Below are 129,278 nucleotides of genomic sequence, written 5' to 3'. Positions count from 1 at the left end.
ATTGAATTCTGTAGTTTTTTTTTATGTCAGTATGTTTTTAACTCTTCTTATAAAATGAAATTACACCACACTAAATTTTACAGCTATTTTAATCTCAGTTTTCTAATTTCACCATTGATAATCACAGTGTGTGGGTGTGCTCTAGTGGCGGAGCTACATTCATTCAGAATTAAACAGTTGCCTACTCCTGTATTTTGAAAACCGGGTATAAGTCTATGTATAATTGGGATGTTATTTAACTCTGGAGAAAATTTTACCTCCACCAAAAAAGCTCACAGTCTAAATTAATTAATTTACAGGAGTGTGTTAATCATAGTCGTACCAGTAATATTTTTTGCGTACTCTTAATAAAAATTATGGCTATCTCCTCAATTAGCTAGTTTGGCTGCAAAGGCAAGGAGGTTTGAAGTTTCATTTTTACAGCGTATATTTTTTTCACTGTTCTTTTAAAAACTAAATTTTCAGGAAACATGACACTTGTATTCATCAGATATGGCAATATTAGAGTAGCCGTAGAAAATAAACCATCATGATATTGTTTTGCTTTTGAATTTAATGGACCGGTAGTTTCCAAGAATGTCATTAAATTAATTTTCTTTAAATAGAATTGGATAAAATAGTTTTGATTCGTATCAAAAGTATCAGATGGATGTTGACATATATGAACTTATGTTAGACATCTCTTTCTGCTCGTTTGAAGCATTTTGGCTAAGTATATTCTTAATTAGATGTTTTCAGAATTTCAAATTCTGTCTCTGTTTTCTCATGATTCCATGGCTCATTGGTCTTTTGTCTCTGGTAAATTGGTGCCAAAATTTATGTTGCAAAATCACAAACTATCACAATCTTTATTTTGTATCTATTAAAAAGTACATTTTAAACGTTAAATTCAAATCGCTGAACTTTGACTTGGAGATCTAGGGTTTTATAACAGCCGCCACACCTCAACCCCTCCTTCCTCTCTCCATTCAATTCCACCATTTATTGTAGTCTTCATTCTTGACACAATATCTTTCTTCTATCTCGGTTGTACCTTCTCGAGTGGAAAGGAGAACGAGAGAGAGGGAAGAAACCGGAGCCGAGCGGAGCTGATCGGAACCAGGAGTGCGGTATCGTCGTCGGAGCTCGGAGTGTAAAGTTTATATCTCCATAGAAACACGACGGTGAGTAGATTCGGTCGTCATCGGAGCGCGGCGGTGGTCGAAGAAATGGATCCGGTTGTAGAGAGATATAGCATTAGGGTGATTAGCATCTCGATTGGAACACGACGGTAAGTAGATCCAGTCATTGTCGGAGCGCGGCGGCGGTTGAAGAAGCGGATCCGGTCGTGGTGCGAGATGGCGATTAAAGAACTACACTGATCAACATCTCGATTGGAGAGCAACGGTAAGTACATCCGGTTGCCGTTGAAGCGTGGCGGTGATCAAAGAAGCAGGTCCGGTCGTAAAGCGAGATGCGAATTATAATACTATACTAGATTTTATAAGAATAAAAATGCAAATTTAGAAATTATGGTCATTTGACCGATTGTAAATACGTTTTTCTATTAATGAAATTGTTATTTGGTATTAAAGCCACTAACCATAAAAAAAAATGGCTAAACTTTTTACAAGAGATGAATTCACAGAAGAAAATTATTATTTTTAGAGTATATTTTATACCAGAGGTAAAAAAACGAATTTGATTTACTTTGATAAATTATTATGAGGTGTTCTTTTTAAATGGCTAAACTTTTTACAAGAGATGAATTCACAGAAGAAAATTATTATTTTTAGAGTATATTTTATACCAGAGGTAAAAAAACGAACTTGATTTACTTTGATAAATTATTATGAGGTGTTCTTTTTTTTACTTCTTGTTCTAGCATATAATGAACTTTACCAATTATAAATATAAGTGAATGTGTCTCTCCGAAAAATAAAACCATAAGTTTTAATTTGAAGTTTTGATTGTGATTTTTAAAGTACACATAACACCAAATTATGATATTTTATGTGATTTTTAATGACTGAATGGTCGATTCAACTCATTTCATAAAATCAACATGTAAAAAAAATTTTGTAGAATACTAAATTTTACTATTTTTAGAAGAATTATGTTTGTTCTTAGATTTATGAAATATGATATCTTGACGTGCAAATTTTGGTGTTTTACTATTTTACTGTCATATTTCAAATTTCCGAAAAACTATCAACGATATTAAAAATTAATAAATTTCATACTTTACAAGATTTTGATATGTTAAATTTTTTAGCGGCTTGATGGATTGTCCGAACGTAAAAATTATAAATTGGACTGTTAGTATTTTTTTTTGCAGTAAAATCGATAGAGGATTTTATTAATTTAAAGAGTTATAAACCAATTATTACATAAGATTAGACAAAAAATGTTTTAGAAAGCACTCAATTGTAAACAAACTAAAAATACATAGTAATATGTGCATTATGTGGACACAATTTTAGTTATCATTTCTTGATGGAGATGATAGGAGTCTAGTGATGGTTTCGTTAATGAATATAGTTGTTCTGCTGGCAGATTTCATCATAAAAGGCACATAATCAAACCAGATCATAAACTAAATCAACGGACAGTCACCACTCATAAGTTTCAAGGTAGGTACTTAATCTAACCGGAGTAGGAATTGAATCAACTAGACCGGAATAGTCATCACTCAGAGGTTCCAATAAAAAGCTGCCAGTGCAGAAAGCAGAAAAGGGAGAGAGAAGAGGAGAAAAAGAAAGAGAGCACATAAAACAAGCCCAGTACAAACAACATATAAAGTAAGTAACTATATGTACAACTTGTTCTATCCACTCTTTCATTGCCAAAGAGGAGAAGAAGAGTTCAAAAGAAGATAAGAAAAAATGAATCACTGGTATTGGAGAAAACCCCCCAGAAGGACGATGCGAAGAGCGATGACCAGATCCACGAAGCAGAAGCACCAAAAAACAGTTGCCAAATCCACTAAATGGAAGCATCATCTCGAACGACGACGAAGCAATGAGCAATAACTAAATCCACTAGGCAAGAACACCGAAAGCGATAACCAGATCCATCAAATAAAAACACTGACTCAAATAGAAAAAATAAATAGGAAAAAAGTGTATATGAGATGTAAGAGGGAGGGGATTGGCTCTGAGCGCCATGGCGATATTCAGAATCGCCACCGCTTTCTTTTCTTTAAGCGCGGCACCGCTTGGGTGTGATGCATTGTGCCAATTTTCATTGGAATGTTAGTATTGATGTAAATGTCCTATGAACCAAGTTATCTAATCTGAACAAATGTAATATAAATAGGTGTGATCCGGAAGGATGCTTCTGAATAGGTTCAAATATATCATATCCTGTTTAGTTTCGATTATATAGAGAAAATAGAGAAATAAAATTTCGGATTTGGATTAAATTGAAAATCTGATTAATCTAAGTTCGCACCATTTCAAAAACCAAAAGTAAGAAAGAGAAAGAAAATATGGTAGACACTGAGATAGAGATGTGATAGTTGTTGTTGCTTCGTAGGTCTGACACGAGATATACAAAGTGAAAAAGATTACTGCTAGAGTTTAGAGTTTTTTGTTGTGCGTGTAGTAGTAAATTCTATATATCTTGAAATTAAATTTATATATGAATTCTGAGTGTTAGATAGTGAATAATTAATGAATTAAATTGAATTGTTGCACTTATGACCTACCTGAATTCTCTACAAACATATTGTATATCATACTAACATTAATACATTAATAGAAATTTAATTTTATAAGAACTACCTTTTAATCTAATAGCAAAGGACAACATTCTTTGTTCAAAATCGTGGATTCCAAATCCACATAATGAATCTTATGAACATATAATGTCAGAAAAATATATCTCTATATTTGTATCTTAAAAAAAATTATAACATTAGAATTTTTTTTTTTAAATATTAAGCGTTAAAACTCTCATTTACCATTCACATATAAACTTGGTTTCTAGCCTATACAAATAATTCACGACCACATAAATATTTCTCCATTTTTTTTTAACACTTGCATCTAGTCGACTACGCCTCCGTGCATATCCAAAACAACGACCTTGTCAATCAATCGGAATTTTGGATATCCATGCGGTTCTCAGTTGAAGTTTGAATAGACAATTACATTGACTCTAAGCCACTTATATCCAACAGATGGATGATATTAATTCTGACTATTGACTCGGATTCCATTGTCTAATTTTTTGTTGGTTCAAAGAATCTTACAATGTCCAATGCTGAAATTTTGCAAGACTGACAACAACCATTGTCCGGTATATAAAGAATTTTACACTGTTTAAGGCCGAAATTTTGCGAGGCTGACAACAAATTTTGTCCAATACCGGGTCTGACGTTTCATGGCCATCCTGCGGGACCGCATAATTTTTTTATTAAAATTTTGTTTTTATTCCCAAAAAAAAATCCAAATTTTTGTCTCCATTTTTTTTTAATATATAGGCTTTTGTTTCTGTATTTTTTCAGAAAAATATAATAAAGTATTTCAGATTTAAAAATTATAAAATTATAAAATTTTGTTTCATTCTAAATTTCTCTCCAAAATATACTCTTATTTTTATAATTTTCTCAAAAAATTATAATAATATACTTAATATTAAAAATATTTTTAAAATAATGTCCCGTTCTAAAATTTTGCTCCACTCTATTAAAAATCTTGAATTCACTCCTGCAATTAGATATACCATTGTTTAATATATATGGCGAGACAATCTAATATCACGGGACGTAGAAATCAAGCATTGAGACTAGAGATAATATTGGAGCGGGTAGAGTCCAGATACTTACTATTATATGAGTAAAGCTAGCGTGTGACATGCTCACCAAGAAAGTTTGGTGAGCATAACTCTAAAAGCATATCGGATCGACGTTAAATGCCAAATCCAAACCGTGTGACATGCTGGGGTTTGGATTTGTACTTTAAAAGTTTTTAGATTTGAATTTCGATTCATATACTTATTATTTTAAAATCATGTTGGGGTTTGGATTCGGATACTGTATCTAATAGTAAACATTTCGAGTTTAGTACTTTGATTCCGACTTCCAAATAGATAGATATTCATAACTTATTTGTGAATTATCTGATCCGGTCTGAATCTGAAACAGATACATGTCACAAGTATTTGAGAAACCTCTTAATCTTAAGTATAATTATAATTTGAATCTTAAGTATAATTATAATTTGTTAAAACATTTTTTGAAACATCTCACATAATATATTATATAATATACAATAAAGATACTATAGAGATATAATTTTTGAATAGTAAAATATTAAAAGTGTGTATTGATTTATTTCCTAACATATGCTATGATATTAATATTATATATATATATATATATATATATATATATATATATATATAGGAACCTGCTAGCATGCTACGCGTAGCATAGAGGGCCTCCGTGCAGCGGCTCAATATTTGACTTTTCAAAATCCTAACGGTTGATCCGAACCGTTCATCTTGTTCTCCATATTAATATGTGTTTGGAGACCAAATTTTACATTTTTTGAAATTTTTTTACTATTTTTTTAGATTTATTGAAAATTACTGTTTTTGGATGGTCCAGAATTTTCAAATCAGGTGATTTTCTAAATATCTAAAACAATAGTAAAAAAATTTCAAAAAATGTAAAATTTGGTATCCAAACACATATTAATATGGAGAACAAGATGAACAGTTCAGATCGACCGTTAGGATTTTGAAAGGTCGAATATTGAGCCGTTGCACGGAGGCCCTTTATGCTACGCATAGCATATTAGCATATTCCTATATATATATATATTTCTTGAAAAATGTTATAGGTAGTTGTCTTTTCATTATTATTAATATATATTTTTATATTAATCAATTATAAAGAATTGTATTAGCATTGTATCGGATATTTATACGAAGATTGGATCGCGTTTAGCTGTGGGTCAAATAATTACATCAAACTCATATTTTATTCATTTTAATATTAGTTCCAGTTAGAATCCAAATTAGATATTTAAATATTAATTTTATAATTGTACTTATAATTTAACCGTTATATTTTTTAAACCATATTCTATTCAAATTAACTGAATCCGAATTGTTCCGGCTCAGATCCGATTCAGAATAGAATAATCAGATAAAAATAACATCACTAACTTAAGGCATGAAAGATAAAAAAAAAAAGAAAAAAAAGAGAGGAAAATATGACATCCTCACTTGAGAACTTAGCTCATCAAACTACTAGTAGTTTCCCAATGGAAAAAAAATTGTACGAAAAAAAAATCCATAAAATCATGGGAGTTTGAAATGTTGCTCGGTTCGATACGATTTTCTGCTCCCAGACTGCTATCTGAGATCTCTTAAAAAATATGAATAATTGTACCAGGTATATAATCTCCAAAAAGTTTATCAGCATGTTATAAAGTAGGGGGTTCGAATAAATATTTATGTCTTTTATGTCTCATTATATTTCGTATTGTATATTTCATTTTTTTTTCAAAGTTTAAAAAATTAATATGAACCGTTTGACATGATAATTCATATTAAAATATTTTTGGAGGCCAAATTTTATACATTTTTAAAATATATTTTAATATTTTTTAGATAGGTACAAAATTACTGCATTTGATAGTTCAGAAACAATGATTTTGTATCTATTTAAAAAATAGTAAACAAAAGTTTTATAAAATAAAGTTTGGTATTCAAATACATTTTAATATAAATATAAATATCAGTTCGAATCAGCTTTTTGAATTTTGAAACAAGAATATAAAATGTGATATATGATAAAGCATGCAAGACATGAGGCATTTTGAACTCTAAAAAATATTATGAAACTATTTGTGCTTGTAATTTCATACTTTTGAAATGGTGGTGGAAATTTCATAACTCTCAATATTCTGTCTTATGGAAAACTGTTATTCAATTTAAATACTATTCTCCATCACCTTTACAGTTTTCTCATTTTTGGTCAAACATTATCAAGTTAGATGTGTTAGGTCAACTCAGTGTTACCTATACTCCTAGTTCCCAATCTGATCTTGAATTTTGGAATACCCTATGGTATGGTAATTGTACCCTTGCAACTCAATACCCTCAATTGTACACTATATGCTCCAATAAATCTATCTCTATAGCTGAAGTGTTTAACTCACAAGGGTATGCCATTCATTTTAGAAGAACACTTGCCGGGGTTCTACTATCAGATTGGCATGATATTTTACAATTAATTAGTTCCTCTAGTTTTACTCATAATATAGATAGAATTGCTTGGAGATGGACCACCACAAGTTTGTTTACGGTTGGATCGATCTACAAGATTTTAAACTTTCGGGGAGTTAATGACAATCAATTTGCTATCATATGGGAATTGCCGATTCCTCCCAAAATCAAAATTTTTCTTTGGCTTCTATTAAATAATAGAATCTTAACTAAGCAAAATTTATCTCGTAGGGGATGGAATGGGGATCGTCAATGCCACTTCGTTTTGATGTTGAGGATAATAACCACCTATTTCTCAATTGCCAACAAGCGCAAAAAAATCTGGTTTTGGCTAGGGAAAACTCAAGATTTCTTTCATACATGGACAACCCTTGTTGATATTTTTCACTTTTCCTCTACTTTTAGTGTTGTAGAACAAAAAGGTTTTTTAGTCATTCTAAGTGCAGTTAGTTGGACACTATGGAAATATCGCAATGAGATATGCTTCCAATCTGGTTCACCTAAAACGGTTAGATCTCTCATTCTATTGATTATGTCTGTTTTTGAATATTGGACAGGGCACATGGATAAGAAGATTAAAGCAGCTGCTCTCGTTTGGCTCCCGAATGGCATCAATGCAATTCCTCTACAGGTATGGGACCCCGCTGACAACCTGGTTGTGCCATATTCTGACAATGGATTCAATGAGACTAGTGATAATGGTGAACAAGCTCTTAGGATGGTGCCTTTAGACAGGGGTATTGGGTCTCCAGTTGAATGAAGATGACTACAATCATTTTGTGTTTTTGCATCTTTAGGTGGTGTTTATACTTACTTCAGCCCAAATGTCAGTGGCTTAATCTTAGAAAATTCCTCCCTATTTCTGTGTTGTGGTGGGCTCTTAAATGGAGAGCGTTTATATTTGTTTGGTTTTTGTTGCCTAACCTCTTAGGAGATCAGTGAGGGTTTCATATGTTTGACTTGGCTGTAATTTAACCTTTTGATTTCATGAAAATGAAATGGGCTTTATTGCCTTTTTTCAAAAAAAAAAAAAATTTGTGCTTGTAATTACATCGTTTTAAACTATTTGTGCTCGTAATTACAACGTACGGAGCGACACTGCTCATACCAAATACAACAACTAATTGCAGTAAATGTAAACATCAATGTCGTTTATGTATAATATATATTAGGGTACGTTTGGATGGGAGCTAGAATAACTAGAATAATGAAATTTGAGAATAGTAAATGAGAATAGAGAAAAAAATTTGATTTTTAGAATAGTGTTGTTTGGATTGTACATTTGAAATGGTGAATAGCTATAATCGATAAATAATAGTGTTAAATGTTAATAAGGTACTAATTAAGATGAAATATAGGCAAATGGAGTCTTAAACGAATTGTCACAACGTAGAGATAACATAAGGTAGTGTTAATTTTGTCATTTCGAAACTATATTGACGAAAGTCTGAGAAAGAATCATTTTTTTTCTCTCTTCACACTTTCCAAATAGTAGATATTCCAACATTTACAATGAATAAAGAATAGCGACTATTCTAACTATTCCGAATAACAAAAATATTATTTGAATGCATATTGTTATTCCGAATAACCCCTATTCTAAAATAACTTCTATTTTTGACACATCCAAACGTACCCGTGTAATTTTAAAAAATGCAGCGCTCCTGCCACTGCTTATATCAAAATATCAAATACAACAACTATTTATAGTAAGCATCAATTAATGTCGTTTATGTGTAATATAGTATAGTTTTAAAAAAAGTTATAGCGGGCCCGTCAATAATATATTGTTTGCTCCAACCCATAGCACTATTTAGATGCATATCTATTTACTAGTATCATTTCCGTGTGTTACAACGGAATATATTATAAAAGAAAAAAAATTTCATACAAAATAACATATTTTCATGAAAAATAGACTAATAAAAAAGAATTATTTAACAATAAAAGAATATGCCAATGTATTCTCATACAAATAAAAGATACAAGAGATGCATGTAGATATCTGAAGAGGAGAAACAAGAAAACAAAGAAACAAATCGCTAAAAGTTAGATAACTTGTTATCAAATATTCTGATATGTATAGAAATAAAATTGATAATATTTCTAGATTTTTCATGGCAATAACTATAGAAACATAGAAGAGAAATAAGGAATGAAAGAAATAAGGAAACATAATTATATCGCTAAATTGGAGAGGAAGAAATAAGGAATGAATGAAATAAGGAAATATATTATATTGCTAAATTTCAGAGTTTATTTTATTTTAATTGTAATGCATCATGTGGTGGTACGTGTGGCGAGTATATTTTTAGTTAAATTTAGACTTCTACACATTATTCAGAAGTATTTAATAAAAAAAATAGATTATGTAATTGAATGGCTGAGATTAAATCTGAAATTTCAACTTTCAATCGTAGCCATTGGTGGATCGGACACCCAACGTGCTTAATAATAGAACGGAGAAATGGAGATGTACTGTTTTATTGTTTTGAAAAAAAAAATTTGCATCCCGCCTTTCGACCAGGCATTTGTTTCACGGCATATATAACTATTAATAAGTCTTCGTGTATGTCCAATTTATAGTCAAATTGATGCTTATTTATGTTCATTGTCATGTATACCCAGAATAAAAATTATCCATTCATTTAGGCCACGAGAGATATATTTAATATTTCGTGACTATATGTAATAAATACTAAATTTTTTTTTTGTGACACCGAATTACATCTTTTATTTTTAAAGTCTAAACAATCTATCTTAATCATTCAACATGATGGATATATTAAAATGTACTTACATGTCAAATTTTATATTTTTTTTTTACTATTTATTAAGACGGGTACAAAAATTCGATGGTCTGAAAACAACGATTTTGTAAAATACTTAGTAAATAGTCAAAAAGAAAATAAAAAACGTAAAATTTGATTTACAAGTACACTTTAATATATATATCTATGTTGTTAAACGATTTGGATCAATTGTTTAAACTTTAACAACTTTAAAAATATAAAATGTATAAGTAGATGTCACTAAAAAATAATGTAATTAAGTAAATCCCTCCTCATGTAATAATTTCTATATAACTATCGAAATCTAAGTGAAATAATAAAGTATCTAAACTAAAGAGGAACTAAACAATAAATAAAATATCTAAACACTGAAACATATATAGACTAGAGAAAACTTTTCCATTCATTAACCACTAAACACTAATACATCGGAGCATATATAATACAGGCTATTTATAAAAAAAATATTCATTTACTAAGTGAACATTGAAACATATAAACCAAATAATAAAGTATATACATGGGTCGAACAATAAAACAATTAAATGGAGCAATAAAGCTGAACAATAAATTACATAGATTGAGTCGTTATAGTTCTGACAAAAATGTCTCTCCGTAGAGAAATAAGATTTGTGAAACCATCATTGTTCGCGCTAAGTTATGGTTCTACAAAATAAAATTAATTAAACTAAATAATAAAGTATTTATAATAAACTATAAGTCACATATTGAACCTTACAAAAATTATTAATTATGCTAGTCTTAAGGACTAATGTCAAGGTCAAGAATGATCTGGTGGCTAAGAACAATGCAATATGTACAGAGGTCGCAAGTTAAAATTCGAATGAAAATTAATTGTAGATATTCAATAATTAAATGACTTGATTGTTAATATTATAATATAACCGGTCATTAATTTAGTAATAAAAACAATGCTTTTATGAATATTAAATAATTTAATAAATTGACATGTAACCTTTATTAATACAAGAAAAGTTCGTCGGTCCATCATCAAATATACAGTAGAAAAAAATAATTATATACAATATTAACCAATCAAGGAAACAGCAATAGGAATATCAAGAGAAGAAAAAAAGAAACGGAGGCGAAGAAAGCAAAAGATTAATTCGGATCTCCTAAAGTAATTCAAATTTTGAGTTTTGATCGGGACCGTCCGATCTGATCCAAGACGAATATTAAAGGACCCATGCGGCCGAATTGGCCCGAGTTTCTGATCGTACGGTTCGGATCAAAAATTAAAATTGGGTTACTTCCGGGGAGACGGACATGTTAGTTAGCAAGTAACAACTAGCAATTTCACTTCAGGGGTAAAATCGTAAAGAGTAATTTTGATGCACTTGTGCATTAATTTTATCTGATGGTGGTAGCGGCGTCGGCGTGCTTTGTGGGCCCCGAAAACAGAATTTGTCTGAATCTCCGGTTCGTGTACATTTATTGTCATGGGGACTTGGGGAGTTCACGGCTAGGGCTACTATCTTATTATGCACCCACAGAGACGTGCACGTGGCAAGCGGTTTCTCTGCGCCAATCACGGTATCGTGACGTATCTTGCCTAGGGTTTCTAAGAGCATCTACATCCCTGAAACTCTTGGAGTTCCTAAATAACTGTTAACTAATTTTTAGAAACTTTATCTCTGAAAGTTTATAAACCCTCACATCCCTGAAACTCAAAATTAGAGTTTCTTAATTGCCACATCAGCAAATAAATTACAAGAGAAAAAAATTTCAGCAAATTATTTGACCACGTCAGAGTTTATAAACAGTTTCTTATTAAGAAACTTTGGAGCAAAGTTGCTAAATAAGAAACCCATCTGCATCCCTGAAACTGGTTTAGAAACTGCCACATCAGATTAGAAACTCAAAGAGTTTCAGGGATGTAGATGCTCTAAGAGTCCGTGCCTCCGCGGCTCTGCCACAAATATCTCAAAACACCTTGCGTCCACATAAAATGCCTCTCAAAAAAATTTAGCCTTTATTTAAATTAAGGTGAATTTATTTAAGGGCAATTTAATTTTAATTGAAGTATCAAAGGCGAGTATAAGAAGAAAGAGAAAGTGAAGATAATATTATCTAGCTAGGATATCTTGTTTTCCGAATTTTTCTTCAAAAAATTATTTTTGAAGAATTTTTAAAATTTTAAAATGAGATAATTTATATCGAAATTTTGTATTTAGCAAAAAAAAAATTCGATTGTACATAAATACCTTTTCAAATATTAAAAAAATCATGTACAATAAAAATTACAACATTAAATATCTTTCCATTACACCTTAGATACATCAAACACATTTTTTTAAATGAGGAGAGAAGCAAAATAAATAAATAAATAGAAATATAATAATTAATTATATATATTGAATTATGTATACCATAACGAACATTTATTAGAAAGGAGTGAAAATACTTTCAACTATACAATTAAATTTGACTTTAATTTATGATTTATCTAACAATTAAAAATATTTGATGATTTTACTTGTCTCACAGGTCTTGAAGCTCAATTCAATCACAATTATAAAGCATAAATTGAAATCAACTAATTCTTAAGCCGGAAAAGGGGGGGGGGGGGGGGGGGGGGGGGGGGGGAACAAGAATTAGTTAATTGTCAAATTAATATATTGAAAGAAATAAAGCCATACATCAAATTTCCCAACCAAATATTAATAAATTTTGATAATAATTGCAAAAAGAAAACATTATAAATTTCTCTTTTATAATTTTTTAACTTATGAGAATGATAGTAGAGGCATAGAGATGCAAATTGCAAGTATATTCATATAATTTATATGTATGGACTTTCTATTATTTTTCAAGGAATTTTTAGTTTACTGATGAAGTAGAACTAGGTTCTTAAGTTCATCAAACATCTTTGTGAACCCAACTCTAAAATTTATCGGATTGACTTCAAATGACAAATTCGAACCGTTCAAAACCAACTACCTTATGAGTGATGCATCTACATACAAAATTTTTAAAATTTGAAATTAATTTTGCATAGAGTCAAGTGGTAAAAAAAAAACATTTAAAAAATGAATGCATTAAAATTAATTTATGAACCTTCTAATTTTGACCAATTGACTTTATACTAAATTAATTTGAAAGTCTAAAATTTATATACGTAGACACATTAATCATAAGGGAGATGTGTTTCAGCAATTCAGATTCGTCATGTGAAATTAATCCAATGAGTTTTAGAGTTGACTTCACAAAGAAACTTGATGAACTTAGCAACACCCTACTAATAAAATAGTTGATATGTTACTGGACATTTAAACAAAGAAAATGCTTTTTATTGCCCGAACAAAATCGTCATAGGTTTGCCCACCAAAAAAAACTTTATATAAAATATTAAAAAATAATAACTATATTAAATAACTTTCAAGCACTGTCTAATTAAACAAAATAAAATACTTAAAACAATTAAATCTTTCAACCAAAATAAAACTCTTGAAATTTTATTGAACGACATGAATTGGCTATTAGAAAGCTCAAAAATCAAAATTGGAGCCTCAAAACTCATATTTAGAGTCAATAATTTAACTAACATACAACATTAATAAAAAAAAAATTTAACTAACATGCGAGAAGAATAAAGTTTTTTGCAAACATTCAGTCGAGGCAATGTGCATTTATCAGGGAGATGAATGGTATCTCATGGGAGATGCGTTTCTTGCGGCCATTTTTATTAATATCCCTGAAAAAAAAGAAAATTTTAAAAATAACCCTGTTCCTTATTTTTTTTTAAATATGCCCTGACCGCCTGGACCAGGGGCGGCCCAAAACACCAAGTGAGGCGCCCCAGGGCCCGGCGGCCCATACCCCAAGTGAGGCGCCACCCCCTGGGGCGCCCCATTAGTAATTTGGTTTTTTTTTTTTTTTTTTTTTGAGAAATCTTAGTATTTTGATTTGAATAATTTTGTTGAAAAAAGTGTTGGGTTTATGTATATGTGTATGTCAAAAAATAAAATATTATGTATATGTGTATGTGTATGTGTATGCCAAAAAATATAATATTTGATATATTTACGAAGTGATGTCGTAAATTTTTATAACTTTAATTTTTATTTTTATTTCTTTGGTGAACTATATGTATAATATACACACATACACATACACACATGCACATACACATACACATACACATATACACATACATATATACACATACACATACAAAAAAACTCACACATACACATACACATACACATACACATACACATACACATACATATACATATACATACACACATACACATACACATACACATACACATACACATACACATACACATATACCAAATAAATCAATTCGCATAAGCAAAATAGCAAGTTTATCTGCCACCACGTCTGAATAAACCTAACAAACGACTAGTTCTTCTGGTACCAGTGGCAGGTGCGGCATTACTTGTAGAGGCTTGGCTACTAGATGATTGGCTTACAGGAGGAGGGGGTTGTGTTCTACCGGTTGCTTCAGCGACAACTCTGGCATTTTCTCTTTCGTTGTGTTCGTTTATTGCATCTAAATGTAACAATGCAATTCAGTTAGTAATATAATTAAAGCATAAATAAATTTTGTACAATTCTACGTACCTGCCCTGCGCCTGTCGGAAACAGAACGGCGAGCCCGATTTCCCGACGGTCGCCTACCACCCATCTCGTCCATGGTCATTACAATACGCTTGTGTCTCCTCCTTCCCTTTCTTATCCATCCTTCTGAAGGTAATATTCTATCTCCGACATATGTAGGCCACTCATGCTGATCAGGATAAGAATGGAAAGATCCACCCCAAGTGGAAGCAAGGTAATCGGTACGGTACATGTCAGCAACATAGTGATCCTCACAGTAGTTCCTCACTCGGCATACCGCCATCACGTGACTGCAGGGTATGTGACTTAGCTGGGGTCCTTGGCATGTACAGGTTACCGCCCTGGCATCTCCGAATTTAACCACGTACTTGCAAGCCCTCTTGACAAACGCCATAGTGCCGTCTGGTTTACGGGTGGTAGGAACGTACTCATTTGGATTTTGCACTTCGAATTCTGTTCCATCGTTACCCATCGGGATCACGGTCATGGTTGCACCTTTGTCTCTGTGTCGTCTTAGTTTCTCCTCCACCCTTGTTGAAAATGACTGGTTCATCCTTATTAATTCTGCGGCCTTAGCACGCCGTTCCTGAAACCAGGCATTTAACTTGTAGAATGTGTCCTCTACAACTGCAGCCACAGGCAACATCCGGCTCTGCTTGAATACTGCATTCAGCGACTCGGATCCGTTGGTGGTCATAATTCCCCAACGCCAACCTCCATCCCGGGATTGATATATTTTCTCGTATGCTGGATCTTCGTTGACATCTCGGGGATTATTTTTCCCCACCTTCATTAAGTAGAGATTTGCCTTTGGCATGTACTACATAGAAAATAAGGAAATAGAATAATGTAAGTAAACAATTGTAGTAAAAAAAAATTGTTTTCTTAAAGTACAATAATATATGTAAACAATTGAAATGCATGTACCCTTGCAAAACTGCTAGTCATCTCTACCACCCTTCTCGGCTTTTTCTTTCTGCAATTCCATCTAAATGTATCAGTAACCCACGTGTCGCCTCCGGTTGCCTTGGAAAGGTTCTCCGCAACGTGTTGCATACACAACCTGTGCACACACTGGCCAGTACGTGTTGACCAACCGTAATCTTCACGATCAAAAACATATTTTATTCCTTTGTGCTGGTCTGATATCACACAGAAAAACTTCCCTTCCCCAATCACCCGTCTTCTTAAAAACTGCATAAAGAATCCCCAGTTCTCGCCGTCCTCTTTACGAACAATTGCAAACGCCAAAGGCAACAGCTGGTTCTCAGCATCATATGCGCATGCTATGAGTAGTCTCCCCTCGTAACGGCCAGACATGAAGCATGCATCAATGCTGATAACAGGTCTGATGTATGGCACAGCCTGGATACAAGGACCAAAAGCCCATGCTATGCCCTTGAATTGTTTAGCTCCCTCTATTAGTACACCGTCTTTATCAAAAAAAGGGCCATGCCATCGCTCATATACGGTGCCGACATTTGTACTTGCCATGGCCTGGAGCAATGGTGCCAGATAGCCATATGAGTCCTTCCAACTACCAAATATCCTGCAAATCGCAAGTTCACGACCTCTCCACAGCCTGTTGTATTTTGGGATTACATATTTGTATTTGTGTCTGACGGTCATAGCCACCGCCTTGATGCTCATCGATGGATCCAACTTAATGTCCTCCTCAATTGCATCGGCAATTAGTGATGCTGTCAGATTTGAATGGTCTGTCCTTGTGAACGCAGACTTGCATGTATGAGGTGGTTCGCACTTCTTAATCATCCATGCTTCCCCTGAACCCGCAGGGGTTGCAAAAAGGCGGAACTCGTAGTGCGGGTGAGTTGAACAAAGCACAACTAACCTTGTTCGGTCCCTTTTGTGTATTATACATTCCCAGTTGCCGTGAACATGAGTCTCATATATTTTCTTTACAAGCTCGTCTACGCTGGTATAAACTTGCCCTGCGGCAAGTTCTTTGTTGTATACAACACGAGGACCAAAGAAACTAATGTCTGCCTCTTCGAAAGCTGTGGTGTCGTTGAATGTGGCAACCGGATGCTTATTCCCCCGACCTCTAATCGGGAATTTTTCTGCCCTGGACAACCCTGCTACATTTGCATCACCATCTGATAAGTCATCATCTTCCCAAACCCCTTGGTATTCATCCCCCGTTTCCATTTCTCTTTCTGGTACGGCATCAATAGCATCAACATCAACATCAACATCAACATCATTTCGATTAACGGGTACCGGTCCTGACTCTGGCATAGTTGGAAATCTAGGGATTATGGGTGTCTGTCTGGGTGGTAGTGGTAACTCTTCAGTATTTTCTGGGGAGTTGTGGTACCCCTGGTTGTCATTACCGGGGCTGTGATACTCCTGGTGGTACCCCTGGTTGTCATAAGGGGATTGCTGGTGGTACTCCTGGTGGTCATAAGGGGAGTGCTGATGGTACCCCTGGTTGTCATAACCTGAAGGTCCAGCCCCAGCCGAACTTGAAGGTCCAGCCCTCGTGCGGGGAACCCTCTTCGAATATATGTCCATTACCGGGACCCCACAAGCTACAAATTGAGTATACACAACTCTCCACAAATTGGCATCTGTTATTGGAAACTTAACAAAGTAAGGTCTACCCCCCCCCCCACGTGAGTTGTCAATCCGTGTAGCCAACTCTATTTCATACCTGTTGGGGTTTACAGATGTCTTTTCGTATATTAGCTGCTTCAGTTCCTCAAATGTGGTATTTTCATTAATCTCGAAGCCAAATGCGACTTCTTTCGTGTAATGCACGCCATCTTCATCCCTTTCTAGCTTGCCGCCGACATACAGTGCAACTAACATCTCTTCTTTAACAAACTACATTTTAAAAAAAAAATTTACAAGTATTACATGACATAATAATGGGTACATTAATAAATGACTAATTGAAAAATAAATAAACAAAATTAAAAAAAATTACAATTTTTCTACAGTAGGTGTACAGCAATTGCTACAGTAATTGTACAGTACGCTGCAGTAAATACCAACAATAATGTACAGTACGATACAGTACAGGTCAACAGTAAATGTACAGTACGCTACAGTAAATGTCAACAGTAATGTACAGTACGCTACAGTAAGTGCAACAGTAAATTTGGAACAGTAATTACTAATTATTATAATTATAATTACTAATTATTATAATTAAAAAAACATACCTATTTTCCCCAGTTATCGCCTCCAGAGAAGGTCTGAGATCGGGAAGTGACAGAGGCAGAAAATGCGTTTAAATCACAGGACTAGTGGGGCGCCCCAGGGGGTGGCGCCTCACTTAAGGTATGGGCCGCCGGGCCCTGGGGCGCCTCACTAGCTGTTTTGGGCCGCCCCAGGCCCAGGCGGTCAGGGCATGTATGAAAAAAAATTAGAGAGAGGGGCATTTTTAAAATTTTCTATTTTTTTAAGAATATTAATAAAAATGGCCGCGTTTCTTGCAGCAACATTAAAAAGTACAATATTGAGGAAAAGAAGAATCCGCAACCTAAGAAAGCCGGAAAAAAGATGTCAATGACTCAATAGAACTGGGAACCAGGAGGAATCAGGATTTCGTATCCTCTGCATTGACTCAAAAAGGAATCTTTTGAGTTAGTACATCTGGACTGTCTGATCAGCTTTAAGATCCGTTCGAATTAAATCCACACTAATATTAAAGACCCATTTGTTTTAGGCTGGGATCGGATGGGCTCCGTTTACAATTGGACGGTCAATATCTATTAACTCAAAAGATGCTCTTTTGAGTTAATGCAGATGATGCGGACTCAGGAATCAGAACCGAGAGCAGCTAATAGAATATTTTCCACTGGGCTCGGTGCATTTCTGCAGTAAATCATCAAGTGACTTACTAGTGGATCACATTACCGTCTCCGCCCGATCAAATAGTAGACCAAGTCTACTTAAAACTTGTTTTTTTAATGGACAGAGAACTTCACGGGCAAATTGGTCAAAACACTTCGATCGAATCTTATCTCTCTCCTCTCTCTTTCTAATTCTCCCCCCTTTGTAGGACTCCAGGATTCTTCTTTGCCTACGCCAGATTCAACCATCTCTAATTTCAATCTAAATTTGGGGCTTTTCTGGTTATCTCTTCTCCACCTGAGCTTAAGCTTGAATAGGATCTTAGTTACTTAGTTTTTCTGCTTAAACCTTTCTCTCTAGAAATCTTAGATTCGGAAGCTCGTAAAGTGATCTTTCGTCTCCTCCGAATTATTAATCTAAGATTTTTGGTTGACTATGGCAAAGGTTTGGGAGATATTTTCTTAACCTGGGAATTAGCTAATCGTTGCTACTTCTGATAGGGATCACTTTGATTATACTTGAAGCAGATAGTTTCCATCTTTAGCTTTGGTTCACTCCAAATAGGTGAAATTGTGAAAAAAAAAAAAAAATACGACATGGATAGTTTATCACCTTCCAATCAAGGCATTGGGAGCCCCTTCTCTGATGATCCCTTCTTTTTGTCAGCCCTTTTGAATTTTGACAGTTTCTCCGACCAATTTCTCCCAAATGAACTTGGCGCGCACCAGGTATACGGCAGTTTATCTCAGCTAGCCTCACCAGCGTCAAACAGGTATGATAACCTCTCACAGTTCGGGCCCACAACAAACCCAGACCCAAGAGATGAAAACCGGGTAGAATGTACCAGTATGCCACCAAAACCTATAACAGGTATATCTCTACCCGAAAGGATGCTGAAGGCTCTCTCTCTCTTCAAGGAGTCTTCATATAGTGGCATTTTAGCTCAAGTTTGGCTTCCTGTTAAACAAGGAGATAATTATTTTTTAACCACCTCAGACCAGCCCTTTTTGCTCGACCAAGTTTTATCCGAGTACCGTGAAATTTCAAGGGCATATGTTTTCCCAGCTAAGGAGGGATTACCTGGTCGGGTCTTTACATCAGGTATGCCCGAATGGACCACTAATATCCTTTACTATCGAGACCAAGAGTTCGTAAGGAGGGAGCATGCGATTAATAATGAGGTCCATGGTTCTATGGGTGTGCCGGTTTTTGATCCGGCAGTCGGGTCTTGTGTGGCTGTGCTTGAGCTCGTGACCAAGAGAGAGAAAGCTGATTTTGATGTTGAGATGGATAGTGTTTGCAATGCTTTGCAGGTTAGTTTCTTAAGCAAATGCTTCTGGTAATTTCTTGGGTTGAGAGACAAACTGGTAGATTTTGGTCCCAAATTGCATAATCTCTTGACCAATACCTTGTACAAACCAATAATTTCTGTAGTGTCTTTTTGTGCAAAATCAACCAGACACTATACCAGCTGGTGCTGATTTGGTCTACATGTTGACTTCTAAAACAATCTCAGGGTAATGTGCTACCACAAGATTTTTGGTGCCATAAGTTGCCACAACTTCTCTTATATCAAAATCTGTTACCCAAACAACGAATCCGTACAGATGATCTTGTTCAACATCCAAAGTATCGTTGATTGGTAAAAAGCTGTCGATTGTTGGGATTGTTTTCTACAAAGGTCAAGTTGTCACAAAAAGAAAAATCAAGCTGGTGCATTAGCTTTTTGGCCTCTTGATCTTCTTTCAAAGCAGTTTCAAAGTTACAAATTTGGGCATACATGCATCAAGCTCAGAGCAAGATCTACTGTTACAGATTCCTTTCGTTTGTGATGCATACTGAAATAAGAGAAACTGTGGCTACTTGTTGCACAAAAAACCTGTGATAGAAGAACCCTCTACATTTTTCTTGTCATTTCCTACAATAAAATTATAATGCAATTCTTTTGTCATTCTTCATTTTTCAGGCTGTCAATCTGAGTACGACAAAACCGCAGTTGTTCCTGCACCAGGTATATTAATAATCATAATAATTTCTTTTTTCTTCCCTTTCTTTTGGTCCCAATTTCTGGAAGCTAACTTTCATCTTATTTTATACTTAACAAACAGAGCCTTACAAAAAGTCAAAAACTGGCATTTGCTGAAATACTAGACGTGCTTCGGGCAATCTGCCATGCACACATGCTCCCTCTTGCACTGACATGGATCCCTACCCGTGAACCTACAAATTTTACCGGTCTACAGTCCAAAACCATGCTCCAGATACATGAACCAGCGTGCTATGCTAACGACCCACACATGCAACAGTTTCTCCATGCATGTACTGAACACATGCTTGAGCCTGGTCAGGGAATTGCTGGTAAAGCCCTAGAATCCAATGTACCCTTTTTCTCTTCTGACGTGAGAGAATACTCGATCAGAGACTACCCACTTGCACACCATGCAAGAAAGTCAGGGCTGCGTGCTGCAGTTGCAGTGCGGTTGAGAAGCAATCTTACGGGAAGTGATGATTATGTTCTAGAGTTCTTTCTGCCGGTTACTTGCACAGGATGTGAGGAGCAGCAGCTGTTGCTAAACAACTTGTCAGGTACCATGCAGAGGATTTGCAAGAGCCTGAGGACGGTGTCACAGGCTGAGTTTAGTGCGGTTTACAAGGCGGACCATTGTGATGTAGATGAGGTCCTTTGGGGGCATTCTGATGGTGCTGATATTGATTCGGGCGGGGATGAAATTACAAAATTGAGTTATGATGAGGTTGGAGAAATGCATAACGAAAAGGTTCTTCTTTTCTGTAATCTCTATTCTATCTCACTATTTTTATAAGTTGGTAATGTTCTTGATTGACTGCATCTGCAGAGCAAAATCCACGCAAAACTGTAACAATTAAAAGGTATACTGAACAAAAGCATATGTTAAAAGGTATGCTAGCCAAAATGGGCATGCCAATGAAGAGGGGCAGTTTTTCCAATGCCTTTGATTTGTAGGATTTGATTTGGTAAAAGGATGTGACAAATGAATTTGAAATGTTGTGGTTTCAGGCTCAATCTAGTTCAACAAGAAACATGGAGAGAAAAAGAAGCACAGCAGAGAAAAATATAAGCTTGAGTGTTCTTCAAAAATATTTCTCAGGAAGCCTAAAAGATGCAGCCAAGAGCCTTGGGGGTAAGTAATTCCATCCTTTTTGTGATGGTGTCAGCCATGACTGGAACAGTATTATCATTTTGTACTTAGTCCGCAACAAATTATTTTCTCATTACTGTCTGGCGAAGTGTACACGAGCTTGCTGGTACTAACCCTTTCCTTACAAGATCCTGACATGTACAACCATTTTCCATTGATTCATTTGCTTTTTGTGGTAAATTAATTATTTTGACCAACTAATAATATGTAAGTTTTTAATTTTGACAAGCGTTCACAATTTTCTGTGGCAGTGTGCCCTACAACCTTAAAACGCATCTGTAGGCAGCATGGTATAGCAAGATGGCCATCTCGCAAGATAAACAAAGTCAACAGATCACTGAAGAAGATCCAACATGTAATAAACTCAGTTCAAGGTGTCGAGGGAGGTGCTTTTAAGTATGACCCTGCCATGGGTTGTCTTGTTACCGGGTCTGAGCCCGATAAGCAAACAGTACCCCTGTCTGTCCCAAAGATAGAGCTACCTGACTACGCATCTCCAATTGAGCACCCAAAGGAGCCTCTAGATCAACTTCAAACTGAAAATTTGGATTTTGATCGTAATGGTGGCGCTCAGGATCAGAGCCACCCTTCTTCTTCTAGCATGACTGATTCTTCTAGTGGTAGTGCATCAAGCCATCCCACTTTCAAGAAAAAACCTAATTGTGAAAAACCCACGAGCGGTGATACCAGCAGTGCTGTTCCCTTTGTAACGGTTAAGGCTTCGTACAAAGATGACACGGTGCGATTCAAATTTGTTCCATCTATGGGGTATGAAAAGCTATCTGAAGAGCTCGAAAAGAGGTTTAAATTGTTAAGTGGGTCTTTTCAAATCAAATACAAGGATGATGAGGAAGAGTGGGTCAATTTGAGTAATGATTTAGATCTGCTAGAGTGTGTCGATGTGATTGATTCTATCGGGTCGAGAAATGTGAAACTTATGGTAAGAGAAGCAGCTCCTTGTTCAATAATAGGTGGTAGTTCAGCTAGTAGTAGCTGCTTACTGATGGAATCTTGACTAGTTTTCTTGAGTTTATGAATGTATGGATGACATGTTGTAATATAGAGGACGAGGCTTAGATTTTTTATTTCTTTGGTTGGTTTGTTTTTTTAGTTTGACAAAGGAAATATGGTTAAGGTGATCTATGTGATGTAGGAAATGTGCTATATGTAAGCTTCAAGAGATCACAAGCATAAGATGGCAGAATTATATATATTTTCTTTCAATCGTTTGTTTATAAATAGGCTTTTATGAGTTCTTTAACTGTACAAATTGAGGCGCATTAAAAGAAAACAGAGCTACACGAACACATATGATACAACGCTTTATTTCTTGTTATTATACATTAATGTACATAGTGATCTTACGTTGGTATTATATCAGAACATTTCATGGCTAAACTGTGCCTTGTGCCGAATCCTTCTCCGGGTCGTCTTTCTTTAAAAGATAAGCTCTAGCCTCCTCCAAAATTTGATTCACTTCTTTCTTATACTGCAAAAGGAAAGTCGAAAAAAGAGAAAGTTGAGTGCCTTTTAGTCTATCTAGAAAAATAAAATTTAAACTAAAGAGAGAGAATACGAGGGCAGTACCTCTTCGGTTGCCCCAGATTTTATTCTGGACTGAAGAATGCACCATTTCTTCATATGCACACCTAGCAAAATGCATAATCAAATTTTATATTCAGAAGTAAAAATGAAGACAAGAGGACGCGAAACTGCATTCTAAATGAGCAAGCAACTAACCAATCTTTATGACCATCTGACATGAAGACTCAGATTTTGTTCTGAGACACCATCTACAGTGTATCTGATTTACATAAGAAAACTGGATTATAGCCTCAAATAAAAAAATAATAAAAGGAGGAAAATAGGTAGTTAAAAAAGAGTACCTCAAAGTAAGAACCGAAAGGAACATCATGGGCCTGCTGTACCGTCTCATACAACTGAGGCACAGCAATAAAACATGAAAATAAAAATTACTTGAGAAAATATATTTTTATAAAAACAAAAGGAAAAAAAAAGTGTGTTCAAAATCAAGATACCAAAGTCCCTTTATCAGTTGACATAGTAGCATGCTGTTGTTCAGTGACTGCAGTGTATGGAGGGCACAAAGGGCTATTACATAGTGATTTGAAGGTAAATTTACGGATTTGACCTCCATGCTCCTCAGATGGACTCCAATTGTTTATCTATAGAAAGTGTAAAGCAAAGGATCTCATCACAGTCAGTGTGATTGGTATGCGATGTAATTTATCTCCCCTAGGCCTCAGTAAACCCTTGGTTGGCCATAAAACCTCCATTAAACAAATGGATAAACAAATTATAATTGATCACTAACAGGATAGATTACCTTAAGCTCAGTGTCATTTTTGCTGTACCGGTGCTCCATCAGAAAATTTGAATTATCACTCAGAAACATAGAAAAGAACTGCTCTGCTGTACATGGGAATATATCCTGAAAGCAAGGAGAAACTCAGTAAAATAATAGGAAAAAAGAACAACTGTTTTTTTTTAAGATGCAGATTTGACGTTTGTAAGGTTCTTACATCAACAGCATCGACAAGAATTTCTTGGTTGATGAAAGGCTTAAAAACCTTTGTCCTTGTTTCTTTTTCTTCATTTCTCTTTGCCGCATTTGTCAATTGGTTGATTTTTATTGGCGGCTGCACTTTTACCTACATTAAGAAAATAATGAATAATATTTACTTATGAAAAGGGGTCTTTCTTTGAATCTTGCTATAGTTTTTTGGATTCTGACTGAAGTCAAATGGAACCTCAATATTAACTCGAGGATCTAATTTGAATTCATCAAAATACATTTAAAACAAGAACAACTGTTTTTTTTTATTAAGATGCAGATTTGATGTTTGTAAGGTTCTCACCTCAACAGCATCGACAATAATTTCTTGGTTGATGAAAGGTTTACAAACCTTTGTCCTTGCTTCCTTTTCTTCATTTCTCTTTGCCGCACTTGTCAATTGGTTGATATTTATTAGCGTCTGCACATTCACCTACATTAAGAAAATAATGAATAATATTTGCTTATGAAAAGGGTTCTTTCTTTGAATCTTGCTTTAGTTCTTTTGGATTCTGACTTACGTCAAATGGAACCTCAATATTAACTTGGATCTAATTTGAATACATCAAAATGGATTCAAAACAAGAGTGTAAGTTTAACCAACACAAAATGACCTGGTAGAGTACGAACCTTCTTTTCTGCTTGTAGCATTGCCTGATACCTCTTAAGTGCATCCCGTAAAACCCTGAACGATCGATTTCTATTCCAAAATGATGTAAATTTGTATCTAACTCTCCCTATAAACATAAGAATCAATTTATTATATTTCTTTCCTTTTTGTAGTAAGTTCCTCTGTTTTGCATACAAACTATCAAATCAGAAGACTTTTGATTCGCACCGTCTTCATGATTACAAAGTGGAGCTACTCCGAGTCCATTAGCTCCTGTATGAAGAATTATGGTAATGGCAGGATTCACAAAAGCATGTTGGCTTCTTTTTATCTGAGTTGTCAATTATTTTGATAACGTTAGAATAAAATCTGAACAAAATATTTAAGACCAAAAGTTGTTTATGTCAAACCAAAAGAGCAAGCTTGCTAAGACATTTACCTCATCTATGTCTTCGAAGGGAATGATTACCTAAAAATAAATAAGAAGTTAAATAAAGACCATTACTTTTTGTGTCATTGACTTGTATTTGAGATCCTAAACTATACAAGAAATAATAAACAATGAAACGGGCATATTAGTAGTTAAATGTTCTACTTGGACAATTTTCAAAAAGGAAATAAAGTAAGAACAAAAAAATTTTGCCAATAAAGAAAAATTATTTAACTAACCTTCAATTGCTTGGAGAAGATGATACAATGGAAACAAAGGTGCCAAGCAGAGATGTACATACGGCCATGGTAAAGAAATGATCTCTCTAAAGCACAAGAATAGCTGTGATAAACAACCTGAAAAGACATTGTTTTTGTTCTGATTTCTTTCTATTTCTATATAGTGTAGCCAGCAAAGTTTTTAAAAAAAAAACTCTGGTTCTCTTTCAGAATTTTCTATTTTCTAACATATGTTTACTCTTTACCGATCTTTATGTGTGTCAATATTTGGTACCTACGAATAATAATGTGCCAAAAGTACATCAAAATGAAGAGCAAAACTAGAGCTTATGCAGAAATATCAGAATCAATAATTTCTCATTAATAGAGAAGTCTTTCTATGAAATGATGGCTCGTATCACGCCAACTTCCTATTTTTCTTTTAAAAGTGTGATGGCACGCACCGAAATGGTACTAAGTTTAAGGATCAAAACAGGGTGGTGAATGGTGATACTTTCAGCACAATTGGTGATTTTATTTGAACAAATAAAAATGCAAGGTACTTGCCTCATCAAAGGGAAGCTTGAAAATAACTTGTAGTGGGCCAGGCTCATTGTGGGCCACACTGGGGTTTTGTTTTTCGAACAACACCTTTTTCCTTAATTCAACTCCCACGAAATCTGTTAGTAGACTGTGAAGAGATAAACTATTTAGTTTGAAATGGTGGAAAAGTCAAGTTTTCAACAGCTGCAGAACAAAAATGGAAACACTTACCTGTTAGAATTCGAGGGGAGTTTGAATAAATTCACCTGCAGGCAAACCTGTGTGCAGCTACCTAGTTAGTAAAGAAAAAAGGGAAAAAATACATTTTGAAGTGTTTTTGTATATGATATCCTAGTTCTTGTGCCAGTATCCTCCAATGTGAGTAACATTTACAGTCAACCTTAAAACCAACAACCCTTATTTAGAGCATTTTCTGAAGATGGGTATTGTTACCTGTTGTTTAATTTATTGATTGATGTGAAGAAAATAACTCAGTTTCAATATTTCAGAGAAATTGAACAACATACCTGTCCTGATTGGCTGTCGAAATCATGCCACGTTGCCCCACTCTGACCTTCCTTTGCAACTGGTAAAACCACTGATCCGAGTAATTTGCATTTACACACTGTATCCCAGTCATATATTGTTATATTTATCTGGTCATGGGAAAAACAAATAGCCACATTTAGGCCATATAAGTATCTCAAATATGGTACATGATAAATTTAACAAAAGTAAGGAGTTAATAGCTCCTTTTTGCTTTTTATTTTTAAAGGCTATAGCAGATCATAGTGCTGCACGGACATTAACTGATACCAAATTTATTAAAAAGTTTTTGGTGTTGCCACTACTGGCTCTATATCCAATGGTTTTTACCGCGCCAAAATGACAAAATCCATGTAAAATTGTGGCTTTGTACTACAACAACTTTTATCCTCCTTAATAATGGTCGATGGATCAATATACCATGACATTTCAAATTGTGATTTATTGAACATTTTTTTAATCAAAAGAACAATGAAAAAAAAAAACAGAGAGGTGACCTGGACTGGAAGAGAGTTAACAAAGAAAAGAAATTCTTCTCCCCACAAAGGATTTCTCGAACTAGGCACCAGAGAGCTGTAAAATCACCAAATGAATTACACATTTCAGAAAATGCATAAATTATTTGGGATTAAAACTGGCCAGCACCGAGCTCTCTTATTTTGAAAGGATCAGAGATATATTATTTTCAAATAAGAAGCGCTTCTTTACCTGAACCTCTTTTGTTCACCGCATTTTATTATAGCATAGGGTTCAGATGTGCCGTTTAAATTTGCCCCGATCAAGTACTTGACAGCTAACAGCTCCAACTAAGTACAATAAAAAAGTTTAATTAACATGCAATTAATGATCTAATTTACACATTTGAAGAGATATAATTCTCTTAATTTAAAATGAGAGCAAGAACCTTGATGACATAAGATGTTTCCTGAGATTCCTCTGCAGGCAAATTCGTCTAAAAATAAGAATAATATCGCATTGCTTGTTACAGTTAAAGAATTATTCAAAATGAATTACGATATGGACAAGAAAGCACTTTAAAAGAAGAGATCCGAGATCATACCTTAATTTTTTCATCTAAAGGAGCAATCGCTCTTGTCGGATTAAGAGGCGATGAGTTCTTACCCAAGAGGAAGAGAATAGCTAACAAAACCAGTGCCACTGAAATGGAGATCTCCACTTCCAACAGAGATGGGACTAGAAAACGAAATAAGATCTCCGCCATTTCAAATATCAATCGATCAAAACAATTTATCAATCTGTAGTTTAGACTGATTTTTATATACCACTATTCGCACTGACTCTGTGTCCGTACGGATGCTTTTGAGAGGGAGAAAAAGAGGATGTCAGATTGGCGGGGAAGAACGGTCATTTTTATATTGAGAGAAATTATCGATAAGTGCCCTGTGTTTATGTGGTTATATCAAGATTACCACTTATTCTGTATGGTGTCCTGGCGGGCCTGGCCAATATTTTTGTTTGACATTTAAAAAAATTAAATTCGTGACGTAAAATTCGGAAAATTTTCAGATCTAAATACTATTAACAACAATATTTTAGTTAACAACATCTCAACATTCTGATCTCTTTTCGAAGATCAATAAAATAAATACGGTTCCAAATACTTTCTTAGTGTCAGAGAGAACTTAATGTTGTTAGTACTAACATTTTGATCAGAAGCTTAATTAAATGAAGTTAATGATAAAGTGTGTTAGATTTGAAAATTTTCTAAATTTGTTGCCATTGGTTTTTTTTTTTTTTTTAAATGTATTATTTTTATGTTTTTGATTAGAAGGCTATGATATACGCCAACATGTTTTAAATATTATTATCGAGAATTGAACATGTGTCTCTTTGAAGAGAGACAAAGACTTGTACCACTACACACTATGTTCACAATTCGTATTTTTTTTTTTTTTGACACGATTAGTAAGTAAGAAAATTAAAGACAAAATTAGAAAATTTAAATAAGGAGATTGAAATTTAAAATACACAATATGTTGTGGATGAGATTTGAACTACAACTACAAAATAGAGATTTAACCACTATACTACAAGTAAATAATTGATATTTTATGAGCAAAGCTAGAGTATATAAAAAATAAAATAAAATTTTAATATACATGATTAAAATTTTAAAATGATATAGGTGACTTAGTATCCTTGTCAATACAGGTAAATCTATCCCTGAAAAAAATACATTCATACTTATAATAATATGTCTTGGACAGTTGGACATCTCCATTTTATTATTAAACACGTTGGGTGTCCGATCCGCCAAGGCTATGATTGAAAGATGAAACTTCGGATTTGTTTCTATATTTCTCCTCTTAAATTGAGAAAACTCCATCTTCCATTTTCTTATTTCTTTGTTTCTATACGAATCACAATGAAAATCAATTTTTATTTTATTTCCTTATTTCTTTTTCTTTGTTTCTATACATATTGTTGTGAGTAATTTAAAATATATTTCCAATATATAATATATCAATGTGTGTGTGTATATATTATAAATTGGAAACAAAGAAGAAAAATAATATAAATTGGAAACAAAGAAGAATATAAATTGGAACGTGTGGGGATATATATTTCTCTTACAATATGTGTGTGTGTATATATATCCTATACATACACACGATAACACTTTTTATTTATGTTATTTGATATCTTATTATATGTCGATATTGCAATTGTTGTACGATATTTGATATTAGATTCGAATCAAGCTATTATTTGATATCATTGGTACTTAAAAATAAAGAATCATCACATCATCAAATTATTATCAGAGATCACGATTAAAGTTAATTAAAAATACAGAATCATATAAATTTTCTATTAACATGTGTCTTAATTTTTAGATAATTATTATTTTCATTGATATATTTTTTCTTCTTCTAATATGTCTCTGTTGCAACCCACGGGTATGATACTAGTAATTAATAATATTTTAATAGAGTATTCGTACATTTTATATTAAATTAAAATGTCATTTTCAGAGTCGAATTGTGTTCAATTTTTTTTTTTAATTACTCATGTATACCGGATCCATTTATAGGGTAATGTATATATAATAAAACTCATTGGCTAGTTGGCCAACTTCAGCCTATCAGTTAATACTGCGAGAAAAGAAATACGATCTATTCTGCTCCTCGGAGAATCTTACCGGGAGCGTTAGGAGGCAGCGTGCCAAAAGGAGGATGGGTAGGAGGTCCCTTCGTTCCTTGCCTAAAAAAACAAATCTGTTACGACTTACAAGTGAATCGACTAACAAAAAAAAAAAAAAAAAAAACGAAGGCGTGCATGAAAAGGTTTAGGCCTTTGATGGCGACGAATCTACCTGATTATGACTCCAAAAATCATAATAGAAGACACATGTACCAAATTACGATAGGAATTGAGTCTTAAAGTTTGCTAATATCCGAAGGGTGCTAAATGCCTAAATTAAATGAAAATCTCTGTTGATATATGCATGCTTCAATAAGCTTCATCAAGCAGTAGTAAAGAAAAAAATTAAACTGAGTTTCAGATTTTGTTTTGCAATGATTTAGTAAGTTGCGATGAAATTTTTCCTTCAGCAAAACTTGTTGCTTTGTTCAAAATTATGTTTCAATGTTACAAGACCTAGCTAAATGGGATATTATTATGGGTGCTTAGTCAAAATGCGAAATCTAGAGGCGGATGAAGATAATAAAATACAAATTAGCGCCGTGCAACAAATGATTAGCAAAGATCACACTTTAATTAAAGGGTATACCATATGCATATTAATGATAATTGGGAAGCTTTTCAACTAATCCACCACAGTGTTCCACTATCCCCGTCATAGTCGACTCTGGATTTTCTGTGGCAGTATGGACGAAGTAAATCATTGTATGTATGGACCCAAATGTCAGTGACTCATAAAGTCCAAACCGTAGTAATATAGCATCGAGGAATTTAAGGCGTTGAAAGGTTACACATGACTAAAGCATATTGTATTATCTGAACCGTCCGATCACCGAGTATACATATTTTAAAAAACATGATCAGTTTTAAAGTTCATCATCAAAACATTTTAAATAGTACCGGAGTTAACGAAAATACTTGAAAAGGAAAAAAAAAATCAGATTACCCGAGAAAACATAAAGTCATGTATTCTTGCTTAATTTTGCTGAATGTAATGTTGGGCTATAAACACTTTTTGGAAAAGACCATGGGCCAAGCCTTGGGCCTCGGAAATTTGTTTAATACAGTTAAGAGAAGTTATATATCGTTATGATAAGATTAAGAAATTTTAGTTTTAATGTTCTTAGATTAAACATGTTTGTATTTAGACCAGCAAATTTGCCAGTATCGATTCATGCGAAATAGCAAACAACCTGCAACAAATGACTATCTTTTTTCAGTTCTGAATAAACGATTCATGTCAAGTATTGTTCAAATTCAAACTTTCATAATTAGCTTCCATAATTACAACTTTTATCTACTATAGAGCATCTTGCTATGTACACTTTCCAAATGATTACATGGCTTTTATTTGTCTTCCTTTTATGACACAATTTATCAGAAACCCCTATGAACTTCCAAATTTATATTTGGTAAAATTTAGCATTCTTCTCTGTTTGCACCGAGAGTCCGAATCTTTCTTTGCATTTGAAAAATGAACAAATGCCTTCTTATCTACTCAAAAGTGTTATAAATACTCAATCGCATTTAATTTTTTCATTAATTTCAAAAATGCCACGTAACGATGTTATATGGTCATATCACCTTCAAAAAGTAATACCATTGTGTATTCGTATTATGATATATGTTGTACGGAGCAAGAATGTATTTGTAATGTGCCCTCCAAATATGATAAAATAGCAATCGATTTTAGTGAAATATGATGGTATAATAAGTAGGATTCGAGTGATGAGATACATTCATACATTGCCTTCCCTTAAAATAGGACCGTTTCACCCATCATTACTGACAGCGAGAGCCCCCACCCAGCAATAGATGAACACGTATCCTCTGCATTAACTTAAAAGGGAATATTTTGAGTTAATGTATTTCGGCCGTTTGATTTTATACGGAACTATTTTGGTTGTCTGATTTAACACACGGGCCCTTTAATATTAGTACGGATCTAGTATACACAGATTTTAAAGCAAATCAGACGGTACATATACATTAACTCAAAATATTTCCTCTTGAGTTAATGCAGAGGATACGTTTTAGCAATAGACCCCACTCATGATAGATAGTTGTAGGTCTGGAGCCAGATTTTCAGATTATGGGAGTCAATCATATAAAATTTTCTACATAAAATGGAGGTCAATTTTGTAGTATCATACTATCATGTCATTTTACTCTTAATTACATAGAAAATTATATATAAATATAAAAAATTTGAAAAAATAGAGGTCAATTAACCTCCATTCGTCCTTCCTTCGCCTCTGAGTAGTTGGAGCAGTGTTGTAACAACAATATGCGTTCGTCGGACGGACAAATTGCTGTCAAGCGATTAATCGTTAAGCGGTTGATTAATCAGAATTTTACAACTAATTAATCAATACTACATATCAGTTGACTTGATGTTCGAGATTTTTTTTTTCCCTTTGGAGTTTCTAAAATGACCGACTAAACTGATCATGCATCAAGAAATATCCGACTAAATGGAAACGAACCAATAAATGACATACTAATGACCGTTTAAATGGAAAACAGACAACTAATCGGACAAATCGGCCGATTTGTTGCTCTCATATGCAAACATCTTTTCAGACCCTCCGCCATCAATTAAACAATCAATTAGTCGATCGATTTAGATGTTTCTTACAATGCCAGGTCGGAGAACCTTAATGTGTAACAGATGATACAAGTCAACTACCTTTTTCCATAACAGATCGATTTGGAGTGCTAAGAAACAAGCCACCGTCTCACGTTCTACCACGGAAGCCGAATACCGTAGCCTAGCCATTACTTGTGCCGAGTTACTTTGGTTGAGATACCTTCTTCATGAGTTACACATCCCTCTTTCCACTCCCTCAATCTTGTGGTGTGACAATATTGAAGCGACTTATCTTGCCTCTAATTCAATGTTTCACGTCCGAACGAAACATGTTGAAATTGACTATCATTTCGTTCGTGAACGAATTGCTTCTAAGGAACTTCAAGTTTAGTTTCTTTGCTCCAATGATCAGTGAATCCCCTCACTTCGCTTGAGGGGGGGCTAACAGATGATACAAGTCAACTACCTTTGTCCATAACAGAACAAACGGCTATAACCGAATCAATTGAAGAAGAGTTGTTAGACAGTTGATTAGGCTTTTAGTTAGAACCATAGTTAGAGATTAACTATGCTGTTAGAACTTTGGTTAGATGATGATTGAAGCCTATGTGTGATGGCTATATAAAGAACAATGAAAAAAAACCATTGTAAAATTACACCAGAATAAAATAAAAAAGATTCATTTCTCCTCTTCTATCTTGTTTCTGTTGCTTTATAATGTGGAAAACAATAAGCGTACAAAAGAAATTTATTATGGAGTCATAGGATAAAATGATGATTATGTAAGAACACAGATCAAGAAAAATCATAATATATTTTTTTTTATATGCAGGAGTAAACGTGCTTAACAATATTAGTATCTTAGCAGATTTTTTTGTTGACAATAATAATATTTCCGTAAACAATAATTTATGTCAGACTACTTTCAGCAATACTATTTTTCTTTTCTAACGAATAAAAGAAATTATTGTAGCATAGTATTTATTAATTTCAAAATGCATAGCAATACATTGGAGGAATGGATATCCTCTGCATTAACTCAAAGAGAATCTTTTAAGTTAATGTATCTCGATCGTCTAATATTAAACGGAGCTAATTCAATTTTTGCCTATACATAAAAAGCTCTTTAATATTAGTGCAGATCTAATTTATATGAATCTTAAAACAAATCAAATAGTCAAGATACATTCATTCAAAATATTTCCTTTTGAGTTTATGCAGAGCATACGAATTCACATTGGAGAGGGTTCATATTTGTATCTTTATCTTTATAGTCACACTTTGAAGCCAACTGCTTCATTTATGTTGTGCCACTTGAAAATATCTATTTGGTCCATGTGTTAAAGTTCAGTCGCAAGGACGTAAGAGCAAATATAAAAGTTGTTAGCATATATACGACAAAAGTCACACTTAATTTACTGGGGCTTACATGTAATAGTTTCAGGTCCAGCTTTAGGTCCCGGTGAGGGAGCAAATTGTGATATATTCATTGGCCGTGTTGGAGAAAAAAAAGAAAGATAAAAACAATCAATGTGGATGTAACATCTTTTGACCAACTGTCATGTAAAATTAGACTGTAGACTCTACTAGTGAATTGAATTCGGGTAGGGTACGGGTACCTCGGGTACGGATAGGGCGGGTAGTCGGGTAGGGCGGGTACGGGTAGGGCGGGTAGTCGGGTAGGCGGGTACGGGTAGGTCGGGTAGGGTTTTAAAAAAAGTGTACCCTACCCGTTTCAAACCCGTGCCCGTCCCGGGTAACGGGTACGGGTAGTCGGGTAGGGTACGGGTTTTTTTTTTTTTTTTTTTTTTTTTTTAATACTTTTTTTTAGTTTTTTTTTCTGTTTTTAATATTATTTTTTTCGGCGGCAAAATAATTTTGAATTTAAAAAAAACGGGTAAAAGTACACGGGTAAAAGGGTAAAGTAGGTCGGGTAAACGGGTGCGGGTACGGGTAAAACGGGTGCGGGTAGACGGGTTTCGGGTACGGGTAAAACGGGTACGGGTTGGGCGGGTTTTTTCCCGAATCATTGAGTCCGGTCCGTCTCAAACCTGTACCCGTGTACCCGCCTATACCCGGGCACGGGTACGGGTACCTCGGGTAACGGGTACGGGTCGGGTAAAACGGGTCATACCCGTTCGGGTAAAAGCAAACCACTAGACTCTACCGTTCATGACACTTCATGTTGGATTGTTGGCTCCTTTATCTTTTTCCATTTTTGTTTTGTTTTTTTTTTGTTACATGGTCCTTAATTATTTTCTCCGTTCTCTGCAGGTAGGGTTGCAAGCGAATCAAACAAAATCAAACTTATTTCATTTTGAGTTTGAATTTGATTTTGAATAAAATTCAAACCAAACTGATTTAATTTGTTTCAGAACAAACTTCAATCGAACGAATTAATTGCAATTTTTTTTCTAATTGAATTGAAGTCAATCAAATCACGAACTACGGATTTTTTTTGACAGCCATAGGTAGTTTATGCAATAGTTTTCTTCACGCAGAATAAATTTCACGCAATTTCCTTTTACCTTTTACTTTTCACGAATTCACATTGATGAATTATGGATGAGCTCAAAATTCGCTTACCTTTTACGCTGTTGGATTAATTAAAATCACGACATGACCATAGTCAAATAAAACTTATTTTCATTGTTAATTTGTTACGCTACTGAAATATTTTCCTATTATAAGTTACCATTATATTAATAATTTTGAGCTCTGATATAAGTTTGGTTCATGCATTATTAAATATTAATGGTTGAAGTCATTAGTTGTATTATTTGAGATTTGAATCTAACTAGTTCACGAACTAATTTTGAATGAATTATATCCAGTTTGAATAAGATTCGAACCGAACTAGTTTAATTTGTTTCAAAATAAACTAATTTCAAATTAAATTAATTACAAACTTTTTTCGAATTAAACTCAAATCAAATCACGAACTATGAAATTTTTGTGCATCCCAACTCTGCGCCATAGTCTTTGGACGATTATTTTTAAAACATGTTTGTTTGTTATTTCCGGAAAGTGCTATTTTTTATAACATATATTGTGGTCTAATGGTATAATCCTTTGTATTATTACTGTACAAAGTATACTTGTTTTTGTCGCGCCTTTCTGAAAGAGGAGCTGAATTTTAGTATTCATATATATCATTAAAAAAAATAAAAAAAGTTTGTAACATTATTTTTTTTAATATTCAAAACTAACAAAATTGTAGTTATTTGTTGGGAGTCGATAAATAAATAAATAAACAAATTAAATACTATTAAGAATGAGATATACTAACAATCCTCTTAACTGCATTTTCGTCATGAACTCAGTCCACTAATGAGGTGTCTCCGTGTCATTCTCTGGATTCGGATTCCGTAAAATAATTCAAAATTTTGAATTTGGGTCCGAATCAGAATTTAAGAACCGTTGAATTTTCAAACGATCCGAATCTAACTTCAAAATTTGAATTAAATTCTCACCCCTCTAGCACTAACCTCTTTGGATGTGTCAAGAATAGAGGGTACTCTAGAATAGCGGCTATTTGGAATAGCAATGTGCATCCAAACAACATTTTTGTTATTCGGAATAGTTAGAATAGCTGTTATTCTCTATTCCTTGTAAATGTTGGAATAACTACTATTCGAAAATGTGAAGAGAAGGAAAAATGATTATTTATCGAATTTTCGTCAACACACTCTTGAAATGACAAAATTGATACTACTTTATGTTATCTCCATGTTATGACAATTTGTTTAAGACCCCACTTGTATATATTTTCTCTTAATTAGCACCTTATTAACACTATTATTTACCAGTTACAACTATTCACTATTCCAAATGTACAATTCAAAAAATATTTTTACTAATCTGAATAGCACCATTTTCACACTAATTTAAAAATCACTATTTTTTCTCTATTCTTATTTACTATTCTCAAATTTCGTTATTCCAGCTTTCATTCATACTTCACCTTTGCTAGCAGTTAGCTATCTCATTCTCTTTTTCTATTGTTTGTCCTTGTAGGAATAACCGACGGCTAGTGAATCATAAGTGAAAATTTTCTGACAATTAATATTGATTTTCTTTTAAAAAAATTAATAATAGTTTATTATTTTCTGAAAATTTTCTAAAAATTATTTCGGTAAATTTTACGAACAGTACACGATTTATTGTTGTATTATTTACAGAATTTTATTTTCTTTTTTAAGAGCATTAATATTTTAGTATTTTTATATCTATTGTAAAAGATGAACTACTTTTTATTGTATCGGTAATATTATATAGAGTGAGTCTATGGTACTATGCATATTACAATTTGGTCCGTAATACTGCTCAATATTTAATTTTTCAAAATCCTAACGGTCGATCCGAACCATTCATCTTGTTCTCCATATTAATATGTGTTTGGAGACCAAATTTTACATTTTTTGAAATTTTTTTACTATTTTTTTAGATTTATTGAAAATCACTGTTTTTGGATGGTCCAGAATTTTCAGATCAAGTGATTTTCTCAATATCTAAAAAAATAGTAAAAAAATTTCAAAAAATGTAAAATTTGGTCTCCAAATACATATTAATATGAAGAACAAGATGAACGGTTCGGATCAACCGTTAGGATTTTGAAAAGTCGAATATTAAGCCGTATTACGGACCAACCCGTGATATGCATAGTACCATAGACTCACTCATATTATATATCCGTATCACGAATTATAAAATTTATAAATTTCTGCTATGCACTCAACTTTTAAAACTTTATAAAGCCACTGGCTAAAAGCCTGTAGGCAACGATAAAAATATCTTAAACATGAATCAAGGTGTTATTTTTTTTTTATCAATCCCGAAAAATATATTATTAAAGGGACCAAGATATTAAAAAATAGCGGCTCCACCTGGCATGTCAAGAATCATAGCCTCTTTTGCAAAAGGGCAACAACAAAGAACATTGTGACATATTCATACTAAAATACTTCTATACACTATACTCCATTTAAAGCTAACTAGCAATTTTCTTGTATGGCCCTCCATAATTTTCCTAATTTGACGCTAGTCATAATACACTTCCAAAAAGTTTCACACATTATGTCCCTTTCTAGCTGTTGAAAGAATTATTTTTTTCTTTGAAGAAATTGCAGATTAAAATGTAGAGTAAAACTAGGGTGTTCTTAAGTTTACCAAGTTCCATAGTGAACTCAAGTCTAAAACTCATCGAATCGGCTTCAAATGACGAATCCGAACCGTTGAAATCCGCCTATCTTACGAGTGATGCGTCTACATATATGTGAAAATTTTAAACATTCAAATTAATTTAGTATAAAGTCAAGCGGTCAAAATTAGAAGATTAATAAATTAATTTTAATGTATCCATTTTTTGAATCTTTTTTTACCATTTGACTCTAAGCAAAATTAATTTGAAAATTAAAATTTTTTACATGTAAACACGTCACTTGTAAAGTAGGTGGGTTTCAACGGTTCGAATTCATCATTTGAAGCCGATTCGATGGGTTTTAGACTTGAGTTCATTAAGAACACCCTAGTTTTACTCTAAAATATATAATTTTTTTTTTCTTGTTGAAAGAATGACCTTACCCAATCTGGCACATGCCTATGACACACGGGGCTCTTTAATGTTGCTAGTGCGGATTTCAATCGGATGGTCAAGATCTATTAACGCACGTTCTGCATTAACAGAGGATACAAATTCTAGCTGTTGCAACTTGAGAATTATTTCTTCTTCTTTTTTTTTCTTTGAAAAAATTGCAGATTAAAATATTTATTTTTCAAGGTTACAGTTGATAAAAGGAAAATCATTTTGAATTATTTGAGACAGACGCAACCCTTGTAATCTTCTTAGGAAATAATGGCGAACAATCTCATTGCAACAGTGGCTACAAGAAATGAGTTGCAATAATAAAAGGCAAAGAAATACACATGGAGTGTGCGTTGTGTGTACACAAAGGGATCCATAATTGCCAGTGGATAGTGCCATGATTCTCTTCTAGGTGGTCTGGTGTCTAAAGGCAGAATAATAAGTGGGGAGAAAGAGGCAAAAGAATCATGATTATTAGGGCTTTACATAATTTAATAACACCATATCAGTTATATATTAATTTATGTCCCAAATAAAACATGTCATAGGAGGAATTTATGAGTTTATATCCCTTGTTGTATCGTACCGAATCAGGTTAGTTAAAGTCGAGTTAAAAATATTTTTCGTATCTATTTAGAATATTGAGATCCCTTTTAAAATTAATGCAAAATTTTTAATTAAACAGTCCATATCTAACTGATCAGGTTTTCTTGAAAAAAAATATCGTAAATAATACAAAACTTTTAATGAGTGTTGTAAATAACGATATGCGGTCGTCGGACGGATAGGGTGCCGTCAAGCGATTAATCGGAAATAATCGGGAATAATCGGGTTATAATCGGAAATAATCGGTTGACTAATAAAAAAAAATCCATAACGATTTGATCACCACCAACAATTAATCGACCGATTAATTAGCCTAAAAAGACGTTTTTTACAACACTACTTTTAATGCAATACTTTTCACAGTTATTAGTATTTCACTATTTCCTAGAATTACATACTTTCTTTTACCTTCTCTTTTTGTTGAAGATTTTTAGTTTTCTCTTATTAATTGTAAATTTGCTATAATACCACTATATTAGGGGTGATTAATGAACGAGCATGAGCAAGTTGGGTATACTCATGCTCGGCTCATGAAGTTAATGAGCGAGTTTAAGTGAGTTGATAAATAAGCAAGTTGTTAATGAACTTTTAATGAGCGAGTCACGAGTTATGAGTTACAGAATTTAACAAATTATCATAATCTATTTAACCTTTTTATTTTTTACAGTAAAAACTCATAGTAGCATAGAGGCAGAAGTTTACAAAGTTTCTCACAAAAAGAAGGTTTTGGTACATATTGAGCGCTTTAGGTTTTTAGGTTTTAGTGATTTGGTTTGTCGGCTTTTAGGTTTTGGTGATTTTGACTATCATTTACCCAAAATTTTTAAGCGAAATGAGGTAGAGAAACTTAATTTAATGCGATAGAAACTTGATTCATTGATTTATTTGGGATTGGATGTGGTAAATTCTTAATGAGCGAGTTACGAGCAAGTTGAAGTATGCTCATGTTCGACTCATTAAGTTAACGAACGAGTTGATAATGAGTAAGTTTAAGCGAGTTGTTAATGAACGAGTTACGAGTCATCAACAATTTACTCACCCCTAACTATATACTTCTTCATCACGGTAAAATTTATACACAATAAAGTTACACTTTTTACCGAAAGGTGCTATGTAAATATCAGACTTGGCATATTAGCCAGTCAAACATAGCAAACTTAAACATCACTCAACAATTGTATACAGTTTGATCTGATTTTGTTTTGTCCTTGGGTCTGTGCTGTTACATTGGCAGATTTAGGCCAATTTGGGACCACTTGAATTTGCTTTCATTGAACCTCATGCAACATTAGCCTTAGATTTCGCTTCTTCCACACAATCAGGGACCTGTTTTATGGCATCCGGCTAAAGAACAGAATAGACTAGCTTTTTCATTTCATTTAAATTTTATAAGCACTCTGGTTAGCACCTTGATTTCATGTGGCAAGTATGAGATAGACCTCTGTGCACCTGCAGCTATGACATAGAATTTATTTTATTATTTATTTGTTTGTTTGTTTATTTATTTTATTTTAGTATAATAATATAAGAATATTTTTAAAATTATATTTGTATCTTATGTGCACCTTCATGCATGTTGCATTTAAACTTTCATGCAAAACAAACCTCTTCTTCTCTTTCTCTTAACAGAGAAACATCATTTGAAAAATAATATAAGCATGTTATATAATCTATAAACACGTCCTTCATCACAATTTCTTTATCTCTTGTATATTAGTTCCATTCAGTTTCTTTGATTGTTAACGAACGTTTGAATTATGGTTCATGCAAACTTTTGGATTAAAAACACAGACGTATATGATGAGACATCAGAGATATCAAAAGATCAATACAACTATTGATTATATTTCTTAAAATATGTGGTAAGATGTTGGCCTTAATAATAATATTTTATCAATACTTTGCAAAAGTTTGCACTGAATTTTTTTAACAATATGATATTTAAGCAACAATTACGAAAATGACTCAAAATTTTAAGTAAATATAAAAATATTATATATCGATAATTCTTTATAGATTTTAGTTACTTTTTTGTTCTATTTATTTAATGAATAAAGTATATATTTATTTGGAAAAAAATAATTAGAAATTATTGTAGTAGTTACCATCTTTGCAATTTTCTTTATATTTCTTGTATTATTTCAGGTAATTTGTTTAATTTACCTTCAAGTATTATAAAAGGAGAAATAATTTTGTTGTTATATATCCTGTTAGAAGAGTTATCAAGAATGGGGTGAAGATCGAGAATGGGGGTTTATTACCATGATTTATGCCCTGTTGCTGCCTCCTCCTCAGCATGCGGCGTCAGATGTCGCATGCATCCTAGACCTTTGCTGGCGAAGAAAAACTTCAATCTGCAAAGAAATAAAACAATAAATACAAAAGCAGAAAGCATACTTGGATTTTGGGATGAGGAAGAAGATGGTGGAGACACTATTTATTATTTATAAGGAAGGATAAGCGATGAAAATAGTGAGAGTAGTGTAATTATTATATTATTATCATATTGATTTTTCAATAATTATTAAATTGTTGATTTTTCACAAAAATAAAAAGGAAGTGAAAATAATTGAAGATAAGTAAAAAAAAAACGTAGTTCAAAAAATTATTTAAACAATTTGAACACATGTTTTTGTTTAAAAAGGTATGGGCGTCAATGTATTTGATTATTTCTTTAATTTTGTAAGTTCAGTTTTACATATATAATTAGTTCTTTATTTTTCTAGTTTTATATTTCCATTTTAAGGAGAGATGTTTATATTTCCATTTTATGTTGAAAAAATAAAAAAAATTACTGACGTTTTGTCATCATTTTTGTCTAGTTTCTCTTATTTTTTAAAATTAACAAAAATAATTTAACCAAATTATTAAATTTCATCAAGTTCGTAAAAAAAAATTATGTTTAGCATTACATGTTAATAAAAATAAAGTTGAGGTGTTTCCTTGTGATCAATATTTGGAGCCAATATTGTTACAACAAAAGTCACCATGGATCCTCGGCGAGATATCGCTTAGGATTTACATTGCCAAGCTCCTTTTCTCTCTCTTATTTGATAATTTCAAGAACTAAAATAAGCTATATATACAACATTGGACGGACATTGAGAACGACAATAATGTTGTACGGTATTTTAAGCTCTCGTTTTTTTTTTTTTTGGAAATTAAATAAGTAGATATAGGGGTGTTCATTGGTCCGGTTTAATCGGTTTTGAACCAAACCAAATTAGTTTAGACCAAACGGTTCGGTTTTTTCAATTTAATGGTTCGGCTTGGTTCGGTTTGTTTTTTAAAACTGAATTATAACTTCGGTTCAATTTAGAAATTTTCAAAACCAAAATAACCAAACCGATCAAACTTTCCCGGTTTATTTCTTAATACCCCGATTTATTTTTTAACCAATTGCTTTAAATACTTCGTTTATTTCTTAATATTCTAATTTATTTCTAATACCCCGGTTTATTTCTTAATATACTTCAGTTTATTATAGATTAATTGCTTTAAATAAAAAAATTATTATATTTCGGCTTGAACCGAACAAATCGAAATAAAACTTTGGTTCGGTTCGGTTCGGTTTGGTTTGATTGCAATGCCAAATCGGTTCAGTTTGATTCTATTTTTGAAACCAAAATATAACTTTGATTTGCCTAGTTCGGTTCCGATGAACACCGTAGATAGCGTTTGAATAGATTTCTATGTATATTTTGTTGTAAAAAAATTCAAACTGCACATACATGATGATATTTTTGTCACGATGTACCGTCATTTGGAGAAGACTGACTAGTCCCTGAACACTACAGTAAGTGAAGATGATGATAATTTTGTCTATTTCGATTTTCGACTGGATGAAAATTTGCTGTTTTTCTCCCCAAAAAGCATGTTTTTACTTTTTTCTCATCAAGAACAATTCATTAGAAGAGTCATTTGACAATTGTTATCTTCACAACCTTAACAATTGATTTCCAAAATAAATAAATGTGAACGTATACTTATGAGTTATGTTATTGGATATATAAATAGCTTAACAAACAAATTTTATATAGTTAAGTATTATTTGGTGATGCATGAATTGTTCGTTGAAATTTAAAGTAATTTCATTTGATGTGCGAACATTATATACCAAAATCTCATCATATTTTGCGTTCGTGATGTGTGCATAATATAGATCATGTTCGTAATATTGTTAAGGAAGGTCATTAATTTGATCTATATGGCAGCGCATCATACAGAGGCGCCATATTATTAGTTTCTTTATTTAGATTAATTTGTTTCTTATTTGTATAGATTAAGATATTATAAAATAGAAAGAAAATAGAAAAAGCAAGAGATGATTTATTTCCTTCTAGGATAGGCGTGCCTAATACATTTCTTGTATTGGGCTATATAACCAGCAGCTTATTGATGTAAGAATTGATTAAAAAAAAAAAGTTTATATGAAATAAAGAATAAGGGAGGGTTGGTGGGAGTGTGGTGTTCTATTTATTTTTTGTACATGGTATTAGAGCGATTTCGATCATAGGACCTGTTAATTACTTGTAAGGAGTAATGGCGGGTAAAGAGATTGCTACTGGCCAAGACCTCGACGAGAAAAGCCAAGGGGATATGACTCTTCTCCAGGCGCTAAAGGAACTCCTCCAAACCCAAAAGAACTCGGCTATACCGGTCGAAGTACCGGTGAACACGATCAATGTCAAGCTTGATGGTACGAACTATGGGTTGTGGCTTTCCATGATGGAGACCTATCTCGCAGGCAAGGGAAAGCTCAGCTTTGTGAAGGGAGATAAAGTAGCACTACAAGCTACTGATGCTGGTTTCGACCAATGGAAGATGCAAGACTCCATGGTAAAAGGTTTAATCCTCAATTCCCTTGATTCTAGTTTAATAGGGAATTTCCATCGGTATCCTACCGCAAGAGAAGTGTGGGATGCTTTGGCAACCACCTTCTTTGACGGTGGTGATTCATCTCAAATTTATGATCTCCAACAGAAAGTTAACCAGTTGAAACAATCAGGAGGTTCTCTAGAAAATTATTATAACGAGCTGCAGGGTTTATGGAAAGAAATTGATTTCCGGCGGCCAAATCCAATGGTGTGTGGTGTAGACATCGAGAAGCATAATTTCTGGATGCAACAGGATCGAGTCTACAAATTTCTAGCCGGGTTAGATGACCGTCTTGACAGCACACGGGCAGATGTGATTCAGATCGTGCCTTTGCCCATAGTAGAACAAGCGTATGCTAGGATCCGAAGAGAAGAGATGAGACAAAAAGTAATGCGAGGGCAAGGTAGCAGTATCTCAAATTCTGCTGTCATGGTTACAAAAGGGGTCAAACCTCATGAGGTATCACTATCTTTGTCTAAATTAGATTCTAAGCAGGGAAAAAAGGGAGAAAGTGGATGTTCTCATTGTCATAATCCTAAGCATACAAAAGAAACTTGTTTTAAACTCCATGGGTATCCGGATTGGTGGGTTGAATTGAAAGAAAGGAAAGCAAATGGTAGTCAAAAGGGACCAGCCGGGTATGCTCACCAAGCTGGGATGAGAGCACCCGGCTATACCGAGCAGCAGCAACAAAACCCAGCAGGCAATTCGGGCTAGCTCTCTTTCGGGCAGAACAGCATCCCAGTAGCACCCGTGTCAGGGACTGTGTCCTCACCTGGCCGTGCCTCTCTGACTCTTGCAACCCATCTGGAAGGTATAGGTAATTCAAGTAGGAATGAAGGTAACGTTTTTTGTACTCCCCAGATTTCAAATTTTAATAAATGGGTGATAGATTCTGGTGCTACCGACCACATGACATATTTTGAAGAAGACTTAGAGAAAATTAAAGAACCGAGACGAAAGAAAATTTTGAATGCAAATGGGGTGTCTTCTCCCGTCATTGGGACAGGGGATGTAAAATTAACCCAATCATTGTGCTTGAAGAATACATTACTTGTACCATCTTTGTCTACTAAATTGATCTCAGTAGGGCAATTGGCTGAAGATTTAAACTGCGTAGTTCTCATGTACCCTAAATTTTGTATTTTTCAGGACATCCTCACGAAGGAGATACTTGGGCGTGGTATTAAACGCGATGGACTGTATCATTTAGAAGATTTGAGCATGGGGATTGCATGTTTAGCACATGAGAGTACTCGAGAAAAAGATATTTGGTTATGGCATAAAAGGTTAGGGCACCTGTCTATCGAGTATATGAAGAAAATGTTTCCTTCTTTGTTTTCAGGTTTGACAAATTTTGAGATTAAGTGTGAGACTTGTATTAAGGCCAAGAGCCATAGAACCTCGTATCCTGCTATTTTATATAAGAATAATGAACCGTTTGATTTGGTACACTCAGATGTATGGGGTCCATCTCCAATTAATTCGGTTATTGGTAGTAGATGGTTTGTTCTTTTTTTTTTTCTGATGATAGCACTAGAATGACATGGTTGTATCTTTTGAAAACTAAAGATGAAGTAGCTAATTGTTTTCTAGATTTTTCAAGCTTAATCCAAAGACAATATGGAAGGAAAATTAAGATCCTTAGAAGTGATAATGGTGGTGAATTTGTTAATAAATTTTTGGGAAATTTTTTCAAAAATAATGGTATTATACATGAAACTTCTTGTGTTGGGACTCCTCAACAGAATGGAGTTGCAGAAAGGAAAAATCGACATATTTTGGAAATTGCCAGGTCACTTTTATTTGAGAATGATGTGCCCCAGATTTTTTGGGATTATGCCATATCTACTGCAATTTATCTTATAAATCGAATGCCATCCAGCACCCTAAATTTTCAAACACCTTTAGAAAAATTATCATCATATGTGAAAATACCCTCCATATTAAATTTGGCACCAAAAATATTCGGGTGTGTAGTATATGTACATGTTCCAAAAGGAAAGAGAACGAAATTAGAACCTTGTGCAATTAAGTGTATATTTCTAGGATATGGATCCAACCAGAAAGGATATAAGTGTTATCACCCGGAATCAAAAAAGGTATATGTAACAATGGATGTTACATTTTTGGAAGGTGAGTTTTTTTTCCATAAACAACCATAAGAATTTCCTTTTCAAGGAGGCTCAAATGAGGAATTAAATGCAAAGGAAATATGGTGGGAAAATCTTATTTTTTCCAATTACCAAAACGAATCAAACAACAGAGCCAATCATGGCTCTATGGTGAACCCTACACAGCCACAGCAGATGAGTCGGTTAGACCAAACCGAGTTATCTCATCCAGTTCAGTTAGACCAAACCAGACCTGACAGCCCAGTTCGGTTAGACCAAACTGAACCTGACATTCCAACTCAATTAGACCAAGCTGAGCCAGACGACCTGACTCACCAAACCGAACCTAATAGCCCAGTCCAAGTGCAAAATCCGAATTTACGGATAGAGCTTCCTATTGGAGAAGAAATGATACCGTTTGATGAAGAATTACCACGCTCAAGATCTCCAGAGGATGCTCCCGAGGTAAGTTCTCTTAAAAACTGAACCCGAAATACAAAGAAGATGGCCAATAAGAACCACACGGAATGTACCACCAAAACGGTATATGGTAAATAGTGATCAAAAGGGTGAATATCCAATAACCAATTATACCAGCACTTCTAGTTTACCTAACATGGTGAAAACCTTCACTGAAGAACTGTGCAAAGTCCAAATACCAAATAGTATTGAAGAAGCCGTGAAAGATCCTAAATGGGTTGAGGCAATGGAAATAGAAATGAAAGCCCTAGAACAAACACAAACCTAAAAATTGGTAGAACTACCAAATGGAAAAAAAACCTGTAGGTTGTAGGTGGGTGTTTTTTGTTAAGTATGATGCTACAGGAAAAATTGAGAGGTATAAAGCAAGGCTAGTGGTCAAAGGATATACTCAGACATATGGAATTGATTTTCAGGAAACTTTTTCCCCAGTTGCAAAACTAAACACTGTTCGAGTTTTGTTGTCTCTTGCAGCTAATCTTGACTGGCCATTACATCAGTTTGATGTAAAAAATGTCTTCTTGCATGGTAATCTGGAAGAAGAGATTTACATGGATATACCACCCGGATATCAGCCTCCTGACTCAAAGAATTTGGTGTGTAAACTGGAAAGATCGTTGTATGGTTTAAAACAATCTCCGCGAGCATGGTTTGGGAGATTTTGCAAAGCAATGAAGAGCTACAATTACACCCAAAGCGAGTCTGATCACACGTTATTCTACAAACATAATCAAGGAAAAGTCACAATTCTAATTATCTATGTGGATGACATGATAATTACTGGTGATGACATGGATGAGATAAAATGGTTGGAAGAAAGATTATCTAAAGAATTCGAGATGAAGAACTTAGGAGGTTTGAAGTATTTTCTCGGAATAGAGGTGGCACGATCAAAACAAGGTATTTCTATCTCTCAAAGAAAATACACTCTTGATTTACTGACAGAAGTGGGAATGTTAGACTGTAAACCAGCTGATACACCAATTATCCAAAATCTGAGGTTAGAGGAAAACACGAATGATAAGACCACCAACAAGGAACGGTACCAGAAATTGGTAGGAAAACTTATTTACTTGTCACATACCAGACCAGATTTTGCATATGCAGTGAATGTAGTAAGCCAATTCATGCATGCACCAAGTGAAAAGCACTTGGATGCTGTGATGAGAATTTTGAGATATCTCAAGAAGAATCCGGGAAAAGGGATATTATTCAGGAAGAATGGGCATTTGAAGATTTCGGGTTATACAAATGCAGATTGGGCAGGAAATATTAATGATCGTAAATCAACATCTGGTTACTTCACATTTGTGGGAGGAAACCTTGTTACTTGGAGAAGCAAGAAGCAGAATGTGGTTGCTTTATCAAGTGCAGAGGCAGAATTTAGAGGAATGTCTAAAGGTCTTTGCGAACTGTTGTGGCTAAGGAAACTCATGACTAAGTTAGGATATAAACCACAAGAAGAAATATTTTTGTATTGTGACAACAAGTCTGCTTCTGAAATTGCACATAACCCGGTGCAACATGATCGCACGAAACATATAGAAATCGACAGACATTTTATCAAACACAACTTGGAGCAGAAGATCATATCATTTCCATATGTGAGGTCAGAAGAACAGCTAGCAGACGTGCTAACAAAGGCAGTTTCTACGAGAATATTTGAGCAGTTAATTGTCAAGTTGGGCATGGTAGATATCTACCTACCAACTTGAGAGAGGGTGTTAAGGAAGGTCATTAATTTGACCTATATGGCAGCGCATCATACAGAGGCGCCATATTATTAGTTTCTTTATTTAGATTGATTTGTTTCTTATTTGTATAGATTAAGATATTATAAAATAGAAAGAAAATAGAAAAAGCAAGAGATGATTTATTTCCTTCTAGGATAGGCATGCCTAATACATTTCTTGTATTGGGCTATATAACCAGCAGCTTATTGATGTAAGAATTGATTAAAAAAAAAGTTTATATGAAATAAAGAATAAGGGAGGGTTGGTGGGAGTGTGGTGTTCTATTTATTTTTTGTACAAATATTAGACTTTAAATTTAAGCTTTATTTTTAAAATTTATCAAAATTGTGAATCTTTTATTATAATGCTGCAACTGCGGTTGTAGTTGTTAACGCATACAATTTTTTTTGTAAATTATTTCATTCTTGGTTAGTTAATATAAAGTAAGTTTAATGTTATAATACATTTGCATAGATTTATATCTATTTTTTTATGCATTTTATAATCAAACTAGACATATTCATAATCAATTACTATTGTTTAAAAAACATGTAAAGAATATTATTTAGAATATTTAGGTGGTGTAAATTATTTTCTTTATATTATAATACTTGTTGATCGGAGTAGAACTAGGGTATTCTTTAAGTTCATCAAGCTCCTTGGTGAACTCAAGTCTAAAACCCGTTGACTTTAAATGACGAATCCGAACTGTTAATACCCGTCTACCTTATGAATGATGAGTTTACATGTGAAAATTTTAAACATTTGAATTAATTTAGTATAAAGTCAAGCGGTCAAAAAACATTCAAAAAATAAATACATTAAAATTAATTTATTAACCTTCTAATTTTAACCAATTGACTTTATACTAAATTAATTCGATTTTTTAAAATTTTCACATGCAGATAGGGGTGTCAATGGGTACGGTACGGGTCGGGTGGAGACATTTTCATACCCATACCTATTAAAATTGACCTTACCCATACCCATTAAAAATTGATTTTACCCTACCCTACCCTTACCCATTAATATTATCGGGTAACGAAACGGTAGCGGGTGAATAACGGATAATACTAGTATAATAATTAGTTTTATTATATTTTACAAATTAAACATCAAAAACTCATTCATTTTAACACATATATAATTGCATTTCTAATAAAAAATAAAATAAATGTGCAGTCAATTCCAACTAAATTATTTTTTATAAAGAATAAAAATTCAAAAAAAATGAATATACATTTAAGTGGGTTGAAAATTGAATTGAGTATACATTTAAGTGGGTTGAAAATTGAATTGAATATATATTTGGATTTTATAATTACCCTATAGGGTAACGGGTACGAAATAGTCATTACCCATACCTTTATCCATTTATTTAACGAAAAAAATTTCTTACCCATACCCAATAAGCTAACGAAAAAAAAAACCTTACCCATACCCACCTTATCGAATACGATACGGATCAGGTAAACGGCCAAAAAGCTACCATTGATATCCCTACATGCAGACGTATCACTCGTAAGGTGAGTGAATTTCAACGGTTCAAATTCATTATTTAAAACGGATTTGATAGATTTTATATTTGAGTTCAGCAAGCAGCTTGGTGAACACCCTAGTTCTACTATGTTGATTTCCTATCTTTACACTTTACTAAAAAGAAAAAGAAACCGCGAGGATCAAGCCCCATCGCTCTCCCAAGGAATCCTTCCAAAGCAAAAAAGCAAGAATATGAGCAAGGCTCAATTAATGAAAAGAGAACCCCACAAAAAAGAACCAGCACACAATTCCAGCAATTCTCTCATCAATCAAACAGAGTACCCTGTTTTGCCTGAACCCTTCTCTCTCTCTGAGTTAGACATGAGCTCCTCCTCTTCTACTCTCACATTACAACCCACAGATGTTCCCCTCTGTTCCCCTCTCACCTCACCTCCTAACCCTAAACACTGCAATTCAAAACTGTTCAAGAAATCATGGTACCAAAGAACTATTGAGTTGATAGTTCTCCTATGGAAACCCGTAACATCATCCCGACCGCCGCCGTCACAGCCGGTAACATCAAAATCTGGTGCTGACCAGCATTGCGAGAAACCGAAGCTAAGGAAATGTTCTTCACTGAAAGCGGCCACTTCCTTCACTCGAGTGTGCCTTTGCGCACCTATATCGGCCTATAGCGAGCTTTTCCAACCCGACATGCCGCCTAGACGGAGCTATAGCTATCCCAGGTCGAAGTCTTACTCGCAATCAGACCGAGGCGATAAATTTAACGAAGGTCGACCATCGGTTAGTTATACGCCAAACCAGAGGAAGATTTTCAGGGGCAAATCACTGAGCGACGATGTGATAATGAGACGATTTGTTATGGAGGAGGCGATGGTGATTCAACAGAAACGCCGAACCAATCAGATGGAATTCATAAGAAAAAGAAATGCTATGAAGAGGAAGAGGCGCCTCGGGCCGAGCCCACTTGGTAATATGTCAATTGCTGAGGAAGAATTGTAGAAAATTTTTTGGATCAAATTGATGAGGTACTTTTCACCTCTGCAAGGCCAAGGGGAGAATCCGAGAATGGCTCCAAATTTAAAAATCCTACCGTTAGCGTTTCTGACATGGATGTGAATATTTGGGTTGAGAATAGAGATGATGGTTGTTGGAATTTCACATTTCAAAGATTACAACCTTGATTTTTCTTTCTTTCTTTTTTTTTAACGGGATCTTTTTGTATTATGTAGATTGTTCATCTATCTTTTTCTTTTTCTATCACATATTAGCCACTGTTCCTTTTTCTCTTGATGGAAGCTTTTCAACGGTTTGCTATTACGCTTTGACTGCCTCATTTCGGTCTCCTTTTATTAGAAGAGATATTCAAATCAATTTGAAAATTGAATGGAAACATTAAAGGCGATTAAAGAGGATTCATATGCTGTACAAGATTCCCGTGAGAACTGAGAAACACCATTATTGTACTGAAAAACACCATTATTGTCAGCAATAAGAACATTTGACCCCACAATAAGGCGCATGTTTTTTTTTTTTTGGAAATAAATAAATGAATGACATTGGATTATATACTTTGGATACTTTTAGTTTGTTTGACCTAAATTACAACCGTCAGTAAATTAAACTAAAAGATAGTTTTTAAAGAAATTTCTTTTCATATCTTCTTGGTTATTTTGCTTGAACTCTTTCTTTTACCCGGTTTAATACAATTATGCAAATTAAAAAAAAATACCACATATACCGATTTCATAAAGAAAAATATATTTCAATTACCTATATGTTAAGTGAAATTTTATAGTTATAATTAATATTTGTGGTTTTTGTGAAGTATAGCTTTTGTATTCATTTATGAAGATTTTATAACATCTTTATCATTAATATATAATTTTGTATTTTTAGTTAATAAATGTATTATATGTTATAGATAAATGGGTGGATAGTTGGATAGACGAGGAGAGATGGACTCCTACTAGCATTCTTTCATAAAAGAAAGAAAAATATTTTTTAAGATGTTTTGTATCTAAATTTATGCGAGGTAGAAAGCATTTGGCTATCTATACAATAGTGTTTCAATTCTTTGATGGGATCTGGCTGATGTAGTTATTTTCTAAACGGCCTATGTAGAGCACATTTTCTTATTTAATTGTTTGATTGGAAGTGACATGATAAATTATATTAATATCGCATTTGAATCTGAATTAGTGATAATAATATACTTAGTAGGGTGGGCTAACATTTTTGGGTGAATTACAATTTTATAATTATTTTGTATATTATGTATTTTATAAAAAAAAATTCTGATAACAACATAGAATTAGAAGCATATATTGAGAAATAATTGTTAATAAGACATAATTTAATAATTTTTAGTCTTATTTTTATTTTATTTTTTCTGAGAAAAATATAGAACTTGCCCTCTAGCTCTGTGATCCGTCCAAAGACCAAAGTTACATGTTGGTACAAATATGAAGATATGAAGCATTGGCACACCTAAATTATGGGTTTGGAATTTTCAGGGGCAAAAAAAATGGGAGACAAAGTTGAAGAGGAATTAATAAACAATTGTACTTCTAACCAATAAATATTCAAAGGTGATTCTAAGAAGCTTTAAATCCTCTTTAGAGCTGGTAAAGAGGAAGTTAATAACAAACCTAGTCTAAGATTGGGCCCACTACATAGGGTCTCCAGCCTGGCCCGTCATCTGTTCTGAAATAGTTTTTTTACTTTTAAAAAGTGGGGCCTTTTTCTTTATATGCTTTCATGTTTGCAACTGTTCATTTTCTATTATTTTGTAGACAAACTAAAGAAAAACAGCTACCATATGCTGGAAACGGTTTCTCTGTACCCTAATCAAGATAAAAAAAATTATTTGCATAGAAAATAAATGAAAAATGAGACACTTTTTCTCTGTTCTTTAGGTAAGAAAGATTAAATTTGGATTTTTTTTTTTTACATCAAGCATAAAATTAAAAATTTAACAATTTGTGTCATTCTAAGCCTGACAAAAAAAACTAATAAGGCGCAAGCCTGCCTAGTGTTCAATCTCCGTATACCAGAAAAAGAAAAAAAAAAGACAGCAATATTTATTCTGCAACTGTTTATTATGAAACAGAGAAGCATTTCAATTAACTTGGGGCACCTCCAAGCATGCCTTCTCTAAGCAATGCCTTCACTTTATTCAGAGAGTAAAGTGGATCATTCTTTAACACCTTGTTTGGATGGAGAGTAGAGGAAGGGGAGGTGAAGAATAGAAAAGAATAGAATGAAATAGAAAGGAAGATTAACATATTTAACTTCTTCTTATTTGAATGATTAATGAGAGAAAATAAATTTAATTTTCATTTTCGTCATATTTATTATTTGGTTGACTAAAAATTTAGAAGGTTAATGAAAAATTCGGTGGTTGTTGTAGGATTGTGATAAAAAACTTGTATAAAAATTATATAGGTAAGATATAAGATTGAACATTTGTATTATTTTTTCTAAAAATATTTGCAACAAAATTTATTTCCACCCGTTACATCCTAAATTGAGAGAGAAACCAATTCTACTAATTAAAATAATATAAAGTTAAACATTTCACCTCCTGTACCTTTCACCTCCGACATAATATTATCAACCAAACACGATTCAACATAAAGTTTTCTTTTCTTTCCATTCCCTCTCTTTCTCAACCAAACATCGTATCGAATACCTGATCTAAACCGTATGATATGCATTAAAATTCATACAAGTCGAAATACCTGATCTAAACCATATGATATGCATTAAAATTCATACAAGCGGATTTAAATGTACACTAATTTCAACTGTTTCGTAAATATAAGCCATCCGCACGGATTTCAATGTATATCAGATGGCTTAGACCAGACATTGGACAAATTTTGGTCCCATGCTCATGAGATCCCCTCTTCTTCTAGAGTCCGGATCCCCTAAAGTAACCCAATCTTTGGGTTTTGGATTTAGACCATCCAATTCGAATCCGTCGTTTGAGATTGCTTCGCAATTCGAATTCATCTTTCGAGATGTGTGCCTCCACTTCGGATAGATTATCATAGATTTGAATCGAACGGTCTAGATTTAAAACTCGAAGATTGAGTTCACTGGATGTGAACTCCTTTTAGACCTTTAGCAGCATGAGTTGGGTTCGACTACTCTACTATAATTGGGCCTCGGCCCAAAATTCTATTACACAGCAGGAATTTAAGATTAGATCAATGATTCATGATGTATAATTCCTGCTGTGCTCAAATAACTCGTAGCTAGTACAAAAGGATACACCAAGCACGTTCTATTCCATGATGCGGTAATATTTTTTTAGTAATGCATGTAACATGTTTCGTGGAAAGCATGTATGGACTATAATATATATTTTATATATTCAAATTTGGAAAATTGTCGATTTAAGATATCATGTAGTGTTAGGTAGCTTCATATTATTTTGAACATCGGATTTACCAGATAAATTATTTTGATCGAGTTGGATTTTGACATGTCTACTTTCCATCGGGGGTTTTACGGCAAGCTTCCAGAGTACAGTAGAACGGTGCCCATTTTAGCTGAAAAAAAGTGGAAAAATCGAAATAGCTCTACATTTCAAAAAGTTAAAACTACTTGGAAAAGAAAACATTCTTCAAATATAAGCGGGCACAATATTATTACCGTAGTAAGTACAAATTTTATGCACGCTGAAGAATTGAAGAGAATTTTGCTTCAAAGCAAATTTTATTAACACTCATTGATATGCAGTAATTTATTGGGCTAAAATTAACCAAAATACTGCATTACTACAGAAACTAAAGGAAAAGGCAAGGCAGTCAAGGCTCAGGTTGCAAATTCTCACATTCCGTTCGTATCGACTGAAAGAGAACCGAAGAGAGGTATCTTTCACCAAAGCTCGGGAAAACCACCTGAAAAATAAAAATAATAAGATAACCAAACGTACATAACTAACATATTTGATTCATGTATATAGCTATCATGGCTATCCTGATATTTCAAGATTGTATAGCTAGAACAACAAAAATCAAATTCCATGTTGGATTTAGAAGAAATTGGTACATTTCTACTTACAGCAATAAGTTTTCCGGCATTTTCTGGTCTTTTGGCAACCTTTATAGCTGTCGCAGCCGCAGCTCCAGATGAAATCCCAACCTAAATGAAAAAAAAAACATACTCATGCATGTAACTAAAGGATAAACACAAAATTAATTTACAGAAACTTGAGTATTGGTCTCTTCAGGTACAGGTGTGACCCCTCATCAACCAAATTTTAAACTATTTTTATACATGTGTTTGGTGTTTAAGTGTACCTTGGGGGTAAAATGTGGCAAAACGGTTGGCAAAGCTTAATTGATTAGAATGAACAAAAAAAAATGATGATCATGCTCAGGGTAATGTTAATTGCATTACAGCATATCATTTTCCACATATTTTGAAGATAATTGAATATTAGGTTACTCTTCCGAAAGACAATTGTCGAAATTAAATATATATGAAATAAATAGTGGGTACGGCTTAGATTTTATTTGTAATATGTTGTACAGACTTTGCTATCTAGTTTTAATAATAGAAATTGGTGACAACTTTATCACATTTTCAATAAAATATACACTTGCTACAAGAGAAACTATTCCATTCAAGTACAGTTGTGCATTAAGCGCCAGTATTATCCTATTATTTTGTTAGAAATGAATAAACACAGATTAAACTACATGGTGAAATAAAAACGCACCAACAATCCTTCCTGCAGAGCCAGTTGCTTTGCCATTTCTATAGCCTCGTCACTAGATATCTATAAACATGTTTTAAGAACAAAAATAAGAATAAGAGGATAAAAAATAATCTATACACAATTCATCTAAAGATTTTGTACTCAAACCTCCACAACTTCATCAACAACTTCCATGTTTAAGTTCTTTGGTACGAACCCGGCCCCAACTCCTTGAATCTTGTGTGGACCTAGATAATTGAAGGAACAAAAATTAAATGAGGACAACTTGGACAAATAATTCAATGCCAAGCAAAAATAAAATTAAAAAAAAAAAAACGATTTTAGTACCAGGTTTGCCGCCACTTAGGATGTTACTCTCAGTTGGCTCAATTCCAATTACCTGATAAAAAAGAAATCAATTCAGAAAGCCTTAATCAGATAGATATATCATAAAGGTGCACCTATACTACCAGACAAATCATATAGGAATCAATTATTATCCCTGTTAACTTTGGGCTTCATTTTTATGTTTATTTTTATTTTGGTGTTTAGTTGCATGTATTGCTCCCTTCTCAGTTTGCAACCTCTATTATCATTAACATATGGTACGGTAATCAGATGACATGATAATCCTCTATGTACAGAATATGGACCTTTATTTTGGGATTCTTCTCCTTCAGGTACTGACCAACACCAGAAATTGTACCGCCAGTACCGATACCAGCAATAAATATGTCAACTTTCCCACATGTATCTTCCCAGATTTCAGGTCCGGTTGTTTCATAGTGAATCTGTTAGATACCAAAACAAACAAACCTCATTAGATAGATCTTCAGAGACAACATGAAAACATTTCATAAAAAGAAAATTATTAGCAAATGTAGGCTTCTAACCTTAGGATTAGCTGGGTTTTCAAATTGCTGGAGCATGTAAGCACCAGGGGTGTTTCTAACAATCTGTTTGGCCTTTTCTACAGCTCCTATCATGCCCTTGGACGAATCAGTGAGTACAAGCTCAGCACCGAAAGCCCTGAATAGAATTCTTCTCTCCATACTCATTGAGGCTGGCATTGTTAAAATCAATTTGTATCCTTTCGCAGCTGTTATGAATGCAAGTCCAATTCCTGTATTTCCACTGGTAGGCTCCACCAGTGTAGTCTGCAGTATTTAGTAGATGTAACTAGTTTCATGAAATAACATTTTCGGTGAAGCACAAATGACATATTGATATACTCTAAACAGCATCCAACATTGTGATCAACAAATTAATTAGATTTTAAAAATTCCCTAGAACTTCTTTCGGAGTTTTGCAGAGGAGGACAGTGATCATTAACTTGTTGTATTTGCAAAATAATATTGGATTTAGTAGAAAAAAAAAATAAGAGAGTCAGGTTTTATGTGCAGGGGAAAAATCCATAGGGAATCTGCAAAATGCTACAAAATCAAACCAATGTATATACAATCTGAGATATTATACCAAAACTGGTAGTGAACTAATCAGTGACAGTAAATGAAAGCAAAACACCTTTGAGGAAAGCCGTACAGGTTTGGTTATGACGACAGTCCAGGCTTTTCTATTAGTAGTCTCTATTATCAACATATCATGTCTGAAAATATGATGAGATTTGTTGCTTGTTTCAACGTAAATTAAGTGACTTGAAATTTTAACAGTCCGAAATGAATGATCCTTGATGCATCATCAAACAATACTAAAATTTCATGGAATTTTTTCTTAGTCTACTCTATGTCCAATAACATACCTACGAATTTACTATTCAATTTTCAATTTTATTTGAATTCTTTTTTTTGTAAACACTGTCATGAATTGTCAAAATAACCATTGTCAGGTGATTCTTCTTTAAATATTTTGCAACAAGGAACCTTAGAATCAGACTATGGGAGAAAATAATGAATTTCAATTACTAAACTATGATGTGTAAAGAGTAATGAAATAACAAGTATGGTGAAAAGGGCTTTTTTTCCCTTCTTTTGAAAATTGTACCCAGCATTTTATTAAATTAGCAAAAAGCACCAAAATTCTTTATTACTGAAACATAAATATCAGCATTTCATGATATACCCAAAAGTCAGGTGCTACTTCAAAATATGAGAAATGCTGGATACCATGTGCAAACACAAAATATCGCAAGAATGTCTACACATCCTAAGAAAATCATCCACAAAAATTTTAAAATTAAATCTTATTACCGCTCCAGGGGATATAAGACCTTTTTCTTCGGCATCAGAAATCATACTATATCCTATCCTGAAAGAGAATAAGAAGTAAACATAATAATAATAAAAAAAAATGTATCGTGAAAAATGTTCTGTACCAATTGGTCACATCAGAATGTTGTCAATAGATTATACCTCCAACAAGATTTAACAAACACACATAAAGTACAGTTTGTAGGAGCTCCTTTGTTTTCTGTTTAACTTGGATTAAATCAAACTGAGGAAATGGGTGTCATAACTGTTCTTACCTATCTTTTACACTACAACAGGGCTCCATAATCTCAAGCTTAGCTGCAATATTTGCCACACAGCCTTCCACAATATTGTTTAGGTACACCATCGGTGTTTTTCCTATAAGCTGAGTAGAGAAAATATTATTACAGTTTGCTAGAATTCAGTGATTAAATATCAAACTGCATATTAGTTCATTTCAATTACTAGTTAAAGATGGTACGCGTGAACAGTATCAATTTTAGTTATACGAAAAATATAACCCTTATTAAATCCTACTGATAGTATGTGCAGATATTATTAGCTGTGGAAAGTGAGATAGTAAATAGACAAGATAAAGATAACAATGGTTCCATGATATCACGTAGAAAGTGGGTGTACAGCCCAATCGGCACCAAAATTAAACTCCAAAAGCAATTTTAGTGGAAAAAGCGCAAAATAATACTCTCTTTCAGCAGGGAGCTTCAGTTCTTCTGTATTCAATTCAAATCTCATTAATTAGTTTGCATCAATCAAAGTTAGAATTGAAATAACCTGTGAGACATCTTTTGCGATCTTGAGGTCTTCGATAGGCGTGGGACCGGATTTCGCCGAAACAGCTTCACAAGAAATTCTCAATCGACTAAGAGAAGTGCACGGAGAAGAAACCCTAGCATTACTGGTAGATACGAGGGAAGGCTTGCTAATGGCGAGAAATCGAGGAGACGAGAGGAGAGTCGATCGGTTGGATATGGATACCGGCTTGCTCGAGAGAGACGAAGCCGTGGCCATTGTAATTACGCTGATGGTTATCACTTATCAATGGAGATCAATGGAAGTGTTTTGGAAAGTAGAGTAGACTATAAAGACTTGTGTTGTGTGTAAACGAAAAGTCTAGTTATTAAATCCCTATCAATGGAAAATGGTGGCCCCGAGCAAATAGCAGGGCAAATCAGAAGATAAGAATGTTAATTTGTTATAAATATTCTCTCCGTTTCATTCAAAACCGGAAACTTCCACTGATTTTGTTTCGTCGGAATCTAGGCGCTTTTGTGGGGGTCGTACAGAACTGGAGAGGTTGTAAAGTCTATACTGTGGAAGAAGTTAAATATTGTTGTTGATGATTTTGACATAATTTGTTAACAATTGTGTGCTTATGATTTGACATAAATGTATTAATGAATTGAGCCCATATAAGGCCCGTCTGACCCTTTGGAGGTACTTGGGCTAAGCCCATTAGACTAGTAAATTGATGGTGCCAAAGGATGAACAGTCCAAATTTGTGCGTTGAGGTGCGAATATCTATCATCCCGCTTTTTTTTATTAAGAATAATTATATTGATCCCCTCACCCCTGTTTTCTCATTTAATCCCGCACTCTCTCTCTCCAAATTAACTCCTTAAACTGCTTTTTATCCCGCATTAATTCCTCTAAGAATTTCCATTTATCCCCGCATTAATTACTGCATTTTAATAACAATCTCCGCATTAATTAACAATCCCCACATTAATTATACTGTCCTCTAATAACAATCCCCGCATTAATTATACTATCCTTTAATAACAATTCCCGCTAATAAATATTTATCTGTTTATTGATGTTCAAGAAAGTATTTATCATTGTTCTGACAAGTATTTATCCTTATGTCTGAGAAGTATTTATCATTGTCCCTGACATGATAATACTTTGATTTGATTTAACATTACTTATTGACAAGTTCAAGAACAAAGTTCAAGAAAGTATTTATCGTTGTTCTGACAAGTATTTACGATTATATGGGAAGTATTTATCATTGTCACAGATGTTTTACTGTAAGTTGCAATTATGTCTCAGAAGTATATTTATCCATGTAACATAAAGTATTTATCATTATGTCTGAGAAATGTTTATAATTGATATTTTACTGAAAGTTGCAATTATACCTGATAAGTATTTATCCATGTAACATATAATATTTATCAATGTATCATAAAGTATTTATCCTTATGTCTAAGAAGTATTTATCATTCATATTGTACTGAAAGTTGCAATTATATCTGATAAGTTTTTATCCATGTAACATAAAGTATTTATCAATGTATCATAAAGTATTTATCCTTATGTCTGAGAAGTATTTATCATTGGGTGAGGGGATAGTTTATTTAATGGTCCTCAGTTGTGCGGGGACAATCCAGAAAAAAAGGAAAATTTGTGCGGGGATAAATGACAAGTATTTATGAGGGGATTGTTTATTTAATGGTCCCCAGTTGTGCGGGGAAGATTCAAAAAAAAAAAAAAAATTTTGTGCGGGGACAACTAATGGATTGATTTATTCTTTCCTAAATAGAGATCATTGCATAGGGATTAACACTTTGCAAATTCACGATAAATACTTTGATGCTTCAAGTTAAATACTAACAGTTTCTGCGGAGTATTAATTATTGAGCGGTCCCCCCCATGATATTTTTGGCAGTTTGTGCGGGGTTTTTTGCGGGGATAGACCTGCGGGGATTGTTAACAGGATCCTTTTATTAATAGGAAAAATAAAAAATAAATATTTATAATAGGATATAATTTCGCAAATTTTCAAAAAATAGAAAGAACGTATATAATTTATAATGTCAGCTAGATGTTATCCAGTTAGTTCAGTCGTTAATGATCACTAATTAATTAAAAACATTGTAGCTGGACGTTATAGACCACAACGTTCAGCTACAGTGTTTTTGTTTGCTTCGGATTGCAAAAAAACATTAAAAGAAGGAAAAAATACTGTAGCTGGACGTTATGACCTATAATGTCTAGTTACAGTGTTTTTTTGTTAATTAGAACTAGACGTTATGGTTTATAACGTCCAGCTACAGTGCCTTGAATATTACAAACCATAACGTTCTTTCTATTTTTCAAAATCTAATGTAATTGTTTCTTATTGTCGATATTTTGTTTTTGTTTTTTTTCTGTTAATAAAAAAAACGGATTTCCGGATTTTCTAACACACTTCCAAATGTTCGTGTAATATGTCGTAAAGAAAAATATGGACATGGAAAAGGACGGAAAATTGTAATTAATCGTTATGCGCAGTCGATTAGTTGAATTTTTACGAATAATTTGATGTATTGTTTTTTTATCTGAAAAGGATGAGCAAAAAAATTAAAGTGTTTGAATTTCGATCTTTATTCAACTTGAAAATAGAATATGCGTATGTTCATTTTTCTGTACTTTTTAATCAGATAATATATCTTAAAGGAAGCTGATAATTGTAATCCAAACAAAGTACTCGTGCGCGTCCCCCAACCTTCTAGAATATTGGCGACAAAAAAATCAGGTTTTACTTCATATAGCACAATAACAGTACCAATCTTTCTTTATTGTATAGAATTTCGCTGCATGAAGAGAAAAACGCTCTGTTAAACAAATTTAACAAAGACACCGCCAAATGCAGCGAAACAATCGTATAATTTAAACATATAAAGGAAAACGTTTAATCTACTGCGTTCAAGTGTTTAACTTTCATTGTAAATGAGTTAAATTTTCATTTTTAAAAACAAAAACGAATCCCCGAATTCGTCCCCGAGCAAAAATTTACAGATCTAAACTGGAACCAATCCCCAAGCGCGTCCCCGAGCACGAAATTTACACCTCTAAATTTGTACTAATCCCCGAGGGCGTCTCCTAGCACAAATTTTCTTCATTTGTGCAGAATGTGCCAAGAATAGTACATGTGAATAAGTAAAGCATGTAAACCAATATGTACTGGCAAGCAAACAATATAAACAAAGCATTGAAAATTTGTGCATATAAACCTGTGTTTACAAACATATTTTAAAGCATATAAACCTGTGTTTACAAACATTGAAAAATCTGTGTTTACAAATATATAAACCTGTGTTTACAAACACATTTTAAAGCTTATTCTTCAAACACATTTTAAAGCATATAAACCTGTGTGTAAAACAAGTAAACCAATATATACTAGCAAGAAAACAACATAAACAAAGCAATGAAAATTTGTGCATATAAAACTGTGTTTACAAACACATTTTAAAGCATATAAATCTATGTTTACAAACATTGAAAAATTTGTTACAAACATATAAACCTGTATTTACAAACACATTTTAAAGCATATAAACCTGTGTTTACAAACATTGAAAAATCTTCATTTAATGGATTACTTGTTCAAAATGGAGATTGTATTTTTAGTTATTAAATATCAAAAGCTGTTAATTTGCATAATTAAAATTAGAACCAATCCCCCATCGCGTCCCCGAGCTAACTGGGTTTAAATTGTACTTCAAAGTACTTTAAAGTACATTCAAGTAAGTAGTTAATTAATGATTACATGACTGTTAATAAGCTGAGGGACTAGCTCGGGGATTAGTGATTACAACTCCTCCTAACAGACTGTCCACGAAATTAAAGCGCACGACAAAACTGTGCAAAGCTAACATTTAAAGCAATCAATGTAAAATAGCAATGCGTTAAAACATCGATGCATTAATTAATGATAAATTAACAAATTTTCGTTATTAGCGGACAGTTAAACCCAGTTAAACCAGTTCGGGGACGAGCTCGGGTCTGATGGCTCAGGGTACCAGAACATTTCTCTATTTTAAATATCCATCACTATGTAAGAGAAATAAAAATAATAATAACATGATTGTTCTTCACACTCTACATTTTTGAAGCATTTTCAATGAAAAAAAATAAAATAAAATAATCACTTAAAAAAAAAATATAGACATCCAATTAAAAAACTACACTTGACACAAAATAAATACATTTTCAAGAAGATCACTAAGTCTTGATATTTTTTAACTTTAAAAACTTAAATTTTAAAAAATAAAGTAATTAATATTAACATAGAAAAAAGGAGATGCTATTTTGGGGGATCGTAAAATAGTTTTTATACCAATTTGTAATATATGCTAAGATTCATTAGTATACTGGCCAATTTGTTAACATTATTCTTTTTCTTTTATAGTTTGTTTAATCACATGAGTGAAAATAAAATAAAAATATCATTCCTAAATTTTGATCTTCATATAAGTAAATTATATTAGCGCTTCTAATATGAAATTCATTAAATAATTTTCTTAAGTAACCTTATTTCAGTTCAAGATTAGGAGAGGGTATTAAATAAATGCCGAACTGGTATAAAGAAATTTGGGGGAATTTCTTGTATCCCCCTCAAAAACTTCAATATTACATATTTCTCTTTCAAAAGTTTTTAATATCATATTTCACCCTCAAAATTGTAAAAACCAGTGTTTTAAATAGCGCGCTATAGCGGCGCTATAGCGTTTTCCGACCAAAAAAGCTATGGCGCTATGCCCAAATAGCGCCGCTATAGCGCGCTATTCCGCGCTATAGCGCCGCTATTTGAGCATAGTGCGATTTTTTTAACCCGTACGCTATTTCGCGATAAACGCTATTTAAACCATTGGTAAAAACTCACAGATTTATCCAATTCATCAACTTTTTCATTAAGTTTAAATCCATCATCCACATAAATTTATAATTTCCATTTTACCCTTATTAGAATTAAAAGAAACTTCAAGCTTCTATAGTCTCCCTCTTTCAAATTAAGTTCACAGCTCCCCCATGCGAACTCTATTTGAACAAAGACTTTGAGAGAATGTTGGTCTTACTGGCCCTACCAATGTCACATGTCAACTACATAAACTATGTGTCTCATGCTAAGGAACAAATGGATTTCCAATAGTCCCCAAAATAGTCCAAGCCTACAAGGACTCAATCCGAGCAGAAGTTATATTCAGAAACCTATTTACCATATTTCAGGGATCGGCTCAAAGAGACTGAGGTTCTTTGGATGTGTACTGGCTCAAAGAGACAGTATCGGATTGCACAAAGCCAGTATCAGACTGAGCTTCTTTTGATATGTACCGACTCATTAATAGACCTTACCCAAAATTAAGATTCGTCAGGCTTCTCTAAAGAATATTTGCTATCGTCAATTTTAAACTGTGATCGTGTGCTCCGGTGTTCATTTTGATTTTATTATGTCTGACTGGTACTTGTCCTTTGGAACTAGACTTGAAACAGTTCCGAGACTGGTATCAATTTATTTTTCCCTGAAAACATCTACTCCTTCTAGTTCAGACTGATTCTTCAATTTTTTTTAGATGCTATTATTATTATAGAAAGTATCAAAAAAAAAACACAAGCATTATCATAAGATCAGAACACTGATTAAACTCTTTTCTTATGACACATTTCAGCTTATCAAAATCATAGTATAAAATCAACCTTAAAAAAATTATAGTATGACTTAAGAAATATGGTGTTGTCATTACTCGAGTTTTCCAATTGATGTTTTACTGCTCTGTGATCAAAGTTCTAAAATGTACATAATAACACATATTGAGTTTTAAACAAAATAAGGATACTGGTAATATCATGTAAGCATCAATTGGTAACTGGATTACTGGTAATATCTCAAAATAAAAATTTTGCTAAAAAATATTCTACTTAGCCCAGCAAAGAATAGATTGGATTGACTACACAAAGTGAACAGTTCATAGTCAAAGTAATCATAGCTTTCTAATAGGGCATTAGAAAGAAAGCCCTATTTCTGTCAATTTGAGAAAGCGGAAGGAACATCAATTTCCTAGAAATAATAGATGTTCTAAAGTTACTATTGAAGTGGAGAGTGGAGCATTTGTTGCAATTACGGAGAGAGAATGGAAAATGGAAGATATATAAGGGTATAATGGTCTTTAGAGTCTCAAATATATTATTTATTCACTTTTAGAAATATTTAATATATTGTAAAATTAATAATAGGTACTGTGAGTTTTTACAATTTTGAGGGAGAAATATGATATTACAAATTTTTAAGGAGGAAATACGTCATGAAATTCCCTCTCAAGTCTCACCACTGAAAATTGTAAATTAAACGAAGTAGCATCATTCCTAAAAAAATTAATGTAAATTAGACTTTCAAAGTAGGCATCATTCCTAAAAAATTAATGTGAATTAAGAATGCTGTGGTTTCCTACATTAAAAACTGATAATAGTGTGATCACATCTGCAATTTATCTTTACTTATATGACCATGTTTAATAATATCTTTCGGCAACTAGAAACCTGCTCTGATAATTTGTCAAGGCAGTGCAGTTTAAACGTGATAAATTAATTGTACCTTCACATGTTTCCAGTCGAAAATGTTATAAATAAGATATAAATCAAAACAAACTTGTACAGCCACCAAAACAATGTACCTTATAAATAAGATATAAATCAGATAAAGAAAGCGAAAATAAATTCTCAATCTGAATCCAAACAAGAATAAAGAATTCACACAGATTTAAAAGAAACATCTTAATTCTTAACTCGATATCGTTGATACAAGAGAAACTTGTACAATCACAAAATAACAAATAACTAAAGAATTCACATTACGCCTTCAACTTCTATAACATATAATATGATAACCAATAATAAGCACGAATAAATGAATTTGCCGCACACAAAATCCCCAAATTCAACCAATTTTTCACTGGATCATTCAAACTTTCACCATCCAAGGCCAATTCCCTCCCACATTTTCCTCCTCTTGCGCCACCTTGGCAGTCCTTCTAGAATCACCTCCATTGTCGACATAGGCATAGTACCTCAAAACAAATGCCAGTGCCAAAATAATCCATTCCAGGCAGAAAATACTTACGCCTAGCCCCCCGATCATTCTCAAAATCACAACTCCATCATCCTGCCTCACGTACGACTTCAACCCGTTAGTTAGAAAGTCGTCGGTTTGTGAAAAGGCAAGAATTGCAACTGAACCTTGCAATATGGCAGCAACGACGGTGACCACCATGTGGGCCCCATACCACCGGCCTGAGGGGGTTTTGGAGGTGATGGTGGAGCAGGAGGAAACAGAGATGCCAATGGTCAAAGCGTGGAGGATTATTAGGAGAAATCCATAGATGGAGGGAATGAGGCGAAGAGAGAGAGTAAGGAAGGCACAACCAGAGGCTGCACCGAGTAAGAGGTAGTTCGAGAGGAGGAAGCAACGGTGGGCCCGCAGGTGAGGCGGCGACATCTCATCGGTCAGGGAAGAGACTATGGAGAGACCACCCATTAGTAACAGAGAAAGAATTAAATCTAAATTGAGAAATTAGGAGATGAGATACTGAGATTCAACGGGAGTGTCACAGAGAGAAAGAGAGCAATTGAAGTGGGATGAGAGAGGGAGAGCGGAGGTGGGGTTTAAAAGAGATGGGGAAGGGAAATTCTACCGTTGGAGGTGGGGTCTGATTGGCTAAGAGCGGAGTCGGTGGGGACCAGAGCCGAGATATGGCAAATGCAACGGCTAGTTTTTCGCTTTTGAGTTTTGAGCGATGATTAACAATAAGAAAATCAGAAGTTAAATAAAAGCAACCGTTCAGTTGACTAACATTTTGAACTCGCTCACTGTGTTTTAATGAGTAGCAGACTAATTACGGATCCTCTCCAATTAACGGGAAGAATTGACGCGTCGACGTTTCATTTTCTATGCCAGATTCCCAGATGAAATGATTCGTCTTGGCTTTCAAATGGTTTTGGCAAAACTGGAGAGAATTCGTACTCCTGATAAAGGAGGACAGCAAAGCCCATTAGCACATGGATGATGGATTACAGGCTGGCTTTTCTTCAATAATAATTTAGTAACGGCGAACTTCAACGTTCGAATCCCCATGGTTCCATGCTGCTGCGGTCGCAGAGAATTCTTTTTTTTTTGGGTCCCACAAGAAACGTCTAATTCTACAGGCCAGATTGATCTAGCAGATTGTTCCATATCAGACGATCTGGGATTCAAATCGGAGCACCCTTCTATTATTCTATTTGAATCGTTCAAAATCGATCACACGTTTTCAATTACATCGGATTCATTTTAATAAATATATTAAAATGAATTCGATGTAATTGAAGACGTGTGATCGATTTTGAACGGTTCAGATAAAAGAATAGGAAAGTGCTCAAATTTGAATATGACGATCTGAACCATGCATAAGAATTTAGAGAATTTTTTATTCATAGAAATTAATAAAAAATAAGAGAGAAGTAGAAATAGTACAAATGTCCTTGCACCAATAGAAATATTGAAGCCAATGTTTCCTATTCAAAATTTGGATCACATTCAAGAATTCTGATCCATTTTTTTTATTTTGCATTTTACCTCAGCAACAGAAAAGACTGTACAGAAAATATCATAGAAATCCTTCCTCAAATTTGTTCAAGAAAAAAAAAAGGAACAGGAAAGAGAGGAGATAGAAACCCGGCGCAATTCAAAATAAATTCATCGGATCGGAGCTAATTTCCCAACCCACAATTTAATCGGTAGGAGTGTCTGCAGTTTAAAATAAAATGGAGAAGAAGAGCGCAAAAGCCCAAAAGAGTATCAGATATAGGTGGGCTCCCAAACTGAGATTGCTGTGGCGACATGCCCCGATAATTTTACGCAGCCTATTGGGCCAACCTGGGCCGTAAATGACTGTTGGCATCTTTTCATCTTTAAATTTCTAGATGGTGAATATTGTTTGGTGTGACTACTGCGGAATCCGAAGTAGTGGTATAATTCAGTTACTGCGTCTGCATGTGCGTTGCAAACAAATAATTACGTAAATTTGAATTCAGCATATACCGGTCCAACTGCAACATCTGTCAATTGCTCAATTCTGAAGTGTTTTCTGAAGAGAATTTGAATTCAATATACCTGATGATTAACGTCGACCAGGGCATATCTAAGACTAGAGAATTAATTCCTGTATTTGTACCAAGTATCAGTGTGTCAGCTTATGGTACCTGAAGCAATTAATGTACTGTTACAATTCCACAGATACACTGATGACGACATTGTTTGGAGAAATGAAATTATCAAAATAAAATACCTACCCCATAATTCAATTTATATGATAGAAAGATGCTAATAACTTTGTTGAGAATATCAGAATAATAATATAAAAGTTGAACCAAGGTACGTTATGGTCTACAATAGCAAAACAGTGTATCTATATAGATCAACAAACAAATAATTCATTGCACATAATAGCAAACACCACGAAAATTTTTGACCGCAGCAGGATCGATTAATACAACCAACCACGGACCACTAAACTATTATACATAATACATATTTCATCTCACTTTTTAAGCCCCTACTACTAACCTAGCCGATATTTTTAACTTCTAAACCATAGCATCATAATCATCAAGCTCCTCGTTGTAGGCCAGAACCTTACGCTTGATCTTGGACGAGTCGACCCATGTCACGAAATCCTCCATATTTCTCGTCACATGAAAAGCTGGATCGGTTACAGTCTCAGGCCCTACACGCACATGCCCCTGTTCTATGTATGTCACTGCCTCCCTCAGGTGCTCAGCAAATTTTAGTTTTACCATAACTGTCGCCAATCTCCGCCTAATTTACATTAAGAAAACAAAGTAAAAATATGGAAAATGAAATATGGGATTGTACTAATTTAAGTAGCAGACTATTACCTACAGAAGGAGCTGACAGAAAGTTTCTCACACTTCATCAAGCTCTTTTTAGAGGGAATTACCCCCATGTTGTATCTGAAAATCCAGAAAAATTGAGTGTAAGTACGTAATATGTGACATTGGCCAAGGGGTAACAGGAAGCTTCAACCTAGTTTAAATTGAGTTTAGCTCAATATGGGTCAATTTAGATCACAGGTCAGCACATTTGCAGTACAAGTCATTTCTAAATTGTGGATTTCAGTAAATTCAGGTTGGAATTTGGATTTCTAGGTCGGTACAGTTCATGGTTAGAGTTTTTTTGAGTAATAACTATGATAAAGTTCATGGGATTATGTTGAGCTTGTTTCCATCAGATCTTGTTAATTGCAAAGGTAGGCAACTTAAGTTTCAGTTGGATTTAGGTTGCAGTCTTGCAGAGGTTTCATGTCCAGTTCTGTTTCTACTTTCTGATATAACCTATTTTTACTCTTAACAGATATTGCTGGCACTATGATTACTGCACTTTGTTCCGGGTGGCTCATACTGCCTCTTGAACCCAATTTAACAAAAAAAAAAAAAAATGAAATTTCAACTGCCAAACAACATTGGGTTTACATGGTACCAGTGTAGTATCAGTATCCCAAATACGAATTTTGATACTTACAGCTTTTCAACCAGAGAATCAGTCATCTGAATTCTGAATGGGTCTCTTGGATCCATTTGCTTGATAGTGTTAATCAGCTTTTGCACGCCACGGCATATAGTTGAGTACCTACAACCATCATTAAAGCAAGTGAACAAACATCGCAAAATCGATAACACACAAAGAACAAAGCGATGAAGTCTATATAAGCATACAGATCATTCGAGGCTAAAACAATGAAAATAAGAAACCGAATTTTTCTAGAACTGGTAATTATAAGAAACAATTGACAAAAATTCAAGTTAGCAAGAAAGAAGATACTTTTTATAATCGTCTCTTTCAGTGAGGTGGTAACGGCGATTGACGAGGGCTTCCCGGTGCCCATGCTCCGATTTCCAATCTAGAAAATCGACCTTTTTCAGAAGCTTCTTCTCGTGATATTTCAGCTTCCTCATGATTTTCTCTGAGACTCACCCGAGGCGGATGCGAAGGCGGAGGCCGAGGCGAGAACGAGAGGGAAAGAGAGACTCTGGAGATGAGATGAGAGAAAGGAGGCGATCGGCAGAAATTAGGGTTGATAGTTGAATACAACAGTACGGATTGATCAAAATAAAAACCAACGATTAGGATTAAATATGTGTTTTAATAAACAAATTATCTAAATAGATCTGAATAAACAAAAATTTACGTATCTTGTCTTGTCATGAGCTAAATTTCAACGAGTCTATAAAATAAGCATTATTTCTTCTATTTAAATCTTAGATACGATTGAAAAATGTAGAAATAATAATCCTTTTTTTTTGCTTCAGTGGCATTAGAAATAAGTAAATATCAGTGTTGTAAAAAACGTCATGATTTTTTTAGGTCAATTAGCCATGACGGTAACTAAATCGTCACAATTTTTTTTTATTAATCGGCCGATTATTTTTTATTATGACTGATTATTTCTGATTAATCACTTAGCGATACTATGTCCGTTCGATAATCGTATACCGTTTTTACAACACTAGTAAACAAAAAAAAAAAGATTGCATATGTGTTTAACTCGAGAACGTTATAATAAAATAAAAGGAAATAATGTTCGTTATAATAAAATAAAAGGAAATAATGTTCGCTTTTTTATGCTGATCGAATGTCATGAACGCAATTAGGGCTGCCAAAAATGTTCGTAGTTCGTGATTTGATTGATTTTGATTTGGAAAAAAATTTGCAATTAACTTGTTTGATTGAAGTTCATCCTAAAACAAATCAAACTAGTTCGGTTCAAATCTCATTCAAACTCAAACTCAAATTGGATATAGTCTGTTCGAAATTGGTTCGTGAACTATTTAGGTTCAAATCTCAAATTAACATGTACCATTCAAATTAGAGCAATGCCAGTGGCTCAGTGCAAAATCCAGGTTTTATTTCAAATAGGTACCTAATATGATCAGATAATATCCAATACAATGCTTAGTTTAAGCTATCCAATTTTTTTTAAAATAACTAAGGGCGGTAAAGCTGTCAAAGCTCGTAGTTCGTGATCCGATTGATTTCGATTTGATTTTTTTTTTTCAATTAACTCGTTTGATAGAAGTTCGTTCTGAAACATATTAAACTAGTTCGGTTCGAATTTTATTCAAACTTAAACTCAAACTAGAATAAGTTTAATTTGGTCTGATTCGTTTGCAGCCCTAACCGCAATGACAAATTCATATTTTTTAAAAAATTTAAAGAGGTCTAAAGTTTATGATTCAAATATAATAGAAATAATTTATGAATATATTATTGTTAATAATTCAAACATTCTATTAATATATTAATATTAGTATAAAATAAATACATTTTAATAAATAACATATGATAACCGGTTTTTTTAGTTACCATTACACCAATTAATAGTGACAGTCTTGTGGCATGCAGGTATTATCACTCTTAATGGTGCTCAAATAATGTCGAGTAAATTTGATTTTTTTTTCTAATTCTATATTATCTCTTTATTTTTTTCAAATGATAACTAAACAAAATCGGATAAGATAATATTATCCGATAAATTTGAAAAATAATTAGGTATGAAAAAGAAGTAACTCCAGATATATACACGGACATTACTGGGTCACCTTTTATTACCATGATCATTTGATTGTAGAGTAAGAAATGGATCAAACGTCTTACTCCACACTAAACAGTAACATATAATAAGTAATTTAATTTATATTAACTTTACTCCACAACCAAAAGCTTTATTAATATTTATTCGTAGCAGTGTTATCAAAATCTCTAACCCGCTACATAATCGATACTTAGTGTAGAACGTTAGTCGATACTCTCCTCTTATTCGTAGCAGTGTTATCAAAATCTCTAACCCGCTACACAATCAACACTTGTAGTATTGCTACAGGAGAACGTAAGTCGATACTCTCCTCTTCTTCCGCCCCCCGTCTAGCGACCCTTCTCGAAAAAAAGGTTTTTCGTTTCCGAGCTCGCTCTGAAGTCTGAACAATCAAACTGTGTAAGCGCTCTCTCTTTCTCTCGCGACCCTCTCACATGCATCTTTAATTGTTTGTCTTTCCCGAATAGTCAGATTGAACTGCGAAAACCTCTAATTTGTTAGTTTATATAATTTTAGAAATGGAGAAGACTGGTGATGAAGATAACAAGGTAACAAGCGAGGTTGGTTGGTATATATTGGGGGAAAATCAAGAGAGTATTGGTCCATATGCGCTCTCTGAGTTGCAAGGTTAGTACTTGAAATAATTACTCATAAGTTCTTAAATTTTGATTAATGGTGAGTTTTTTCCTCTTTGCATAACCTCCTCCATAGAGTAAGGGGCTATGTCAGCACTAACTTTGCAAAACTGGGAATTACATATATTCCTAGTAAAATTGAGGAATGCGGTGAACACCCTTAATAAGTGTCATGACATTTGTTTTTTAGAGACAAAAGAAGGTTAAGATGAGTGCTGTTCCTAAGAAAGTTAATGTATTTTTGTATGTACCATGTCTCGGTGGAGCATATGATGTTGTACACGTTAAAAATTTGAGCATAAAATTCTAATATTTGCAAGGGCATATGTGAAATTGAACCTGTGGACAGTTAGGTTAATTTAATAAATATTATTCCTGTTAATAGCATCTCTATAAGCTAGATAATAATGCAAAATATCTTATTTGAAAAGCAATTGGAGTTAATTGATGAATGAATGTTCTTCTCATCTGGAGCTTTTGTAACCATTTTGATTAAAAGAAAAATTACCATATATATTTTTTTTGGCAGAGCATTATGCTAATGGCTATTTAAATGAGAGCTCCTTTCTCTGGTCAGAAGGGAGAACTGATTGGATGCCTCTATCATCTATTCCTGAGCTGTTTTCTGGTGTTATGAATCAAGGTCCTAATCTACAAAATGAAGGTAAATAAGTAGCATCCCTTAACTGCGCCAGTCAGATTGGATATGATTAACTCTTTCCTTTTATTTTTTTATTTTTTCTAGCAACCTTATGCAAACAAAATGTGGTCCTCCAATTTATCTTAGCTTGCTGGTTTTAACTGCACAGCTTGAAGGTAAGAAGGCTATATCGGGTGAGTTTAGAACTTGTGTGCCAATGTAAGGATAGTTTAGGCAAACATCTCCTTTTTGGTGGGATTGTTGCAGTCCCAAAACATTATGAATTTTATGGCCACCTTGTTTACACAGGTGATCCAGAAGAAGATGATTTTGCCAGATGGCAAAAGGAGATTGGTCAAACTGAGTCAAAGGCACAGGCTGATGGTTTGGGAGGTCTAGGAGAAGCAGAGCTCGATGATAGGCCAGCGACCCCACCAGAAGGGGAAGAAGAGTTCACTGACGATGATGGGACGGTTTACAAGTGGGACCGTAGCCTTCGGGCTTGGGTTCCTCAGGTAAGTTTTAACTTGAGAGTTGAGATTCATACAAATCAATGTAGCTATAAATTTAATTTCATGCGTGCCATTCAAAACTTAATATTATGCTTTATACTACACGCCAACCCCAAAAACATGGGAAATATCCTCAATTATCTTTCTGAGAAAATATCTCGGCGAAATCTATATTCCTTAGCTTTGGTTCTTACGAGTGATGCAGAACAATAATAAGGAGAATGAGGAACAGAACAGAAAAAAAGTAGATCACCCCATAAAAATTAATATGTTAATATTTGATAAAAAATCGTGAATGATCATGCTTTTTTTTTTTTTCCTATTTGTTTCTTTTCAAGGAAAACGTTGAGGAGAAAGGAGAAGGATATGATGTAGAACTGATGACATTTGCACTGGAAGAAGAGGTTTTTCCTGCCTTACCTTCTACTACAGGAGAGCTCCAGTTGACTGAAAAAGATGCAGATGCTACTGCCACTACTGATGCTTCTGCTACTATTGCTGCTACTGCTGCTTCTGCTACTACTGATACTACTGTTATGGAGAAATCAGAAGGAGAGAAAGAAGAAACAAAAACAGATAAGAAGAGAAAATCATCCGAGAAACCAACAGAAAAGAAGGTCAAATATCTTTTCATTCTATTCTAGTTTATTGTTTCAATTCTGGAATATTTGCTGTTGTAATTTCTGATTGATTTTTGCTTTTTTTTTTCCCTGCAGGAAGCAAATAAACCACCAGAGAGTTGGTTTGAGTTGAAGGTCAATACACATGTTTATGTCACTGGTTTGCCTGATGATGTCACTGTTGAGGAGGTAATTTGTCTTTTTAGCCTTTTATGCATAAAGAAATTGTTTTTTTTTTCCCGTGAAAAATAGTTTTTTCGATTTTTGCTCTTATACATGGTGATTTTTTTTATTTTTTTCCATCAAGTCGAGATTCCATTTTTATCAGTGGGTCACTAAAATAACTTTGGAAATGTTTTGCAGATAGTGGAAGTGTTTTCCAAGTGCGGTATTATTAAGGAGGTAAATCAAATTTCGTTCCTGTTCATTTAATACACCTGATACATTTTCTTAGTCTTATGATAATTACCTGTAACACATTGTTTTCATGTAGGATCCTGAAACACGGAAGCCTCGAGTGAAGATTTATACTGATAAGGAGACTGGTAGAAAAAAGGGAGATGCTCTTGTGACCTACCTTAAAGTAAAGGAAACATTTGTTAAATTGAGTAATTTTGACTCTTCAAAAGTAGTTATAATTAGGACCGGTACAATACTATATCTATTAGAGGAATACCCAAGACAAGAGAAGCAAAGAATAACCTGACCAAGGGAAAAAAGGAAAGGAAAAACAGGAATTCAATTAACCTTTAAAGTACCAATTTGATATAGGTGGTAATCAATATTTTGTTATTTGAAGGATCCTTCTGTTGATTTGGCCATTAAAATCTTGGACGGGACACCATTTCAGCCTGGTGGAAAGACCCTTATGTCAGTCTCCCCAGCAAAATTCGAGCAAAAAGGTTATTCTTATTTTTTATCCAAAATTGGAGGAACTTGACCTTGTTTATCATTTTGAAAACAGAAAGATATTGATGGCCTATTTTCATGTGTAGGTGAGAAGTTCATAACAAAAAGAACAGATAATAACAAGAAAAAGAAGAAAGCCAAGAGAGTTGAAGATAGAATCCTTGGATGGGGTAATTCTGTTTTCAATAGTTTTTTTTTTTTTTTTGTTATTTTATTTAATTATGAAATTTAGATGTTTTTTGGAAGATTATTTTAGTTTACAACCTTACCTGCTTTTATGCTTAGGTGGGCATGATGATTCGAAGGTCATGTTACCAGTCACCATTGTTCTACGCCACATGTTCACTCCGGCTGAACTAAGGGTTGGCCTTTTTATAGTTTCGAGTTCATATTGTAACTTTATAAAGATGCTTCTATTTTCATCATTTGACACTTAGCTTTATCATGACAATTTTATATATCATGTAATTATCAGGCAGATGAAAGTCTCCTTCCAGAACTGGAGGCGGATATCAGAGAGGAATGCATGAAGCTGGGCCCTCTTGATAATGTCAAGGTATAGAGAGAAATTCAAGCTATAATTGAACTTACATACCACCAAATAAGTGTGCGCTTGAAATTCAGCAAATACAATTATCTTTCGAAGTTTTAATTTAATTACTTCTCCCTAGTACTGGATCATTTGATTAACATTTGGAGTTCTTGTTTTGGATCTTAGGTGTGCGAGAATCATCCACAAGGTGTTGTGTTGGTGAAGTTTAAAGATAAAAGAGATGGCGCTAAATGTATCGAGTTGATGAATGGTAGATGGTAAGCAATTCAATTTATTTCTTCCAAATAAATATGAAAAATAAAATGGAAAGAGCAGACATGAACAATTTGTTTCCGCTGCAGAATGCAAAATTGACCCTGCTAAACACGAGGAAACTTTCCCATGCAGAGAGAAGGCCAAATTTTTCATTCAATCCTTGTCTCTCATCAATTTGGGTTCTTTCATAAATTGGTTTGATGAATTTTTTCTATGATCATAGGTTTGGTGGAAAACAGATCGAAGCAAGTGAGGATGATGGCACAGTTAACCATGCTTCCATTCGTGATTTAGATGAAGAGGCGTCGAGGCTGGAGAAATTTGCTGCTGAACTGGAGGAGGACTGACCAAGGAAAAAAAATGAATTAAATGAAAACAAAGACAAAAAAAATGAAAACAAGGCAAAGAAAATTCTTTATGATTTCAAGGAAACCTCCTGGAGCTTCCCCAGCTTATTTTTTGCAGTGTTTTCTTATTCTCTTGACATTTCAGTTTTCCTTTTTTTTTGTCTTATCTGGCATTTTTTTTTTTTTTTTAGCTTGTTAGTGTTGCGATGTTAGATCGAGTTATGGTCGTACAAGCAGTCTTTTTCGAGGTAGATTTTGTTATGTAAACTAATATGCAGCTGTAAATTAGAGAACAAAATTTAGGTATTTATTTACATTCAGCTGATCAATGAACGACTCAATGTATATCTAAAGCATGATTTAGATACGGAGTTGATCAAGAAAAGCGAATTGTGAAGTGATTTAGAATTTGGAAATTAGAAGATGCAGGAACAAAATTTTCTGTGGGCGCATGAGTTTCCAAATTCAGCAATAAGCAAAATTCTTTATATTTATAAAGAAAATTTTCTATTTACTGTTTTTAAGAGTAGGTGGTCAATAGTTTGCATCCATATTTGATATTTGGATATCATTAGCTTTTGACTCAAAACTGAAATAAGAAACTACTGATAGCTAAAGTTTGGAAAGAAAATGAGGGACAATTGACACGATGCACTGAAAATGGAATTCGTATCCTTTGCATTAACTCAAAAAGAATCTTTTGAGTTAATACATATGAACTGTCCGACCAGCTTTAAGACTCGTGCAATATTAAAGACCCTCCTATGTTATAGACATAGGCTAGATGGACTTTGTTTACAATTAGACGGTCCATATGCATTAACCGAAAAGATTATCTTTTTAGTTACAATGCGAATCCTGAAAATGCGTAAGCAAAATTGAATCCATAATTGCAGCATTATATGGCTTAAGACATAAGTGCAGAAATTTTAATTACATAAATTGTTTTGTGAGAATATTTCAAATTTATGTAATTCACTATTAGAAACTCGAGTAGCAAATAGTAGAAAGGTGCCACGTGCTTGAGAAATCTTTGTAGAAACAACGGTGTCGGCATAGCATTAGGAAACTGCTGCGGAGCGAATCCAAAATTGTTGAAATACATTTACCTCTCCAGTACGAAAACTACCGTAGAAATCATTCATCAATGACAAAATCCGGATTCTGATCTGACGGTTGACCTCAATTGCAATATTCGGAAAACTACTGGAGAGGATAATGCACGCTCAAATTCACCGAACTCCATACGTTTCCTTGTTCACAAATCACAGCTCGTGTAAAAATAATAGAGAAAGGAATCGAGTCGCCTCTTCCACTCGGGCCGTCGTCTCGTAAAAAGTTTGTAAACCCTAATTCGTCGACATAGCACCCGATCAATATATCTCACCCCGCTCTCTCTTCCCGCTTATCCAAAGGTAAATACTGATTTCTTTCTTCGAGCAATGTTATTTTGCATTTATATTTGGGGGATTTTTTGGCGATTGCTCATTGACTGTGCAAATTTTGCGAAATTGACCTTTTTGCCTTGAAGCTTGAAATGTCAGTGGGGCAACTGCAATAGACGCACATACTTTTCTCTGACATTGCAATTAGTGCCTCGAACATTCAAATGTTGCAATTGATTATTTAAATATCCCACTTATTCCCTAATAAATTGGGTTAATTGGTGTCAGATTGAGAACTATTAAAGTCTGGCTAGTTAGTTGTGAGATCTGTAGTTCGAGAATTGAACTTCAAAAAGCAATATTCCGATGAATTTATAGTTAGAGACTTGCGATCACTTACAACAGTAAAATAGTAACAAAATACTAGGGCCTAATAAACTAGTTGATACTGGTAAGTGCTAAACAGTGCTGAACACTACTGGATTCCCTTTCTCAAAGTAGATTTAGTGAGACGGGGCACCGATGACAAATTGGGTTTAGTGTTTGCGGGAGATGGGGATGTATGGGAGATGCCATAGAGAGAAAGAGATCATTGTCAGAGAAGTAGTGGTTTTTTATGTTTGAGATCACGTCTCCTCTGATTGAGTTCAGGAGGTTCTTTTTGTGTGTTTAGATTGTAGAGCAGCGCAGTGGTAAAAGAACAATTCTTTGTTAAGATCAATTCAGAGGTGGAGAACATGGGGCATGAATGGTGAGCGCAGCATGACAAAGGCAGAATTTAATGTACTGAAATTTTTTGCATTATGATGAACGACAAAAAATGGATAATTATGAAAAGGTGCTGATGGATAAAGTATTTCAAAAACAAGCTCTTACTGCATGGCCCTGCCAAACTAAAACACCTTTTAGAATAGTATCAGGTTAGTTGAATATTGCACTAAATTTTGCAAATTGTTTCAATTTTTTTATTGCATTGTCCCCCACAACTTCGTTGAGTTGTAAAAAAAATTAGTTCCATAATTTTTTTTGAGGAGGCGATAACAGTTTCAGGGCATGTTTCACAGGCTTTTGGGCTCATTATAGTTGCTTTCTTCCTAATAACTTTTGATTTACGAGTGCCTACCGTGCAAGGGGATTTTGCGAGTGCTTACTGTGTGTTAATTTCTACTATTTTGTATTTAGTGTAGCACTAGAGTAGAGGTTAAACCAGGTACCCCTGGCTAATGTAAATTTTTTTTTTTCTGTAAGTTTAATTTAAATCGTTGGCAGGCTCTTGCCGCTAACCTTAAAAAAAAGTTTTGATTTACAAGAATTATTCTAAGAAATTACGTGTTGTATTTTGGAAAATATGATTTTAATGTTTCTTGAGATCTTGCACTAAATCATCACTTCCCCAACAACGTAGAGAAAAATAACACGTGCAATTTACAAAAGAAAATCTAAGTGATGAATATATTCAACAATTCAGAGGATATGAAAAAAATATGATTTCTAAGGGGCCAGAACATGTGAGATTAAGTGATGATCTATATATTCCTTCTCCTTTATACAATCTTATAATATCCTTTTACTGACGAGTGATCTTACTTAAAGCAGTTAGGATTTTGCCATTCACATGGAATTACCGGGTGATCCTGGTATGGTGGTCTCAGCCCAAAACGAAGAGACAAAAACCACTGACCAAAAAGAGTTCGAAGAAACAGATTCCAAATTTAGAACCCCCGAAGGAAATGTAAAAACACCTGAGGTCGGCATGACTTTCAAAAATTATGAAGAGGTGCTTGATTATTACCGTCACTATGCTTGGCAGGTTGGTTTTGACGTACGTGTTAAGCGTACTACTTTTACTGATACCGGGCAACATTATACTGTGGAATTTATGTGCCACAGAGGTGGCAAGGGGAAGACAGACCCAACATACCAGTCTAAACCAACAGCCAAAACCGATTGTGAGGCAACACTACAGTTAAAGCTGGAGGTAGACGGCTTACTACATTTACGCAGAGTAGTTTTGGATCATAACCATGCTCTTGATCCATCATTGGTTAAATGGATGAAAAGGGGTAGGCGGCGGCTCTCTCTTGCAATAAAAACCGAGCCCGAGGGCGGCGCTGATTCAGGTAAGAAACGACGCAAGCGGTACCGGTGGGTCCCTCCTGACAAATCTGAAGAGGGCGTGGAGTGTATGCAAAGTAGAGAGGTAAGTAGTAAAACTTCTACTTCTAACAAGGGTCGGTTGATGCTTCAAGAGGAGGATATAGAAGCGCTCTACCAATTTTTTCGAGATATGCAAATTAAAGACCCCAATTTCTTTTACATGGTAGATTTGGATCGGGAGTGCCGGCTGAGAAATGTGTTTTGGGCCGACTCCATGTCTAGGGTTTCTTTCAAGGCCTTTGGAGATGTGGTCTTGTTTGACACCTCATACCTAGCAAGTGACTATGATGTACCGCTTGCACTTTTTTTGGGTGTTAATCATCATGGACAGTTGGTATTGCTCGGCTGTGCTCTTTTGTCAGATGCTTCATCTGAGACCTATGATTGGTTGTTTAAGACTTGGTTGGCATGCATGGAGGGGTGCTCACCTCAGGCATTGATTACTGACCAAATCGAGGCCTTGCGGGACCCAATTACTAGGATTTTTCCTGGGACCCACCACAGGCTCTGCCCTCGTCAGATTCTAAAACGGATATCTGACAACCTCAAAAAGCACGAGAAATATAAAGAGATCAAAGGGGTGCTGATCAAAATAGTTTATAATTCGTACAAGTGTGAAGATTTCGAACAAGAATGGAAAGCCATGGTTGAAGGTTACGGCCTTGAAGAGAATGCATGGATTAATTTGTTGTATGAAAATAGACATGAGTGGGTCCCGTTTTTTCTCAAGAATGAGTTCTGGGCCGGGATATCTATCTCTCAGCAAGGTTTCTCCCCTTTCTTTGAGGGATGCATGCACCCTGACACTTCCCTAAAGCAGTTCCTTTCCAATTACGAGACAGTTATTGGGAATAAGTATGAGAAAATGGCACAAGCAGATGTAGAGTCTTCACACAAAGGTCCCTTGTTAGTTTCAAAGTTTTACATGGAAGAACAAGTAGCTGAGCAATACACCTATAACATATTTAAAGAATTCCAAGAAGAGTTGAGAGGCACAATGTACTGTGACATGCTCCAGATAAAAGCTCCCGATCAAAGTCAAAGTCAAAATCAAGTTGGTTCGGTTTTTGAGATAAAGGAATCTGTATTTCTAGAAGATGGCGCTGATGTGGCAGAGTATAGAGTTTTTGATGTGTACTTTGAGCCAACTGAAATGGAGCTCTCGTGCCCATGTGGCCTTTTTCAGAGCAAAGGTATACTTTGTAGGCACTCCTTGTCAGTTCTGAAGCTACAACAGATTTATGAGATACCGGGTCGGTATATAATCGACCGATGGAGAAAAGATTACTACTTTAGGCAGTTGTATAATTCTTACAATTTCTCTACAAACAATTACTCAGCTAAAAACCATTTGGAGAGGTCTCGAAGTTTGGCTGAGAGGTGCAGTAGAGTTTCCAACTTGGCAATGGCCTCGGATGAGCGATGTGAGGTTCTGGTTAGATTGATGGCAGAGGTAGAGAGGGTTTTGTTGACCACTGGTACAGTTGGTAAGAATGTGCAATTTAAACTTGTGCAGTGTGAAAATAGAGGAGGTGAAAGTTCAGCAGATATGATTATGACTGAAGCAGCTGATAAGAGTTTGAAAAGGAGAGGAAGGCCGCCGAAGAAAAGAAATGATGGTACTGTTGATCCAATGATTACAGCTAAGAAGAGACCGGTATGTTATCTGAATTTTAGTCCTACTGGGTCAGTTCCGAACTAGTGCAATCTTGGTTGACCACTTTTTGTTGCTTTTTTTGGACCAACTTATTTGTAGAAATGAAATAAATTTCCTTTTGCATATATGTAAACCCCAAGTTAATGTTTGACTTCATTTTTTCTTTTCTGATGAATTGGTTTTTGCAAATACACAGGAAACAATAGGGGCTTCATACATTGAAAGTGACATGTTTTTGGCTGCCCCTACAAATCTTGAAGCTCATGTTGACTCTCAAGATAACATGATTCTAATGGTATGCAATCAATTAGTTACAAGCTGAGATTCCCATACTAGTCAGATTGTGCCAGTATAATTATTCACTTGATCGGATGAAAATAGAGTTGAAAACTTCAAGCGCACAGATGAAACACAAAGGAAATAGTGTAGGGTCTTTGCTAGGACTGGTAACAACTACATGCATGACTTGTATGGTACTGTACTGCTTTCGTATAGTTATCCATTGAAATTGGATTATATCTATCTAATGTAGGGAGGGGTTGATCCAAATGTTCTTTCACTTGGCAACCAATATGGGATGCAAGCTAATAGACCGTATACCAGTACTGATCCATCAAGAGCTTTGTCTAACAACATGATCCAGGTTTTTAAACTATTTTCCTCTCTCTCTATCTCTTTTGAAAAACTTGGCCGAGGCTGCCAAGGTGGATTTTATTAATAGTAAATAACGTCTTTACAACAGAACATCCGATCTTGAAAAAAACAGCCAACAACACATCTAAAGAAGTTTACAACATATTTATAAAAAAAAAGACTTGAGACTCAACAGTGTCTCTCTTCTTCGAAAACTTGACAGTGGCTGCAAGTGCTACACTCTCTCTCTCTACTGCAGAATTACATCGCTTTATTTCCATTATACTGATTAAACTCGTCACAGAGTACTACTAACTACTATTCCAAGAAACACTAAACCAAAAAGTTATTCGGTAACACAAAATATATATGCAGGGGGCTTCTTGAGGATGTATTCGGAGAACAAATCAATTTTATTAAATTTTATAGCAGAGAACATATCAATTTTATTAAATCTTATAGCAGAAAACCATTCTATTGGTTCTTCCTTTTTTTTTTTTTGGGAAAAATGAAATATTTCCACCAGCTTCCATTATTTAGAAACAAAATCTACAACCAAGTATTGGTTACAACTCCAACAATAGAACTAGCCTATGTCCCAAATTCTTCCTTCCCATATATATCAGTGTGCCCAATTTTATAAACCTTTCTAAATAAGTGATCTTGCTTTCTTAAAATTCTTAATGCTGATTTTATACAGGCACAATTTGAGCAGCAAGCTTCTGGAAATCCTGCACGGTCACAGTGGATCTACCATCAAATGTTACAGGTAAAGGGCACAGTGCATCTGGAAATCCTGCAAGGTCTTTTTGTGTTTGACTTTTGAATTTATTGTTTCATTCTGAAATTCCCCTGATTCTTTTTTTGTCCTTCTGCTGTCTGCTTGATAAAAGCCTATTGTTTCTATGTTTGGATCCCATTTTATGATCTGTAAAGGCTGGCTTCGGAAGCTATTGCATGTGGTTCCAAACTTGCAATAGCTTCATTTTTGGAAGTAGCAAAGTCTATTCTAAGAAGGCTTTATTTTATGTTGTTTTGAAATCCTTCTATTTTAATTTATATAATTTTTCTTTTATTTTAATATCTTAATGAAATATTGATTTGTTAAAGAGTAGGCAAAAAAATTATTCTGTTTGTTGGATGGAACTTATTAGTTGAGCATGTGTTTTTAAACTTGAACACAGTGAGAATGGAAGATTTATCATATCATCACCAACAAGGGTTACTATTTAATCCATCGTTTTTTCTTCCTTTTTTTTGCAACAGGAGGGTCAGCTGCCAACTCACCATGGCCAAGGTACTAGATAGAAGATGTGAATTTTTATTTCAAAGATAATAGAAGATGATTTACAAAGTCTTTTGAAGCAGTCCATCCAGTGTAGGCCAACAGTTACAAGCTCTGTTAGAAGTGAAATCATCCAGCTACTGACACTGGTACATGATGGTTCAAATATAAAAAAACTATTCTCCCTTTCTTCTTCTTCTTCTTCTTCCTTTTTCATTTGTTTTCTTTGTTTGGAAGATTTTCTTGTTAGTTAAAATTTAGAATTTGTTTCGGTGTTCTGATTTGTAGTTGGGCTGAAAGAAACCGAGAACGTCTTGTAATTTATATAGTCAGTCGATGTATAATTAAAAATTAAACACATTCCTATTCTCAAATTTGTAGATGAATTTGTACATCTATTTGTCAAACTCTCATTTAGAGTTTGAACCTATACTGTAAATCCAGTATGCTTTTATAGCGACGTTTTTTTTGTACTCATGCGCTAGTGCTGGATCTGTACAACATTTTAGAAACTTCTTCGGCTAAACTAGGACATTTGCCTATAGAAAAACCCAACTTATTTTTTATTTTCCCATAAAGTATCATTTGTTTAAATAATTTAGCACTAAAATTTCACATAAAGTTTTGGACAAAAATACCCTTTATGTTTTCGCTACCCTGATCTTCAAATTTTCTATAATGAGTTCAGATTCAGGACGGGGAATTTCGGCCGTCCGGCTTAGAACATCTTAAAGATCTGACACGAATCTGAAAGATCCCCTAAATCTACCGCTGACATGTACTTAGGACTTAACAGTATCATTTGGCTGAAAATTCGGATGGGATCGCACAGGGACAGGGTGATGCCGTAATCAGAGGATAAGCTTTCAATTTTCTCTTTCGTTCATGATACAGTTATTTTTCATTTCCGGTTCGAATCCCTTTCCTTCTATTGACGCTTTTTCCCGCAAACGGGTCGCCTTCTTACTTGATTTGGAATTTTGGACCAATTGGAAGCGTTCTTCTCCATAAATCAAAATCCGCGGTTCATCCTCTCGTTACCGCAACCACTTCTCTCCCACCTCACTTATCCTTTACCCTCCTCAAAACCTAATCCTACTGGTCGGAATTGCAACGCCTCAAAACCCTTCAATCCTCCGCCTACCGCTTTACAATGTCAGTGACCATGCTTATGAGTCCGTTTCTCGGGAGAATCCATTGCCTCTGTCCAGCTCTTCCCCTTAATGGGAGCGCACCATTAGCCTCCTCCAAGGCTTCCACTCAAGTTTCATCCCAAAATCCCAACTTCGCTGTAGAATACCTCGTCCAATCATGCGGTCTTTCTTCTGGTGAGGCACACAGAGCATCCAAGCATATCCAGCACCTCAAATCCCCTGATAAACCCGATGCAGCGCTCCGCTTCCTGACAGAAATCGGCATAAGTGAATCGGACATAAGAACTGCTGTGTTGCGAGACTCTCGCATCCTTTGCTCCCATGTGGAGAATAACATGAGACCAAACATTGCACATCTAAAAGAGCTCGGCTTCTCCATTGAAGACATCTCAGGTATCATGTCCCGCTACCCTATTTTGCTTCGGTTCAATATTGTGGAAAAACTTGACTCCTGGTTGGGGGTTCTTGGTTCGGTAGATTATTTGTCGGTGGTCATGAAAAGGCAGCCAGGAGTCATTCAAAGCAGCTTCGAAAATGTTACCATGCCCAATGTCTCTTTCCTTCAAGAGCAATGCGGTTTATCTGTTCGTCAAATTGTACAACTGATAAAGACATGTCCTAGATTGATCAAATCTAAGACTGAAATTTTGAAGATGAAAGCTGAGGAGGCAGACCAACTAGGTGTTGCTCGTTCGTCAGGGACTTTTGTACAAGCATTGACTATTGTCTACTTTCTGAGTCAAGACACCATAGATTCAAGGCTGAATAACTTCAGAAATCTCGGGCTTTCACATGAGGAGGTAGCCCTTATGATTAGTAAAGCCCCCTATTTGTTGAGTAAATTAGAGAAGGAGACTGGCAGAACAATGGAGTTTCTGATAAATGAAGCGGGTTGTAGTAAGATTGATTTGGTCCGAAATCCAAGTCTGCTTATGTACAGCTTGGAGAAAAGGCTGATCCCTCGGTGCATTGTTCGAAAGCTTCTGATGTCGGAAGGACTTCCAGTGTCACATAGTGCTTTAATTTCTTTTATGAATAAAACAGAGACGTGTTTTGTGGAGAAATTTATTCTGCCATATGAACATGTTATTCCTGGCCTCCACCAAGCATATGCAGATGCTTCTGATGGCAAAATTGTGGAGATTGAATGCTTTAAGAGAATCTCAAGTTGACTAAAAATTGTGGTTAATTTTGTATTTACACTCGAAGACCATTTTCTATTAAAGAAGCGAATTTCATGTTTATGTATATACGCAACTTCTCTTTTATGTCTTTAAGTTACAAGATATATGCTAACTTTGATGTTTAACCGGAAGAGAGACTGTTAGGTGAAAAGAAGAGGGAAGGGTAGTTTGGTCCGCATATCTTGTGTGGGATCTTATTGTTAAATTTTTTAAGATAATGTATTTTATTGAGAGATAACAAAGAGTTGAGCTTTTGTTGAGCAAATATCCTAATTTTTAAGTTTAAATGGGGAAAATTTTCAAATGCAAAGTTCTGATTAATATATACTAATTTCTTAGTGATTAAGCGACATCCATTACAATCAGATTTTTGCATCTTATTCTAATAAATTTGATGAGTGTTCTCATCTACTTTCATTTCCAGAATGTTCTTAATAATCTTTTTTATCAACTAATACCAAACATTACTCCACTTGAATAATTAATGGTAGTCAAAACTCCCGACAAACTGCGTTTTACAAATTTAACCATAATACATTTTGATTCGGAAAAGAACTTGAAACATAAAAGTTATAGTACGCATTCCGAGCTTTTTACAAAATTTTGAAACACTTCATTGCAGCCCGTATGGAATATTATGCCCAAACTATGCATCAATCTGTGCAGCCCGTATTGAAATCGCAGTTGTTTTGTTACTAGACTTGGGGAATAATTTGTAGCTATAAAATCCTGACTTGTTCGTATTTGTGGATTCTAATTTCATCTTTTTATGAAATGCCCCTTTTACATTTTATTAAAACCATACTTTTCTTCTTAAAAAGAGTCTTGTAGTGCATATGCATTGTGAAAACAAATTACATAAATATGATTAAGCTTTATTATAATCTGGACAACATCAAAGCAATAAGAATACTAATTTTTAAGGATAAATCGACTTAATAAATATCATATATATATGGAATATCAAATCTTTGTTGAGTCAGTTCGAAATAAGAACCAGAGAATTATATTTGTACTAAAAATTTATTAACTAAACATAAAGGGAGTAAGTTATAAGACGAGATACAAAAAAGAGGCAAAAAGAAGAAAAAGGTCAAAAAAATAAAACAGAAAAAAGAAAAGTCAGTGTCAAATGAATGGAACCAACTCCGCTGCTCTCCAAACAAGAGAGCAGAACTCTGTTATTCAAACTTCAACCATTGATTTTTCTCATGCACTCAATACAGATGAACAGTTTGATTTTGACTAATAGAATCCTTCTCTCCTATTTGAAGAGCAGCGGAGTTGGTTCCCAAATGAATACCTTTTTTTGTGACAATTGAAACAATCCGCAGGCAGAATACCTAGCAAATTGAAACAATCCGCAGTAAATTTAATCAGTGTGTCTTGGGCCAGTGAGCCCACGACGTGCCAATTAAGCTAGTAAATATGAAGTAAAGACAAATTTAGGAATGACAACCATTTGGTACACTTGAGCTTGACAGCTTAATTATTAATAAAGTTATCAAATTATAGCTGCGCTCCACATTAAATGTCCGTCTATACACCTTGACAGCTTAATTATTAACAAAGTTTTCAAATTATAGTTGCGCTCCACATTAAATGTCCGTCTGTACACCTTACCTTGAGAATGTGGGGCTGACGCTGTATGCAAGTAGGAGTGTCAATCGGTACAATATAGGTCGTGGAAGTATTTTCTTATTCATATATATCTGTTATGTTGACGAGAAAAAAATTATTCTTATCTATACTAATAAGTTAATGGAAAAAAAAAATCTAACTCATAATTATTTTAATATATACAGTATGGGTTGAATAGATGATAAAAAGGTGTCATTGACACTTTAATTTGTACTTTTGATAAAATAGTTTTCAAACAAGAAAAAAGAAGAAAAACTTGAGAAAATTTGTAATGAAAATTTAGATCAACAGTAAAATAGATGAAAAAAATTTAAATTAAGATCACATCTTATATATTGAATCATGAATATGAATAAAATTAGATTATATCATCTATTATTTTATATATTAATTGGGGCAATTTCATGTATATTCCTCAAAAATTTTAATATTACAAATTTATCCCTCCAAAATCAATAATTACATATTTATCCTTGAAAATCATACAAACTCACATATTTGTCCAATCTAACTCTATAACATATCAAATATTTTCAAAAATAATTAAATAATATTTTTTTAAACCTAAAATAAATTACAATATTAATTAAAAAATATGTTGACTATTATGCTCTTCGTTTTTGTCTCTTTAGTCCGTCTAAGTTCTCTTCTCTCTAAGGCACCAAACCTCCCGCCTCTCTCTCCAAACGAAAATGGAAAATTAAAGCAGCGAGGAGTGACAGAAATCTGTGTGAGGGGAGGCGATTAGGGAAGGCGATTAGGGAAGGCGGGAATAAATCTATAATTTGGCGCATTTGGAGAGAGTGGCAGGGGAGGTTTGATGCCTTACAGAGAAGAGAACTAAGACGGACTAAAAAGACCAAAGGGTATAATGGTCAACATATTATTACTTAATATTGGAAAATAAATTTTAAAGTTAAAAAAAATATTATTTTGGAGATATTTGATATGTTATAGAGTTAGATTGGACAAATATGTGAGTTTGTACGAATTTCAAGGATAAATATGTAATTGCTGATTTTGGAGAAACAAATACGTAATATTAAAACTTTCGAGGATATATATGAAATTCCCCTAATAGTGAATCCACTATCCAATCTCATCCGTATAAACGAAAAAAATTGCGCTAGTGTATTCTCCTGCGCCACATCCACTTTGAGCGTTCTCTCCACAAATCAATAATCTCCGGTTCATCCTCTCGTTACCACAACCACCTCCCTCCCACTTTATCTTTTCTCCTACTCAATAGTTTCAATTACTAAATTTCTTTAATTTGTGCCAAGCCATCCATCTGCTCTCATTTCATTCTCAGCTGCACAGCTGCCACAGGACAAATTGAAAATTAGGTCGAAATCCTTCAACCCTTGGCCTACCGCTTTACAAGCTCAGCTACCATGTCTATGTGTCTGTTTGTGGGGAGTATCCATTGCCTCCGTCTCTCACTTCCCCTCAATCGGGGTACCCCATTTGCTGCCTCCAACGCTCTCACTCAATCTTCATCCCTGAATCCCCACTTTGTTTCAGAATACCTCGTCCAATCATGCGGTTTCTCTTCTGACGAGGCACACAGAGCATCCAAGCATATCCAGCACCTCAAGTCGCCCGATAAGCCCGACGCAGCACTCCGCTTCATGAGAGAGATTGGCATAAGTGAATCGGTCATAAGAACTGCTGTGTTGCGGGACTCTCGCATCCTTTGCTCTCATGTGGAGAAGAACATGAGACCAAACATCGCACGGTTAAAAGAGCTCGGCTTCACCATCGAAGAGATCTCAGGTATCATTTTCCGCTGGCCTCGAGTGCTTCAGTTCAATATTGTGACAAAGCTTGACTCCTGGTTGGGGGTTCTCGGTTCGGTAGAGTATTTGAAGGGGGTCATGAAAAGTCAGCCAGGAGTCTTTCAAAGCAGCTTCGAAAAAGTTATCAGACCCAATTTCTCTTTCCTTCAAGAGCAATGTGGTTTATCTATTTGTCAAATTGTCCGGCTGATAAAGACGTGTCCTCGATTAATTAAATATAGGGCTGAACTTTTGAAGATGAAAGCTGAGGCGGCAGAGCAGCTAGGTGCTTCTCGTTCAACTGGAACTTTTGTGGACGCATTGATTACTGTCTACTTTCTGAGCCAAAGCACCATAGATGCAAAGCTGAATATCTTCAGAAATCTCGGGTTTTCACATGGGGAGATAACACTAATGATTAGTAAAGCCCCCAATTTGTTGAATAAATCAGAGAAGAAGCTTGTCAGAACAATGGAGTTTCTGATAAATGAAGCGGGTTGTAGTAAGATTGATTTGGTCCGAAATCCAAGTCTGCTTATGTACAGCTTGGAGAATAGGTTGATCCCTCGGTCCATTGTTCGGAAGCTTCTGATGTCAGAAGGACTTCCAGTGGCACGTAGTGCTTTAATTTCTTTTATGAATAAAACAGAGACGTGTTTTGTGGAGAAATTTATTCTGCCATATGAACATGTTATTCCTAGCCTCCACCAAGCATATGCAGATGCTTCTGATGGCAAAATTGTGGAGAATGAATTGCTTTAAGAGAATCTCAAGTTGACTAAAAATTGTGGTTAATTTTGTATTTACACTGGAAGACCATTTTCTATTAAAGAAGCGAATTTCATGTTTATGTATATACGCAACTTCTCTTTAATTGTTCTTTTTCTCTTTTATGTCTTTAAGTTACAAGATATATGCTAACTTTGATGTTTAACCGGAAGAGATATTGTTAGGTGAAAAGAAGAGGAGGGAAGGATATTTTGGTCAGCATATCTTGTGTGGGATTTTAATGTTAAATTTTTAAGAGAATGTATTTTATTGAGAGATAACAAAGAGTTGAGCTTTTGTTGAGCAAATATCCCAATTTTAAGTTTAAATGGGGAAAATTTTCAAATTGCAAAGTTCTGATGAACATATACCAATTTCTTAGTAATTAAGCGACATCCATTGCAATCAGATTTTTGCATCTTGTTCTCATAATTATCAAATATAATTCTCATCTACTTTCATTTCCAGAATATTCTTAATAATCTTTTAGAAACTCATAAACTACACTAAAGTACAACAATATTAATTATTCTTATTGATCAACTAATACCAAACATTACTCCACTTGAATAATTAATGGTAGTCAAAACTCCGGAGAACTGCGTTCTACTTGTAGGACAATTTAACCATAATACATTTTGATTCTAAAAAGAACTTGAAAAACAGAAGTTATAGTACGCATTCCGAGCTTTTCACAAAATTTTGAAACACTTCATTGCAGCCCGTATGGAATATTATGTCCAAACTATGCATCAATCTATGCAGATAGCATGGATTATTTTGACTTAAATTGCTGTTAATATAAACATGAACTGGACTAATTTAGTCCCGAGGATTGACATAGCAGTTGGTTTGTTACTAGACTTGGGGGGATAATGCTAGGCCGTAGCTATAAAATCCTGACTTGTTCGTATTTGTGGATTCTAATTTCATCTTTTTTATGAAATGCCCTTATTACATTTTATTAAAACCAAACTTTTCTTCTTAAAAAGAGTCTTGTAGTGCATATGCATTGTGAAAACAAATTACATAAATATGATTAAGCTTTATTATAATCTGGACAACATCAAAGAAATAAGAACAATGATTTTTAAAGAGGGGGGAGATTTCAGGGCCCGGACGAGAGAAAAATTTGTAGTTTTAATATAAATAATTTTTTTATTAATATGTCAATAGATCATACAAAATATGAGGGACAAAAAAATTTCTTCCCCTCTCTTGTTCTTTTTCTTTTTCTTTTTTCATTACATGATTCATATTTTCTAGGAGACATTGTTTTAAATTAAAGATAAAACAAAGTAATAGAACGATAAAACCTAGGTAATGAGGCAGAGCAATCCAATCTAGAGGTCGCGGTCCGCCGCCTTGTCTCACCCAGTTCAATCCCTGCCGCGCCACGCCGCGCTGTGTCGCTGCCGCTGTCGTGCCACGTAGTGTCACTGCCGCTGCCGCGCCGCACTGTGTCGTTGCCATTGCTCGTGAGAAGAGCAAGATTTCTTAATTTTTTTCTCCCTCGTTTACTCGTTTATTGATTTACTGAGAAAAAATGGCGGAACTAGATTTTCAATTTTTTAGGTTTTTAATTTTTTGAGTCCCATTGACTGTTACTGTTGAAAAATTGGTAGGTTGTCAAAATGAAAAAACTTTGAACAAATGGTAAAATAAAAAAAAAGGAATGATTGAACCTTTCCTTTTGGTGAAGAAACGAAAAAAATTTGGAATATTTTTTTGTCCAATCAGCTATCTGTAAATGGAATTTTAATCTTTCTGTTATGTGATTTTAAGTTTTTAACACATATAAACTTTTTTTTTGGAGGCTCTTTGGGAATTTGGGGGACGGCCCTGGGTGCCCTGGATCAGGGTCGGCACTGTGGAAGTATTTTCTTATTCATATATATCTATTATGTTGATGAGAAAAAAATTATTCTTATCCATACTAATAAGTTAATGGAAAAAAAAATCTAACTCATAATTATTTTAATATATACGGTATGGGTTGAATAAATGATAAAAATGTATCATTAACACTTTAATTTGTACTTTTGATAAAATAGTTTCCAAACAAGAAAAAAGAAGAAATACTTGAGAAAATTTGTAATGAAAATTTAGATCAACAATAAAATAGATGAAAAAATAAATTTAAGATCACATCTTACATATTGAATCATGAATATGAATAAAATTAGATTATATCATCTATTATTTTATATATTAATTGGGGCAATTTCATGTATATTCCTCAAAAGTTTTAATATTACAAATTTATCCCTCCAAAATCACATATTTATTCTTGACAATCATACAAACTCACATATTTGTTCAATCTAACTCTACAACATATCAAATATTTTCAAAAATAATTAAATAATATTTTTAAAAATTAAAAAAATTACAATACTAATTAAAAAATATGTTGACTATTATGCTTTTCGTTTTTGTCTCTTTAAACTATGTCATTTTATTTATATTATGCCATTTTGTTTAGAAATGAAGTCCTTGAATTCATAAATGTGCATTATGCTATTTGAAGAAATGTTGAACTGCTATGTTGTATCAAGGAGGCGTGAAACTGTCTTTTTCTTTAAGAAATAGGAAATATTGGTCAAATTTTTGTATTTCAGTATTTCAGAGGACCGTCTTGTAAAATTTCTGTATGTTTAGGTAAGTTTGTAACTTCAGTATTTTTAGAGGACTGTCTTGTAAAATTTCTGTATTTTAGGTAAGTTTGTAATTTCAGTATTTTTACAGGATAAAATTTCTCTAAGCCGCAATATGAAACATGGATATAATTGGTACAGTGGTTGAAGATAGGGTCTTCTGTCATCTTTCAAGTGTACTAGAGAAATTGAATGAAATTGGTTAGGCGTTTTTCAACCTGGATGAATATTCAGCAAGCCATCTCCTATAATCAAGATCAAGAAGCTAATTAATAATATTATTTTGTTTAATTGATGGTGTTTTAAGAGTTTCAGTTTCTAAAAATTAATGCATTCTTCATGAAAATGTGTGTTCTTGCTATTATCTCAATTCATGTGGATAAGTAGTAAGGGAGATCAAAATAGGTGAAATTGGCCTAATAACGTGTAGGAAATTTAAGGGAATAAATCTGTTGCGATTTCATCTCTCTGTCAGCAAGCCTCTTCAGCCTTGTCCTCGTCTCCCGCTCCCCCTAGAGTGGAGCGGGGGATCCGCATCGACAGCCCCTCTTCTTCCTCCTCTTCTTCTCTACATTCTTCATCCCCTCTTCTGCCCTCTTTCACTCTCATCTACCTCGTTTTCTCTTCAAAAAATTCTAGCCGCCAACAAGTGCTACTCGTTCCTGCCCCCCTACTCCAACACCTATCCGTCGGGAGAAGATAAAGTTGACGATAATAGCCATAGTCGTCATCTCTCTTGTCTATCGGCACATTCTCTTCCTTCATCATTGTTGGGAGAACTAAGAGGACAATTGGCGGCAATAGCCCTAGTCGTCGACTCTCATCTCTCTTTGCACTCCCACCACCACAGCACCCTGTTTTCTCCGTCCGCAACCCAAAAAAAAAAAAATGATGTTTCCTTTCCTTTGGTCGCTAGCCAGCCAATACTGAAGGTTATCAGTGTCTACCACTAAAGGATATGGTTTGTTTCTTTTGTTGTTTTAGTTGTTTGCAAGCTTCTAAATAGCGTTTATAGCGGTGTAGCGGGGAGACAAAAAAAAAAGCTTTAGCGAATAGCGGAGCTATAGCGAAAGCTATTATAAATAGCGTTTTTTTATTTCAAAAATTATATTTTATATTTCTACTAATAGTAAAAAGAGTGATGCTTCTATGGACATAAGGGCCTATTTGTAAAATGAATATATTTTTATTTTCAAAGTTCAAACAGCCGATCCGAACCGTTCATCTTGTTCTCCATATTAATATATCTCTGGAGACCAAATTTTACATTTTTCTGAATTTATTTACTATTTATTAAGATGGGTATAAAAAATATCAAATTCAGACCATTGAATTTTGTACCCATCTTAATAAATAGTAAAAAAAATCAGAAAAAATGTAAAATTTGGTCTCCAAGCACATATTAATATGGAGAACAAGATGAACGGTTCGGATCGACTGTTTGAACTTTAAAAATAAAAATATGTTCATTTTACAAATAGGTCCTTATGTCCATAGAAGGCTTTGCCTAGTAAAAATGTCTCATCAAGAAAAACAATATCAAATTAATTAAGAAGTTCTAATATTATTCATATTAAACCAATACAAAGTTCAAATTGTCATTCAAAATATCCCTAATTCAAAAACTATCGATATATTTTATATTCAAAATATACCACTACCATATATTAATGCATGATACAAAATTTAATTGATATAGCGGTATAGCCCGCACATGTTCCATTGTATTGATATAGCTTAATAAAGTAAAAAAAAAAAAACCAATCTAGATATTAAGGCCCATTAAAATTGCAAAATCATGTTTTCAGAAAAAAAAAAAAGTGCAAAATTATAACCCATGTAGCATAGCGGACCGCTATTGCCGCTATTGCCGCTACGCGCTATAGCGGACCGCTATTACCGCTATAGCGGTCGTAGCTTGATTAGCGCAGTTTTAGCCCGTAGCTTAGCTTTTTGGGTCCAAAACCGCTATAGCGGCGCTATAGCTTAGCTATAGCTAGCTATTTAGAAGCTTGGTTGTTTGTGTTGTTAGATGTTGATGTTTAGATGTTGATGTAGTTTGGATGATGTTTTGGATGTAGAACGATGAATGTATTTTACGTTTTATTTAATAAAAATTATACTTGACAGCCACTGTCAAGGTTTCAAAAAAAAAATCTGTTGCAATTCCAAATTACCTGAAATCCCTACGATTCCAAATCCCTCACTTCATTTGTTTAGAGATTCTAAAATGCACACATCTCAAGGAGGAGTTACATTTTATGTACAAATCTCTAAGGCCTTAGGTCCTATTCGGCGGCCTGTTAAGAAATGAGAATGATAATAGGAATCAAAAGTTTTGAACTAATTTTTACTGTTTATCGTGGGAAAAACAACTTCAGTCTGAGTAAATTTTTTTTTTTCTCACGTGAACAATAATCTGCCGAACAAGGCCTAAATAAATGAAGGGTGGAATTTGAAATCGCAGGGATTGCAGAGAATTTGAAATCACAGCAGATTTATTTCCGAAATTTAACCAGCATATCTAGCGAATTTTTTTTTTCTCACGTGAACAATAATTTGCCGAACAAGACCTAAATAAATGAAGGGTGGAATTTAAAATCGCAGGAATTGCAGGGAATTTGAAATCACAACAGATTTATTTCCGAAATTTAACCAGCATATCTTGGACCAGTTAAGCTATCAAATCTGAAGCAAAAGTCAAGGAATGACAATCAATGGCCACATTTAAGCTAGGCAGCTTAATTAATAAAAAAGTTTTCTAATCTAAGCTACGCTCCAGATTAAATGTCTGTCTATACACTTACCTCTTGTGGATGTGGGTAAGTAGGAGTGTTAACACTTACATACAAGTCATATGAAAGCATTTTCATATTCATATTTATTATGTTTATGATTTTTTTTATTCATATCAATAAACTAATAAAAAAAATCTTATTCATATTTATTTTATCGAATATAAATATATACATATTAGATAATTAATGATAAAAAGATGTCATTTGACACTCCAATTTGTGCTTCTTATAATATATATTTCAAAATAAGAAAAAAAATGCAGGAAACTTGATATGGGAATTTGAATGAACGGCTAAAAATAAATTTAGAGTATATATATTGGGACTTGGCTACGGTGCTATGGGTTGCATAGAGGCCTTCCGTGCTACGGCTCAATATTCGAGTTTTCAAAATCCTAACGGTCGATCCGAACCGTTCATCTTGTTCTCCATATTAATATGTATTTGGAGACCAAATTTTACATTTTTTGAAAAAAAAATTTACTATTTTTTTTTAGATTTATTGAAAATCAGACAAATTATATATATATATCATATCAGCTATTATCCACATTTATAATTTTATATAGAATAACGGTTACAAATAGCTTTTATCCTTATCCATTATCCGTTATATTAACGAGAAAAAAAAAAAAAAAAACATTCATCTTATCTGTATTAACGGAAAAATGTATCCGTATCCAATAGGATAGGAATCGGATAAACGGGGAAAATGGCGCCATTGACTAAGCGCTCAGTATTCTGAATCTCTGATCCATAAATCAAAATCCGCGGTTCATCCTCTCGTTACCGCAACCAACTTCCTCCCACCCCCCTTATCTTTTCTCCTCCTCAAAACCTAATCCTCCTAGACGTAATTGTGACGCCACTCCTTTCGAGGGATTGCTTCGGGTTTATTTGGTTAGTATTAATTAGTGCTCAATGCTTTCAATTATTGAATTTCTTTATTTTGTGCCAAACCATCTATTGGCCTTTTTGACTTCAGCAAAAAGTAGTTTCTCTGAGAACTTGAATCTGCTCTCATTTCATCCTCAGCTACACAGCCGCCACAGGGCAAAATTGCAAATTGGTCAAAATCCTTCAACCCTTCGCCTACTGCTTTACAAGCTCAACCACCATGCCTATTAGTCTGTTTCTGGGGAGAATCCATTGCCTCCGTGTATCTCTTCCCCTCAATCGGAGTACACCATTCGCTGCCTCCAACGCTCTCACTCAAGCTTCATCCCCAAATCCCCACTTTGCTGTGGAATACCTCGTCCAATCATGTGGTCTCTCGTCTGATGAGGCACACAAAGCATCCAAGCATATCCAGCACCTCAAGTCCCCCGATAAGCCCGATGCAGCACTCCGCTTCCTGAGAGAGATTGACATAAGTGAATCGGTCATAAGAACTGCTGTGTGGCGGGACTCCCGCATCCTTTGCTCCCATGTGGAGAACAACATGAGACCAAACATTGCACGTTTAAAAGAGCTCGGTTTCTCCATCGAAGAGATCTCAGGTATCATTTCCCGCTGGCCTCGTTTGCTTCTGTTCAAAATTGTGACAAAGCTCGATTCCTGGTTGGGTGTTCTTGGTTCTGTAGAGTATTTGAAGGCAGTCCTGAAAACGCAGCCAGATGTCCTTGAAAGCAGCTTCGAAAAAGTTATCATGCCCAATTTCTCTTTCCTTCAAGAGCAATGTGGTATATCTGTCCGTCAAATTGTACGGCTGATAAAGACATGTCCTAGATTGATTAAAGTTAGGACTGAAGTTTTGAAGATGAAAGCTGAGGAGGCAGAGCTGTTAGGTGTTTCTCGTTCATCAGGAACTTTTGTGCATGCATTGATTATTGTATACTCTCTGAGGCAAAGCACCATAGATGCAAAGCTGAATATATTCAGAAATCTCGGGCTATCACATGAGGAGGTAACACTTATGATTAGTAAAGCGCCCAGTTTGTTGAGTAAATCAGGGAAGAAGCTTGTCAGAACAATGGAGTTTCTGATAAATGACGCGGGTTGTAGTAAGATTGATTTGGTCCGAAATCCAAGTCTGCTTATGTACAACTTGGAGAATAGGCTGATCCCTCGGTTCATTGTTAGGAAGCTTCTGATGTCGGAAGGACTTCCAGTTTCACAGAGTGCTTTAATTTCTTTTATGAGTAAAAAGGAGACGTGTTTTGTGGAGAAATTTATTCTGCCATATGAACATGTTATTCCTGGCCTGCACCAAGCATATGCAGATGCTTCTGATGGCAAAATTGTGGAGATTGAATGCTTTAAGAGAATCTCCAGTTGACTTTCTGGTTTTAGATTTTACCTCATGAGCCTCCTCTCCCTCCCTCTCTCCCTCTCTCTATCTTTTAACTTTTTGAAGTGAGTCTACTTTATAATGATGTGCTTATGCTCCTGATGGCAAAATTGTGAAGGTATGTTTTAAGAGAATCTCAAGTTGATTTTCATGCTGGTTTTAGATTTTACCTCGTGAGGCTTGTTATAGAGGGATTCGAACTCTCAATCTTTGAATATCCAACAGTCCTATGATTTTTTACTAGCCAAAAGTCCTATCTTTTAACTGTTTGAAGTGAGTCTACTTTGTAATGATATGCAAAAATTATCAAAGTATTATCTCTATTGAGCTGCTCTTTAATTTTAACTACATTATGTATGAATCCCTTTTTCATTTTCATCTTTTGTATTCATCGTCTTTCAATCTAGTGATATAGAAATCAATTTAGTATGCAGATTGATTGGCCATAGTCACTTTTGGAAATATTTTTGCATGGATAATTTTCAAGCCAGAAAACTCTGTATATGCCTAAGATGTTATTTTTTCTCTTTTATGTCTTTAAGTTACAATATGTGCTAAATTAGATGCTCAACTGGCAAGTTATTAACAATTAGGATATTGGATAAGAAGTTCTATTTTTAACCAGAGATTAGGTGAAGAGAAGAGAAGGGAAGGGTATTTTGGTCCGCGTATCTTCTGTGTGATTTTAAATTTTTAATGTTAAATTATTTAAGAGAATGTATTTTATTGAGAGAACAAAGAGCTGTTCAGCTTTTGATGAGCAAATATCCTAATTTTGAGTTAAGATGAGGAAAATTTCAAAATGCAAAGTTTTAATGAATATATACAAATATATCCTAATGATAAAGCGATATTCATTACAATCAGATTTTAGCATCTTATTTCAATAATAATCAAATGTAATTCTCAGCTACTACTCATTTTCAAAACATTATTTTTTTTAGGGTAAGATGGCAATCATCTTACAATTTTCATTGATAAGAAAAAAATATTTACATCAAAATTTAAAAACCAATTTACATCACAATAAGATTATATAAGATAACACACTACTCTTGATTGCACTTCTCCGTCAGATTCGTCTAATCTGAATCGACAACTCACCGTCTAATTGCACTTCTTACGCATCGGAACCTCTTGCAAGCAACTTTAGATCTGACCTCAAAGGTCAGCAAGTCTCTCGCCGCGTACATAAGAACTCTCTCTTGCAAAAGGCGGTTGATGATGAGGAGAGTGGTGTTCAAAAGATGGCATAAATTTATATGAGGAAGACAATTTATAAACTGTCTTTTGTTTATACTATGTAATTTTATTTAGACTATGTTATTCTCTTTAGACTATGTAATTTTATTTAGGCTATGTCATTTTATTTAGATTATTTCATTTTGTTTAGAAATGAAGTTATTGAATTTATAAATGTGCATTATGTTATTTGAAGAAATGTTGAACTGCTATGTTGTATCAAGGAGGCGTGAAACTGTCTTTTTCTTTAAGAAATAGGAAATACTGGTAAAATTTCTGTATTTTTAGGTAAGTTTGTAATTTCAGTATTTTTAGAGGACTGTCTTGTAAAATTTCTGTATTTTTAGTTAAGTTTGTAATTTCAGTATTTTTACAGGATAAAATTTCTCCAAGCCGCAATTTGAAACATGGATATAATTGGTACAGTGTTGGAAGACAGGGTCTTCTATCATCTTTCAAGTGCACTAGAGAAATTGAATGAAATTGATTAAGCGTTTTTGAACCTGGATGAATATTCAGCAAGCTATCTCCTGTAATCAAGATCAAGAAGCTAATTAATAATATTATTTTGTTTAATTGATGGTGCTTTAGGAGTTTCAGTTTCTAAAAAATTATGCATTCTTCATGAAAATGTGTGTTCTTGCTATATCTCAATTCAAGTGGATAAGTAGCAAGGGAGATCAAAATAGGAGAAATTGGCCTAATAACCTGCAGGAAATTTAACCAGCATATCTTGGACCAGTTAAACTAGCAAATCTGAAGCAAAAGACTAGGAATGGCAATCATTGGGCACCCTTAAGCTAGGCAGCTTAATTATTAAAAAAGTTTTCAATTCAGAGCTACGCTCCAGATGAAGTGTCTGTCTATAGACTTACCTCTTGAGCACGTGAGTATGCGAGTAGGAGTGTTAACAGTTACGATACAAAGTCATATGAAAATAAACTTTGTTCTTTGAGAAAAGTTAACGTCCCTGGGTCTTCCAAAAATCTCCGCGTATAAAAATCTTTCTTTTTAGCTTAGTTCCGACGTATTTTTTAGGCCACGCATTTTCAACTGCCATAACCGGCCGCCATTTTTTCTATTTAAGCCCTTCCTTTTTTTACAGCTTTTCCTTTTTTTTGAAAATTGAATTGTTTACAGAATAATATGTGTATGTTCACAGAAGGTGGTCTCCAATTTAACTGCCAATTGTACTTCAATTGTACTTTGTTCGTTGACCACGCGTTTTCAACAACTTTCACTTGTTTTCATCTGGGACCATGCGGTTTCATCTGTAGAACATCCATTGAACTTGTTTATAGGATTGTTTTCATAGTATTACCAGATCTAATGAACTAGTTTATAGAATTAGTGTAAAAAGTCCGGAGATTTTCGGAGGACTGAGGGCCGGAAACTATTAGCTGCTTCCTTGTTCTTTTCATATCAATAAACTAATAAAAAAATCTTATTCATATTCATTTTATCGAATATGATATATACAATAAATACATATTAGATAATTAATGATAAAAATGAAGGAAACTTGATATGAAAATTTGAATAAACGGAAAAAAATAAATTTAGAGTATATTGTATATATTGGAACATTAATAAAAAAAAAACAATATCACATCAGCTATTATCCACATTTATAATTTTATATAGGATAATGGTTACAACTTACAAATAGTTTTTATCCTTATCCGTTATCCGTTATATTAACGAGAAAAAAAAACATTCATCTTATCTGTATTATAACGGAAAAATGTATCCGTATCCAATAGGATAGGAATCGGATAAACGGGGAAAACGGCGCCATTGACTAAGCGCTCAGTATTCTGAAATCTGAATCTCTGATCCATAAATCAAAATCCGCGGTTCATCCTCTCGTTACCGCAACCAACTTCCTCCCACCTCCCATCTTTTCTCCTCCTCAAAACCTAATCCTCCTAGACGTAATTGTGACGCCACTATTGGCCTTTTTGGCTTCAGCAAAAAGTAGTTTCTCTGAGAACTTGAATCTGCTCTCATTTCAACCTCACTACAGCCGCCACAGGACAAAATTGCAAATTGGTTAAAATCCTTTTAACCCTTCGCCTACTGCTTTACAAGCTCAGCCACCATGCCTATTATTCTGTTTCTGGGGAGAATCCATTGCCTCCGTGTATCTCTTCCCCTCAATCGGAGTACACCATTCGCTGCCTCCAACGCTCTCACTCAAGCTTCATCCCCAAATCCCCACTTTGCTGTGGAATACCTCGTCCAATCATGTGGTCTCTTGTCTGATGAGGCACACAAAGCATCCAAGCATATCCAGCACCTCAAGTCCCCCGATAAGCCCGACACAGCACTCCGCTTCCTGAGAGAGATTGGCATAAGTGAATCGGTCATAAGAACTGCTGTGAGGCGAGACTCCCGCATCCTTTGCTCCCATGTGGAGAAAAATATGAGACCAAACATCGCACGTTTAAAAGAGCTCGGCTTCTCCATCGAAGAGATCTCAGGTATCATTTCCCGCTGGCCTCGTTTGCTTCTGTTCAAAATTGTGACAAAGCTCGATTCCTGGTTGGGTGTTCTTGGTTCTGTAGAGTATTTGAAGGCAGTCCTGAAAACGCAGCCAGATGTCCTTGAAAGCAGCTTCGAAAAAGTTATCATGCCCAATTTCTCTTTCCTTCAAGAGCAATGTGGTATATCTGTCCGTCAAATTGTACGGTTGATAAAGACATGTCCTAGATTGATTAAAGGTAGGACTGAAGTTTTGAAGATGAAAGCTGAGGAGGCAGAGCTGTTAGGTGTTTCTCGTTCATCAGGAACTTTTGTGCATGCATTGATTACTGTCTACTTTCTGAGCCAGAGCACCATAGATGCAAAGCTGAATATATTCAGAAATCTCGGGCTATCACATGAGCAGGTAACACTTATGATTAGTAAAGCGCCCAATTTGTTGAATAGATCAGAAAAAGCAGTTGGCAGAATAATGGAGTTTCTGATAAAGGAAGCGGGTTGTGATAAGATTGATGTGGTCCGAAATCCAAGTCTACTTACGTATAGCTTGGAGAATAGGTTGATCCCTCGAAGCATTGTTCAAAAGCTTCTGATGTCGAAAGGACTTCCGGTGGGACAGAGAGCTTTTATTTCTTTTGTGGCGCCAACTGAGACTCAGTTTGTGAAGAAATTTATTCTGCAATATGAGCATGTTATTCCTGGCCTTCATAAAGCATATGCTGATGCTTCTTCTGGCAATATTATGGAGCTTGAATGCTTTAAGAAAATCTCAATTTGACTTTTTTTGCTGGTTTTAGATTTTAGATTTTACCTCATTAGGTTCGTCATCATTCTCTCTATTAACTTTTTAAGTGAGCATACAACTATACATTGTAATGATATGAAAAATGATCAAATCATGATTTCAATTGAGCTGCAACCGCAATTCCTCTTATTTATCTACATTATGTATGAATCCCTCTTTCATTTTCCTCTTTGTATTCATCGTCTCTCAGTCTAGTTATATATAAAGCAATTGTATGTGTATTGATTGACCAATTTTGAAAATATTTATGTTTGGATAATTTTCATGCCAGAAAACTCAGTACTTAAATCAGTTAATTTCATTTTTTTGTATAAACATAACTTAATTTTCTTTAATTGTTCATTTTCTCGTTCATATTGTCTTTAACTTATAAGTCTGCTAACTTAGATGTTTAAATAGCAAGTAGCAATTTAGGAGATTGGATCAGGGGAAGACCTATCTCAAACAAGAGATGTACTTGGCTGAAGTAGAGAAGAAAAGATAAAGATAAGGGAAGGGTATTTTGGTCCGAATATTTTTTTGTGGAACTTTTTAATGCTATATTATTATAGAGAAAATATTTTAGGGAGAGATAACAAATGAGTTGAGCTTTTGATGAGCAAATATCCTAATTTTAAGTTGAGGTGGGGAAATTTTCAAATTGCAAAATTTTGATAAATATATACCAATTTCCTATATTGAAACGTAGAGAGTGATAAAAAAGATTATTTTTATTTATTTTTAAAATTGCAGTGCAAATTGCTCAAGGATGGTCTGTCAACAGTCATTGGTGGTGTCGAGAAAGGGGAGGTAGCACAATTGATTAGGAAAAAGTCCTAGAATTGTTGTACCCAAAGGTCGAGAGTTCGATTCTCCCTCACGACTTCGCAGCTTTTGCGAAGATTTTCAAAAAAAAAAAAAAAAAATCATTGGTGATGCTTCATATGGGGCTTGTTTGCAAGTAGCATCTGTAACACAGATCACCTTTACTAAAACTCAAGCATTGTATCACGTTAACTGTTGCAGTGTTGATTTGAAAGAAATAAGGCGCTTTATGTTATTATGGATTTCTTTTAGGTGTTAATAAAAAATTAACATAAAAATAATATCCTAGACAGCTGAATTTTTGCTTTGCGATTGGAAGCAAAGTTTATCAAGGGCTTGATTTAATTCAATTCCTTCAAAAATGATTTCAATAAGACTTCACAATGTTTTTTTTTTGAAACTCTTGGTAGTGGCTACCAAGTATAATTTTTATTAATTAAAACATAAAATTACATTCATTGTTCTACATCCAGAACATCACACATCAAACGACATCAGCATTTAAAAAAACATTCAAATCTAAACATCAACTTATAAATCTTAACATCTAACAACACAAACAACTAAAACAACAAAATAAACAAATCCTCTCCTTTAGTAGTAAACACTATGACCTTCAACATCGGCTAACCAAGCGCGGAGATGGGGATGTTAGGAGATGGGTGGGATGGCAACTAGGGCTATTGCCGTCAATGCTCCGGTGATTCTCCCAACAGTGGTGGAGGATGACAGGAAAATGCCGATAGACAAGAGAAATGACGACTAGAGCTATTATCATCAAATATCTCTTCTTCTGACATATTGGAGCAGAGATAGGAACAAGGAGGGGTAGGGCTTGATGGCGATTAGAATTTCTTGATGAGAAGGGGTGATGGACAAAGGTAGAAGAGAGTGGAGAAGTGAGACGAAAAGGAACCTGGTGGTATGGATCACCCCGCTCCCCCGGAGGGGAGTGGGAGGCGGCAGTGGAGGAGAAGCGAACTGTAGTTGATTGGAGGAAGGCGATAGGGTCATAGGGAATAGGAGGAGGTGACTTCACAATGTTAAGCTTGATTAAATTAATATGTAATAAATGCCCATTCATATAAATAATACGTGTCAATTAAATTAATTAACAAATAAATCTATAGTACAGAAGATAATTAGTTGACACTTGACACATGTCACCCACCTATTGATCACGTGCAATCTCGGATGAAAACACACCAAATCCCCGTAAATCATTTCCATTAAAACACAATTAATTAAGAACATATGATTGAATCTTCCAATTTCTTACCAAATGCGGAATTTATCCGATGGCCTTTGGACTAGACATTATTCAAAGGGTTCGTGCTTCGTCCGATTAGAGTGACATTCATGATTATGAAACAGATTTTAAATCTCCTTGAAAAGATATATAAAAATTAGCATAAAAATCATTAACAGAAATTAAATATAAGTATTCTTGATTATGCAATATTTAATCATCAAATCGAAAAAGAAAAATCATTAACGGAAATTAAATACAAGTATTCTTGATTATGCAATATTTAATCATCAAATCGAAAAAGAAAAACCATTAACACAGTACAACAGAACGTCAATCCCAAATTTTGAAGCACCCCCAAACCAAATTTAAAAGCACCCGGAAAACATGAAGAATGCAATGAGGAACACACAAGGAGATGACATGACTTACATTCTGTCAGTAAAATTGAAGGAAAAAATAACTTAAAACCACACACGCAGAAAGGACACTTGAGAAGGCACTTCTCATCTCAGGCGAAGCTGATTTAGGTGCAGGTGAAGGTGTAGGGGCTGGCGGAGGTGCTGGATTAAGAACACTGCATTGCTTTCTTATCTCACCTTTTCCATGTGTTAAAGCTCCAATTTTTCCCATACTCATAAGTGACTTCGTAAAATCAGCAAAAAACTGGCCTGTGCTTGTGTTATTTGCCTGGAGCAAAACATAAGCGTTTGTTGTGGTGTCATCAAGTAATGCCACATCAGATGTAAGAAGCCCTTTCTTTTGGGACAATCCTGAGTAGTATCCCAAATCAAATGCTGTTGCATTATTTGCATCCAAGCCAACTAGGCTAGTCACATTGTTTGGGATGCACTGTTGCTTGAGGACAGTTTGGTAATTGGCATCTAATCTTGGGTCTGAGCTACCATTTCCATTATAGTTGTAAAGACGATCTGAGAAGGAATAGCAGTGGGCTTTTCCAATAGTGTGTGCACCTATTTGTGAGAAGTGAAATCATTATATTACATATATTGTACTGTAGAAAATTTTGTCAGAAAAAAAAAGTATCAGGATATCATTTTTTTAGTTTTCTTTGTACCAGATAGAACAACAAGGTCCTGTGCTGTAAGATTATATTTGTCGAATAATTTTAATAGCAGGGTGATGTTTGCACTGGCAGATGGCAGGTTGAGCGGCACGTCAGAAGCTGAAGATCCATTTCCATCCCTTCTGCCTGTTCCAATGAGTATATTTGGTCCATTCGACTAGAATAATTTTAAAATTATATATAAGAAAAAATAATTTTCAATTCAATAAGTAACCATAAAAAAAAAAAAGTTTGAGAGAATTGAGATTAGCATGTTACCAGGCGTATTGAATCACGTGCTGTCAACGCTATAATATCTGCACAGGAGACGATCCCTGGGCAAGCTTCCTCCAGTTTGGCCTTAATCCTATCGATCACTTCGTAGCCTCTCACATCTTTGTTTAATTCTGCATCTTTCTCTGCTTTGTTGTCAGCAGTAGAGTTCAACAATATTGATGCCTCGCAACCCTTTAAGCCAACACGTTTACTTGTAAATTAGTGAATGTAATATATTCAGCCAGCATATCAGTATCATTTTCATGGCAGTAAATGAAATACAGATATAATTATACAATTACATACGTAATTGTACTAAAATTTGAAGAGAACTGAAAGGATGAAAGGAAGGAGAAGAAGGTTGTTATTCCGTTAGCAAATTAGGTTCAATAGACCTCTGCGATGCTAATAAAACTAAACTAGTGAAGGATGTAATTTATTTTTATAAAACATTGACAGCCTCTGTCAAGTTCTCGAAAAAAAAAGATAGAAAAAACCACAAAACATGCACTTTTGATAAGAAAATGGGAAGAATGCTTCTCATACCCTAACAAAGCAGTCGACGTAGTGCAATCGTAGCAATGCACCTGCTAGATCAGGTGATGTTGCCAATATATTTACCATCTCTCCATACACTATTTGCTCAGCTTGAGGACAAGTTTTATTATATGCACCATACTCAACGTGCACTTCTGTTGAACTCAAAAGCAGCAGAACAGGAACAAAACTCAGAAATACTGTCATCAGAATTTTGGAATCCATTTTTCTGATGAATGGATCAAAGAAGAAGATCGAGATGATGAATTTCTTGGAGGATCCCGCCTTATTATATAGCGTGTCATCGTGGTATGGACTCGCTTTCCAGAGAATAAAAACATTATCCAATCTTCTTTTTTTAATTGCTAATTATTGTTATCTTGCGTATTCGAAACATGGTCGCGGAACTCAGGATGATGTAAGAAAAAAATATTACTGCAGAGAAGTTTGAAAACCTCGAGATACATAAATAACAGGATATGGTGGAAAGAGGGAATCAACCGTTTGTACTTTCCACAAGCACATCTATCTTTGCAGTACTTGAACTTTCAAAAATAATTAATAATGACTGGTTAAATAAAAGCAGATCAGCGCTGTCTGATGTTGTTAAAAGATTTAATTATGGCAGACCACTGGCAATTCTCTGTGTAAAAAAAAAGGTAGATAGGTCTTACTACATACAAAGTTAAATTTATATTTGGTCATTTAGATTGTTATACTCAGCTACTCCCATTAGCATATTTGGTATATAGTTGCTAAAGATAAATTTATGCTTGATATTAGTTACTTTATAAATTTCCAAAATGGCAATTCCTCAGATGTTGCAATTCTTTGAACACCTGAAAAACCAACAAATGATAAAATGATTATCTAATCATTACCATATCCATTAGTTTAAACATCAATTTCTTCTATCTTTTAAGAACTCTCTATGGGTTCAAAGATAAAATAAGTGCAGCAATTAATTATCTCCACCGTTGACTTGTCAAGTTGTCATTACGCTGGGCTTAAAATTGGGAGGGAGAAGTACGTACTTTAGGTTGTACTTCAGTTGTGTACTACACTTTGTTAAATGTCAACTCTATAATAAGATAATAATGAACATTTAATAAATGATAAGTTAATTTCTATCTTTTAGGAGGAGGCCATCAATTAGTAATTTGTTTTTTCAACATTACATATATCTTTTTTATTGGTAGTTCATTACATGCATTTAGGGGAATAGGGGCTGTCCGATGGGTATCAGAACAAATTCTTTCTGATATCAGGTCAGAGCGGTCCAATCTGCATCATGATTTGTGCTGACAACTTTAATATTCGTGCTGATCAAATGCGCACAAATCTTTCTCCGGACTGGATGATTTTGACCGGGCATCGGACCCCCTCCCACCATATTTAGAACAATTGTATGATGTGTTTTTGCTTTGCCTTAGAAAGCTTGATGCGCTGAATAGTTGTGTGGGTCCCACTATTGTTTATTATACAGTTGTAGAAGAAAAACTCTGTACAAAATTGTTTTGAAGAGCATGGTTAGATGTCAGCATCCAACTTGCTTATTTTAAGTTAGCCCTTCAAATAACCATAAGTCGGTTATTTGATTATTGTACATATCCTGTAAAAAGATAATACAAATCTTTGTCCCTGGCATTACAAACTTGATGCTCGAGTGCTCAAACCTGTAAACAAATCTTGTTCAATATATATTTAAAAGAGAATATAATAAAAAAGCTAATTGGATACTTATAGTATGAAACCCAGATTCTAAGAGCGGAAGAAGGGGAAGAAACAGGAGCGCCATAATTGGCAAAGAGGATGGTGAGTTTATAAATTAAGTGTAAAAGCCTAGGTTTTTCCTACTGGATTTGGACCAGCAAGCCCGGGTCAAGAATTTGTTATAGGCCGATGTAGGTCTAGTTCAAATTATGATTCTATGGCTATGGGGCAATTCATTTTTTACACTTTCTATTTGAGTGAAAATACAATTAGATTTGTGTCCAGCGACCAGAATTCACATCCTCCCAGGTACCTGACTGAATCTGACCAAAATGAACAGTCCAGATTTACTCTCAGTTCAGATTTTTAAATTGGCACGACTTAAAGCACAAATAATACTCCCCCCCCCTACATCATCCTGAGTAATCACTGACTGAAAGTAAATCTGGGCCGTCCGTTTCGGTCAAGTTCAGTCAGGTACCTAGGAGGATACAGATCCCTAGCGACCAGCGCTCGGCGGACGGCGGCGGATGGGGGGAAATTTCATGTATTCCATTTACTAAAAAAAATCACATATTTATCAATTTAATCAATTTTCCAATTAGTTTAAAACTTTAAATCATTCTAACCTTCTAAATTCGTAAATTCTTATTTTACTCATATAAGAAATAAAAGAAATTAAAGCAAGCTGTTGTCTCTCTTTCGGATTAAGAAATTATGAAATGCTTTGAGATATTTCATTAGTATTACCTATTGTTGTGTTATAAAGCTGCTTTGAGAATTACAATTAACACAGAAGATCAGAAATATATAATTAGAGGGAAAGTTGTTCGTTTTCTAATTTCTATTCACTGGGACAAACATCCATTGATTTTTTTTTTTTTTGCAAGGGTCAAAGACTAGACCAGTATCTAACTTTCAAGACCACGTATCCTTCAAAACAGTGAGGTGCTTTTCTTCTCTAGTCCTCATGATATTATGAAACTTCATCAGTCTTGTCCCTTCTCTCAAAAAGATATGAAGTATGTATGCTTCTATTGACACCCTTTTTCCTTGTCCACATCAGAACGGTCGCACTTCTCCCCCTCAGCGCGACCAGCCTCATTGCCAAGTTGCTCTTAACCATAGCACATACAATTTTGAGGAGGATACATGAAATTTATTTTAGTGGATTATAATATCATTCGGATGCTTAGATTGTAATATATTCATATGGATACTTTTGTATTTGCCAATATATAATGATTTTGTTATAGCAAATGTTATATAGACATTATGACATATTGTGTGTGAGTTGAAGATTCAAGAATTAGACAACCATAAAACTTAATCTTATATTGAATCTTTAAAAAAAAAAAAAAATCAGCACATAAAATTAGTTTGTCAAAAGTATTGTTAAATATTTATTCAGTCCTGTCCCTATTGCATTAAATTTGTTGAAAGAGGTTGAGGATCTCATTCTAGAGAACAATATAACAATTCATGGGGTGGCTGAGAACCTTCTAGCTTGACTTTAGATCCGCCCTTGCGTGGATGGAACGGGGAACCGTTTTCACCAATGATGCAATTATGCAGATGATTAGTTAACAATGTTGCTTTCATTTTGTTCTATCCTCATTTTAATAGGAGCAATATGCTATGTATAATACAAACTTACGATCATACTTGGTACCTGTTACGATGTACCAGTAGATACAGGTTGTAAGCCACAATGATATGGTTCTGAGAATTTAGGCGAACGTTATTTTTCTTATAATAAAACTAGCAAAGGAACAAAATGGAACTGACCTAAAAATAAACAAAAGTTTGTTAAACTTTTGAGTGATTTTTGTGTAATTTAAGCATCATACGTAATTCCTGCATAATTGATTTCACTTTCACGGTTTCACTCTAATTGCAGGAGAGCAACATGCCAGTACCCTTATCTGTTATGAAAAAGCTCTTATGGAAAGTTCTAACTAGTAAAATTCCTTAGCTATTTAAAACCTTTAATAGGATTTAGAATAATTATTTATGTACCCGCGCTACAGTACCCGCGCTACAGTAACTGCATTTAGAGGAATAATATATTATGGTCCCCACTAATTATATTGTGTCCACTAATTATTATTCTATAAAGATATTATATAGTCTCAACTAATTATTATTCTAAAATCCTAGCAGCACCCTTTCAAAGCCTCGGTACTAATTCTGCGTCAACATTTCTCTAACAAAAATAGTTAACCTCATAAAAATAAATACTGCAGTGCATAGATATAAATATTTTCAATACTTAGATATTGATGCTTTCAGTGTCATATGTAAAAAGAGAAGAGATCTAATTACAAGATTATGGCAGTTTAGGTCTCCACAAGCAGTAATGTAAAAATTACAACATTATTTACTATATAGATATAAATACTTGTGTTCTTTGAACTATATACTTCAAGATTTGACTATTAATATTAAAAAAAAGTTATAGATCTGGAACGATTGCGGTCCCCACAAGCAATTATGGCAGTTTAGATGTGGGTACGATGTCAGAAATTTCAAAAAGAGGTGCGGGTATGATTATTTAAAAATAATTAATTTATCATTTACATTGTTTACTATATAAATATAAATACTTGTGTTCTTTCAACTATATACTTCAAGATTTGACTATTAATATTTTAAAATAAAGTTACAGATCTAGAACAGTTGCGGTCCCCACAAGCAATTATGGCAGTTTAGGTGCGGGTACGATTATTTAAAAATAATTAATTTATCATTTACATTGTTTACTATATAGATATAAATACTTGTGTTCTTTGGACTACATAATTCAAGATTTGACTATTAATATTAAAAAAAAAGTTACAGATCTGAAGTGCAGTTATGGCAGTTTGGTCCCCACAAACAGTTATATATGACAGTTTAGGTGCGGGTACTGTGCAGGTACTGTAGCGCGGGTACTCATATCAGCTTCCTAGGATTTAAGATGGACTTCTTTCTTTTTCTTCCCCAACAGTTCAAGTTCATAATAAATGACAGATCAAACCTAATTGACCAAAGTTACTTGTGATGAAAACAGTGCCAGCACGAAAATTGACAAATGAAGGGGAAATTGTTAGATTTGAGTTGTAATAAGTCTCTCCCTGTTTTTTGCGAGTTGCCAATTCGTATATTGGATCGTAAGCGTAATTGGGCCTAAAAATTGTTACCGTTTTTTTATGTCGGCCCAAAGACATTTAATTCGTAAAATCTGGAAACGCTGCTTCTGAAACCAAGAAACCACACGAAAAACTTCACCAAAGCCACGTGTCGTTCGTTTTCTTCCCTTCTCCGACTCTCAAATCTCACGAACAAATTAAACGCATCTGGTCTATTTTCACCCAATTTCCTACGCAATTCCACATCTACCTCTTCCTCCACCTCGCCGGTTCATCACGACCGTAGAATCGACCGGGGATGGAACTGGAGGATCCATCCGCCATCCAGATAAGAAACCCTAGCCAAGCGCCTATCAATCATCATGACCTCAATTCGGAGGTTGGTGGATGTTCTGTAATTTACTTTTTTTTTTCAGTTTGCTGTTTGATTTCAATCCACTTGAGACTATGAGGTACTTTAGGTTGCTACAGAGAAGTCGCACTTCTGATTTCTTGTTGTTATTGCATGTGTGCCTTCCCATAACCTGGCTTTTGTGTAGTAATTGTCAGCATAACTGACTGTTAGTACCCAATTGTTGTACCAGGATATCAGGAGTACTGAAGTGCTATTGCTTTTTGTAAAATTAAACTTGCTTAATGTTCCAAATTTAACCTCACTGAAGATAGGTTTCTCTATGAACTGAGGGTAAAATAAGAAGCTCGGGATGGTTCTGATAAGACAGAAATGTATGTGATCCATGTGCTCACATGCTAAGCTAACTAATTTATTGTCGTTAAACCAACGTCAGGACTATGGGTGAAAATCGACTCCATAAGCTGTGTTCATATGCAACTTTTTCTTTTTTGGTTATCTGAAAGCAAAATGTGAGAGGATTGGAACCTCAAAAGTGAAGCTTCTAGAACTAGGAAGTTTACAGTCTTTCTCTTTCTTCTCTTTGATTGTCTGAAAAATTAATTCTTGCTTCAGAGTGGATCTCACTCCACTTCTCATTTTCATATTACCAAACAAAAATAGAATAGGAAGCAAAATTGGAAATTGTATATTCCTTTTCTTCTTATTTGACATGCTGGCCTTCATAATCCTGCTATAGTAATTTACCTAGGGTTAAAGTACCTTCATTTTGGTTCTTCTATATCAAAATTATTATATGTCTTACTTTTTAAAGCTTTTTATGTCTGAATTAATTCCACTGACACATCTGTATCCCCCCCACCCCTTTTCCTAACCCAGGAAATAGATGGCGACATCCTACTGACTGGTGCCGACAACACAATAGTTCCTGATAATGGCACTGCACCTGACAATGATGAAGCGGATGATATTGGCGAAGACGCCTATGATGGGGCCCCTGAGGTGGGTATGGTCTTTGAGGACCACCAGAAGGTGAACCGATTCTACCGCCGGTACGCACGCCGCATTGGCTTTGGTGTCTCAGTGCGCCGCTCCTCGTTTACCAAGGAAGGTAGGTGCCTTTACCTTGAGCTGATGTGCTGCAAGGGTGGTAGGCCCCGCTCCGAGGCCAAGTTCCGGAAACGAGCCTCTGCCACCACTAATTGCCCTGCCAAGATCCGCGTCAAGCTTTGGCCTGATGGCCTCCTCCACCTGGAGCTTGCCAATCTTGAGCACAACCACCCTGTCTCACCCTCCATGGCCCGCTACCTCAACCAATACAAGCAACTGCCTGGTGCCGAGAAGAGACGTTTGCGGACAAGTGCCGGTAGGGTTCTTCCACCAGAGGAGCCGAGCCGGATGCTCGTTGACCGGCTGGGGGAGCTTGAGGAATTGCTCTTTGGAGAGACAGAGCATAGGAGCTTCACTGAGCGAGGCCGGCTGAGGTTGGCCCAAGGCGATGCCGAGGCTCTGCGGTTGTTCTTCACAAAGATGCAGGCAAAAAACCCTAGTTTCTTTTCGGTGATTGATTTGGACGAGGAGGGGGGCCCGCGAGGGGTGTTTTGGGCAGATGCAAGGTCGAGGGCAGCATATGAGTATTACAACGATGTTGTGTATCTTGATACCACTTGTCTTGTTAGCAAGTTTGAGGTGCCACTTGTGACTTTTGTTGGGGTTAATCACCATGGGCAGTTTGTGTTGCTAGGTTGTGGTTTACTGTCTGACGAGTCGCCAGAGTCATATGCATGGCTGTTGAAAGCTTTTATTGCTTGCATGGCTGGGTATCTGCCAAATGCACTGATCACTGATGATTGCAAAAATGTGCATAGTGCAGTTACCGAGGTGCTCCCTAATGTGAGGCACCGCATGTGCTTGTTCCAGATCATGAAGAGAGCAAGCGAGAGATTGAGTGGCTTCACTGAGTGCCGGCTCATAATCAAGTTGATGCAAAAGGCTGTGTTTGATTCCTTGACTCCTGAAGAATTTGACGAAGAATGGAGGCGGATGATTGAGATGTATAACAACCTTCACACTAATGATTGGTTGAGATTGTTGTACGAGTATCGGTACCTATGGGTTCCAGTTTTTCTCAAGGATACATTCTGGGCTGGCATGTCAGCAACTCACCGTAACGATGTAGTTGTTCCTTTTTTCGAAGGTTTTATAGACTTGAAAACTACCCTGAAACAATTCTTGGGTAAATACGAGTCGGCTTTGCAGAGCAAGTATGAAAAAGAGGCACAAGCTGATTTTGAGACTTTTCATAAGAGACGGCCAGCTGTGTCAAAGTTCTACATGGAAGAACAACTTTCTAAGGTGTATACACTGAACATGTTCAAATTATTTCAAGATGAGATTGAGGCCATTATGTATTGCCATGCCACAATAGTCGGCATGGATGGGCCCATCTCGACCTTTGAGGTGAAAGAGTGTGTTTTTCTAGATGATGGCAAGAGGACCATGAACAAGATTTACACTGTCACATATGACACAGAGGGCAAGAATGTGAATTGTATTTGTGGGTATTTTCAATTCAAGGGGATTCTGTGCAGGCATGCTCTCTCGGTTTTTAAATCACAACAGGTACACGAGATACCTTCTCAGTTTGTGCTTGACCGGTGGAAAAAGGAATTCAAAAGGTTGCATGTGTTGGTACGAAACTCACACAGTAATGATGTGGTTGCCAATAATAGAATTGACAGGTATGACTACTTATCTATGCGGTGTCTTCAGTTGGCCGAAGTAGGGGTGCTGTCTGATAAATACCGACTAGCACTGAGGCTGATTAGAGAGGTCGAGAAGTTCCTACTTAGTGATGGTACACATGATGATACAGTACCAAGGATTAAGTCACGTGTATTAAAACCAAAGAAACTGATAAAAGATGGAAATGTCAATATGACTCCCAAAGGAAATGAAGCAACGAAAAATGGCCAGGCTATACAAGAGAGAGATCCTCAGGTATGGGTTACTGTTTTGGATGTTGTTCTTTCCATAACCTGGTTTTAATGCTAATTTTAATTGCATTTGTTTTTAAAATTTTAGGCTAAGCAAGCTTCTGATGGAACAGACAAGGTTAGTATTTTTCTCCTAGGCCCCTTAAAAATTTTCAAGTTCATCAAGTTTTTGATAGACAGCAATACAATTTTTTTATTCTGATGAAGCATGCGTACTTCTTTTTCTCTGTTAAATATGCTATGTTATGTGCTCTTCTGATGGTGCTAACACTTCTTTTAGGGAGAAGCAAATCCATGTAACGGAAAGCCATCTGCTTCTAATCAAACCGGCATTAGACCAAGCATTGTGTACATGTTTCCAGTAAGTTTATACATTGTGCCTTTTAATATATTGTAATCCATGATTTTGTTTGATATGATGTCATATACTGAAAATATGTGGAAGCACCTTACAATTTCAAAGTACTCAGTACAGTAGTATGCAATTCGATCTAACCTGGTAATTTAGTTTCATTTTAAGTTTTAGTCTTTTTTTTTCTCTTTCTGATTTCCTTTAACAGATTAAATTTTGGTAATGTAGGCGGGATTTGACCCTCAGGCATTTGGAAACGGGTCGATGATACCACCACCACCATGGGCCTATCAGCATATGTTTCAGGTCAGAATTCACTTTCATACATTTCTACCTCTAGTTTTTACTCCATGATAGTTTCCGTTCTAATTTTTTACAAATTGGGTGAATTTACAGATTCCGCAAATGCCAAAAGAACATCCAAATCCCGGCCAAAATGCAGCAAAACAGACAAGGAAAAGACGAAGAATAAACCGTAGCCAAAAGCTTGCGGAGGTAAATGAGGCAACAAATGGGGCTTTTGCACAAACCTCTAGTTAAAGAGAATTAGTGCCTTTTACAACTATATGTTTATTGTTTACTGATGAAATTAAAGTCCGACTACAGGTGAGCCGAGGTGGAGTAATTTCCATGTATGATAGTTTTGTACCGATCCAATTATAAAACATTTAGCACTGACGTAGATGTAGGCTTTTAGGCATCTTTCTTCCCTGTCTCTCAATGGGTAGTTAGTTTGATTTTGTTTGTTTTTTGTTGAGATTCATTTCCTGACCAAAAGCCTGTAAATAATTCGTTGACATTTTTTTTTTAATTTTGATTTTTACTCTTTTGTTTGGCACCCTGATAATGTTTGATATTGAATTAGCTTTCATAATATGCTTATTGTTGCACATATACAAAGGATTTGTTTTTTGTTCCGTGACGGTTTAGGTGACAAAGCACATCATTATAATAAATGATTAAAAAGTAAAAACCATAAAAAATAAACGATATAACAGATGTAGGCTGGTAGTTCAATTTTATTTACTGTTTCTTTGTCTTGCCTTCGCCTTCTAAGAACTTAATAGTTAAAAAGAATAAAGTACTAATATAACTAAATAAAACAGGCAAAATTAATCTATGTGAAAAATCGAAACAGCCGTCAGAACTCAGCTCGATCGGTGAATTTTCGTAGTTCTTGATACTTCCGAAAGTGTAACAAAATCAATAGTTTTTTTAATCGAATGTATATGATATGACGGTACAATTCCATTATGTTAATTTTGAATTTTGGAACCTATCTTTAAAATATGGCGGAGCCCTGGAAGCATAATAAAAGCACAGAATGGAATATTTGAGCTCGCAAAGAAAAACCACCAAATAAATACTAAAGGAACTATGCAAAAACAAAACACAAATTTACTGTCAACATTTCCTGCCTTATAATATAAAAACCAAATTCTACAGATTTAGCACTCAACAAATATCCCTAAAAGCAGCAAAATGTAAATTTGGAGTGTGCTAATCTTTGGAACCTCCGAAGAATTTTGAGAGTGGTACAGGGCCGCCACCCACTTCACTGTCACTGCCAGAGTGTTTGGTCTTTGACCTAGACCTGTGCTTCGTCTTTTCCTTTTTCGACCTCTTTGACCTAGATTTCGATCTTGACCTTCTCGAGTCTCTCCCTTCATCTTCACTGTCACTACTAGAATATTCAGAGGATGAACTGTCTGTTGAGCTCGACTCTGATGACCTTCTGTGCTGTAAAATAACAAAAAAAATTAAAAGATTAATGTGGATAAATTAGCATATTCTCAGTTTTCAGTTAAAAATAAAATTTTCTATTGGTTTGGGAGGCACCAGAAAAGGTCAGTTCACAAGTTACTAATCCACATATCAAACATTCTCATGAAGTGAAATTTTTTCCAAATCCATCAACCGGTAGTTGGTCAATGTTGTAGGATGTTTTACCTTTCTCTTTTTTTTGCTTCTTTTTTTCGTATCTTTGTCCTTATCTTTATCCTTCCTCTCTGCATGATGAAGAGAGCAGGTTAGGAAAGCAAAATGGCAAACTAATTGCAACATGCAAATTGTATCAAAAGAGAGTAAAAAGACAAGGGAATTATTGCATCATTAACAAAGGAAACAGTTCTAGCTTACAGAGTACCTTTCTTAGAACGGGAACTAAGTTTTGAGCGGTTTCTTCCCTGTGCAAGCTTCTGAGCTCGTTCGGCATCAAGTTGAGCTCTGTATTCTCTCATCATTCTATCCTTGTCAGCCTCGACCTCTCCTTTCTTTAACTCATCTTCCTACATAGAAATGAAAGAAGTTTGATGAACATCAGGTAGCAATGTTTTATCAAATAGTTAATGACAGCATCAGTGTTCGACTGCACAGATATAATAATGAACACCATTGCAAAAAAATAAAAAATAAAAAAATGCATATCTAGGTTCAAGTCCGAATATTTGGGAATCTTAACAAAATGAATTGGTATAAAAAAAAAAAAAAAGCTTGCCATTAATTCCATTAACTCATATTCTTTAATAGAGATTAATGTAGAGGCTAGCATAAGCGTGTCAATTAGCATAGCATATTGCTAATTTTTTTTATTTCCTTCTTTCCTGGATTCTTGATTTCATTTCGATTTTTCTTCTATTAGTAGTCCCCCATTCACCTTACTTCCCCAAGAGGCACGAGACCTTCCTTTCTAAACCATCAATTAAGTATAATTGATACTATAACAATCTATAAGATTGTCCCAAGACATAAATGAAGAAAAGAGTTGTAATTTTCCTAACAAAAATGATCTATAGAGAAATAGAGAGAGATAACTTAAAACATTTCTGAAAAAAATAAACTAAGATAAATGTCAAAGAAACATAAAGCAAGAACAAATCAGACACTATCATTTGAGTGAGCGAGAGAGTGAGAGAGAGAGAGAGAGAACCTTTTGTTTGCGCTTGAACTCTTCCCAGGTGATGGTGTGAGAAGTTTGGAGGCTGGCCAAGCGAGCTGCGTGCCACTCTGGTGAATGAAATGAACCGTCCGCCTGCGACGCCCCCGTTAGTATTCATTCATTTTTATACGAAAAAAAATACAAAACAAATACCGTGTCGCTCAAAGTGAAAAATGGTATTATAGCTATTGAAAATGATATAGATATTCCCTCCAGTACATAGAGATGTCAACTCATACAAGTACAACAGAAACTCCAAATCTGACCCAAACTGACTCTAACAACTCCATATAATCTTGTATAATCTTGTACAATCAACAACAAGAATGGGTTCAAATAGGTCTGTTGTGCTCTTACACTTCATGTATATGCTTGCCCTATGTGTAGTCTAGATTGCTTTACAAAATGTTTCTGTTAATTTTAACTGAAGAAAGGTACCGACATATTTACGACAGATTGAAATTAATAAGGAAACACAGTGTAATAATGCCTCAATTAGATAACAATGGGGACCTCAATTCAAGGAATCCACTTGTAGAACGTAATAGAGGTACGATTACAGATAAACCAGATTTTAGAAAGATATTCATGAAATAGCAAACTTGAGACATCAGGAATCAAGATAAAACGATTGTAATGGAAAATCTAAAAAAATATAGCTGAGAGAAGGAAGGGGACCGACCATGCCATCATCGGTCTCATTCGTGGCAGCCGAGCTGGAGCCGACGCGAGACCTCTGCATCGCCTTGTAAGCCTGATTCTTCCCCATCTCTCACTTTCTATCTCTGTTTCGTCGGTGGATTCGAACAAAGAGAAACCCTAAAAATGGAGGTGCGAAGCCACGAGCGCTTTTGACTGAGAGCGCAAGCGAGGAAGATAGGTTTTGTCGTTCTTTTCGTTTTTTCACCCTTTCACTTTTTTTAGTTCATTCCAATAATCCAACTGTTTGGAATATTTTTCACATAAGCCCCTATTCATGAAATATTGTACACTTCCCAGTTCCCACTACTTTTTTTTTTTCAGGCTTTCAATTGACGCTCTACAGCGGTACAGTTATTTGTAGGGTTGCACAAAAACTTTGTGGTTCTTGATTCGACTTGAGTGTGATTCGGAAAAAGTCGGTAATTAATTTGATTCAAAATTAGAAACAAAACAAACTAGTTCGGTTTGAATCTTATACAAATTCAAACTCAAACTAAGTATAGTTCGTTCGAAATTAGTTCATGAACTATTTAGATTTGAATCTCAAATAATGCAACTAATGGCTTCAACCATCAATCAGAGCTTAAAATTATTAATATAATGATAACTTATAATAGAAAAATATTTTAGCAGCGGAACAAATTAACAATGGAAATAAGTTTCATTTGACTAGGTACATGTCGTGATTTTAATCAATCCAGCAATGTAAAAGGTAAGGGAATTTTAGACTGGCCCATAATTCATCAGTGTAAATTCGTGAAAGGTAAAACGTAAAAGGGAACTGCGTGAATTTTGTTTCGCGTGAAGAAAACTAATGTATAAACTACCGGTGGCTATCAAAAAAATCCGTTGTTCATTATTCGATTGACTTCAATTTGATTTGTAAAACAAATCGCAATTAATTTGTTCGATTGAAATTCGTTCTGAAACAAATCAAAACCAGTTCGGTTCAAATCTTATTCAAATTCAAACTGAGGTAAGTTTGATTTGGTTCGATTCGTTTGCAGTCCTAGTCACTTGTGAACTCACATCCCCTCAGGTTACCGGTCTAAGTACAATTGACTCGCACGGTCCAGAATTGTTCTTTTTTAATTTGACACAAATCTCAAAGCACAAATAATACTGCCCTAATTTTGCAATAAATAGGGGCATAGGGAATATATAGCCTGTCATTTGTAGGGAATAGGGATAGACAGACCTCACAATTAACACAACACATATCAGAGTAACAAAAAATTGTATGTGTGTTATGTCTAATTTTGTAATAAATATATCTGCTATGGGGCACTATCTGTATCAAGTTTTTCCTTTTGTATGAAATGAAGCTACTATTACTTGAAAGTTGAAAGTGATGAGAATTTTACAAATTTTCTTCGTAGCTTTTAATTTCTTACTTCTTTTTGCTTCATATCAGAATAAATAAATTATCAATCACAAAATCAAAATATGTCATGACTTCGAACGACACAAAATCAAAATCCTACAAAAATTGGAGAAACAAACAATTATAAATTATGTAATATAAATAAATTTATACACACACACATCTGCAGAAATATCGATGTTTCTCGAAACGCAGCCCTCTTTACTGGGATTGTTTGTTGACTGGGTTTGTCATCAGAGATTTGAAAGAAAAAAAAATTCATTATAATGTCAAAAAGAAACAGAAATTTGAAAGAAACATTTATATTACATTTACCAAAACTAAATGCAAAACCTCCCATACAAATCAGTAAAATGGAAAATCAGTACAAACGGATCTAGTTCAAGCTCTGCAGCAAGAACTCTCCTACAATTCCAAAACAAAATCTTATTGAATAGAAAAAAAAAAGCTGACCTTGGCTTCAAATTTAGTATATTTCTCTCTCTATTTTTTTAATAATTTATTAAATACTTAATATTTATATTTTTTTTTAATTTTCTCTGTTAACTTATTACGACATTTACAAATGTAAACAAAATCGTTAATACAATTAGTAAACACAAATTCTATTAATTTTATATTTTAAGATTAATATAGGCTTACTTGCTAATTTTTTTATTTTTTCCTATAGACAACAAATTATATTTAGTAAATTTACATAAACTTCAAAAATACTTAAAACAATATATAAATATGACTTATTTTGTTATTTATATTTAATAGAAAATTATAAAATGTCTCTTGATGCTATTTAATTCCCGATTTTTTTATTAATATTCAACATTGAATAAAAAATAATAGAAACGCCCACGATTTTTGAAAAATTATAAAAATACCCAAACCGTCAAGTTTTTTGGCAATCCACTTTTTTTCAGGTTTCCTAGCGGTTGACTTATTTTCTGGACCACCAAAAAACTTGACGGTTCTTGTTCTTTTTTTCCTAGAAACAGACTATATAAGTCATGTTTGTCTTTCCTCCATTCACAATTCACTCAAACAAACCCGATAGAGAAAAAGAGGAAGAGAAAGAGAAAGAGAAGAGGCGATTTTGGTGGAGCTTAAGCTTAGCATCATCGTTAACATTGATGTTCAGATATCACCAATTGAAACAGTAGGGCTATAAAATCACTAGCTGTTGGTGCAAATTTCACTAGGTGCAAGTACAATTTTCAAAGTGAGAATAATTAATTAATGACGTGTGTGATTAGGGCTTTAATCCATGTTCCTACAATAACCAAATCATAATAAATTGACGGAAAGCCATATGCTACGAATAAACTAGTTATTAAGCACTATTATATCAAAATTGCAACTATAGCATACAACTAAGGTCTAAGGAGGTTAACTAGAGTGAGTTATGTTCTGCTGCACTCACGCAACCTTTCCATTGGTGAAGCAATGGCAGTCCAGTTGGCTTGAGGGCCTACCGCAACAACTTTCTGCTCTGACTCAAAGATCCTCTTAGACATTATCAACACAAAAGCAACTGAAGCGTCGCCACATTAGAATCCAACAATCCAGACAATGTTTCAGACAGATAGCAGAGCCACTAAGTTCTCACAGTATATATCTACAGGGAAGACCTAAAAGATCGTCACAATTTTGCAAATAATGCCAGCAATTCCTTGTTGCCTTCTATTACCTTCAGCAAAATGAAGTCTTCCCAGAATTACCCCACTACAGTTTAGTGTCTTGTAGTTGTCAGATTGCTAACTGTTTATTCTTTTAATGCACCTTGTAAAAACTGTTTCAAATTAATTATTAAAGTTAATCCTATGGGATTTCCCTCCAAAAAAAAAAAAAATTATGCAATATGGCGTGTTCATTGAAACTAATTAAAATAGAGGAGCTCCATATGAGATGGAGATACAGCAACAAGCATGACTTGCAAAGAAGTAATAGTTGAAAAAAAAGGAACATTAACAAAATATAAAGTTTAAGAAACTTAGAAATGTTCGTGTCAGACATATCCATTAATGTCTCATTTATTATTCTATAAAATGTGGCTCCAGGTTTATCAAAAGCCAACCAGAGCACTACTTCAAACAATACTAGAAATGTATCATGTTATGACATTTATACAACTATAAGCAAAAGCACAGTTCATCCTACTCTCAAAACAAAATACAAAAATGACCAACTGCTCCCTCCATAAAACAGGACCACAGAAGTTCACTTCATGTCAGGAATAAAAAATTGTATTTCTATTGTAGAAACCGAGACGTATAATCTTGCCGCCTACTGCCGTTTGGGTTCTTCGTCTTCATTTGTTTCTTCCTCTGTTTGACTTCCTAGTTTCACAATGTCCTCCACAAGAATCTTACCCTCTGTTGCACCGAAGTAAAATATAGCTAAGTTAGCAAAAAGAGAAAACAAAGTAATTTCACCAAGGCCCTAAATATCTTATAAATATCCAACGTAGCCCTTTTTTCTATGTTCTATGGGTAAGCAGTGACCTGAGGGGCATTTGACCTTTTGGATTAAAGTACAGATGGGCATAAAAGATCATTTGTGTTCTATAGGAGTATTTTTCCTTTGATCTAAAGGGAAAGCCAATACATATTCCTGTTTTCTGGAGCATTCCTGGCACATTGAAAATTTGCACAGTAACCAAGAAATTGATGGCAATATATATAAAGTAGCAAAAAAAAAAAAAATATAGAACTCATGATATGACCTTTATCTCTAGAGAGCTTGCCAATAAGCTCTTGCACTCCCTCTTTTCCAATTGTGCTCTTAAGATACGCAGCTGCAGCCGCTACTTCCTCTGGTGTCACCTTGCCATCACGATCCCTTTACATAATAAAACAAAAGAAGAATACATTAGAGTGCAACTGAATTTACTTGCTGAATACATGAAATGCATTGATTCTTAAGACAAGGTTACCTATCAAGAAGTTGCCAGCGGTTGCCAATTTTGGCGTCGACATCATCTATCTCCTGCTCAAGTTCTTGCAGCATAGCATCAACCTGAAATTGTACCACAATAATGGCCATCATGTTAATAAGGTAAATGATTCTGGCCACCATTTTTCCTAGTCAACAACTCTTGATTCTAATTCACCTTCTATATTATGTACCAAATTGTTGCATGTCATTGAGTTGTAGATTTTTGACATCAAATTCTGATTTCAGATAACGTCAAAGGATATGCCACAATAGACATTTGACAGAGCTACTTTTGGTTTGACATTATCAAAGAGATAGAAAGACGAACCTTTTCTATAAGAGCAGATGAAACCTTATCGCCAGCTGTTTCAGCCGCATGGTCAGCAACTTCACGTGCAGCTATGTATGCTCTCTTTGCTTCTTCTTCACCTTCAGTTCCTTTCTTTTCAAGCATCTTATTGTATAACTCAATCTGTATTTTCCCGTTTTTACATCAGGTAAAATTCACAATTATATAAAACAATCAATAATAAATGGTTCTTGAGTTACTTTTACCTCCTTGTTTACAAGGCTTAAAAAATCCTGACGCTCCTTGCTAACAGACTGCAAACGAATAAACAGAAGTTGTCAAATGTATGCAAAAATGTTACATAAAAGCTTTCTGTTGTTGTATTGATTGTTTGGTCACAAAATTGACTGGTTTGACCACATAAGCACACAGACCATAGCTATTACCCAAAGTACAAGGCCCTTTTTACTAAGGGGCTAATTTATTATTACTTCGGATTTATGAATCCTCTCTTTTCTTTATGAGATCTTTTCTCCCCAGTTTATCACAAATCAAGATGGTATAGACACTTAATAAAGATTAATAACAGAAAGAAATTACGGAAGCAGAAGCGAGAACAGCCAGAGCTCGACTGATATTGCAGAGATGTTCTTGCTTGTCTGGCATCTTAGCTTTAGCCAACTCTTCTGCTTCTCTGGCTGTGGGGCCCTCCATCTCTTTCAGAGCAATGTCCTCCTCAGCAGCCATAGGTTTGTCCTTGAGCTTCTCTTTCTGTTGCCTCTTCTCTTCCTCCTGTGAAGAGTTTTAGTTTACAATAGAACAAAAATTTTAAGCATTTACCAATAGCCAAATTTAGTTATTACTGCCTATGGGCTCTTTGTCAAAAAAAAAAAAAAAAAAAATTCAGTTATTACCAAAAACTGGATGTTATGAACTTTTCAAGCCCCATTAGTTATACTTGAAGCCCAAAACATTCCAAATAGGTAAATTTCTGAATCCTTATATCATGCTTAGAAATAATCAAAAGGTGTCTGTTTAAAAAAACCTTGTGGTGATAACCATACTGCCCTTTAGCCAAAAAGGACTAATTATCGACTAGAAATTTCTGAATAACACTTCAAACTAGAAATAATGTAAGTCAATATAATTTTTCAGTAAACTTTCAAGTGAAAGCACCAGAATGCCCCAAGAAAAAGTACACAGGCTTACTTTGATGAGTTCTTCTTGCAACTCGAGGAACTCCAATTTTCTTCTCCTCTCAGAGACAGAATCTTCTGATGGCAATGCTGTACCAACAGTATCAACAACCTCCTCAGGCAGTGAAGAAAGTGTCGCAACAACTGCCTCCTCGGGCTTCAACTTGCCAGATACAGTGAAAGCCCTAGTAGACATCACAAGATGTTAAAACTCACTAGTCACTTAAAGGGGTCCCAAAAATATCAGGTCAATGAAAGAATTTTGTTTTAACGAGGTTACCTTGAAAGGATTAGAAGAGAAGACGGGACAGCATGGTTAAGAGATAGGTCCAGCCAGTCACGGAGCTGAGTGAAAATTTCAATAAAATGACATGATTAATTCAAACTAATCAGTCCCATTATCTTATCCAGGGAGAAAACGACCTATAATAAATTGTATTGAATCTGCAACCAAGCAAATAAAGAATAAATGCAGAATAATTGATTATTCTTAAACCTGACTTCGCATCTCTTCAGTGGAAAGCAAACCAAGATGGCCTCTTTCTCTACAAGCTTGTCTCAGTTCCTCTTCAGAAAGAGTATCTATGCCTTCAGCTTGGATCAATTTATCATCTTCTTTAATCCTGAATTTGAGAAATTCATTTTGGTCAAAAAATTAAGGATATTGTTATAAACAATAAATATCATCACAAGCTAAATAATGTCAAGCAGATTCCATAAAAAGAAGAAATACAAGGGAGAAAATTGAAAAGCACAGTAGTGAGCAAAGCTAAAAACAAAATACTACTGCATACAAGATAAAAAAAAAAGTATGTATGTTTCTATATCATCTATGCAGAATTCTCATTCTTACTTTTGCAATTTCCTACGAAGCATGAATCTCAGGTAATTATCTGTGCCGAAAGGTTGGATCCCCATGTATTTGCACATATTAACCAACCGGGGCCTGAAATTATATAACAAAATTAGTGGGCCTAATCACTTGTCAGCAAAGAAACAAACACACAAGTACAAGGAACAATTCACCGCTACCCTCCAAAATTTTGAAGTATCTTATATGTATTCCTCTGAACAAAAACCCCAGACCCACACCCCAAAACAAAAACAAAAAAATCCAAAAGACCCAAATAAAGAGAAAAAAGGCCCCTAAACTTTCCCTTCAGAAGAGTAGGAACTTAAAAACTATGCATTATATTAAAATTCACCTGCTCATATTGTCCAAAGTAAGCTCATCATTGAACAGCTTTGCAAAGCTCAATATTTCATCATTGGTAACACGTCCACCAGTCCGGACCTAAGCACAAGTGCAATAATAAGAAATTAAATATAAAATCAATCCAAAAAATTAGCACCCAAAGGTAGCCATATTCAATTTTATAGCCCAATTTTCAACCTGACCTTATTTAAAAACTCGTCAAGATCTTCAGCTGTTTGTTTGAACTCGCCACTTCGTGAAGACTGAACTTCCTTTGCCATTTCTTTGGCAGTGTCTTGCAAAAACTTGGCATACTCGATTTTTGCTTTAAGTCTCCTTTTTAATGATTCCTGTAAACAAAGTAAAATTTTGAAAGTGTGAGAACACCTCAGCAGTGGCATAGTTCCCTGTCGGTATAATACCGATATGAACTGTAACAATTGAGATAGATTAAAAAAATTAACTTAACTAATAATCATTTCATAAAAGTAAATTTTATTTTTGTTAAATCAGCACACACCAGTTCACAGGACCAGAAAAGTACCGAAATTCAAAACCATAATCTTGTTTTTTCATCATCATCAATCTCTGTGAAGTTAATCAAAACACAACGAAAGAGAACCCTGTGCCAACTAACTTTATCTATGTTTTTCTATTTTTTTAAAAGAAAAAATACATTGTAACTCTGCTTTAAACCCAAAAACCAAGAAAATAATAGACCATAGAATCAAAAGGACATTCTACTCCTAACCATTGTCACCGAAACCCAACAACAAGTTCCAAAAAAAGCGTTCAAAAATACCTGCTCTTTCATCTTATCTTGAAAAGTGGAAGGAAGCATATTAGGAAACAGTTTCAGAAAAACTGGCAACAGAAACTCCATGAAAGGCACTATAATGAAAACTGCGACCGGCACCAGCCTGAATATGTCAGCAGTGGTACGTGTCAGCTGTTGTCTCTCTCTCCTTGAGAGGCTCTTACCACCAGCTAGCTTTAAGAGAAGTCTAGAAGAAATTCTGATATCTGCCCATAGTAGCTTCAAACCAAGCCAGTAGTGTTGTAATGTCGAAACAAACTCATTTTTCCAGTGGGTTAATTTTGCAGCCCAATCAGCTCTTCACAAAGAAAATGAAACAGAAAATATAACAGATTGGCATTATTTAGCAATTGCAATCACTGATGTAACATTAATGGTACCACAAAATGGAAAAGCAAAATTCCAATTCAGTACCTGCTCATAGAAGCAACAGCCTTTAACGCAGGGCCGATACCAAAGATCATGGACCAAAACTTCTTTACCACTGACTGTACCTGCTTCTGAGCCTCTTGTTCTAATGCCTTAGCCTTTGCCTTTGCCTTAGCAGTACTCAAACCCTCCACCGCCTGGTCACACTCTTCTGGTGATGCTTCTTTCTTTGCTTGTTTCTGTTTCTGTTCTTCATTGGATTCAATATCTGACTGTAACTGCCGTGCTGCAGCTGTACTGCTACTGGCTGTACGTACTGGCTGTAGGAAAAATCTTGCACCAATGGGTCTAAAATCTTGCGTACTGATTTTACCATAGGAGTTGGTGAAAAATCTGTTTCGGTGGAAACCAAGGATGTTTTCTTTGGCTATAGTTGAGAAGTACGTCCCTTTTTCCTTTCTGGAATCAGAATTGGAGGCATTGCTGGGACTTGAGACATCATGAGAAATGGAGTGTATGTGAGAAATGGTTCGAACTGGAGATATGAAGTGTTCTAGGAGATGATTTCTCCGCCTGATAAGAGCCCTTGAGGCCATTTCCTATGCCTTTTCTCTTGGTATAGTAGACAGCTATGATCATATCTAGCCAGGCTATACCCTGTATGAATTTTTTTATAAAAAATATGGAAGTTACACACAGGAGCTTAACACAAATACCAAGATACATATAGGTCAATCTGTACATTACTACAAGTTTTTACTCGATTACTCTTTCCTTGTACTGTTCTTTTATTTCTAATATATTAAAAAAAAAAAAAGCATGCATTTTCTAGCTCTTGTAATTCAGATAATTTTACAGGTCCTCTTCCCAAGTTTCAAATTGGAGATGAACTTGACTGAGCTCTTTTGCAAATCAACAAATCCAATGAAAGAACTGCTCAATTTACAACACTGGTACTCAATTCTATAACTCCTTTGTGCAAGGGACAGCTGATCTTCTGTGAAACTCGTGCAATTACAATACATGCAAGGGATCACCACAACATCAGAAACATAATAAAATGCAGACACGTTGTACTGCTATATCATATAGGTATAGTGGGGGATGAAATGCAGTGACCTGAACACTAATCACCTCACTTCAACACCAAATAAGATCATTTCCTGCTAATCCTTAGCAATATATCAACTGATCATTCACATCAGACACAGAAATCTCTTAAACGAAAATCTTTATAGCAGATATTGCAAAACATTCAATCAATTCCATAAAAATCCATTTATGCTCTATTCTGGATTAAAATCCATTACGAAATCCTAACAAAGATAACAATGAAATCCGTGAAATCGAAAAGGAAGGCTCACCAGATTAATATTAGATCAGAGGATCAAACAAACACTTGATTGGAGAAAGATTTGCAAAATCCATCTCTAATTGACCCTTTCAAATGGTTTAGTTAGGGTTTTTCATTTAACGACAAAGAAATGTATAGAGAGTAGACAAATGGCGATTGAAATGGAATATAGGCTCTGATAGGAACCAAAAAGTACACGCCTTCAATTCAATTTAGTAGAGATGACTTCAATAGAAACGAATTAAAATTGAATTTTTCAGAATGGAAAAAATGTTTTCACCGAAAAGAATTCATTTAGTGACACTAAAAAATAGTCAGCGCCTTCTCTTAATTTACCACCGGTGCCATCGATTAGGTTTAGAACTTCAGCTGAAATAAAAGAAGAACAGTAAAGAACAAAATAAGAGTTTGAACCTGGGGAGGAGGAGAATCTGTGTCTAGTGTCAACTCTAGTCAGAGGAGCTTCCGATCAGCTTCACGCTGCGAATGCCATTACCAAAATGGTTTTCTTCGTTCTCCTATGCGTTCCGTGGGAGGGTGGGCGAGGCGACTCGTCAAGGTGTGCTTGGAGAGGGGGGGGAATGAGAACAAAAGTAAAAGCATAGACTGCGCTCATTCGTTCAATGATACTGTTGATGATATATCTAACGGCCCGGATTGGATGAAAGTAGAAACGTCTTTGACGGAACCATATCTAAGCATTATACATATGATATGATGAGTAGAACTAGGGAATTCTTAAGTTCCTTTGGTGAACTTAAGTTAAAACCGTTAAATTGATTTTAAATTTTAAATTCAGTTGAAATTTGTTTACTTTAAGAGTGATGTGTCTACATGTAAAAAATAATAATTTTGAAATTTAATTTTGTATAGAATCAAAAGTCAAAAAAATGTTACAAAAATTAATTTATTAATCTTCTAATTTTGACCGCTTGATTTTACATTAGATTAATTTCAAAATTAATTTTTTTACATATAGACGCATCACTCGTAAAATAAACGAGTTTCAACAGTTCGAATTTATCATTTTAAACCAATTTAACATGTTTTAGACTTGACTTCACCCTAGTTCTACTCAAACTAAAGAGTATGCCATTCTGAGCCAGATACCCAGAAGAATCCGAATTGAATACAACTTGCTTCAATTCTTCTTCAGATAAGGGTCTAATTAGCTGTTGGTTTTCTAATTCCCGGGAGACCAATTCATTTTTTGCCGAGAAACCAGATTCTAATTTGTTGGCTTAATCTTAATCTTAAAATTGCATCATGGAATGAAAGGGGAGGTAGCATAATTGACTTGAAAAAAATTCTAGAGTTGTTCTATCCAAAGGTCGAGAGTTCGATCCCCCTCACGACTTCATAGCTTCTGCAAAGGTTTTAAAAAAAAAAATTGCATCATGGAACTTGTTTTCCGAGTAATTTTCTAGTTCTACAATTGGATAGAGTCGAAAGCTCAAAAAAACGTTAAAAAAATGAATGCATTAAAATTAATTTATTAACTTTTTTAATTTTGACTATTTGACTTTATACTAAATTAATTTCAAAATTAAATTTTTTACATATAGACGCATCACTTATAAGATAGACGAGTTTCAACAATTTGAATTCGTCATTTGAAACCAATTTGACATGTTTTAGATTTGAGTTCACCAAGAAGTTTGATGAACTTAAGAACACTCTAGTACTACTCTATATATGATAAAATTTAATTGCAATTTACTGTATTATTAACTTAATATCTATAATTTATTTTATTTTATCCAATATAAATTCGGTCACTTTTTCATATTTTGAGAGCCATAAAAGGGCTGTTGATAAGCAGATAATCATTTTTTTTTCTTAGGTTTGGATTTTAGCAGCTTTGTTTTAAATAATAATAAAAAAGGTTTATGTCAAATATACTTTAGTATATTCCCTCCTAAATTGTTGGTTGTGTTCGTCACTCCAAACTTATTAGCCAATGACAAATTAACCCCTACACTCATCTCATGTGTTAATCCGGGCAAAAAATGACCAAACTGTCCTTGAATTTTTTTATTGTTATTATTTAAATTTTAATATTTATCCAATTTAGAAACCAAATATAGTTTGTTTTAAAAATAATAATATACCCGAACAATTTAATTGTCAATGGACTAATTATTTCATAAAAAAGTTTCATTCTTAAAGAGGGTTCAAATGTCTTCATTTTTTAAACGTTAATAACTTAAAGTTTAAAACTCAAATATAAAAGAAAAAAAAAACTATTAGCATTGATCTATATCATTTTCTCTACACACATATAAAAGATTACTACATCTTGACTTTTTTTTATAGTTATCAAGAGCTTGTAAAAATACATTTAAATGGATAAATTTTGATCGTTGATTTTTCAACCTATTGTTCATATAAAATAAAACCGAAAATGATAAACTTTTCATGTGCATGTAGAGAAAATAATGTAGATCACATCTAACAGTTTTATATTGACAATTAAGTTCTAAAATTGATGTTATTAGAAAATACAAAAAAAAAAATAGTAGAGGCATGATGAAGACATTTGAACTCTTCTCTTATTTCCATGCATGAACTATAAAAATTCAAAAACAATTTTTATTTTATTAATGTATTAAATGATAATAGAAAAATAATATTAAATAAGTATATATCTTCGATGTGAAATCATATTGAAAAATATATATGAAAAAAATTCAAAAT

At 34.5% G+C, this 129,278-nt stretch overlaps 17 protein-coding genes across 22 annotated transcripts; 9 read left to right on the top strand and 8 right to left on the bottom strand.

The window, feature by feature from the left end:
* Positions 1–14,365: 14,365 nt before the first annotated feature.
* Positions 14,366–16,394, bottom strand: LOC144566636 (uncharacterized). Its single transcript, XM_078316676.1, has 3 exons — positions 15,549–16,394; positions 14,625–15,441; positions 14,366–14,553 (listed from the first exon to the last, which is right to left on the bottom strand). The coding sequence occupies exons 1-3, from the start codon at positions 16,392–16,394 to the stop codon at positions 14,366–14,368; spliced, it is 1,851 nt and encodes a 616-aa protein (XP_078172802.1).
* Positions 16,395–18,612: 2,218 nt separating this feature from the next.
* On the top strand, positions 18,613–22,846 carry LOC144566080 (Plant regulator RWP-RK family protein). Its single transcript, XM_078315947.1, has 5 exons — positions 18,613–19,756; positions 20,410–20,454; positions 20,552–21,220; positions 21,481–21,604; positions 21,874–22,846. Exons 1-5 carry the CDS (start codon positions 19,040–19,042, stop codon positions 22,635–22,637), a joined length of 2,319 nt encoding a protein of 772 aa, XP_078172073.1. The 5' UTR covers positions 18,613–19,039; the 3' UTR covers positions 22,638–22,846.
* A 64-nt stretch (positions 22,847–22,910) lies between these two features.
* Positions 22,911–27,891, bottom strand: LOC144566081 (BAG-associated GRAM protein 1-like). Its single transcript, XM_078315948.1, has 19 exons — positions 27,605–27,891; positions 27,449–27,496; positions 27,253–27,350; positions 27,042–27,117; positions 26,526–26,654; positions 26,230–26,276; positions 26,023–26,146; positions 25,477–25,593; positions 25,247–25,276; positions 25,036–25,138; positions 24,828–24,934; positions 24,502–24,630; positions 24,166–24,294; positions 23,970–24,074; positions 23,662–23,808; positions 23,509–23,562; positions 23,363–23,426; positions 23,210–23,271; positions 22,911–23,111 (listed from the first exon to the last, which is right to left on the bottom strand). The coding sequence occupies exons 1-19, from the start codon at positions 27,764–27,766 to the stop codon at positions 23,016–23,018; spliced, it is 1,827 nt and encodes a 608-aa protein (XP_078172074.1). The 5' UTR covers positions 27,767–27,891; the 3' UTR covers positions 22,911–23,015.
* A 21,482-nt stretch (positions 27,892–49,373) lies between these two features.
* LOC144566507 (Serine/Threonine-kinase) lies at positions 49,374–50,707 on the top strand. Its single transcript, XM_078316541.1, has one exon. It carries the CDS (start codon positions 49,426–49,428, stop codon positions 50,194–50,196), a length of 771 nt encoding a protein of 256 aa, XP_078172667.1. The 5' UTR covers positions 49,374–49,425; the 3' UTR covers positions 50,197–50,707.
* A 3,119-nt stretch (positions 50,708–53,826) lies between these two features.
* Positions 53,827–58,267, bottom strand: LOC144566517 (cysteine synthase-like). Its single transcript, XM_078316551.1, has 10 exons — positions 57,907–58,267; positions 57,390–57,499; positions 57,115–57,172; positions 55,801–56,064; positions 55,561–55,698; positions 55,256–55,307; positions 55,076–55,155; positions 54,929–54,988; positions 54,268–54,348; positions 53,827–54,104 (listed from the first exon to the last, which is right to left on the bottom strand). The coding sequence occupies exons 1-10, from the start codon at positions 58,141–58,143 to the stop codon at positions 54,012–54,014; spliced, it is 1,173 nt and encodes a 390-aa protein (XP_078172677.1). The 5' UTR covers positions 58,144–58,267; the 3' UTR covers positions 53,827–54,011.
* Positions 58,268–64,656: 6,389 nt separating this feature from the next.
* LOC144566775 (uncharacterized) lies at positions 64,657–65,697 on the bottom strand. Its single transcript, XM_078316802.1, has one exon. It carries the CDS (start codon positions 65,429–65,431, stop codon positions 64,859–64,861), a length of 573 nt encoding a protein of 190 aa, XP_078172928.1. The 5' UTR covers positions 65,432–65,697; the 3' UTR covers positions 64,657–64,858.
* A 1,566-nt stretch (positions 65,698–67,263) lies between these two features.
* On the bottom strand, positions 67,264–69,070 carry LOC144566603 (Alpha-L RNA-binding motif/Ribosomal protein S4 family protein). Its single transcript, XM_078316652.1, has 4 exons — positions 68,774–69,070; positions 68,474–68,581; positions 67,831–67,905; positions 67,264–67,750 (listed from the first exon to the last, which is right to left on the bottom strand). Exons 1-4 carry the CDS (start codon positions 68,905–68,907, stop codon positions 67,519–67,521), a joined length of 549 nt encoding a protein of 182 aa, XP_078172778.1. The 5' UTR covers positions 68,908–69,070; the 3' UTR covers positions 67,264–67,518.
* Positions 69,071–70,803: 1,733 nt separating this feature from the next.
* ELF9 (RNA binding (RRM/RBD/RNP motifs) family protein) lies at positions 70,804–75,344 on the top strand. Of its 2 annotated transcripts, none has more exons than XM_078316833.1 (14): positions 70,804–70,943; positions 71,061–71,171; positions 71,709–71,843; positions 72,129–72,334; positions 72,670–72,948; positions 73,048–73,140; positions 73,315–73,353; positions 73,445–73,534; positions 73,751–73,853; positions 73,947–74,030; positions 74,146–74,222; positions 74,336–74,416; positions 74,579–74,670; positions 74,892–75,344. In XM_078316833.1, the coding sequence occupies exons 2-14, from the start codon at positions 71,063–71,065 to the stop codon at positions 75,013–75,015; spliced, it is 1,512 nt and encodes a 503-aa protein (XP_078172959.1). In that variant the 5' UTR covers positions 70,804–70,943; positions 71,061–71,062; the 3' UTR covers positions 75,016–75,344. The 2 variants fall into 2 exon arrangements, with proteins under 2 accessions (XP_078172959.1, XP_078172960.1); XM_078316834.1 differs by lacking the exon at positions 74,892–75,344 and adding an exon at positions 74,755–74,888.
* Positions 75,345–76,261: 917 nt separating this feature from the next.
* On the top strand, positions 76,262–82,584 carry LOC144566047 (protein FAR1-RELATED SEQUENCE 6-like). Of its 2 annotated transcripts, none has more exons than XM_078315903.1 (6): positions 76,262–76,430; positions 77,997–80,214; positions 80,411–80,509; positions 80,747–80,857; positions 81,548–81,616; positions 82,114–82,584. In XM_078315903.1, the coding sequence occupies exons 2-6, from the start codon at positions 78,016–78,018 to the stop codon at positions 82,153–82,155; spliced, it is 2,520 nt and encodes an 839-aa protein (XP_078172029.1). In that variant the 5' UTR covers positions 76,262–76,430; positions 77,997–78,015; the 3' UTR covers positions 82,156–82,584. The 2 variants fall into 2 exon arrangements, with proteins under 2 accessions (XP_078172029.1, XP_078172030.1); XM_078315904.1 differs by having other exon boundaries at positions 76,265–76,430; positions 77,994–80,214.
* Positions 82,585–83,285: 701 nt separating this feature from the next.
* Positions 83,286–84,458, top strand: LOC144566635 (transcription termination factor MTERF8, chloroplastic-like). The gene has a single exon (XM_078316675.1). It carries the CDS (start codon positions 83,286–83,288, stop codon positions 84,456–84,458), a length of 1,173 nt encoding a protein of 390 aa, XP_078172801.1.
* A 3,047-nt stretch (positions 84,459–87,505) lies between these two features.
* On the top strand, positions 87,506–88,651 carry LOC144566633 (transcription termination factor MTERF8, chloroplastic-like). The gene has a single exon (XM_078316674.1). The coding sequence runs from the start codon at positions 87,506–87,508 to the stop codon at positions 88,649–88,651; it is 1,146 nt and encodes a 381-aa protein (XP_078172800.1).
* A 6,119-nt stretch (positions 88,652–94,770) lies between these two features.
* LOC144566350 (transcription termination factor MTERF8, chloroplastic-like) lies at positions 94,771–96,747 on the top strand. Of its 2 annotated transcripts, none has more exons than XM_078316363.1 (2): positions 94,771–95,012; positions 95,148–96,747. In XM_078316363.1, the coding sequence occupies exon 2, from the start codon at positions 95,230–95,232 to the stop codon at positions 96,388–96,390; it is 1,161 nt and encodes a 386-aa protein (XP_078172489.1). In that variant the 5' UTR covers positions 94,771–95,012; positions 95,148–95,229; the 3' UTR covers positions 96,391–96,747. The 2 variants fall into 2 exon arrangements, with proteins under 2 accessions (XP_078172489.1, XP_078172490.1); XM_078316364.1 differs by having other exon boundaries at positions 94,810–95,016.
* Positions 96,748–99,576: 2,829 nt separating this feature from the next.
* Positions 99,577–101,066, top strand: LOC144566349 (transcription termination factor MTERF8, chloroplastic-like). Its single transcript, XM_078316362.1, has one exon. It carries the CDS (start codon positions 99,746–99,748, stop codon positions 100,904–100,906), a length of 1,161 nt encoding a protein of 386 aa, XP_078172488.1. The 5' UTR covers positions 99,577–99,745; the 3' UTR covers positions 100,907–101,066.
* A 2,156-nt stretch (positions 101,067–103,222) lies between these two features.
* Positions 103,223–105,230, bottom strand: LOC144566442 (peroxidase 1-like). The gene is made up of 4 exons (XM_078316459.1): positions 104,875–105,230; positions 104,332–104,520; positions 104,065–104,230; positions 103,223–103,960 (listed from the first exon to the last, which is right to left on the bottom strand). Exons 1-4 carry the CDS (start codon positions 105,088–105,090, stop codon positions 103,425–103,427), a joined length of 1,107 nt encoding a protein of 368 aa, XP_078172585.1. The 5' UTR covers positions 105,091–105,230; the 3' UTR covers positions 103,223–103,424.
* A 4,615-nt stretch (positions 105,231–109,845) lies between these two features.
* Positions 109,846–114,290, top strand: LOC144565984 (protein FAR1-RELATED SEQUENCE 6-like). Its single transcript, XM_078315842.1, has 6 exons — positions 109,846–110,088; positions 110,941–113,061; positions 113,146–113,175; positions 113,338–113,418; positions 113,638–113,715; positions 113,806–114,290. The coding sequence occupies exons 1-6, from the start codon at positions 110,008–110,010 to the stop codon at positions 113,947–113,949; spliced, it is 2,535 nt and encodes an 844-aa protein (XP_078171968.1). The 5' UTR covers positions 109,846–110,007; the 3' UTR covers positions 113,950–114,290.
* Positions 114,291–114,736: 446 nt separating this feature from the next.
* On the bottom strand, positions 114,737–117,253 carry LOC144565985 (stress response protein). Its single transcript, XM_078315845.1, has 5 exons — positions 117,030–117,253; positions 116,339–116,440; positions 115,556–115,697; positions 115,360–115,418; positions 114,737–115,149 (listed from the first exon to the last, which is right to left on the bottom strand). The coding sequence occupies exons 1-5, from the start codon at positions 117,114–117,116 to the stop codon at positions 114,910–114,912; spliced, it is 630 nt and encodes a 209-aa protein (XP_078171971.1). The 5' UTR covers positions 117,117–117,253; the 3' UTR covers positions 114,737–114,909.
* A 3,138-nt stretch (positions 117,254–120,391) lies between these two features.
* LOC144566805 (uncharacterized) lies at positions 120,392–127,181 on the bottom strand. Of its 3 annotated transcripts, none has more exons than XM_078316830.1 (15): positions 126,996–127,181; positions 125,273–125,884; positions 124,844–125,156; positions 124,245–124,391; positions 124,052–124,140; positions 123,700–123,792; positions 123,343–123,469; positions 123,127–123,191; positions 122,860–123,031; positions 122,251–122,442; positions 121,917–121,964; positions 121,690–121,833; positions 121,360–121,442; positions 121,150–121,265; positions 120,392–120,799 (listed from the first exon to the last, which is right to left on the bottom strand). In XM_078316830.1, exons 2-15 carry the CDS (start codon positions 125,821–125,823, stop codon positions 120,711–120,713), a joined length of 2,229 nt encoding a protein of 742 aa, XP_078172956.1. In that variant the 5' UTR covers positions 125,824–125,884; positions 126,996–127,181; the 3' UTR covers positions 120,392–120,710. The 3 variants fall into 3 exon arrangements, with proteins under 3 accessions (XP_078172956.1, XP_078172957.1, XP_078172958.1); XM_078316831.1 differs by lacking the exon at positions 126,996–127,181 and adding an exon at positions 126,862–126,959; XM_078316832.1 differs by lacking the exon at positions 126,996–127,181 and adding an exon at positions 126,592–126,756.
* Positions 127,182–129,278: the final 2,097 nt, after the last annotated feature.

The sequence above is a fragment of the Carex rostrata genome, chromosome 15, assembly GCF_964058835.1.
Source record: "Carex rostrata chromosome 15, lpCarRost1.2, whole genome shotgun sequence".
Lineage (NCBI taxonomy): Eukaryota > Viridiplantae > Streptophyta > Magnoliopsida > Poales > Cyperaceae > Carex > Carex rostrata.
The sequence above is the reverse complement of the archived record's forward strand: the minus strand, read 5'-3'. Positions and strand labels throughout refer to the sequence as shown.

Excerpts from the sequence above, each read along its gene's own strand:
- LOC144566636 (XM_078316676.1), bottom strand. The coding sequence starts at position 16,394 with ATGATTAAGAAGTGCGAACCACCTCATACATGCAAGTCTGCGTTCACA. Across the intron at positions 15,442-15,548 it reads TGACTAGCAGTTTTGCAAGG|TACATGCCAAAGGCAAATCT; the intron begins GTACATGCATTT and ends TTTTCTATGTAG. Across the intron at positions 14,554-14,624 it reads TTCCGACAGGCGCAGGGCAG|ATGCAATAAACGAACACAAC; the intron begins GTACGTAGAATT and ends TGTTACATTTAG.
- LOC144566080 (XM_078315947.1), top strand. The coding sequence starts at position 19,040 with ATGGATAGTTTATCACCTTCCAATCAAGGCATTGGGAGCCCCTTCTCT. Across the intron at positions 19,757-20,409 it reads GTGTTTGCAATGCTTTGCAG|GCTGTCAATCTGAGTACGAC; the intron begins GTTAGTTTCTTA and ends TTCATTTTTCAG. Across the intron at positions 20,455-20,551 it reads CGCAGTTGTTCCTGCACCAG|AGCCTTACAAAAAGTCAAAA; the intron begins GTATATTAATAA and ends CTTAACAAACAG.
- LOC144566081 (XM_078315948.1), bottom strand. The coding sequence starts at position 27,766 with ATGGCGGAGATCTTATTTCGTTTTCTAGTCCCATCTCTGTTGGAAGTG. Across the intron at positions 27,118-27,252 it reads GGTGAACAAAAGAGGTTCAG|CTCTCTGGTGCCTAGTTCGA; the intron begins GTAAAGAAGCGC and ends GTGATTTTACAG. Across the intron at positions 25,139-25,246 it reads CCTTCGAAGACATAGATGAG|ATAAAAAGAAGCCAACATGC; the intron begins GTAAATGTCTTA and ends TTGACAACTCAG.
- LOC144566507 (XM_078316541.1), top strand. The coding sequence starts at position 49,426 with ATGAGCAAGGCTCAATTAATGAAAAGAGAACCCCACAAAAAAGAACCA.
- LOC144566517 (XM_078316551.1), bottom strand. The coding sequence starts at position 58,143 with ATGGCCACGGCTTCGTCTCTCTCGAGCAAGCCGGTATCCATATCCAAC. Across the intron at positions 57,500-57,906 it reads TCGCAAAAGATGTCTCACAG|CTTATAGGAAAAACACCGAT; the intron begins GTTATTTCAATT and ends TTCTCTACTCAG. Across the intron at positions 54,349-54,928 it reads CTCTGCAGGAAGGATTGTTG|GTTGGGATTTCATCTGGAGC; the intron begins GTGCGTTTTTAT and ends TTTTTCATTTAG.
- LOC144566775 (XM_078316802.1), bottom strand. The coding sequence starts at position 65,431 with ATGGGTGGTCTCTCCATAGTCTCTTCCCTGACCGATGAGATGTCGCCG.
- LOC144566603 (XM_078316652.1), bottom strand. The coding sequence starts at position 68,907 with ATGAGGAAGCTGAAATATCACGAGAAGAAGCTTCTGAAAAAGGTCGAT. Across the intron at positions 68,582-68,773 it reads GAAAGAGACGATTATAAAAA|GTACTCAACTATATGCCGTG; the intron begins GTATCTTCTTTC and ends TGATGGTTGTAG. Across the intron at positions 67,751-67,830 it reads TCTGTCAGCTCCTTCTGTAG|GCGGAGATTGGCGACAGTTA; the intron begins GTAATAGTCTGC and ends AATGTAAATTAG.
- ELF9 (XM_078316833.1), top strand. The coding sequence starts at position 71,063 with ATGGAGAAGACTGGTGATGAAGATAACAAGGTAACAAGCGAGGTTGGT. Across the intron at positions 73,354-73,444 it reads AGTGCGGTATTATTAAGGAG|GATCCTGAAACACGGAAGCC; the intron begins GTAAATCAAATT and ends GTTTTCATGTAG. Across the intron at positions 73,535-73,750 it reads CTCTTGTGACCTACCTTAAA|GATCCTTCTGTTGATTTGGC; the intron begins GTAAAGGAAACA and ends TGTTATTTGAAG.
- LOC144566047 (XM_078315903.1), top strand. The coding sequence starts at position 78,016 with ATGGAATTACCGGGTGATCCTGGTATGGTGGTCTCAGCCCAAAACGAA. Across the intron at positions 80,215-80,410 it reads TTACAGCTAAGAAGAGACCG|GAAACAATAGGGGCTTCATA; the intron begins GTATGTTATCTG and ends GCAAATACACAG. Across the intron at positions 80,858-81,547 it reads TGTCTAACAACATGATCCAG|GCACAATTTGAGCAGCAAGC; the intron begins GTTTTTAAACTA and ends GATTTTATACAG.
- LOC144566635 (XM_078316675.1), top strand. The coding sequence starts at position 83,286 with ATGTCAGTGACCATGCTTATGAGTCCGTTTCTCGGGAGAATCCATTGC.
- LOC144566633 (XM_078316674.1), top strand. The coding sequence starts at position 87,506 with ATGTCTATGTGTCTGTTTGTGGGGAGTATCCATTGCCTCCGTCTCTCA.
- LOC144566350 (XM_078316363.1), top strand. The coding sequence starts at position 95,230 with ATGCCTATTAGTCTGTTTCTGGGGAGAATCCATTGCCTCCGTGTATCT.
- LOC144566349 (XM_078316362.1), top strand. The coding sequence starts at position 99,746 with ATGCCTATTATTCTGTTTCTGGGGAGAATCCATTGCCTCCGTGTATCT.
- LOC144566442 (XM_078316459.1), bottom strand. The coding sequence starts at position 105,090 with ATGGATTCCAAAATTCTGATGACAGTATTTCTGAGTTTTGTTCCTGTT. Across the intron at positions 104,231-104,331 it reads CACGTGATTCAATACGCCTG|TCGAATGGACCAAATATACT; the intron begins GTAACATGCTAA and ends AAATTATTCTAG. Across the intron at positions 103,961-104,064 it reads GGACCTTGTTGTTCTATCTG|GTGCACACACTATTGGAAAA; the intron begins GTACAAAGAAAA and ends TCTCACAAATAG.
- LOC144565984 (XM_078315842.1), top strand. The coding sequence starts at position 110,008 with ATGGAACTGGAGGATCCATCCGCCATCCAGATAAGAAACCCTAGCCAA. Across the intron at positions 110,089-110,940 it reads ATCATGACCTCAATTCGGAG|GAAATAGATGGCGACATCCT; the intron begins GTTGGTGGATGT and ends TTCCTAACCCAG. Across the intron at positions 113,062-113,145 it reads TACAAGAGAGAGATCCTCAG|GCTAAGCAAGCTTCTGATGG; the intron begins GTATGGGTTACT and ends TTAAAATTTTAG.
- LOC144565985 (XM_078315845.1), bottom strand. The coding sequence starts at position 117,116 with ATGGGGAAGAATCAGGCTTACAAGGCGATGCAGAGGTCTCGCGTCGGC. Across the intron at positions 116,441-117,029 it reads ATGAGACCGATGATGGCATG|GCGGACGGTTCATTTCATTC; the intron begins GTCGGTCCCCTT and ends GGGGCGTCGCAG. Across the intron at positions 115,150-115,359 it reads GAAGCAAAAAAAAGAGAAAG|CACAGAAGGTCATCAGAGTC; the intron begins GTAAAACATCCT and ends GTTATTTTACAG.
- LOC144566805 (XM_078316830.1), bottom strand. The coding sequence starts at position 125,823 with ATGGCCTCAAGGGCTCTTATCAGGCGGAGAAATCATCTCCTAGAACAC. Across the intron at positions 125,157-125,272 it reads GCTGTTGCTTCTATGAGCAG|AGCTGATTGGGCTGCAAAAT; the intron begins GTACTGAATTGG and ends TTCTTTGTGAAG. Across the intron at positions 123,470-123,699 it reads CTTCGTAGGAAATTGCAAAA|GATTAAAGAAGATGATAAAT; the intron begins GTAAGAATGAGA and ends TCTCAAATTCAG.